The sequence below is a fragment of the Dendrobates tinctorius genome, unplaced genomic scaffold (assembly GCF_039654945.1).
Source record: "Dendrobates tinctorius isolate UK_male_01 unplaced genomic scaffold, ASM3965494v1 ptg000264l, whole genome shotgun sequence".
Lineage (NCBI taxonomy): Eukaryota > Metazoa > Chordata > Amphibia > Anura > Dendrobatidae > Dendrobates > Dendrobates tinctorius.
Window position 1 is genome coordinate 591,777 of NW_027361931.1, and position 144,179 is coordinate 735,955.

The 144,179-nt window shown below is 48.1% G+C and overlaps 2 protein-coding genes across 6 annotated transcripts; one reads left to right on the forward strand and one right to left on the reverse strand.

Moving 5' to 3' along the window:
* Positions 1 to 1,737: 1,737 nt before the first annotated feature.
* On the reverse strand, positions 1,738 to 76,173 carry KLHDC3 (kelch domain containing 3). Of its 2 annotated transcripts, none has more exons than XM_073558976.1 (11): positions 76,039 to 76,173; positions 45,442 to 45,649; positions 45,051 to 45,215; positions 44,866 to 44,981; positions 44,449 to 44,520; positions 43,500 to 43,713; positions 41,054 to 41,140; positions 40,873 to 40,981; positions 2,379 to 2,452; positions 1,982 to 2,060; positions 1,738 to 1,900 (listed from the first exon to the last, which is right to left on the reverse strand). In XM_073558976.1, exons 2-11 carry the CDS (start codon positions 45,593 to 45,595, stop codon positions 1,834 to 1,836), a joined length of 1,137 nt encoding a protein of 378 aa, XP_073415077.1. In that variant the 5' UTR covers positions 45,596 to 45,649; positions 76,039 to 76,173; the 3' UTR covers positions 1,738 to 1,833. The 2 variants fall into 2 exon arrangements, with proteins under 2 accessions (XP_073415077.1, XP_073415078.1); XM_073558977.1 differs by having other exon boundaries at positions 76,044 to 76,154.
* MEA1 (male-enhanced antigen 1) lies at positions 76,157 to 115,858 on the forward strand. Of its 4 annotated transcripts, none has more exons than XM_073558986.1 (4): positions 76,157 to 76,286; positions 94,726 to 94,917; positions 114,653 to 114,743; positions 115,625 to 115,858. In XM_073558986.1, exons 2-4 carry the CDS (start codon positions 94,729 to 94,731, stop codon positions 115,780 to 115,782), a joined length of 438 nt encoding a protein of 145 aa, XP_073415087.1. In that variant the 5' UTR covers positions 76,157 to 76,286; positions 94,726 to 94,728; the 3' UTR covers positions 115,783 to 115,858. The 4 variants fall into 4 exon arrangements, with proteins under 4 accessions (XP_073415087.1, XP_073415088.1, XP_073415084.1 ...); XM_073558987.1 differs by having other exon boundaries at positions 76,174 to 76,251; XM_073558983.1 differs by lacking the exon at positions 76,157 to 76,286 and adding an exon at positions 83,071 to 83,172.
* The last annotated feature ends 28,321 nt before the right edge of the window (positions 115,859 to 144,179 follow it).

Here is a 144,179-nt window from a genome sequence, read left to right on the forward strand (position 1 = left end):
CCTCCTGTATTTTAGTCCAGAGCTGCACTCACTATTCTACTGGTGCAGTCACTGTGTACATACAGTATATTACTGATCCTGAGTTACATCCTGTATTATACCCCAGAGCTGCACTCACTATTCTGCTGGTGCAGTCACTGTGTACATACATTACATTACTGATCTTGAGTTACATCCTGTATTATACTCCAGAGGTGCACTCCCTATTCTGCTGGTACAGTCACTGTGTACATACATTACTGATCCTGAGTTACCTCCTGTATTATACTCCAGAGCTGCACTCACTATTCTGCTGGTGCAGTCACTGTGCACATACATTACATTACTGATCCTGAGTTACATCCTGTATTATACCCCAGAGCTGCACTCACTATTCTGCTGGTGCAGTCACTGTGTACATACATTACATTACTGATCCCGAGTTACATCCTGTATTATACCCCAGAGCTGCACTCACTATTCTGCTGGTGCAGTCACTGTGTACATACATTACATTACTGATCCTGAGTTACATCCTGTATTATACTCCAGAGCTGCACTCACTATTCTGCTGGTGCAGTCACTGTGTACATACATTACATTACTGATCCTGAGTTACCTCCTGTATTATACCCCAGAGCTGCACTCACTATTCTACTGGTGCAGTCACTGTGTGCATACATTACATTACTGATCCTGAGTTACCTCCTGTATTATAGTCCAGAGCTGCACTCACTATTCTGCTGGTGCAGTCACTGTGTACATACATTACTGATCCCGAGTTACCTCCTGTATTATACTCCAGAGCTGCACTCACTATTCTACTGGTGCAGTCACTGTGTACACACATTACATTACTGATCCTGAGTTACCTCCTGTATTATACCCCAGAGCTGCACTCACTATTCTGCTGGTGCAGTCACTGTGTACATACATTACATTACTGATCTTGAGTTACCTCCTGTATTATACCCCAGAGCTGCACTCACTATTCTGCTGGTGCAGTCACTGTGTACATACACTACATTACTGATCCTGAGTTACATCCTGTATTATACTCCAGAGCTGCACTCACTATTCTGCTGGTGCAGTCACTGTGTACATACATAATATTACTGATCCTGAGTTACATCCTGTATTATATCCCAGAGCTGCACTCACTATTCTGCTGGAGCAGTCACTGTATACATACATTACATTACTGATCCTGAGTTACCTCCTGTATTATACCCCAGAGCTGCACTCACTATTCTGCTGGTGCAGTCACTGTGTACATACATTACATTACTGATCCTGAGTTACATCCTGTATTATACCCCAGAGCTGCACTCACTATTCTGCTGGTGCAGTCACTGTGTACACACATTACATTACTGATCCTGAGTTACATCCTGTATTATACTCCAGAGCTGCACTCACTATTCTGCTGGTGCAGTCACTGTGTACATACATAATATTACTGATCCTGAGTTACATCCTGTATTATATCCCCGAGCTGTACTCGCTATTCTGCTGGTGCAGTCACTGTGTACATACATTACTGATCCTGAGTTACATCCTGTATTATCCTCCAGAGCTGCACTCACTATTCTGCTGGTGCAGTCACTGTGTACATACATAATATTACTGATCCTGAGTTACACCCTGTATTATACCCCAGAGCTGCACTCACTATTCTGCTGTATTTGAGTAGCGATTTCCAGTGAGTTCTGAATTGTGGATTGCAGCAACTTTCACAGATGGCAGAATGGCGCGGGGTGTCGATAATTAAATTTTTATTTTTTATGAAATAAGATTCTTGTGCGCCGCAAACACCACAGAGAGGACAGCAGAGCCGCTCCGTGCAGCGCAGTCTTATCCGTGGGAGGAGAGCAGGGGGCGGCTGATGTTGCTGTTTGTGGTCATGGCTGACAGCTCCCACCTGCAAAGCAGAGGATAAAGTGGTTAATAAGTCTGAAGATACGAGGGTGCGCATGTCCCAAGAGCCCCCCAGCTCCGGCACCTGATGTCGTGTGGCAGCCAGGACTGGTCTAGACTGTACTGCAGCACGGCCAGCTTACACAGGGTCTTCAGACTGGGACCTGGAATAGACAGAAGACGTGGGCGGGCGGCCTCCAGAGCGGCAGTGGCACATTCCCAGACCACAAACTCGTCACCTCCCGTTAGGGTTAATAAAAGGGCTGAACCCTCCCCCGATGCCCCGGCGCTACCAACCCTGCCAAAGAACATCGCCCCCCCCCACCAATGCGACCGAGGACAAAGCGGTACCAACAGGAAACGAGGCCCAGTAACATTCCGACAGCAGCCACCTGGTTATCCCAACCCCCCACCTACAATACTACAGCCCCCCACAATACCACCGCCTCCCACCTACAATGCCCCAGACCCCCCCAACTTACTGAAGTCTAGGATGTAGAGGTCGGAGTGATCCATCAGGTAGAACTCGTCATGGAGGTTCTGGTCCTGGGACGGACTGCAGTAGGAATAGAATAGAATGTTCAGTACGTCCCGTCACTCCACAGTTCTCACCACTCATCCTCCTCCCCCAAAGACCCTGGCACAATCGCCTTCTTGTGTAGGAATATTTTTTTAGTTACGAGTTGCAAGGGACCTCCAGGGCCATGGTGTCCAACCCCCTGCTCAATGCAGGAGTCACTAAACCATCACAGACAGAGGTGTGTCCCTGTGCCAACGAGAAGGAGGATGATCCCTCTACACTGTGACGGCCCCTCAGATGTCTGTACAGCGCTATTAAGTCTCTTCTCAGTCTTCTGTTTTGCAGCTAAACATTCCCAGTTTCTGTAACCGTTCCTGGTAGGACATAGTTTGCAGTCCGCTCACCATCCTGGTAGCTCTTCTCTGAACTTGCTCCAGTTTTTCAATGTCTTTTTTAACCCCTTCCCGACATGCGCCGTACTAGTACGGTGCTGCCATTTCCGGTCACCGGGCTGCATCGTGCGGTGATCCGGTCAGGATGGCTGCAGTTCCTGACAGCAAACCATCCTGGCACGTCACCACGGGGGGGGCTCACCAGCCAATCACAGCAATGTTATCAATAAAGCTTTTGAGAATAAGAAAAAAAGCACTTGACAGGCTGTGATCTGTGCTGTGTGACGCAGCACCAATCTCAGCCGGCACAGTGGGTGGGGTGATCGCCACGTCACCTCACCTGATTAACCCCTATGGCGCCAATTGGCTGAACAATAGCTTCTAGCCAATCAGCACCAAAGTGGTTAATCTAAAATCGGGATCACCGCCCTGCGCACCATCCTCACCTCAGACTTGGTGTGCAGAGCGGTTCTCTAGCCCCTCTGTGTACCCGAGTGAAGAATCCATGGGTGGCCATTGTGATCTCCCCGGCCATCTCCTGTGTGACTCCCGCGATCACTGCAGCACCTTCCCCTTTACTTTTTTTGCCCTTTTTTCCTGTGTGCGGCGTCCTGCGCAGAGCATTCGTGCTCCTCCTGTGCCCGCCGTGCTCAGGATCGCTGCTGCTGCTGATCACAGACTGCGCCACGGGACTCTTATTAGCTAGTTAGCGTAGCGGACATCGCAGTCTAAGCGACGTCCGATTTTTTAAGAAAAAAATAATAGCACAGCGTAGTTTTAGACGTAGCAAGGTAGCGTAGCCGGCGTCACCTAGTTAGTGACAGCCGATCTTGTTGTAGAGGAAAGACAATGTGCAGCGTAGTTTCAGTGGTAGTTATAGTACACGTGTGAAAGAAAACCACCTACTGTACACACATCCCCGGGGATTGGAAAAATATGGCCCCTTCATCACCAGAGGAGGCTTCCACCGTCCTGGTGCACGACACGGGGTCAGGCAGTGAGGAAGATCCCACCACATTCCTCCTCCTTACCTAGTGAGGAAGGGCCCCCCAACAAGGCGTCCTAGGACCCAGGCAAATCCTGCAGCAATCAGTCCCACATGGATCGCACCCCTCGAAAATTATCAGCCCGTCATTCCGTCAGCAGCTCAGGAATCCCGTTTGACACCAATGGCCTCACTGAAATGGACGTCTTCAGGGATGAAATAATAGATCTTATGGTTGCCCAGAAAAACCTGTAGGCCCAACAACTGTTCACCCAAAATCCCACGTCCTCATACGCCAGATGGACGCCCATAAATGCAACAGAGAGGATGACATTTTGGGGAATAGTAGGCACGGTACTAATTAAGGAACGTGCCTCGGACTGTGGAGCACATAGGACTAAAGCTAGAAAAATACAGCTCAGTGCCCAATTCCCCCTCTCACCTCTCCCCAGGTGATCCACTAATTGGGATGCCCAGCTGTCCAATGGATTTAAAGGGGAAGAGCCTACAGCCACACCTACAGGGGTTAAATCCAGCCGCCCGGGTCAGTAACGTCCTTCGGCTGACCCCTGGAAGTTTTTGTCTCCTGAGGACCCCCGGAATCCCCCCCTGCATCTAGCCATGTCGGACGCTTTGATTGAGGCCCTGCGGCAGAGAGCAGCACAGGAAGGTGAGCACTGGATTCAAGCCATTATTCGCGGCCTCAGCGCTCAACTCCCTGTGCCCTCTCCTGACCCCCACGCGTGCCTGCGTCCGTGCCTTTGTTGTTGCCTGCCTCCCTCAGGCACCATCAGCTGCCATCCACCCTGCGCTCACCCAAGGCCCAACTATACAGATGTCCGCCCCCTTCGGCTCCTCGCGCCTCCTCCCCCCCGCCGTGACTCCACGTGCTGGCCCACTTGGTTCTTTTCCCGGCATCGGGGTGCCTGGCTCCAAGCACGGGTCACACGCCGCCCCCTCTGTCATCAACCGCGGCTCCAGGTAATAGGCGGTCAGTGCGGTGCGCCCCCACCATCCAGAGCGGCTCCAAGTCGGTGATGTGGCAGCGTTCAGAGATCCAAAACCGTGCGCCCCCCGGCAACAGGCCGGGACACACCGGGCCAGGGTGCCTGCTGTCTCTGCTCGGCGCGTCACGGCCAAGCTCCGCCCACTCCACGTCATTTCCGGTCCCCGCACAGACAATGCAGGGTCAGCCCAGGCCCAGTTTCCATCGTATCTCCTGCAGGTGCAGCCACACTGCCTGCACAGGAGCACTTGGAGATTGTTCTGAGAGCCCTCAACGCAGCTGTAGAGCGCTCCACAGCTGTACAATGAATGCAGTCATAATACTACTGTAATCGCACCAATTACTATTGATACACCCACATCACCCCCTATAACTACCCAAATAGCTAATAATGTATATTAACCCCCGCCCTCTCATATTCCACCAATAATATTGAAAACGGTAACATTACAACACCCCCCGTGCTAAACAGTACAACGTTACCAGTAATGGCCCGTAACCCACCCCTGGCTGCCGATTCAAATGCCCCCAACACACCCCATAGCCACTGCGGACGCAGACATAGATGCCGCAGGTCCTCCCAATCCTCCTCTGACGATTCCCGCCATCATTCCCACTGTCCCTCTAAAAGACGCTCCTCCCTTTACCACGGCAAACACAGCTCACATAGGAGCCGCAACAGATCTCGGTCCTCTGGATGGCATTCCCCATCCACGTCAGAGTGGTCAGACGCATTGCAGAGTCCCGATAGGCAGGCTCGGGCACACGACAGATGCCAGCAGTCACATGCTCCATCAGGGGCCTACAGCCAGGGAGACACATCCACATCTCCCAGGGCCTCCAGCCAAATCAACCACCAGGCCATCGCCCAACACGGCGCCGGGTTCCGCCATCACTTGGTTTCACTCAGGTTCGAGCGCACGACAATTGACTGCAGCCACGCACTCCAACTTTGGCTACCAGCCGGGGAGACGCTTCTCAAGCTCCCTGGGCTTCCGGTCAAGGCAATAACCAGACCATCGCCCTAGCGGGAGTCGGAGTTCCTCCTTTCTTGGCTGTCACTCCTCCTGCGTCACACAGCAGTGAGTGTTCCAAAGCCAATGACGACTCAATGCGCAATGGGGTTAACACAAGGGAGAGTGAGCTAGCCTCAGCGATTAAGGAGCTAATGCAACACTTAAAGCAACCATGCGGTACAGCTGACAACAATACGACACTTCAGTCAGCGAGCTTACACAAAGATGCGTTTATCTGCGGGATCAGCCCGCTAGGTGCACAAAAAGATCAAGAGACTAGACGAAAAATATGGAACAACAATTATGTCGACATAAGGTCGTTATTGTCTGACGCCCAACAGACCGTAGATAAGGAAAGGAGGACAAGTGAACGAGCGCATGATGGAAACAGACCGGGAATAGCACCAACAATGAATAACTGGCTACAGGCGTCTGCAGCTCTGGGCTGTATTATGGGCCAGAAGCATCCGGAACGCTGCTCCGAATTATATATACACCAAGATCTGATATATAATTCGCATAAATCCCATGGCGGTTCCGCCTGGAGACGGTATGAAGAGGAGTTCCGCAGGCGGCTGGCCCTGCAGCCCGATCTAGGGTGGGGGGGTAAAAGCGACAGATGTGTCGTTATGACTGACGCCATCACTGAAGCAGCTACCCCCTTTCATCTGAGACCACTAATTACTCCGTAGCCGCAGGTCAGCACTCAGTGGTCGTACGAAAACCTGGGGTCTGCTGGCTGTTTAATGAGGGAAACTGCCGTCTTCAGGCGTCATGCAGATATAGACACGACTGCTCAGCTTGCGGGGGGGGGCACCCAGCATCAAGGTGTACACATCAGGCAAACAGAGCGCCTACAAGGCAAAACCCCAGTGAGTGTAACCGCGATAGGCCCAAGGCTAGACCTCTACCCCAATAAAGAAGTGGCACGGCAACGACACTCCGGCTTTACAGATGACTTTTTTATCCCCTACAAATTCAGTAAAACACCAACCCTGGCCGATGACCTAAAATCCGCTCGTGAATTCCCCGAAATTTTGAACAAAAAAAAATAAATAAATAAATCGAAAAGGAGGTTGAACTAGGTAGAATGGCGGGCCCTTTCATTTGCTGCCCTTCAAAAATATCAAAATAATCGCAGTTAGCCATTATTCCGAAAAAGGAACCCGGTAAATGTCGTCTTATCCATCTTCTGTCACACCCAAAAGGCGAATTGGTTAACGACGTCGACGCTAGACCCCCGGAGGAAGCATTCGTGACATATGTGTCTTTCGACAAGGCGGTAGCATTAGTCCGTGCAGCCGGGCCTGGTGCCCTGCTAGCTAAATCAGACAGAGTCGGCATTCCGCCTGTCACCCGTGCACCCCGACTGCTTCCACCTCTTAGGATGCAGGGTGAACCAGCACTATTATTTTGATATCTGCCTGACGATGGGATGTTCCATTTAGTGTCACTATTTCGAGCTGTTCAATACTTTCCTGGACTGGGTAGTTCGTTACGAAACATGCAGTAACTCCGATTCATTACCTCAATGATTTTTTGTTCGTCGACCCCGAAAATTCTAAACTTTGCTCTTTCCGTCTCGAAAAATTTAAATCTATATCACGGCATTTCGGTGTACTGCTATCACCAGAACAGTCGGAAAATGTAACGTATTGCCTTTCCTGGGCATCAAAATAGACACCAATTCAATGGTTTTTCGCTTACCCGCTGAAAAAAATGCAGAAAACACTGCAGATGGAATTTTTCTGCAAAGTTTAAAAAGTCACCCTACAACAGTTGCAGGCCCTTATTGGGTCTACTGATGTTTGACAGCTGTATAATGCCGGTCGGCAGAGCTTTCTCTCGACGATTATCGTTGGCAACCAAGGGCACTTCCCAGCCTGGCCAGAGAATTAGGCTTACTTGTTCGTTAAAACAGACTTGTTAGTCTGGAAAAACGTTAGTGCAATCATACAACGGCCATACATGTGTCATGGCAAAAGAAACGTCAAGCAAGGACATAGGGCTAGCAGTAGGGCGGCGTAACAAAGAGGGTTTTGCAGCAATCTAAAAAAAAGCAATGGTGCAAAGGCAGCTGGCCAGAGCTACGTACCGCATCAAGCTGGGGGTGCGATCCAGCCCTGTAGGAAATTTTTGCAATAGTAGCATCAGTAGAGCTATGGGGGACTCAGTTGAGAAACGCAAACATTTCATTTCAAACTAAAAATATGAGAACCACAAAGAGCTTGAACCATATGTCATCTACATCCTTGCCCATACTCGTTCTTTTACGCCAGCTAGCGCTGCTGTTTGAAAAACAGTATCTGGTGTCAAGCCACATTAGTGGCGGAGGAAGACAATCTCATTAACTATTATCTTCTGATTGGCAGGCCTTCAGAATCCAGCGTCCCAATGCGCAACCATCGGGTATTCAGTGTCCGCCATCCCTATGGGGCACAGTGGCCAATCACTGATGCCCTTAGTCCGTGCCTCCGTTACACCGGCTACCTGGGAGGTCTATGGTAAGGCTTGGGAGGAGCGGTGCTCTTTTGCTCTTTTATTCAGAGTAGGCCAGTCGATAAGTGCAACCGAGCAAGAGGCGTAGTAACAACAGAATTTTTGGTTCGGCTCAAGGAAAGAGGGGCGTCGGCGCAATGGAAATGATCGGGAATAGCCTTCTTTCAACTAATGGGGTGGGCTGATGCAACAAAGTTCTTTTTCATCAAACAAGCCATTAAAGGCTGGAAAAAGCTTCAACTGAGTCAGGAATGTCATCGCCCCATTTCATTGAGATTATTGCATGACATTATTTCAATATCCCAATCGGTATGCAAGTCGCAATCCGAGGCAGCCCTCATATCTGCAGCGTTCGCTTTCTTCGGTGGACTGCGCATTAGCGAGTTGTTGCCGCGGTCAAACAATGCATCAGAAGGCGGTTTAATTAACGAGGACATAGTCATATGCAGCAATGCCCTGCGCATTCGAGTGTGAAAATCCAAGTGCGACTCCACCGGTAGGGGCACGTGGGTCCTGGTTAACTCGGCAGAAGGCCCAGTATGCCCACTAAAAATAGTCAAACGATATGCGGTAATACGACACAAAAGCAGATTTTTTTCCTCTCACATACAGACGGGTCCCCCTCTTACCAAGTATAAATTTTAGGCCATTTTCAAGCTATGCTTAGAAAGAAACGACACTAATCCAAAGGAGTACGGGACGCATTCTTTCCAAATCGGGGCAGCGCCCAAGGTAGGTAGGGCAGGAGTTTCAGAGGCCAAAGTGCAGAGATTGGGTCGTTGGAAATCCGCATGCTTCACCAGATATATAACACCTGATTTACGCAAGTAACACATTTTGTCTCTTACACGCGTAGAAGTTTGGATTTTAGGACATTCTTATGTCTACTGGGCGGCACAAGGGGCTGAGCTTCAGCCCAGAGGAAAAAAAAAAAAATCTAGGCTTCCCGGATCTAGAAGTCAACTGGAGAGGTATCAGAGGGCTCCAATGGCAGCAGGTGTTCTAGTTGACATCTCCAGGAGGGCTAAACACCCGGTAATAACAGTGATACACGCTGGTGGCAAATGCAAAATCGCCAAACTTCATACAGTTATGACGACAGTGAACATTTTACCGGTTTATTCACGGATATGATATTGGTGTGGTCAGAGATAATACCACAAGCTGTCTGGCGCAAGAGAAGAAAAAGCCATAGAGCGTGCAAAGAGAAAGTTCAACACATGGATGGCGAAATTCGTGAGGGGTATTGTGGTTCGTCACCACCAGCTGTTAGATGGTAACTTAGAATCATAGAATCGTAGAGTTGGAAGGGACCTCCTGGGCCATCTGGTCCAACCCCCTGCTCAAAACAGGATTCGCTAAATCATCCCAGTCAGATGTCTGTCCAGCCTCTGTTTGAAGACTTCCATTGAAGGAGAACTCACCACTTCTCGTGGCAGCTTGTTACACTATTTTGGCACTATTGAGACCGGACAGAGTTCACCTTATGTACATTGGTCTCGATATATTTTTGTTTGTCTTGCAGGACGGAGTCGAACAGGCCCTAATGTTGATGGGTGTGGGTCGGAGTCCTGTGTATGTCATACACATGATTCTCCATGTCAGAAGGTGTGGAGGAGGGCAAAAGTTCGTAACCGCTCATTGGCCAGCTCGCCTGTCGATCGCAGACAGGACCTCGGCAATGAGCCCGTTATAAAATCTAATTGCCTTTATCTGCTTATGCAATTAATAAACTGTGACTGACCTGTTTCATCCTATCTAGGCATGTGTGTTTCATTATGGGACTGGTGGGAGGGGGAAGGCACTGTTTAAGGCTAGTTTCACACTGGCATTTATTCCATGCAGCGCATGGCGCCACTAAGCCCCGCCCCCTGCCAGCCACATCCGGTCATCGCCTCCTACTATCGCACATGGACGCATGCGATCTGCGCACCCTATCCTTAATCAAGAGAAATACTCATAAACAAACTAAGAGAACATACTCCTGGCATAATATATATCACACCTGGATGTCTCCGTTTGTTAAATAGGACCTAAATACAGATCCATCGCCAAAGCAATATAAGAAGGGGTGGAAAAAACCACTAATGTGCGACTATAGATCCAGTATAAAATGGAATATCTTTATTAAGACAAGTATACAGTACAGGACAAAGACAGTGTGGAATGGTGCATAAAAGACAACCCACGCAGTGTGAACTGCAAAACAGACCCACCTCAGGAACTCATAATATTATGTTCCAAATCAGAACAAATATATGTATAGGAAATACATCTGTAAACGCCTAGATACCTTCATACATCATAAGACTCATAATAAGTTATATCTATCCAAGGTCAAACCAACCTCAACAGCATGTCACAGCATCAGTATGAGCCCATAAATCACTATAACACGAAGGACGCCCCCTGACGAAGGACGAGCATCCGAAACGCGCGTCGGGGCAGACGCACGGATCCCCCAGGACTCTCCCACACACCGGCTTATTTTGGTGAGATTCAAACTGCTATGGTTTTTTGAATGAGCGGGAATTGAGCTAAGTAAGAGTTTGATTGGGACCATGGCCAGAGTTATAATATACTATATATATGTATCTCGGTATGGTGGGATTGTGCAGGAACTTATACCCCATACATACTCAAACCTTCTCTTGTATAGCACTTATTTGGTATTCGTGTTATAGTGATTTATGGGCTCATACTGATGCTGTGACATGCTGTTGAGGTTGGTTTGACCTTGGATAGATATAACTTATTATGAGTCTTATGATGTATGAAGGTATCTAGGCGTTTACAGATGTATTTCCTATACATATATTTGTTCTGATTTGGAAAATAATATTATGAGTTCCTGAGGTGGGTCTGTTTTGCAGTTCACACTGCGTGGGTTGTCTTTTATGCACCATTCCACACTGTCTTTGTCCTGTACTGTATACTTGTCTTAATAAAGATATTCCATTTTATACTGGATCTATAGTCGCACATTAGTGGTTTATGCACCCTATCCTTAGCATAGGGTGCGCAGATCGTGCGCAGGCCGTGCGCTAGTAGGATTTTAGCGTGCGCTGCGCCCGTGTGCGCCGAACGCAGCATGTTGCATTTTGGCGCACTCGGCGCACCTTCAAAAGTGTGCAGCGCACACTAAAATCCTACTAGCGCATGGCCAGCGCACGATCTGCGCACCCTATGCTAAAGATAGGGTGCGCAGAACGCATGCGTCCATGTGCGATAGTAGGCGGCGATGATCGGATGGGGTGGGCAGGGAGCCGGCAGGGGGCGGGGTTTAGCGGCGCCGTGCGCTGCATGGAATAAACGCTAGTGTGAAACTAGCATAAGACACACAGGTCCCCACAGTTTGGTAGGCACGGTACTAATTAAGGAACGTGCCTCTGACTGTGAAGCCCATATGACTAAAGCTAGAAAAATACAGCTCAGTGCCCAATTCCCCCCTCTCACCACTCCCCAGGTGATGCACTAATTGGGGGTACCCAGCTGTCCAATGGGTTTAACCCCTTCACTCCCAAGGGTGGTTTGCACGTTAACTCCCGGGCCAATTTTTACAATTCTGACCACTGTACCTTTATGAGGTAATAACTGGAACGCTTCCATGGATCCCGGTGATTCTGATATTGTTTTCTTGTGACATATTGTACTTCATGTTAGTGGCAAAATTTCATTCATATAACTTGTGATTATTTGTGAAAAAAACAGAAATTTGGCGAAAATTTTGAAAATTTCACAATTTTCCAACTTTGAATTTTTATGCCCTTAAATCACAGAGTTACGGCACACAAAAAACTTGATAAGTAACATTTCCCACATGTTTACTTTACATCAGCACAATTTTGGAACCAAAATTTTTTTTTTGTTAGGAAGTTATAAGGGTTAAAAGTTGACCAGCGATTTCTCATTTATACACCATTTTATTTTTAGGGATCACATCACATTTGAAGCCACTTTGAGGGGTCTATATGATCGAAAATACCCAAAAGTGACACCATTCTAAAAACTGCACCCCTTAAGGTGCTCAAAACCACATTCAAGAAGTTTATTAACCCTTCAGGTGCGTCACAGGAATTGTTTGGAATATTTTTTAAAAAATGAACATTTTAACTTTTCACAAAAAAATTACTTCAGGTTCAATTTTTTTTTTTATTTTACCAAGGGTAACAGGAGAAATTGGACTTCAAAAGTTATTGTACAATTTGTCCTGAGTACGCTGATACCTGATATGTGGGGAGGAACGACTGTTTCGGCACATGGCAGAGCTCAGAAGGGAAGGAGCGCCGTTTGACTTTTTCAATGGAAAATTCGCTGGAATTCAGATCGGACGCCATGTCGAGTTTGGAGAGCCCCTGATGTACCTAAACAGTGGAATTCCCCCCACAAGTGACCCCATTTTGGAAACTAGACCCCCCAAGGAACTTATCTAGATGTGTGGTGAGAACTTTGAACCTCCAAGGGCTTCACAGAAGTTTATAACGTACAGCTGCAGAATTAAAAAAATCATTTTTTTCCACAAAAATGATCTTTTCACCCTGAATTCTTATTTTTCCAAGGGTAACAGGACCCTAAAAGTTATTGTACAATTTGTCCCGAGTGCGCTGATACCCCACATGTGGGGGTAAACCACTATTTGGGCGCATGGCAGAGCTCGGAAGGGAAGCAGCGCCATTTGACGTTTTTGGCTTGAATTGAGATCGGACGCCATGTTACGTTTAGAGAGCCCCTGATGTATCAAAACAGTAGAAACCCCCCACAATGACACCATTTTGGAAACTAGACACCCCAAGGAACTTATCTAGATGTGTGGTGAGCACTTTGAACCCCCTAGTGCTTCATAGAAGCTTATAACAACCGGGTGTGAAAATAAAAAAATCGTATTTTTTCAACAAACATGATCTTTTAGTCCCCATTTTTTTTTTTTTTCCCAAGGGTAACAGGAGAAATTGGACCCCAAAAGTTGTTGTCCAATTTGTCCTGAGTACACTGATACCCCATATGTGGGAGAAAACTACTGTATGGACACACGTCGGGGCTCGGAAGGGAAGTAGTGACGTTGTGGAATGCAGACTTTGATGGATTGGTCTGCGGGTGTCATGTTGCTTTTGGAGAGCCCCTGATGTACCTAAACTATTGAAACTCCTGACAAGTGACCCCATTTTGGAAACTAGACCCCCACGGAACTTATCTAGATGTGTGGTGAGCACTTTGAACCCCCAAGTGCTTCACAGAAGTTTAGACCGCCCGGGTGTGAAAATAAAAAAATCATTTTTTTCCACAAAAATGATATTTTTGCCCCCAATTTTTTATTTTCCTAAGGGTAACAGGAGAAATTGGACCCCAAAAATTGTTTTGCAATTTGACCCGAGTACACTGATACCCCATATGTGGGGGTAAAACACTGTTTGGGCGCATGGCAGAGCTTGGAAGGGAAGGAGCACCATAGGACTTTTTCAACGCAGAATTGGCTGGAATTGAGATCAGATTCCATGTTGCATTTGGAGAGCCCCTGATGTGCCCAAACAGTGGAAACCCCCAATTCTAACTCCAACCCGAACCCCAACACACCCCTAACCCTAACGGGAAAATGGAAATAAATAATTTTTTTTATTTTATTATTTTTCCCTAACTAAGGGGGTGATAACGGGGGGTTTGATTTACTATTTATGGCGGTTTTTATGTTTGGCGGCTGTCACACGCTAAAAGACGCTTTTTATTGTAAAAATAGTTTTTGCATCACCACATATTGAGAGCTATAATTTTTCCGTATTTTGACCCACCGAGTCATGTGAGGTCTTATTTTTTGCGGGACTAGTTGACGTTTTCATTGGTACCATTTTCGGGCATGTGACATTTTTTGATCGCTTTTTATTCCGATTTTTGGGACGCAGAATGAACAAAAACCAGCGTTTCATGAATATCTTTTGGGGGGGGTGCGTTTACACCGTTCCGCGTGCGGTAAAATTGATAAAGCGGTTTTATTCTTCAGGTCAGTACGGTTACAGCGATACCTCATTTAGGTCGTTTTTTTATGTTTTGTCGGTTTTTTGCAATGAAAACTATTTTATATAAAAAATAATTATTTTTGCTTCGCTTTATTCTGCGAGCTATAACTTTTTTATTTTTTCGCTGATGATGCTGTATGGCAGCTCGTTTTTTGCGGGACAAGCTGACGTTTTCAGCGGTACCATGGATATTTCTATGCGTCGTTTTGATTGCGCGTTATTGCACTTTTTGTTCGGTGGTATGATAAAAAACGAAGCAAAAAATGATTTATTTTTATTTTTTAAGGGGTTCGCTAAAGGGGTTAACTAATGGGACAGTTTTATAGGGCGGGTCGTTACGGACGCGGCGATACCAAATATGTGTACTTTTATTGTTTTTTTGTTTTGTTTAATTCCAAAAAATGAATTTATTTGGGAATATTTTTTTTTTTTTACCAATTTATTTAGCGATTTTTTTAAAATTATTTTTACACTTTTTTTTAACTTTATTACATTGTCCCAGTGGGGACATCACTGTCCTGTGACAGATCGCTGATCTGTCACATCACAGATCACTGTGATAGATCAGCGATCTGACACAGGCACTGCTGCAGACTTCCTCATGCCTGCGCTTTGCAGGCACTGAGGAAGCCAGCTCCCTGCAGGCCCCCGTCGCCATCTTGGATCCGGAGGCCTGTAGGGAAAGAGCCCCCCGCAGCAGCGCTGCACATTGCGCTGCCGTGGGGGGCTCAGGGAAGCAGGGAGGGAGCCCCCTCCCTGCCGATGCTTCCCTTTAATCCCCAGTACAGCGCGATCGTGTTTGATCGCGGTGTGCAAGGGGTTAACGTGTCGGGGGCGGTCCGTGACCACCCCTGACACATTGTGCCAGGTGTCAGCTGTGATAATCAGCTGACACCCGGCCGCAATCAGCGGCGCTCACCACGTGGGCGCCGCTGATCGCTGTGACGTACTATCCCGTCCCTGGGAATTAGGTCCATGGTCACATGGACGGAATATTACGTCCATTGCAGGAAAGGGGAAGGGTCCTACAGCCACACCTACAGGGATTAAATCCAGGCGCCTGGGTCAGTAACTTCCTTTTTCCTCCGACTGACCCGTGGAAGCTTTTGTTTCATGCTTCCTCCCTTATAGATGTCAATGGTGGGTAAATTGCCATACTAATTTGCGGATATATGTATGTGTGTATTGTGGTGTAATGACCACTGTGTCCACGAGGGGGCGCTGTGTGGATGTCCCAACAGTGTGAGTGGTTGAAGAGCCATTATGTATCTCAAGGTGGGTGACCTTGAGATAGAGACATATGTATGTTTATGAATGCTATTGTAAAGTATATATGTCTGTGTGAAGGACCTGTGGTGAGGTCATAGTCATGTGACCCGGTGGGCGTGGCTATGGACCATATAATGTGGCCAGGTTAGGTCACATGGAGTGAATGCTGGGACCTGATTGGTCCAGTTTTTGGAAGGTCCCGTGAGGAGAAGGATCTCCTCACTAACAGCAGCCTGTGGAGCGGCTGTGTGTGTAATGGCGGCCAGTATCTGAGAGTCCCTGAGGAGTGAGTGGACTTCTGCGGCCTGGAGAAACAGCCATATGGGAACCCTGACGTGGGGGAGATAACCCTGGGGCTAAATAGCCTGTATAATGGACGCTCTCCTGTAATGCTGTGTATATTGCTGCTGGAGGTTTATGAAGGATGAATAAACCTCATAGACTATGATTTGTTGGAAAATCCTGTGCCGGATGTGTTTTTCGATCGCTGCAAGCGAGAACCCCTTACTTACATGACAGCGCTACCTCACATATGGTGGAGAATGCGGGTAATATAGTAGCCTTGTTGCTGGGGGCAACGGAAAAGGACTGCCAAAAAAAAAAAAAAGAAAAAAAAAAAAAACTTTGTTGCTAAGGGCTGCGGTTCCAACAGCACATGTTGCAGTTCTGGCAACGCTGAGCCAGGAGGGCTGACGGTTGTGGAAGCCGCATACTGACAGCAGCTCAGTGAAAGAGACTGGTGATTGCTAGGGTGCCTCTGCGGATAAGAGGGACCCGAGGACCTGTGTGGCCGACACAGGTAACGACAGGTGTTCGTTGTTGTACTGACCTGGGTCAGTGAGCAAGGTCCTGGAGGGTCAGTGTTGGGAGGTTCTGGGAGAGGAATCAGATCCCTGGAACACGTGATATGACCTTGGACCTGGTGAAGCCGGAGTGTTGGGAGACCCTGGGAGGAGGGTCTGCTCCCTGAATAGCACCCGGTGTGCCCTGTGTGTTGGACGGTCTCAGCCGGAGACGGTACGTCCTGAATAGCGCACAGACAGGATACGTGAGTTTTTTGGAGTTTTTCGTGCATGTGTTTTTTTTTCTTTTTTTTTTCTTTTCCTCTGCAAAACCTGAAGGTGCTTGCTGTGGCTCAGTGGGGTCACGAAGGTCTCGCAGCACAAGGACCTGGTGTTTTCTTTAAGGGATCTGCCCTGGGAGCATTGGTAGCAGACGCTGTCTGTCTACACCATCCTGCTGCAGCTTTATTGCATATGACTAAGGCCTGTTTCACACTTCCGTTTTTTCAAATCCGTCAAAATCCGTTGTTTTCCGTAAAAAAACGGATCCGCCATTTTTTGCAGGATCCGTTTTTTTGTCCCATAGACTTCCATTACGGTTACCGCGGATCCGTCAAAAAAACGGATCCGTTTTTAAAAAAACGGATCCGTTTGCATCAGTTTCCGTCAAAAAAACGGAAACGGATCCGTTTGGCGGACACAAAAACGGAAGTGTGAAACAGGCCTAAGCGGATACAGTAGTTGTGGCTTTACACAACTATTAAGGGTGAGTACCCTGTATTATTGCTGCGTAACCCATTATACCTGCACTGGTAAGGCCCTATGGGCGCACTTTTGTGGTTTCTTTTATCTTTGAGGGTGACAAGCGGCTTCCAGTAACCCGGCGGGGTTACGAAGGTGACAAGCGGCTTCCGGTGGATCGGCGGGTCCACGAAGATGGCGCAGCAGGAGCTGCAGTGACACCAGCCGCTGTGTGTGTGTGTGAACAGCAGCCGGAGGTGCCGGTGATCAGTGACAGCAGGAGCTGTGGTGGTGCCAGCAAAGACTTGTGTGGTATCGTTAAAAGACAAACTGTACTGTGTGAACTGTGGCCTAAGAGGTTCTGCAGGACGGACATGGGGAAATCCCAAAAGGGGGCGGTGACCCAAAAGGGGGCGGTGACCCAAAAGGGGGCGGTGACCCAAATTGGAGTGGTGACCCAAAAGGGGGCGGTGACCCAAAAGGGGGCGGTGACCCAAATTGGAGTGGTGACCCAAAAAGGGGTGGAAACCCAAAAGGGGGCGGTGACCCAAATTGGAGTGGTAACCCAAAAAGGGGTGGAGTCCCAAAAGGGGGCGGTGACCCAAATTGGAGTGGTAACCCAAAAAGGGGTGGAGTTCCAAAAGGGGGCGGTGACCAAAATTGGGGTGGCAACCCAAAGCGGGGTGGTGGTCCAGAAAGGGGCCAAGTGTGAAGAAGTGACAGCACTGGGTGACTCAGTAGGTATGTCTGGAGTACCGCAGTGTATGTGCAGGTCTTTTTCAGAATGTGGAATATCCTTTCCAGGTAGTAATGATGGGCCACAGATGTGTACAGTGATGCTGCACCGGGAAGGAGCCTTTGGTCGGCTGGACTCAGAGTCAGGTGACTCTGACAGGAACGCCTCTCGTTTTCTCTCTGACCGAGAAAAACGTCAGGGTTCACTGTAAACACGGGGTCACGGTGAACTACGCAGTAGACACAGTAGTGTTTGAGGGGACCAAAGGTGGTGAGTGCCAAGGTAGAGGGATACCACGGGACTTAGTCTATGCCTGGGAGAGGGGCCGGGACTTTCTTTTGTTTGATGACATTTGGTCGGATGATGGAGATGCTTCGACTGTGGGGCCAGCTGACACTGAGACAGTGACGGCTCCTGACATGGACAGGTCAGAGGTAGAACTGACCAGAGGAAGAAGTACATCTGCCCAACTGACGGACCTGACGTCTCGTGATAAGACAGATGGTGGGCTGGGAGATGAGACTACTGGACTAGACACATTGGTGCTGGACGGTAACTGGAGGGTTCACTCGACTGGGGTGACTGACCCAGTGGTACCCTTTAACGATATAATTAAAGAGGTAGTGGTGCGACACGTGATGGACAAAAGAGAACAAGATCGTAAGATACAGCTGATAAAGGAGACTGTAACAGAACATGTCGAACGGGAAAGAGTCCTAAGGCAAGCAGCTGAGCACAGAGTGGATGAGCTGGAGAAGGAAGTCTCTGAGCTCAGAGGTCACCTGTCAGCGTGTAAAACCATGAACAAGACCCTGTTGGAAGATATGGAGGTGCTCAGAGAGGCCCAAGAGAAGCATCAACAGGAGTTTCTCAGGAGAGAGGATGAGCGTCGCTACCTGGCAGAGGCGAAAGATAAAGTTCTGCAAGAACTCAGTGGAGTAGTAAAAGGTCTTCTGCAGGAGAAGTGGAGGGGCGAAGACGTACAGCGGCCTTGCCCGACTGATAGCAAGGCAGAACTGCCAAAGCCCATCTTGGAAAAGGGTCCTGAAGACTGTAAATCTCAGGAAGATGGTGAGCCAAGAGCTGCACAAGACAGTCATCCGGTCATGACAGATATCTTGAGGGAAGTGTCCGTGGGGAACCCAGAGCCATCTGTCCAGGATGAGAGCAAGTCCACGACCTTCAAGGTTGTAATTGATGTACCAGAAGACATGCAAGAAGCCTGTGCTGAGGAAGGTGTGCATGAGGCTTTCAAAGAGGCGGTCAAAGCGTGTAAGGTGCACTGGGCACCTGAGACTCGGCAGTTGGTGATAGTATCAGCTAGGGAAAACACATCAAACCGAGTAGCTGTCCTGAAAGAGATGCATTTGCAGTGTCTTCGTGTCAAACAATTGGTTAGGCGGAGTAATATGAAGGCTGCTCGACGCCTAGAGATAGCAAGAGAGGCTATGGATCGGTTGGGTTTGAGGAAAGATGTGGTTCTGGTACCCAAAGCTCTGATTGGGAGAATCATTGGAAGGTCCGGGAAGGTGATGCAGGACCTTGTGAATGTCTCCGGTGTGGTGAGGGTGAGGATCCCTCCTGATGACGAAGACCAGGTGTCTGGTGAAGTGGGAAGGATTCCCATGATGGTGGTTGGCTCCATGGAAAGCCTGAGGAACTTTCAATTGCTCTTGAAGTATAGAGTGGGGTACCTGCAAGAGATTGAACAGTTGAAGCTGGACCGCCAGCGGATTAATAAAGAAGTGCGGAATACCAGGTGGCGGCCGCCTTCATACCAAGATGTAAGGACCCCAGGGGTACCGCCAAGAAGTGACATGGCAGATGGCCGAAGAATGTCAGCGAGTGGCAATTCGACAAACCGTACGAGGTTGAAGGGCTGTAGTTCCTGTGAGACGTTGACTGAGTCAGACTCGTGCCAGACAGCAGGATCGACTAAGACTTATGACCACACCAACCGAGAGAGACGATCAATGAGAGAAAGATCAGGTGACAAGGGGCACTGTAACAGTGTGGTGACTAAACAGTGTCTGATGATGCAGACAGACCGTGACTGGAGGGTCAAAGACAATGACCGGTATTATGACCGCTGGGGGCGGGGGAGGCCTAATGTAGAGATGAGGCCGTATGACAAATGGAGACAGTTCTCTCGACCTGTGGGGCAAGGTGCAATACGTGCCCGGTCTCGAGACCCTGGTGTGATGTTGTGTGTTCAACCCCACAAGTTTGAACATAGGGGGGAGGTATGTGGTGTAATGACCACTGTGTCCACGAGGGGGCGCTGTGTGGATGTCCCAAGAGTGTGAGTGGTTGAAGAGCCATTATGTATCTCAAGGTGGGTGACCTTGAGATAGAGACATATGTATGTTTATGAATGCTATTGTAAAGTATATATGTCTGTGTGAAGGACCTGTGGTGAGGTCATAGTCATGTGACCCGGTGGGCGTGGCTATGGACCATATAATGTGGCCAGGTTAGGTCACATAGAGTGAATGCTGGGACCTGATTGGTCCAGTTTTTGGAAGGTCCCGTGAGGAGAAGGATCTCCTCACTAACAGCAGCCTGTGGAGCGGCTGTGTGTGTAATGGCGGCCAGTATCTGAGAGTCCCTGAGGAGTGAGTGGACTTCTGCGGCCTGGAGAAACAGCCATATGGGAACCCTGACGTGGGTGAGATAACCCTGGGGCTAAATAGCCTGTATAATGGACGCTCTCCTGTAATGCTGTGTATATTGCTGCTGGAGGTTTATGAAGGATGAATAAACCTCATAGACTATGATTTGTTGGAAAATCCTGTGCCGGATGTGTTTTTCGATCGCTGCAAGCGAGAACCCCTTACTTACATGACAGCGCTACCTCACAGTATATTAAAAAAAAAATTATGTATACACTGCTCAAAAAAAATAACGGGAACACTTAAACAGAATATAACTCCAAGTAAAAGAAACTTCTGTGAAATCAAACTGTCCCCTTAGGAATCAACACCGACTGACAATCAGTTTCACATGCTGTTGTGCAAATGGAATAGATAACAGATGGAAATTATTGGCAATTATCAAGACACCCTCAATAAAGGAGTGGTTCTGCAGGTGGGGACCACAGACCACATCTCAGTACCAATGTTTTCTGGCTGATGTTTTGGTCACTTTTGAATGTTGGTTGTGCTTTCACACTTGTGGTAGCATGAGACGGACTCTACAACCCTCTCGAGTGGCTCAGGTAGTGCAGCTCATCCAGGATGGCACATCAATGCGAGCTGTGGTAAGAAGGTTTGCTGTGTCTATCAGCGTAGTGTCCAGAGGCTGGAGGCACTACCAGGAGACAGGCCAGTACACCAGGAGACGTGGAGGGGGCCGTAGGAAGGCAACAACCCAGCAGCAGGACCGCTACCCTAGCCTTTGTGCAAGGAGGAACAGGAACACTGCCAGAGCCCTGTAAAATGACCTCCAGCAGGCCACAAATGTGCATGTGTGTGCACAAACCGTTAGAAACCGACTCCATGAGGATGGTCTGAGTGCCTGATGTCAACAGATGGGGTTGTGCTCACAGCCCAACACCATGCAGGACACTTGGCATTTGCCACAGAACACCAGGATGGGCAAATTCGCCACTGGTGCCCTGTGCTCTTCACAGATGAAAGCAGATTCACACTGAGCACATGTGACAGACGTGACAGTCTGGCGACGCCGTGGAGAGCGATCTGCTGCCTGCAACATCCTTCAGCATGACCGGTTTGGCAGTAGGTCAGTAATGGTGTGAGGTGGCATTTCTTAGGAGGACCCGGTGGGAGGGGGGAAGGCACTGTTTAAGACGCACGGGTCTCCACAGTCTTGTGATGCATATGGGCATAATATAAAACCAGAGCGTTGGCAATACTGGAGTACTGATATTCTCTACAGCATACCAGTATTCCACATGGCCATGAAAAGGACACAATTTGAAGGGATCCAAAAATTTTTGCATTATAGTGCGCATTAGCGCAGTGTCCTTCCCGAGACGATCCAAACTTTGATTGTCTATATAAAATTCGGCCAGTGGTTGAACACTTCAGCAGAAAATTTGCATACACAGCCCAGAGGGACATCACTATTGATGTATCTCTCATCATAAGACGACTGAGGGGCGATCTAACAACCCTGTATAAGTGTATAAGGGGACAATACAAATATCTCTCCGAGGATCTGTTTATACCAAGGAAGGTGACGGCCACAAGGGGGCATCCTCTGCGTCTGGAGGAGAGGTGGTTTCTCCACCAACATAGAAGAGGATTCTTTACTGTTAGGGCAGTGAGAATCTGGAATTCCCTGCCTGAGGAGGTGGTGATGGCGAACTCAGCCGAGGGGATCAGGAGAGGCCTGGATGTCTTCCTGGAGCGTAACAATATTGTATCTTACAGTGATTAGGATCTTTAGAAGGACGTAGATCTGGGGATTTATTCTGACGGAATATAGGCTGAACTGGAGGGACACAGGGCTTTTTTCGGCCTTACTAACTATGTTACTATAAGATGTTACTATGTTACTCATTCACTTCAAAAGGGAGGCTAAAATTCTGACAATACCTGCCCAGTAAGAGGTCCAGGTACGGAATAAAACACTGTACAAACTGCGTGAGAGTACATCAGGGTACACCCACAGATTTAGGGTCTATGAGGGGAAGGACACCCAGATTAACACCCCTGAATGCCCCCGCGTCCTAGGGGTGAGTGGGAAAACTGTGTGGGAATTGCTGCACCCACTGCTGGATAAGGGTTATCACCTCAACATGGACAACTTTTACACCAGCATCCCGCTCTTCAAGGCCCTCTCTGTTAGAGGTACAGTTGCATGTGGCACCGTGCAAAAAAAAAAAAAAAATCAGCGATGCCTCCCTAAGCCGCTAATTGGGCAATCGCCGAGAAAAGGGGAAAGCAGAGCCCAATGCAGCGACAACATGCTGGTGGTCAAGTATAAGGGAAAAAGGGATGTCCTTATCCCGACCACCATACACCGTGACAACAGCACCCTTGTCACTGCCCGTGGGACCACATCACAAGTCCCAAAGCCAGATTGTATCTTGGATTACAATCGGTACATGGGGGGGTGTGGATGTTTCAGATCAGGTCTTCCAATCATACAGTGCCATGCGGAAAGCCAAAGCATGGTACAAAAAATTGGCGGTGCACATTGTACAGTCATGGCCAAAAGTTTTGAGAATGACACAAATATTATATTATCACATGATCTGCTGCCTCTGGTTTTTATGTGTTTGTCAGATGTTTTTATCACATACAGAAATATAATTGCAATCATATTATGAGTAGCAAAAGGTTATATTGACAGAATGAGTTAATGCAGCAAGTCAATATTCGCAGTGTTGACCCTTCTTCTTCAGGACCTCAGCAATTCTCCCTGGCATGCTCTCAATCAACTTCTGGATCAAATCCTGACTGATAGCAGTCCATTCTTGCAAAATCAATGCTTTTATTTTGTCTGAATTTGAAGGTTTTTGTTTGTCCACCCGTCTCTTGATGATTGACCACAAGTTCTCAATGGGATTAAGATCTGGGGTCTTTCCAGGCCATGGTCCCAAAATCTCTATGTTTTGTTCCCTGAGCCATTTAGTTATCACCTTTGCTTTATGGCAAGGTGCTCCATCATGTTGAAAAAGGCATTGTTGATCGCCAAACTGCTCTTGGACGGTTGGGAGAAGTTGCTCTCGGAGGACATTCTGGTACCATTCTGTAGTGAAACCTCCACCAGGGGGAGCTGGTGAGGGAAGAGAGGTTACACACAAAGAGCAGCAACCCTGAGCAACAGCACATGTGCCACAGGTAACGAGAGAGAATAGTCAGACGAACCGAGTCAGAAACTAGCAGGAGCAGACGTACCAGAAGGAGCAGCAATACACGTAGTCAAAATACCAAAGCCGAGAGTCAGGAAACCAGAACATGAGCACGGGGTCCAAAACGTGAGACGAAATACGTGGTCGGGGTCCAAGCCGGGGAGTCAGATGCCAGAGAGGGAACTTAACAGCAGAGACGAATACCAAGAGACGGGGTCAGAGATCAGTCCGGGTCATACACGTGAATATCAGTCAGAGGCAGGAGGATCACCAGGGTACAAGGGTCAGCGGCTCTAAACTGCAAGCTTGAGCTATCACTAACACTGGTCAGCAGGCTGTGAGGGATTGAAATAGCCCAGCAAGCTCCAGAACGAGGCTGAGGAGATTAACCCCCACATGACCAGTCCGGAGTGAAGACAGCAGAAGATAAACTCCGGACTGGACCATGACAGTACCCCCCTCTCAATGGGGGGCCACCGGACCCCCAGGCTTCCCTGGATGACGAGCGTGAAAGGCCCGGACCAACCGATCCGCATGGACCGAACGCGCCGGCACCCATGACCGATCCTCCGGACCGTATCCTTTCCAATGGACCAAGTACTGAAGTGAACGACGGAGCATACGAGAATCCACCACCTGTTCCACCTCGTACTCGGTCTGCCCATCTACCATAACAGGCGGCGGGTGCGAGGGAGACTCGTCAGAGGAAGGCACCGACGGCTTCAGAAGCGCTTTATGGAACACATTAGGAATCCGTAATGACGGAGGCAACCGCAAGCGAAAAACCACAGGATTAATCACCTCTAGGATCTCATACGGACCAATAAACTTGGGACCCAACTTAGCAGAGGGAATTCTCAGCCTTATGTTTTTGGTGGATAACCATACCTTATCCCCCACCTGATAAGTCGGCCCCACCGAGCGTCGTTTATCCGCAAAAAACTTATATTTGCCCTGAGCCTCCCCAATGTTTCTCTGAACCTCCCTCCAAACCTCCTCCAACCGCAAAAAGGCCGAATCAGCCCCTGGACACTCCGAATCTAGTCTGGAGAATTCGCCAAAATGAGGGTGAAACCCATAGTTGCAGAAGAAAGGAGAAGTACCAGTAGACTGATTGACACGATTATTGAAGGCGAATTCCACCATCGGTATCACAGAGCACCAATCATCCTGTCTGGATGTGACAAGACACCGCAGGATCTGTTCTAAAGACTGATTGGTCCTTTCAGTCTGACCATTGGTCTCGGGATGGTAGGCCGATGAAAAGGTCAGACTGATGCCCAGCCTTTTACAAAAAGCTCTCCAGAATTTTGACACGAATTGCACCCCTCTATCAGACACCACACCGACAGGCACACCATGCAACCGAATCACATGCTCAATGAATAGCTTAGATAGAGTCTCAGCATTAGGAAGGCCCGTTAAGGGTACAAAATGTGCTTGTTTACTGAACCTATCCACAACTACCCAGATCACGGTTTTGCCATTAGAGAGTGGGAGATCGGTGATAAAATCCATGGACAGGTGAGTCCACGGTCTATCCGGAATTGGCAGTGGCACCAATTCCCCGGCCGGCCGGTTGTGGGAGGCTTTAGCGCGGGCACAAGTTTCACAGGAGGACACAAAACCAGTGACGTCAGAAGTCAACGAGGGCCACCAGAACAGCCTAGTGATGGCTTTACGAGTGGCCGAGATTCCTGGATGCCCACTCAGAGCTGAGTCGTGGAACTCCCGAAGCACCCTTAACCGATACTGGACAGGCACAAAGAGCTTATTTTCAGGTATGGACGGGGGAGCAAGAGATTGGGCCTCACGAATCTCCTGCTCCAATCTCTGGGACACCAAAGCCACCACCACGCCGCGCTGAAGAATGGAGGAAGGAGGCTCCGGAGGCGATACCGGATCTAGGCTGCGAGACAAGGCATCCGCCTTCACATTCTTGGAACCTGGTCTGAAAGTGATGGAAAACTGAAATCGGGAAAAAAAAAAGTGACCACCTTGCCTGTCTCGGAGTCAGACGCTTGGCGGATTCGATGTAAGACAGATTCTTGTGATCTGTAATGACAGTGATACGATGGACAGCCCCCTCCAAAAAATGCCTCCATTCTTCAAAAGCCAATTTAATGGCCAACAACTCTCGGTTACCCACAACATAATTCTTTTCAGCAGAGGAAAATTTTTTTTTAGAAAAGAAGGCACAGGGTCTTAAGTTTGTTAAGTGGTGGGCTCCTGGGACAACACAGCCCCCACTCCCACCTCAGAGGCATCCACTTCTACGATGAATGGTTTAGACAAGTCAGGTTGCACCAGTACCGGAGCAGTCATGAAACGTTCTTTTAACAAAGAAAACGCCGCCACAGCTGGAGCTGACCAGTTTTTAAGATCCGCTCCCTTTTGGGTGAGATCAGTGAGGGGTTTGACCACTTGAAAGAACCCCTTGATGAATTTTCTGTAATAATTGGCGAAACCCAGAAATCGCTGAAGACCCTTGAGATCTCTGGGTTGCACCCAATCCACAATGGCCTGTACCTTCCTAGGGTCCATACGAAACCCCTCAGCGGACCGGATGACCCCTAGAAAGGACACTTCTTGAGTAAAAAATGAACACTTCTCCAATTTGGCAAAGAGTGAGTTCTCCCTGAGCCTCTGGAGAACCACATGAAGATGACCCATATGACTTTGTCTATCAGAAGAATATATAAGTATATCGTCAAGATAAACAACTACAAAACGTCCAATAAGATCAGAAAAAACATGGTTAATGAAATTCTGGAATACCGCTGGTGCGGTAGTCAAACCGAAGGGCATAACCAAATTTTCAAACAGACCCTCAGAGGTGAGAAACGCTGTTTTCCATTCATCCCCCTCCCGCATACGGATGAGATTGTATGCTCCCCTGAGGTCCAACTTAGAGAACCACCTGGCCCCCGACAATTGATTGTACAAATCAGGTATCAGTGGGAGAGGGTAAGCGTTTCTTATGGTTATTTTATTCAGTTCTCGAAAATCAAGGCATGGGCGTAAACCACCATCCTTTTTTACAAAAAAGAACCCCGCTGCCACGGGAGAGACAGATGGCCGTATATGCCCTTTACGGAGGCTCTCAGAGATATACTCCTTCATAGCAGCCCGCTCAGGGCCGGAGAGATTGTACAGCCGGGCTTTGGGCAATTTGGCACCGGGAACAAGATCCACGGCACAATTGAATGGGCGGTGTAGTGGTAGAACCTCAGCCTCCTTTTCGGAGAACACATCCTTAAAACCCTTTAGGTACTCCGGAATACCCTCCAGGTTGACGGATGACATAGACACAGTAGCAAGACAATTTTCAGAACACCCAGGTCCCCATTTAACAATATCCCGGGACCCCCAGTCAATAACTGGGTTATGCTGTTGCAACCAGGGAAACCCTAACACCAGGTCAGCAGGGAGGTTATCCAAAACAAAGCATGACATGCGCTCCTGGTGTAGGGCCCCCACCCTGAGGGTAAATTCTTTAGAACTGAAATGGAGACCATCCTTAGTGAGAGGTGTAGAATCAATAGCCACAATTTTTAAGGGAGTCCCCAACCTAACTGTCCCTAATCTACAGCGAGCCACCAGCCTAGAGTCAATCAGGTTCAGGGATGACCCACAGTCTACAAGAGCCGAAGTATGGAAAAAGCCGTTCTCAACACCAAGTTCCACCTTTAGCAGTACTCTTGAAAAGGAAGAAAAAGGTACCTGAGAGTCTGGGTGACCTCCACGATTATCACCCAGACTCAGCCGCTTGTTAGTCGGAGGACAGGAGGGGCAGTCTTTTTTCCAATGTCCGGGATCTCCGCAGTAAAAACACAATTTTCCATCACGTCGCCTCTCTTTCTCCTGGGGGTTGATGGCTCCCACCTCCATAGGTTCAGATGGAAGCAAAACATCAGGGTTAGCAGGGAAAAACGGAAACCCTGAGTAACACCTCTTTCCCACAGTCTCCGATCCATACGGATAGCCTGAGTCATAGCCTCCTCCAATGAACTGGGAGGTGGATGGAGAGCCAGAGCGTCCTTCAAGCAATCCGACAGTCCCTTCCTGAACAGACATCTCAGTGCAGAGTCGTCCCAGGACACCTCAGTGGACCATCGACGGAATTCGGAGCTGTACCATTCGGCTGAGTGCTTCCCTTGCCCCAGACCCAAATTAGTGTCCTCTGCCACCCTAACACGGTCCGGTTCGTCATAGATAAGTCCTAGGGCCTCAAAGAACCTATCTACCGACATCCGTTCAGGGGCAGTAGGGGGCAACGAAAAAGCCCAGGATTGGGGACCCTCCCTAAGTAAGGAGATAACAATCCCCACCCGCTGAGTCTCATCCCCAGACGATCGGGGTCTAAGAGAAAACCATAATTTACAACTCTCCTTGAATATATGAAATTTATCTTTTTCGCCAGAAAATGTGTCAGGAAGTTTAACTGAGGGTTCAGGAGAGTGCAAAATAACATCTACAGAGTCACCTGGCGGACAAACAATATGAGAGGTGTTTCCCTGCATGATCTTAATAGTCTCAGTCAGTTCTTTCTGTAAGAGGGTCTGAGACATGACAAGGGACTGATGATTCACAGAAAAGTCCTGTGCCATCTGCGTCAAACTGGACACTTGATCTGCCAAGTTATGCAGCAGATCCATGACCAGAGGAAAAAAAAAAAGCAAAATCCCGTTTAAATGTGAGGTTAGTGATAATGTAGTGAAACCTCCACCAGGGGGAGCTGGTGAGGGAAGAGAGGTTACACACAAAGAGCAGCAACCCTGAGCAACAGCACAGGTGCCACAGGTAACGAGAGAGAATAGTCAGACGAACCGAGTCAGAAACTAGCAGGAGCAGACGTACCAGAAGGAGCAGCAATACACGTAGTCAAAATACCAAAGCCGAGAGTCAGAAAGCCAGAACATGAGCACGGGGTCCAAAACGTGAGACGAAATACGTGGTCGGGGGTCCAAGCCGGGGAGTCAGATGCCAGAGAGGGAACGTAACAGCAGAGACGAATACCAAGAGACGGGGTCAGAAATCAGTCCGGGTCATACACGTGAATATCAGTCAGAGGCAGGAGGATCACCAGGGTACAAGGGTCAGCGGCTCTAAACTGCAAGCTTGAGCTATCACTAACACTGGTCAGCAGGTTGTGAGGGATTGAAATAGCCCAGCTAGCTCCAGAACGAGGCTGAGGAGATTAACCCCCACATGACCAGTCCGGAGTGAAGACAGCAGAAGATAAACTCCGGACTGGACCATGACACATTCTTTATTCATGGCTGTGTTTTTAGGCAAGACTGAGAGAGAGCCCATTCCCTTGGCTGAGAAGCAACCCCACACATGAATGGTTTCAGGATGCTTGCCAGTTGGCATGAGACAAGACTGGTGGTAGCGCTCACCTGGTCTTCTCCGAATAAGCCGTTTTCCAGATGTCCCAAATAATCGAAAAGGGGATTCATCATAGAAAATGACTTTACCCCAGTCCTCAGCAGTCCACTCCCTGTACTTCTTGCAGAATATCAGTCTGTCCATGATGTTTGTTCTGGAGAGAAGTGGCTTCTTTGCTGACCTCCTTGAGACCAGGCCTTGCTCCAAGAGTCTCCGCCACACAGTGCGTGCAGATGCACTCACACCTGCCTGCTGCCATTCCTGAGCAAGCTCTGCACTGCTGGTAGCCCGATCCCGCAGCTGAAACACTTTTAAGAGACGGTCCTGGCGCTTGCTGGTCTTTCTTGGGCGCCCTGGAGCCTTTTTGGCAACAAGGGAACCTCTCTCCTTGAAGTTCTTGATGATGCGATAGATTGTTGACTGAGGTGCAATCTTTCTAGCTGCGATACTCTTCCCTGTTAAGCCATTTTTGTGCAGTGCAATGATGACTGCACATGTTTCTTTAGAGATAACCATGGTTAACAGAAGAGAAACAATGATGCCAAGCACCAGCCTCCTTTTAAAGTGTCCAGTGGTTTTCATTCTTACTTAGTCATGACAGATTGATCTCCAGCCCTGTCCTCATCAACACCCACACCTGTGTTAATGGAGCAATCACTGAAACGATGTTAGCTGGTCTGTTTAAGGCAGGGCTGCACTGATGTTGAAATGTGTTTTGGGGATAAAGTTCATTTTCTAGGCAAATATTGACTTTGCAAGTAAATACTGTTAAGCTGATCACTCTTTATAACATTCTGGAGTCTATGCAAATTGCCATTAGAAAAAATGAAGCAGTAGACTTAATATTTGTGTCATTCTCTAAACTTTTGGCCATGACTGTACAGATGGCGCTGTACAATTTTTTTGTGCTGTTCCGATCTGCAGACAATACGGGGACCTTCCTTCAGTTTCAGGAGGAAGTCATCAAGGCCCTAATGTTTGACACTCAGGGAGGTGAGGGCCCCAGTACTTCTGAATCTGACAGTGTCCGTATTGTCCAGGTCAACATTTCCCAGGACACGTTCCCCAAACAGTGAGGACAGAATAAAAAAAAACAAAAACAAAAACGATGCACAGTATGCTCCAAGAGGGCAATCTGAAAGGACACAACTTACCATTGATAAACCTGCCCTGAGAAACCTGGCCTTTGCATTAAGGATTGTTCCAAAATGTACCACATGTCCACAAAATTACTAAAATTAGTTTATACCCTGTTGACACAACACACTTTTATAATCTGATGTACCCCGCACATCTTACACATAACACCACATTATAAATTCATACACCAGTAAAACCAAAAGCATTATATTACTATAAAACTATGCTTCTAGATAAGTTCCTTCAGGGGTGTAGATTCCAAAATGGGGTCACTTGTGGAGGATTGCCACTCTTTAGGCACATCAGGGCTCTGTAAACGCAACATGACGCCCCCAGACTATTCCATCAAAGTCTGCAATCCAAAACGTCACTCCTTCCCTTCCGAGCCCTGCCGTGCACCCAAACAGTGGTTTTCCCCCACATATGGGGTATCAGCGTACTCAGGAGAAATTATTGGACCATTTTCTCCTTTTACATTTGTGAAAATAAAAAAATCGTTGCTAAAAGATCACTTTTGTGGAAAAAATGTGATTTTTTATTTTCACAACTCTACATTATAAACTTTTGTAAAGCACCTGGGGGTTCAATGTGCTCACCACATAGCTACATTAGTTCCTTAAAGGGTCTAGTTTCCAAAATGGGGTCACTTGTGGGGGGTTTCTAATGTTTAGGCACATCAGGGGTTCTTCAATTGCGACATGGTGCCTGCTCTCGATTCGTCAATTTTGCGTTCAAAAAGTTAAAAGGCGCTCCATCCTTTCCAAGCCCTGCCGTGTGCCCAAACAGTGGTTTTCCCCAACATATTGGGTATCCGTGTACTCAGGAGAAATTGCTCAACAACTTTAGGGAACCATTTTCACCTTTTAACCTTGTGAAAATAAACAAATTGTTGCTGAAAGATCATTTTTGTGACTAAAAAGTTAAATGTTCATTTTTTCCTTCTACGTTGCTTCTGCTCCTGTGAAGCACCTGAAGGGTTAATAAACTTCTTGAATGTGGGTTTAATCACCTTGAGGGGTGCAGTTTTTAGAATGGTGTCACTTTTGGGTATTTTCTGCCATATAGACCCCTCAAACGGACTTCAAATGTGAACTGGTCCCTAAAAAAATGGTTTTGTAAATGTTACTGAAAAAATGAGAAATCGCTGGTCAATTTTTAACCCTTATAACTTCCTCACAAAAATAAAATTTTGGTTCCAAAATTGTGCTGATGTAAAGTAGACGTGTGGGAAAGGTTATTCATCAACTAATTTGTGACATATCGTTTTGATTTAAGCGCATAAAAATTCAAAGTTCAAATATTGCTAAATTTTAAAAATTTTCACCAAATTTCCGTTTTTTTTTTCACAAATAAATGAAAGTCATATCAAAGAAATTTTACCAGTATCATAAAGTACAATATGTCACGAGAAATCAGAATCTCAGAATCACCAGGATCCGTTGAATCGTTCCAGAGTTACAGCCGCAAAGTGACTGTGGTCAGAATTGAAAAAAAAAAAATGGCCTGGTCAGGAAGTTGAAAACAGGCTTCAGGGTGAAGGGGTTAAAATGTGGTGCCCAGAACTGGACAGTATTCCAACTGAGGCCTAACCAAGGTGGAGTAGAGGGGGATAATTACTTCACGTGAGCTAGACTCTATGGTTCTCATAATACATCCTAGAAATATGCCTTTTTTGCTGCTGCATCACACTGTTGACTCCTGTGCAGTCTGTGATCTATTAGTATACCCAAGTCTTTTTCACACGTGCTGTTGCTTAGTTCTATTCCTCCCATTCTACAGATGTAATTTTCATTTTTCTTGCCCAGATGTAGAATCTTGTATTTCTCCCTGTTAAATACCATTCTATTAGTCGCTGCCCATTGTTCAAGCTTATCTAGATCCTTCTGAATCCTGTCTTCTCTAGTGTTAGCTATCCCTCCTAGCTTTGCATCGTCTGCAAATTTAATTAGTTTACCTCCAGTTCACTTATCTAGATCATTAATAAAAATGGTGAACAACACTGGGGCCAGGACAGAGCCTTGTGGCACCCCACTTGAAACACTTTTCCAATTGTATGTGCAGCCATTTATTACCACTCTTTGAGTACGATCACTGAGCCAGTTATGAATCCACCTAACCGTAGTCTTGTCAATCCCATACTTGGTCATTTTTTCAATAAGGATAGTATGAGATGCTACAAACCCATGCTGGCGCTGGTTAATTAATGTATTCTTACCCAACTACATGCTGTTTAATAATTTGTTCAAAGATCATTTCTGGTATAGAAGTAAGGCTCACTGGCCTGTAGTTTCCTGGCTTCATCTTCTTTCCTTTTTTGAAGATAGGGACAATATTTTCCCTTCTCCAATCTTCTGGGTCTTCTCCTGTTTTCAAGAATTTTTCAAATATTCTGGCTGGTGGTTCTGCAATTTTCCCTGCTAACTCTTTCACTATCCTAGGATGCAATTCATCTGAACCTGTAGATGTAAACCCATGTAAATTAGCTCAGTGTTCCCTCACCATCTCTTTTTATGGATAGTGTGGGTGCTTTTAATCCTTCGATGGCCCGGAAAAGATCAGTTGATGTTACATTTGCTTTCTTAGCGAACACAAGCAAAATAGGAATTTAAAAGTTCGACTTCTCGACATCATTTTTGACCACTTCAACCTTTTCATCCTGTAAAAATCCTATAGCATCTTTGGGGATATGTGTTTGGTCTCCCTTGCCAGCCTCACTTCATTACTGGCTTTAGCTCTTGTAACTCTCGCCCTGCATTCCCTGCAGACAGCATTATATTCTTCTTTAGCTATGCCCCCTCTTTCCATTTAGAAGGAAAACGACGGGAGGCATCACTCATGCGCTGCTGAGATCGAATCCTTACATCAATTCGATTATAACAGGACTGGGCACATGTCGTGTCAAAGTTCAAATATGTCACGAGGATGAAGGCAGATGTCGGCCCCGTTACCAATTACAAAGACGAACTGCAAACACATCAGCGTATATTTGACATGTCCTTACAGAGATCAGATGATAAAAAGTACATTAATAAATCAAGAAAAATGGCAATTCATAAAGATAAAAAAAACATTAATACAAGATTCGAACTAATGAATGAAAAATACATTGTACTCACTGACTAGCAGACGACCACGCTGCGTGCCACTGACGGGCGACCACGCTGCGAGCCACTGACGGGCGACCACGCTGCGAGCCACTGACGGGCGACCACCCTACGAGCCACTGACGGGCGAGCACCCTGCGAGCCACTGACGGGCGAGCACCCTGCGAGCCACTGACGGGCGAGCACCCTGCGAGCCACTGACGGGCGAGCACGCTGCGAGCCACTGACGGGCGAGCACGCTGCGAGCCACTCACTAGCAGACGACCATGCTGCGAGCCACTGACGAGCGACCATGCTGCGAGCCACTGACGGGCGACCATGCTGCGAGCCCCTGACTAGCAGATGACCATGCTGCGAGCCACTGACGGGCGACCAAGCTGCATGCCACTGACTAGCAGACGACCATGCTGCGAGCCACTGACTAGCAGACGACCATGCTGCGAGCCACTGACTAGCAGACGACCATGCTGCGTGCCACTGACAATGATCAGTAAATGAACTGTTATGTGGATCCGGTTTAGCAGTTTTAAATAGGTAAAAATGTAATACATTGGAATATGCCAACGAACCTTATTCAATAAAAATAATAGATAATTGTTAGGAGTCTCACAAATTTAACTATCAATCATATATATGCTGGCTGGGAGTATTAAAATAATAAAATAAACTATATATAAAATAGTAATTATTTATAAAAAAGTATAGAAAGTTTACTTAGAAATTCCGGTTGCATGGATATATGAGAAATAGATGGCCGAGGAAGATGCAGGAGGTAAAATCTGAATATTTGCAAACCAGGACCGGTTTATCATTCAGGTCCAGAAAGCTCGGAAGTCAAATATTTATATTTTATGAAAAATTCTGAAAAGATTACTATAAAGTTAATTATACATGTATGGATATATAGGTAGTCCAAAATCCATCCCTGTGGGAAATGCTTTGAACGCGAACTAGTAAGCACGAGCGGAGTGAATGAAGTCTTCAGGTCTGTTAGTGGCTGAAGAGTAAGAAGTGGTCGAGAAACAAGTGAGGACACACGAGACTCCTCAGGAAGAGCAAAGGAAGCCACAGCGATTACTGACGGGGATCGCAGACTGCATGGCCGGCATGTCCGCACACTAAGGAAAGAGACAGCAGAGAGGACTGACCCCACAGAGAAGACACAGCAAGAAAACGCTAGAAGTAGGAAAAAATGCCCGTACAAGTGGAAGAGACAAGTGAGGACACACGAGACTCCTCAGGAAGAGCAAAGGAGGCCACAGCCATTACTGACGGGGATCGCAAACTGCATGGCCGACATGTCCGCATACTAAGGAAAGAGACAGCAGAGAGGACTGACCCCACGGAGAAGACACAGCAAGAAAACGCTAGAAGTAGGAAAACATGCGCGTACTAGTGGTAGAGAGACAAGTGAGGACACACGGGACTCCTCAGGAGGACCAAAGGAGGCCACAGCCATTACTGACGGCGATCGCAGACTGCATGGCCGGCATGTCCGCATACTAAGGAAAGAGACAGCAGAGAGGACTGACCCCACGGAGCAGACACAGCAAGAAAATGCTAGAAGTAGGAAAACATGCCCGTACCAAGAGAAGGGAAGCAAGTCCGACTGAGAATGATACAAAGAAGAATAACATAACACTTTATATGCTCCATTAGCAAATAATCTGAGGAAGTCATCTATAGGAAGGCGTCTGTAATTTCATTTAACCCATTAGGGGCGAGTGGCCAATTTATAGATCCAAAAAATGACGATTCAGCTGTGCGGCGCGATTATGGGTACACGTGGCGCGATTATGGGTACACGTGGCGCGATTATGGGTACGTGCAGGAATCTCTTCTATGGGAAAACTTCTTGGTTCTTTATATTCTTGATTATGGACAAGAGTGCAATGTGGTGAAAGCCCACGTTTGAGGAGTCCCTTCTGGATATTTGAGCGGTGTGAATTTAACCTCTTGTGTAGCGGTTGGGAGGTTCTTCCTACATATAGCTTATGACAAGGACATATGATATCAGAACACTGGATCCACATGTCATGTGACTTAATATAAAAAGTCTCCCCAGACTGTTGATGTAAAAAAATGTGCTAAGCCATCACATATGGCAAAGCAACACAAACTATTTTTAGAGACACTTACACCAAGTAACTGCTGAGTATGGCCCAACGCCACCACATCCTTCTCCAAGTCTGCTGGCTGAGTATGGCCCAACGGCACCACAGCCTTCTCTAATTCTAATGGTCTATTTCTGCCGAGTATGGCCCAACGGCACCACAGCCTTCTCTAATTCTGCCGAGTATGACCCAACGGCACCACGGCCTTCTCTAATTCTGCCGAGTATGGCCCAACGGCACCACAGTCTTCTCTAATTCTGCCGAGTATGGACCAACGGCACCATGGCCTTCTCCAAGTCTGCTGGCTGAATATGGCCCAACGGCACCACAACCTTCTCTAATTCTATTGGTCTAATTCTGCTGAGTATGGCCCAACGGCACCACAGCCTTCTCTAATTCTAATGGCCTAATTCTGCCGAGTATGGCCCAACGGCACCATGGCCTTCTCTAATTCTAATGGCCTAATTCTGCAGAGTATGGTCCAACGGCACCACAGCCTTCTCTAATTCTAATGGCCTAATTCTGCCGAGTATTGCCCAACGGCACCATGGCCTTCTCTAAGTCTGCTGGCTGAATATGGCCCAGCGGCACCACAGCCTTCTCTAATTATAATGGTCTAATTCTGCTGAGTATGGCCCAACGGCACCACAGCCTTCTCTAATTCTGCCGAGTATGGCCCAATGGCACCACGGCCTTGTGTAATTCTGTTGAGTATGGCCCAATGGCACCACGGCCTTCTCTAATTCTGCCGAGTATGGCCCAATGGCACCACAGCCTTCTCTAATTCTGCCGAGTATGGCCCAATGGAACCACGGCCTTCTCTAATTCTGCCGAGTATGGCCCAACGGCACCATGGCCTTCCCTAAATCTGCTGAGTATGGCCCAACGGCACCATGGCCTTCTTCAATTCTCTAGTTCTGCCGAGTATGGCCCAATGGCACCATGGCCTTCTCCAATTCTGCCGAGTATGGCCCAACAGCACCACGGCCTTCTCAAATTCTAATTCTGCTGGCTGAGTATGGCCCAATTGCACCACGGCCTTCTCCCATTCTAATGGTCTAATTCTGCAGAGTATGGACCAACGGCACCACGGCCTTCTTCAATTCTGCCGAGTATGGCCCAACGGCACCTTGGCCTTCTCCAATTCTCTACTTCTGCTGAGTATGGCCCAACGGCACCACGGCCTTCTCCAATTCTACTAGGCACAAGTGCATTCTTCAGTGCACGAGATCTTCTAAAAGTGAGGCAGGGGTCATCAGATCATAACTTGGTCCAAACAGGATGTACCAGTGGTCTTGGATCATTTTATGTATATTTTTATGTTGATTACTAAAAGTGGATATGAAATTAAAATCATGTTTATTATTTTCGGGTGTTTTTTAACAAGCACTCCTGTCTGGTATTCCTGGCACAGTCGTCTAATTAGCTTGTGGGGATATTCTTGTTCAACAAATCTTTTTTTAATTACGGTATATCGGCTTGATATAAGAAATCAGAGTCTAGTGTGCAATTCTTCCTAATCCTTCTGAATTGGTTATAAGGAATATTAGACAGCCATTTGGAATAATGTTCACTCTAAATGGATGGAGTGGTTTGTGTCAACTGTTAAAAAAAAAATGTTTGTGCATATCTGATTGTCCAAAATGAAGATGGGCAGATCCAGGAAATCTATTGATTCTTTTACTTCCAAGGTGGACAATCATTGAGTGGAGTTCATTAAGGAAGAGCTCCAACACGGAGGAGTCCCATGTGTCCTCAATTGTCTCTTGACCACTTCTTACGCTCTATCTTCAGCCACTAACAGACCTGAAGACTTTCATTCACTCTGCTCGTGCTTACTAGGTCGCCTGCATAACATTTCCCACAGGGATGGATTTTGGATTTCTTATATATCCATACACATATAATTAACTTTTTAGTAATCTTTTCAGAATTTTTCATAAAATATAAATAACTATTTGATTTCACATAAATATGAATATAATTTCACCTCAAAACTTATTTATATAATGGAATGAGTGCTAATAGCATGATTAGTGAAAATCAGCCATAAACCAGACCTAGAAGGATCAGTGCCTGATCTTAGTCCAACTCAGAGGAAGAGCATGCCGCCCCCGCGTCAAGTATCCAAGTCAAAGAGCGAATAAAATCCACACAACAAAGGAAGCATATGGCAGATAATTACACAAAAAAACAGAATACTGCTATGAATGAGTCACCGTAGGAGGCAAAAACAGAAATGCTAGCTAAGTCCAGAAAACCAGAGAAGTTGGCAGCTATCGGATTGCAGACCCCTGAACCTATCAACACAACTAGCAGTAGCCGTGGGGGGGGCTCCTACGATGCCCTAGACCCCTCGATCACAGCCGGAGGACTAAATAGCCTAAAGACAGAAAGGGGAAATCTAAACTGCCCCAGAGCAGACCCCAAAGCAATAGGCAGCCCCCAACATATAATGACTGTGAAGCAAGAAGAAAGAACACTAACACAGACAGAAAGCTAGACTGAGCAAAGACGGGGCCCAAGCTAACTAGATAGGAAAGGACAGGAAGGCTGCTGTCTGCAATCCGTGAAAAACCCTATGAAAATAAGAGCCAACAGACTGACAGTAAAAAGGCCCTGAAGACGCTAGGCTTCAAAAAGGCTATGTCAGTAGTCAGGAAATTCTGAAGACAGAGCAACCGGCAAAAGGAAATTCAGCTCACCCCAGCAGGGAATGGCAGAATCCAGAAAAGCAAGGCAAACAAAAACAAAACACACATGCTAACAGGCAAAGCAGAAAACTTAGCTTTAGAGGAGCAGGAATCAGACTGGTCTCCTAGAAGTCCACAGAGAAATCACCCGCAGGGCAGAAGGGCGTCGGCAGCCTTATATCCAGTCTGTGACTCCACTCAGCCAGTCATCATCATTAGGCTCAGGTGCCTGATAATCAGGCTCATTACCTTCCTTTACCAGAATAGGGAGTTCACCAGATCTCAGTGACGAAGGGGAAAATGAACTCACAACATAATACACTTTATTAAATCTCAAAGACAATACATTTAAAAATGGTGGAGATACAAAACAGAAAAGCTGCAAGCACAGGGTATAGCCATACAGCCCAAGATTAGTACAACAGTCAACTCTATGTAGAAATGAACTATAAAAGGAAAAAAAGGGGATAAATCGACACGTGCCTGTGTGAAAATAGTTAAACCCATAGAAAACCCTGAAATAGTCTAAAGCCATCCTGTAAGATTAATAAATATATATATATATATATATATATATATATATTACAGAAATGCTCAATCCAGCTGGTAGATGTAAAGTGCAGACAGACGGATCAACACGAAGAGACAGAATGGGATCCAGCTGATGCAACTTGAATTAAGGTGTCCAAAAGGACTCAACAGCGAAACGCAACCATTTGGCTTCTATTGACTATTTTGCCAATTTATTAATACAATCAGTTCATTCAGTATGACCCTATCCCTAATACCCGATCCCTGAGGAAGGAAACAGACGTTTTCTGAAAAGTGTCGGAAGGTTTATGGTCCTTACTGCACGCCGTAGCTACGACAGCCTGGCGGTGTCACGTGTTGTCTGACGTCACGCAGGTTCTGCACCGGGAGACAGGAGCGTGTGCGTTCATCGGGATGGGCATACCGCGGATCACCTCTTGCGGACAGCCAGAAGGCTTTCTACAGAAGCAGCTGTCACCGGCCGGGACAGCGCTCCTAACCATCGGCCTTGTGTGTGGGACAGGAGTCTCACTGAAGAACACTGTGAACCACAGCAACGCAAGCACTGATCTATTCCACGGAAAGAACTTCTTTCTACATCACCTTGAGAGGTCTTGTTCTCTGGTGAACCATCCTATGTGACTCATTAGTGTTCATACGCTACTGCAATTTGGATGATCGCATATTTAACCCAATCCAGCACTTTAATGAGCAAGAAGTCTCACCAACTATTCAGTCTTTGACTTGGATACTTGACGCGGGGGCTCCATGCTCTTCCGGAGTTGGACTAACATCAGGGCCTGATCCTTCTAGGTCTGGTTTATGGCGGATTCTCACTAATCTTCTATAAATAAGACGTTTAGAGCGAACGTTATATTCAGGTTTATTCGATACTATTTGTGACAGTCGGGTGACTATTGTCTTTTATTCTGCTGCTGATACGCTTAGGCATTGTACTTATTTATTACCATTTGACTTCCGAGCTTTCTGGACCTAAATGATAAACTGGTCCTGGTTTTCATATATTCATATTTTACCTCCCGCATCTTCCTCAGCCATCAATTTCTCATATCCATGCAACCACAATTTCTAAGTCAACTTTCTATACTTTTTCATAATTACTGTTTTATATATCGGTTATTATTTTAATACTCCCAGCCAGCATATATGATTGATAATTGTTAGGAGTCCCAGAAATGTAACTGATTTTTATTGGATAAGGTTCATTAGGACATTCAGTTGTATTCCCGTTCATCTACTGATCATTGTCAGTGGCTTGCAGCATGGTCGCCCGTCGGCGGCACGCTGCATGGTCGCCCGTCGGCGGCACGCTGCATGGTCGCCCGTCGGCGGCTCGCAGCATGGTCGCCCGTCGGCGGCACGCTGCATGGTCGCCAGTCGGCGGCTCGCAGCATGGTTGCCCGTCGGCGGCTTGCAGCATGGCCCCCTGTCAGTGACTACAATGTATTGTTCATTGATTACTTTGAATCTTGTATACGTTCTTTTTTGATCTTTATGAATTGCCATTTTTTTGATTATTAATGTACTTTTTATCATCTAATCTCTGTAAGGACATGTCAAATATACGCCGATGTGTTGTTTGCAATTCGTCTTTGTAATTGGTAACGGGGCCGACATCTGTGCCCAGTTTGGCGGTCTTTTCAAGAAGCACGGTATGAGAGATGGCTATTCCATACAGTCTCCCAGGTTTGTCCTGATGAAGGGGTCCGGCGTGACCTTGAAACGCGTTGACTTGTAAACCTGTTCTAATAAATGATTTTAAGGATTCTATCTCAGCAGCGCATGAGTGATGCCTCCCGTCCTTTTCCTTCTACCTGTGGTCGTCCTCTCGTCCGGTATCTGTGTAACAGCTGTTACATGCCGTCCATGTGTTGCCATTAAGCAAGGTCAGGGTCTCTCCATCATCCCTATTGTCATTGGATAAGACCCTACTGCGCTTTTTTCTTCCCAGTTATACTCCTGTTGTATCCCCTCTTTCCATTTGATATACATTTCTTTTTTCCTTTTAAACAAGTGATAAAGTTCTGGGTTCATCCATCCTGGTCTCTCTCTCGGACTGCAGTAGGAATATAATAAAATGTTCATTACGTCCCCTCGAGTCCCCCTAATTCTCACCACTGATGCCCCCCAAAGCCCCTCTGACAATCCCCTCCTTGTGTACGAATATCTTAGCACCTAAGAGACTCCTCAACTTCAGTCTCCTTTACCTGGTGCCTCCAAACAGCAGAATTTTGTCTCCCACGATGCAGCAGCACTGCCGCCGCCGAGCGCAGGGGCCTTTTCCTTGCACCTCCACACGCTGCCAACGGCCGGCCTCTAAGAAGAGAGAGACCATTACGATGGAGACACAGGATCCCGACAGCAGGACAGTCAGCACTCAGCACCTACCTGGCGTGTACCTCCACAGGTCCTGAAAGTGACGGTTCAGCCGTGCGTTGTAGCCACCAAACACATACAGCTCCCCCCGGTACGTGACTGCAAGATAGCCGCGTTACTGGCTGCAACCACTGATACCCCAGCGACCCCCAGAGCTGCACCTCACCGAGACCTCAGCAACCCACAGAGCTGCGCTCCACTGACTCCCCAGCAACCCCCAGAGTCGCGCTCCACCGAGACCCCAGCAACCCCCAGAGTCACGCTCCACTGACACTCCAGCATCCCACAGAGACACGCTCCACTGACACCCCAGCAACCCCCAGAGACACACTCCAGTGACACCCCAGCAAACCCCAGAGTCGCGCTCCACATGTCCTGCACAGTGCGTTCTTGGCCGATTGTAGCCTATCCACAGCTTACAATCTGCAGCAGTTGCTCAATCAGGAGGTGACGGCAGCTTTAGATGTGACAACAGAATACGGAGGCAGCAATACAGGTTATATGCATGTCAGTTGACCCCAGCAATAAGCGGCCGCCCGTACTCTCACATACCTCCCGCAGTCCACCATATACACTGTGTTCCAAATTATTATGCAAATTGGATTGAAGTGTCATAAAGATGTAATTTTTTGTTTTTCAAATAAGCTCATAGATGGTATTGTGTATCAGGGCTCTTTGGATCACTGAAATCAATCTCAAATTCCTGTGATAATTAGTTTACCAGGTGAGCCCAATTAAAGGAAAACTACTTAAGAATGATGTTCCACATTATTAAGCAGGGCACAGGTTTCAAGGAATTTAGGAAAGAAAAAGGATCTCTCTGCTGCTGAAAAGCATCAAATAGTGCAATGCCTTGGTCAAGAGATGAAAACATTAGATATTTCCCAAAAATTTAAACGTGATCATTGTACTGTTAAGAGATTTGTGGTTGATTCTGAGCACAGGCATGTTTGTGCTGATAAAGGCAGAATGAGGAAGGTTTCTGCCAGGCAAGTTCATCGGATTAAGAGAGCGGCTGCTAAAAAGCCATTACAAACCAGCAAACAGATATTTAAAGCTGCTGGTGCCTCTGGAGTCCCTTGAACCTCAAGGTGTAGGATCCTTCAAAGGCTTGCTGTGGTGCATAAACCTACTATTCGGCCACCCCTAAACAGTGTTCACAAGCAGAAATGGTTGCAGTGGCCCAGACATACATGAAGACTGATTTTCATACAGTCTTGTTTACTGATGAGTGTCGAGCAACCCTGGATGGTCCAGATGGATGGAGTAGTGGATGGTTGGTGGATGGCCACTATGTCCCAACAAGGCTGCGACGTCAGCAAGGAGGTGGAGTCATGTTTTGGGCCGGAATCATGGGGAAACAGCTGGTAGGGCTCTTTAAGGTTCCTGAAGGTGTGAAAATGACCTCTGCAAAGTATATAGAGTTTCTGACTGACAGCTGTCTTCCATGGTATAAAAAGCAGAAACGTGCCTTCAGGAGCAAAATCATCTTCATGCATGACAATGCCCCATCTCATGCTGCAAAGAATACCTCTGATCATTGGCTGCTATGGGCATAAAAGGAGATAAACTCATGGTGTGGCCACCATCTTCCCCTGACCTCAACCCTATAGAGAGCCTTTGGAGTACCATCAAGCAAAAGATCTATGAGGGTGGGAGGCCGGTCACATCAAAACAGCAGCTCTGGGGGCTATTCTGACTTCATGCAAAGAAATCCAAGCAGAAACTCTCCAAAAACTCACAAGTTCAATGGATGCAAGAATTGTGAAGGTGACATCACAGAAGGGTTCCTATGTTACCATGTAACTTGGCCTGTTAGGATGTTTTGGAGTTAAATATCCTTTTTGTTCAGTGAATGTGACCTCCTAATGCTGCAAATTCCACAAATGAACATTTTCAGTTCTTTAAAACAGATCAAATGTTTAGAAATTCTACTGTGCCTAATAATTTGGAACAGTGCAATTTGAGCTTTTATTCATTTTGGAGATTATACTGTTATCATTGGGAGGTTTCTTCAACAAAATTTGATGTATACTCTAACGGGTAATGACTTTTATTAGACTGACTGTCATTTGCACTGACTATTTAGGAAAATCAGAGAAAAATATAATTTGCATAATAATTTGGAACAGTGTACACAGTACCCTCTCATACCTCCCAGCCCATAATATACACCATAGCCCCAGCCCTCCATAGCTTCACAACCCCCACCAAACATTACATGCCTCCCCTCCACTATGCACCGCGCCCTCACATGCCCCCCTCCACTATACACTGCGCCCTCGCTTCCCCCTCCATATACACCGTACCCTCGCGAGCCCCCACTATATACATGTACCCTCTCAACTCCCAGTCCATAAAATACACCGTACACCCAGTCCACCATAATCATAACATACCCCCCAGACCACCATACACCACACCCTCACTGACCCCCCTCCATATACCAAAATCTCACATGCAGAGTGGCTGCGCCTCCCCTCAGGTGGGGGCGAGCATTGTGGGGCATCCAGCCAGGTCTCTGTTAGTAAGTCAAATGCTCGTATTCGGTTACAATAGATTTCATTGTTTGAGTGGTGCTGACCGGACCGATCTGCGCGGCCACCAAACACAAACATTTTACTCCCGATGACTGTGGCGGAGTGGAAATCTCTCCAGCGAGCTGGCACACCCTGCGGGCGAATAAGATGAAGGCATCACTACAGATTTGTACAACAAAAAGCATGAAGGAGCCTTGACAACCAAGCACATCGGACTGTGGTCGGCCTCGTCGCCACATACATAGGCACTAGAAGGGGGCAGTTCTAGTCACACCACCTCCCCCCTCTCTAGGCACCGCTGTCCTAGTGCCACCACCTCCCCCTCCTCCAGGCCCCTCCCATCCTAGTGCCTCCTCCTCCGGGCCCCACCGTCCTAGTGTCGCTGCCACCTCCCCCTACTCCAGGTCCTGCCGTGTTGTGCCACAGCCTCCCCCTCCTCCAGGCACCCCGTCCTAGTGCCACAGCTACCTCCACCGGGCCCTGCCCAGCTTGTGTCACCGCCTCCCCCTCCTCCAAGCCCAAAGGTCCTAGTGACGCCAAAGCCTTTCCTGGGCCCTGCTATCCTATTGACGCCGCCTCCCCCTTCTCCGGGTCCCGCCGTTCTTATGATGCTGCCTTCGCCTTCTCCGGGCCCCGCCATTCATGTGCCACCGCCTCCCCTTCCTCCGGGCCCCATCACTATAGCGCCGCCACCTCCCCGAGGACCTGCCATCCTAGTGCCAACGCCGTCTCTCCCGCCAGCCTTGTGCTGCCGCTTCCTCCCCCTCCTCCAGGCCCAGCCGCCCAAGTCCCTCCTCCCCCTCCACCCTAACGCCTGCTTGGGAACAGTCAACAGTGGCAGGGAGGACACAGGTGTCAGGTTCTCACCTTGGCTCTCACCAGAGACCAGATCATGGATTTGGTGTCCAGTTTGTGAATCTCATCAGAGAAGCAGTCAGCCTGTGAAGAAAATCGGAAGACTTCAGAGATCAGTCCTGACCAACATGTCTTGCGCAGGAGACAAGCGGCGGTCCCTGAGTCTCATGGCTACACCACACTTGCCTCCATTCATGGATGTAAACTTCTAGAATTATAGCTTTCCTGTAATGAGAAGGTGCCTATCACCTGGAGACAGCCCAAAACTGGCTGTGTTATGTCAGTGTAATGCATCATAGGACATGTAATTCTCAGAGCTGCTGCCTGACCACAGTGACAATCAATAATGTGGGCGAGACAAGGGATGGGCAACCCAACGAGTCCGTCTCTAGAAGCTAGAACCCCCTCAATATACAAAAGATGTCTCACCAGCTGCTCAAATCCCCCAAAGATATACATGGTCCTGTCCAGCACACAGGCGGAGTGACCGTCACGGGCCCCGGGGATGTGACCACTCACAGAGGGTGTCGTCCACTGCTCTGAGCCTGTAACAAGACTGAGGGTCAGGAATAGGCAGTGGGGGTCAGGGATGTTCTGGGAGGAGGGTAAGTCACCTGTGTGGAAGGTGTAGAGGACATTACAGGCCCCCTCAGTGTCGTTACGGCCACCCCAGATGTAGATTAGATCATCGACGAGAACAGCCGTGTGTCCATATCTCATGTAAGGAACCTTGGACGGGAAACATCGGGCCAGCGGGAGCTTCCACCAGCGGAGAGACACTGCAAGAAGAGACCAGATGTCTGTCTGTTGCCTCTAGAGCATTGGAAGGCGGACCGCCCCACATGGGGTGCCCCCAGAGGAGCCTCCCCCACCCACTCCCGTCGGGTGCCCCCAGAGGAGCCTCCCTTACCCACTACCGTCGGGTGCCCCCAGAGGAGCCTACTCAATGACACACCCACAGCACCTGTAACCTCCACCTCCCGAGCTGCGTACACCCCCTCTTACCAGCATTGAAGACATGCACATCGATCTGCCGGAGAGTTTCGTAGTCCTCTCCAGAGCAGTAACCACCAAAGGAGAAGATTCGATGTCCCACTGCCACTGCTGCATGATTCACCCGTCGTGGACCCCCCTCTAAGTGCACCGTCCAGTGAGGCATGCCCCCAATGCATGCCGAGGCACAAGGGAGGCAGAGGTGTCACTGCACCAGAGCCTGCAGGGAGAGAAGCACAACGTTACAGGGGCCGGGAGGTGACCAGCTCAGGATCAGACCCAAGATTCAGAAAATCCTGCAGAAGGAACAGAAGAACTAAGGAGGTGGGTTAATATCCAGCAAGACAACACCAGAAATCTTCCAACACCAGGGTCCATCACTGGGAAAGGGGAAACTGTGGGGTCCACAATTCTGGGGAGGAGGAGATACAATCTGTTATTACAGGTGTGAGGACCAACAACCACGAGATCACCACCATGATCGGACAGAAGACCCTCTACAACAGACTCCAGAGAGGGAAGACAGAAAAGACCCCCGCAGCATCAGCCGGGACACCCTCCTCCAACAAACTTCATAGGTATATACAGTATATTAATCTAATCTACTGTGTGTTAACCCTTGGAAACCCTCCATCCCACTCATGTCTGTAAGGCTCTGCTATTCATCTACCATGTTTAATCCTTGATGCGGTAATGTTCAATCGCTGCACACACTTGATAGATGCAGCAATAACACAATTGATGAATAAGGAATTGGTGCAGGGAGAGAAAATGATGAGGCACCAAGAACATAAGGTTTCGACCCTCATAGGGTCTTAGTCATATAGTCGCTGTTGGCAAGGTTCCCTGAACGGTATAAAAGATATTCTGCTTGCAAAGGACACCTGGCTCCAGGGTAGGTACGGCGCACCTGCGCCTTGGATTGTAGGCTGCAATATAGCTATACAATTAAGTCCTCACAAGCATCTGTCAAGAGTGTGCGGTGATTGAACATTACTCTACCACAGGGATTGCCATCCAACTTCACCAGCACGAGTGCTCGCCAACACTACCCGTCTAATTCTCGCTGTTGGAAGGTCACCACTCTAACAAGTCTGTGGTCTCTGTAGTTTGTCTCCTGCTGTCTTGAGTTAGTTGACCAATTGCTAACTAGATACATTTGTGTTAGATCTAAGTACATACTTCCCTATATATTTAGACATAGCCAAGGGGAAGACACTTTGAAAAATATCGCACTTGGGCAAAATCTGCCCAAAGTGCTGGGTAGTTACACCTGGCCGGAGACCAGCAAGACATTCACATAAACTTCCTGCTACGTTATCGGATTTGCAGAGCATTCACCATATGTATTTGTGCCATTTATGTTCTGGCTGCTGCAATCATTCACATCTACCGTCCTTTCACACACTCTACACAATCCATCCGTATCAGCCCTTTCTCCTCTCTTCTCCTATGTACGTCTCTCATGTTCTCGCCACAATGTTAAAACCACTCACTCAGAGCCATCAATGCCCACATAAGACACGCTTTCACAAATTACTCAACCATCTGCTCACTCTCCATTTTCCTTCTCCTAGTCTCAGGACATATCTCGCCTAATCCAGGCCCTTCTTGTAATAAGACTAACTTCTTGCCTGCGACAGTCAGAAACCCTGCTAATCTAATATTCCTTGCATGCCTTCTGCCTCTTTTAGTTGTGCCCTTTGGAACGCACAGTCAGCGTGTAACAAACTCTCCTACATACATTACTTTTTCTTAGAATGTTAAAGTTGCAAGGAACCTCAATGGTCATTGTGTCCAACTCGCTGCTCAATGCAGGTCAGGATTCACCAAACCATCTCAGACAGATGTCTGTCCAACCTCTGTTTCAAGACCTCCATTGAAGGAGAACTCACCACCTCTCGTGGACGCCTGTTCCACTCATTGATCACCGTCAAAAAGATTTTTCTAATATGTAATCTGTATCTTCTCCCTTTCAGTTTCATTCCATTGCTCCTCGAGTTTCCATGTGCAAATGAGAATAATGATGATCCCTCTACACTGTGACAGCCCTTCAGATATTTGTAGACAGCTATTAAGTTTCCTCTCAGTCTTCTCTTTTGCAAGCTAAACATTCCCAAATCCTTTAACCGTTCCTCGTAGGACATACTTTACAGTCCACTCACCATCCTGGTAGCGCTTCTCTGAACTTGCTCCAGTTTTTCAATGTCTTTTTTAAATGTGGTGCCCAGAACTGGACACAGTATTCCAGATGAGGCCTGACCAAGGAGGAGTAGAGGGCAATAATAACTTCACATAATCTAGACTCTATGCTTCTCTTTATACATCCTAGAACCATGTTTGCCTTTTTGTCTGTGATCTATTAGTATACCCAAGTCTTTTTCACACGTGCTGTTGCTTAGTTCTATTCCTCCCTTTCTGTAATTTTCATTTTTCTTGTAGAAGCTTGCATATCTCCCTGTTACATACCATTCTATTAGTCTCTGCCCATTGTTCAAGCTTATCTAGAGCCTTGTGAATCCTCTCTCTGTCTTCTCTAGAGTTAGATATCCCTCCTAGCTGTGAATCATCTGCAAATTTGATTACTTTACCTCCAGTTCCCTTATGCTTCAGATGGCCCTCTTGATCCAATTCATGATGGTACTCTTCGCCACCTTCTTTCCTTTATTTCGACTCAATGGATGAACAAAAATTCTGGTCAACCCTCAATGATTTGGTTTCCTGTAAGTAGTGCAAAATCGTACGTCGAACTTATGGAATTCCTCCTCCCTTGCATTTGTGGATTCTGGTAAAAGGAGGCGAGAATGATGTCTTGTGAACGGAGGAAATCGGACACCACCTTGGGCAGAAAGGATGGATCAAGATGAAGAACTACACAACGATTTTGATTATTAAGTAAGGTTCTCTAAGGCCTCTTTCACACTTCAGTTTTTTGCATCAGTTCAAATCCGCCAAAAAGTCAGACAAGCGGATCCGTTCTCAACTGATGTGAATGGATGCCACAGGATCCGTTTTTAGACGGATCCTGAAAATGTAAAGGAACCTCTGGGGAGAGAGAGAGAGAGAGAGAGAGAGAGAGAGAGAGAGAGAGAGAGAGAGAGAGAGAGAGAGAGAGAGAGAGAGAGAGAGAGAGAGAGAGAGAGAGAGAGAGAGAGAGAGAGAGAGAAAGAGAGAGACTGGAGGATCCGCCATAGAAAAAAACGTTGCAAGCTCCGTTTTCAAATCGGTGAGGATGGTGACGGACAGCAACTTTTGGCGGATCCTCAAAAAGAAAGGATGGCAATCCGTCACAATCCGCCATTAATGGAAGTCAATGGGGAAAAAAAACGGATCCTCAAAAGAAAATTGAGGATCTGTTTTTTTCAAAACCTGGCGGATTGTGACTGATCGTAAAAAACTGAAGTGTGAAAGAGGCCTTATAGACAATGTCTGTAATTTCCCTATTCGTCTTTCCGTAGTTATAGCGACTAGGAAGGCTGCTTTGAACGAAAGAAGGTGAGGGGTACAGGAATATAGAGGTTCAAATGGCGGTTGTGAGGTCTTTGAGGACTAAATTTAGATCCCAGGAGGGGATAACAGTCTGAATCCTGGGACGTTGTGTAAGGGCTGACACCATGAACCTTTTAATCAAACGATGGTTGGCTAAGTCCCGATTGCCCTGAGCTCTGTATTCAGAGACTTGAACCTTCAAGGTACTAGGCTTGAGGCCTAACTCTAACCCTTTCTGTAAGAAGTCCAATATTTGCGAAATGTTAGGGTGGAATGGATCTGGTACGTTAGGAATGCACCAGGATGAAAACTTTTTCCACACTGTTATAAATGGCATTGGCGACTGGTTTCCTGGACTTTCGTAAAGGTGGAAATAAACTTGTCAAAAAGTCCTTGTGCACGCAATACCTGGGCTTCAGAAACCAAGCAGCTAATTTCAGTTTTTGAGGATCCGGATGATGCAGATGTCCCTGTGAGAGGTCGGTTCCCTGTGGTAACTGAACTGGACCATCTACCTGGAGATCAATAAGGTTGATCCAGCTCCTTCATGGCCACACTAGAGCCACTAGGATGGTTGGTACCTGATCTTCTGAAGAGTCCTTGCCAGCATCGGAATCAGAGGAAACGCATAGGCTAACTGGAAGCTCCACTGCTGAGCGAAGGCATCCAATCCCTTGGACTTAACCCTGGGGTTCAGGGAGAAATAGGTTTCGACCTGTGCATTTTGGGCTGAGGCGAATAAGTTGATCTCTAGCAGACCCCATCTTGCTACCCGCATTTGAGTCCCTGGTTCAGGCTCCATTCTCCAGGCTGTATGTGACTTAAGAAATCTGCCTGGAGGTTGGAAGACCCTTTTAAGTGGACTGCCTTCAGGGAGAGATGTTTTTCAGCCCAACAAAATATTCGGCATGATACATTTTTGAAGCTGTTGAACTTCATGCTCCACTTAAGTCTGAGGTGGGCTACGGTGGTGATGTTGTCTGAATATACTCTGACGTGACATCCAGTGACTAGGTTGTCTGCTGCAAGAAGGGCCTTCTCCACTGCCCTCAGCTCTCTGAAGTTGGAGGACCTGCCACTTGTCTCTGGACTCCAGAGTCCCTGGAAAGGAGTATGGGAAACTACAGCACCCCAGCCTCTCTTGCTAGTGTCAGTTGTTACCATGACTAGAGGATTTTGAGACCAGGCTACACCCCTCCATAGATTTTCGGGGCTCAACCACCAAGCCAGGGAAGCCTTTACTCGGCCTGGGGTCTGAACTCTCCTGTTTTGCGAACTGGGATTCCTGTTCCAGCTCCTGAGAATATGAGTCCGTAGGACCCTGGAGTGGGCCCGAGTCCAAGGCACTGACTGAATGCAAGAAGTCATGGAGCCTAGGACAGACATGGCTGCCCGAAGAGTAGGGACCTCTGCTTTCTGATTCCAGAGACCTTGATTGTCACAGTCAGGCAATGATCCTCTGGTAGGAAGGACATCCGTTTTCCCGAATCCAGTAGAACTCCCAGGTACCTTCTTGTTGTGGAGGGTTGGAGTTCTGATATTTTCGGATTTAGGAGCCACCCTAGTGATTGTAAAATGTCTAGAGACCTCGCTACATGACTCCTGAGAGTCTGAGCAGATGGGGCTATGATTAGGAGATGGTCCAGATAAGGAACAATGCAGATACCCTGCCCCCAGATGTAGGTCACTGCCTCTGACATTATCCTGGAGAACACCCTTGGTGCTGAGCAAATGCCAAAGGGGAGCACATTGTATTGATAGTGATTCACCTGTTGGTTTTGTAAGACTGCAAATCTCAGGTACTTTCTGTGGCGAGGAAGGATTGGCACGTGAAAGTAAGCATCCTACAGGTCGATGGTTGCCATAAAGTAATGAGGTCCTATCAGGGGAATTGCCGATACGTGATGTGACTGTTGAGACCTTTCAAATTTATTATGATAAATGCGTCTCCTGAAGGTTTTCTCACTAGAAAGAGGCGGAAGTAGTGACCTCTTCCCCACCCGTCCACTGGTACTGGGAAGATTGCATTAGATTTTAACAGATCCTGAAGACGTGAGAACAGTAGGTCTTGGGCTCCCGGAGATGCTAGGGAGGTGACTCTTTGACCCTGAGGAGGGGAGGATTCGAATTCTATTAGGAGGACCTCTTTGACAACATTGAGGACCCACTGGCAATAGGAAATTACCTGCCATTGATGGAAAAAATTTGAGTGCCTCCCTCCCACAGAGTCAGAGTCACTGCTTGTCTGTTGGTGTTGCTGCTGGGGAACAAGGATGTTTTTGCCCTTCCTCTTAGGTTTGAGGGGTCTGAGGCAGAGGCAAGGAAAAAGTCTTTCTTGGCGGTCTTCTGCTCAAGAAGAGATTTCTTTTTGTTTGTGGTCTTCTCCAGTATATCATCAAGAGTTGGCTCGAAGACATATTCACCTTAAAAAGAGGATGGAGCACAATTTGATCTTGGAACTGACATCTCCACATTTTAAGCCAGAGAGCCCTTCTAGCGAAGTTGGACTGAACCAGGGATGTAGCAGCGATACAGACGGATTCTGCAGAGGCGTCAGCCAGGAACCCGGTCGCTCTTTTGAGCAACGGAAGAGAATCTAACAACTCTCCTATTGAGGTTCCCTGAGAGATGAAATTCTCCGGAAAAGGCATCTGGCAACACAGGTTATTAGCTATATTGGTCTTAAGTGAAGAGGTGGAAGTCTCCCAGGATTTTTTCAGCAGGCTGTAAACCCACCTATCCATTGGATCCTTAAGCTGAGATGAATCCTCAAAAGGGAAGAAGAGTTCTCTTGGCTACTCTTGCCACCTGCACATCCACTTTAGGAATATCCCAACTAACTGATTCACCCTCCAGAGGGAACCTATGTTTAAGCGCCGAGGGGGTGCTCAACCGTTTCTCTGGGGACTCCCACACCTGAGAGATCATATTCAGGATGTTTTCATCGACCGGGAAACCAATCTGTTTTCCTGCTTTAATCCTCCAAACATTTCTTCCCGAATTGTTTGGGGAACATGTTCCTCCTCCAAACCCATAGTGCTACGGACTGCACCAACTAACTCCTCCTCTATATATTCTGCAAAGAAAAGATATTTCTTAGCCTCCGATTTCCAATGAGATGAAGATTCCTCCCATTTTTCTGAAGCAGAGTCATAAGAGCCTTAAAAAATCAGAGTCAGAGTCCTCAATTTGGAACTCTCTCTTCTTAGGGGGAGATGGTCCCGGAGAAGGAGGAGGAGGCGCAAAAGCAGCCAAGGAGGACTTGAACAAGGGTATGCAATTCATCCAGTTGTGAGGGATGCTCAGCCCAGACCACCTTATCCGTACACTCCTGACCTAGCTTCTTCTCCCAAAGAGAGGGAAGCTCCTTATTGTAAATGGCACATATAGGAACCTTTTTAGTAGGGTTTTTGTGGGCAGACTTGTCTCCCTGGAAAAAAAAGGGGAGAAGTATAACTAAAGGAATTCCACTACAGTACTGCACCCAGGACTCTAGGCTAGAACCCACCACTCTCCACAGACTTATTGAGGCAGTGCTGGGCTCTGCAGGTGCAGGGCAGGAAGCAGACACACCATCCATACTGCAGGGACTCACCTTACCTTGGGGGTTTTTTTCCGGCAGGTTTATATAGAAATAAGCCCTACCGTCATGCCCAAAAGATTTTCCCTCCTCCCCCTCCAGGTCCTGAGCAGGCGTTCGGGGGCCAGGAGGCTGCAGAAAGCCGGACCCGGAAGCACATGAGCTCCACTGTGGAAAGCAAACCCTGGAAGTGACTCGCGCATGGTATGATGTCACTTTAGGGTCGCGCTGAATGGCGTGCACAGAGGGAAACGAAGTCGGGGAGCTCAGGGAGGCCTCCGGCTATGGGGATAACTGGCCCGCTTTACCCCCAGCGGGAACGCAGAAGGGCCAGAAGGTCCCAAATCCTCTGCAAAGCAGGGAAACAGGAGCAGCATGGAGGAGAGCAGAGCTCACGACCACCACTGCCCGGCTTCTGCACAAGAGACAGGTATACTGCGGTTCCGGCCACACAGTATATGAGAAAACAAAAGACCTCTCCATGCCTCATGGGGGACAGGCAAGACACTGTCGAGTAGGAGGTGGGAGGGGCTTTTAACCTCTATGTGCTTCCTGTCCCCCAATAGGGCGTGGAGACATCCTCTTATGCTGTCCTGGAAGGTGACTAGAGAAATACACGTGCCATTAACACGCAGAAATGTATGAAGAACTTGCAGTCATCATTGGCCCCAATCTCCTCCCTCTCAAAAACCAAGACCGGGAAGAACCCGACCGCTTTCCCACTTACAGCACTAACATAAGAAGTCAGGAAAACTTTTCAGAGTGACAGAAAAATAAACGCTTCTGAGAAGAAATTTCACTCGAAAATATCGCCCACCTCATTGAGGCCATTTGGATTTATGGTATTCAACCTATAAATCCAGTAGATTTCTCTTCTACACAAAGCCCGGAATCTGTTAGGGGTATTAGAATCATCCCGGTCAATAGGTAGAAATCCCGTCCCTGTGTGATGGCGCAGTGTCTGGACAGGCGATGGCGCAGTGTCTGGACAGGCGATGGCGCAGTGTCTGGACAGGCGATGGCGCAGTGTCTGGACAGGCGATGGCGCAGTGTCTGGACAGGCGATGGCGCAGTGTCTGGACAGGCGATGGCGCAGTGTCTGGACAGGCGATGGCGCAGTGTCTGGACAGGCGATGGCGCAGTGTCTGGACAGGCGATGGCGCAGTGTCTGGACAGGCCGGGCTTCATGAAGCCTTTTTTGACATTGTGGCGATGTGCATTGATTCTCTCTCTTAATGTCTGTGTTGTCCGCCCTATATACTGCTTATTGCAGCTGCACTGTATCACATAAATGACAAAGTCCGACTCGCAGGACAATCGCTCACGTATGGGGAAGGATTCATTGGTGGAGGTGGAGCTGAACGAGGGCATATTATGAGTGATGCCTCTACAACAACGGCATTTCAGTTTCCCACCCCGAATCACTCCAACATTACTAGCTATTCTAATATTCACAGAGGGATTCAGGGTTTTTTCCTTCAGACGACTGGGGGCTAATAGATTTCTGATCGTGGGAGCCCTCCTATAGGTGACCCTGGGGTTCTCAGGCAAGACCTTCCCCAAAACGGGATCACTGCGGAGGATGTGCCAATTCCTCCTTAATAGATTTTTCATTTGTTTGTGGCACTTATTAAATGTAGTTAGAAAACTAACCGAGGAGTCCCATCCTCTCGGCTCTTTCTCTTTGTAAGCAGCGCTTCCTGATCACACTCCGTCTGTACATGTCTGAGGGAATTTTCAATAAGTTTTTTTGGATACTTTTGTGCATAAAACCTTTTTTTTACAAATCGGCCTGCTCCAAATAGTTTTTCTCCTCAGTATAATTCCTCCTAATTCTCTTAAACTGATTTACTGGTATATTGAAAACCCATTTAAAATAATGCCCGCTTTCAAAATGTAAAAAGCTATTAGCGTCCACCTTCTTAAAAAACGTCTTAGTGTGAATACTGCCGGACTCAATAAATTTAAATCCAAAAAAATCAGTGGCGGTATCACCAACATGGGGAGTAAAAGTGAAAACCCCATTTGTTAGAATTAAGACGATCAATAAAAACACCAAGGTTATTGTGCCGGTTATCCCAAATTAAAGTCAGGTCATCAATAAAGCGCTTATAAAAAAACAGAATTCTCTATAAAAATGTTCTCAAAGCGTCCCATAGCGAGATCAGCAGTGGCTGGTGCGGCTTTAGATCCCATAGCCACACCCGGTAATTGGTGATAAAAGGCACCAAGAAGGTAAAGAAGTTATTTTTCATGATTAATGAAATACCCTTATATATAAAAGTTCTTTGGGGGCCGAAAGCCGATCAGCAGATTCCAAATAGTAAACAAGACAGAGCTACACCCTGCCGGCTCTGAGAATAAAGTGCTGTCATATCGAGAGTCACAAACAGATGCGAATCCTTCCACTGTACAGTCTGCAGAAGCTGCATAGAGTCAGCCGAGACCCTAAAAAGCTAGGCAGTGTAAAAACATGGACCTTCATCCCAGAACCTGTGTATTCAGCCAATCCGCTAGAAGGAGAGCCAGTGCTCGATATCTCGGGCCTGCCTGGGGGGTTACTAAGATCTTTATGTATCTTGGGGAGATAAAAAAAAGGAATATTCGGGTTTTTTACCATTAAAAACCTCCCCTCTTTCCCATCAAGGATACCATCTTTCTTGGCATTTTTTATAAATGATAAATACTCCTTTAGAATATTAGTACCAGAAGATTTTACTTTCAAATAAAAATTGGAGTCTGATAACATTCTAAACGCCTCTTGGCAGAAAATATTAAAATCCTGTATGACAATGCCCCCGCCCTTATCCGCTGGGCGTAGAACTATTTCGCGAGTGTTTGCCAGATTTCTCAGTGCCGTTTTCTCTAATCTAGTCAGGTTACCTTTTATATCATTTAAATTTTTCAAGGGTTTAAATTCCTTCAATACCAGATCCCCAAATACATTAATAAAATGCCCCATGTTCTCTGTAGGGAAAAAGTTTGATTTAGGTTTCACATCCACATGTAAATGAGCATCAGAAACCGGGGTCAACGTTTCTTTAGATACTTTCCCATTATCCTTTTTCAGCATTAAAAAATGTCTACGAAGTGTAAGCTTTCTTAAAAAAAAATTGAACATCCATAAATAACTTGAAACCACTAGGGTAGTGGGAGGGGCTAAAAGACCGAACCTTAGATAATACTCTTCAATTGGTTCAAGTTTATATGAAGACAAATTAAAAATATTTGTTCTTTTATCCCTCACCCTGGTATCACCGGTTACTTCCTTTTTAATTTTGTTGCCTTTCTTTCTTCTTCTCCCACCCCCCCCCGGTACCTCTGTAGGGGGACTTTCTTTTTTTTTGTTTTGCTCCAAAAAAATCTTCCAGATTGTTCTTTTACTTTACTTTTATGGGTGTGGCCACTGGTGAAAAAGGAACAATCCCTGCCGAATTGTTATAACTATTATCTGCCATAATAATTTGGTTATTATAAATTTTCTGATCAGTATCTGAAACTTTACAACCAATATTTGAACCAAAATTTATATTACTAACCACATCTTGAGAAGTAACCTGTGATGGGGTATCAACATGTATGGAGAGGTCTCACAGACCCTCCACTTCAACATTCCCAAAGTCTATAAGATCAGAGGGAGTACCCGGTATTTCCTCAGGTATAAACAAAGGAATACTAAAGGATGATGAACTCCTTCTCTTCTCATAAAACTTGGTTTTAAAATCTTCCAGATTTTTTTCCATATTCTGACTAATGGCTTGCTCATTTTTAGGGACACACCCCTTCATGGATTTACTATGTATATCTGGTGTAGGTATAACTGGACATCCCTCAACAGGGGTACTAATATTATTATCAATATTCTCCGTTTAGTTTTAAGACTACAATCCCCCTCATTTTTACTCTTATTACTTAAAACAATATCCACTGGTGTTCTATTAGTAGTAACAAAAGCTCTCTTGGTGTTCATACTATTATGTCCAGCCTCAATTCTGCCCAATTTGCTCTCAAACTTAGAGGTCCAGGTAGCAGGAAAGCCATGATCACATTCCTTTACACTAGATTCCGAGCTACACACCGGTAAAGCTCTATTTCTCTTATTATAAAATTCTCTGTCCCTCATGAGTTTGTTGGTTTTATTCAAGATGGTATCATGCTCTAATTTCAGAATACTGGTTGAAATATTAGAATTGATTTTTTTATACAACGGATGTGATTTAAAAAAACTCAATTTAGCAGAAATATTCTCTACACATTCTGTGGCTCTATCACTCAAAGCCAGTCTCTCATTAAACAACTTAACAAATTGTGCATACTGTCAGAAAGTAGTGAATGCCAGATCATTAGGGAAAGGAGACTCATGGCTAATCCTTAATCGCTTTCGACAAATATTTTCATCCAGGTAGATCCCTAGAAACCTAGCATCAATGCTACTATGCAACTCTTCTCGTATTGATCTATCCAGATCATGAAACAAATTCTTCATCTTAGCGGTCTCTTCAATAGAAAAAACTTGTTCAGTGTCATTAACATTCACAGTAGGTAAAGTGGTAGTATTACCAATCGCCTGTAGGATCAGTCTCTCTGGAGGAAAGTCTGAACTGATCATAGTCCATTTCACCATGGTGTATCTCCAAACACGGAAGCTTGATGGAAGATCGGATGCAGGTGAAGCTCTGCTGGTATGGAGCTTCCTGAGGTAAAACACAGGGGTTCCGTAAGAAATCCCCAGATCCAGTAAAAGATCTCTCCTCAGCGATCTCCTGGATTAACTATAAAGATAAAAGTACTCCCTCTGATCTTATAGACTTTGGGAATGTTGAAGTGGAGGGTCTGTGAGACCTCTCCATACATGTTGATACACCATCACAGGTTACTTCTCAAGATGTGGTTAGTAATATAAATTTTGGTTCAAATATTGGTTGTAAAGTTTCAGTTTCAGATACTGATCAGAAAATTTATAATAACCAAATCATTATGGTAGATAATAGTGGTAAATTCGGCAGGGATTGTTCCTTTTCTACCAGTGGCCACACCCATAAAAGTAAAGAAAAAGAACAATCTGGAAGATTTTTTTGGAGCAAAACCAAAAAAAAGAAAGCCCCCTACAGAGGTACCTGGGGGGAGGGGGAAGAAAGAAAGGCAACAAAAATAAGAAAGAAGTAACCAGCGATACCAGGGTGAGGGATAAAAGTACAAATATTTTAATTTGTATTCATATAAATTTGAACCAATTGAAGAGAAACCACCATGGTTACTTACCGGTAGCCGGTTTTTCCGGAACCCATGACAGCACCACCTGAGAGAAGGATCCGCCCCACCAGGACAGGAACCTACTGAGACATAAGGGGCGGCACCTCTCCCCCGCTTCAGTTGGGTTACAGAGCACTGAGAGGACTTCCCGGTTAGTTACATGTTTAATCCAACACCACAACACTCAAAAAACACCCTACTAATTGTGCACACCCATATGGTGAAAAGGGGGGGATATACGGGTGCTGTCATGGGTTCCGGAAAAACCGGCTACCGGTAAGTAACCATGGTGGTTTTCCCTTCACCCATGACAGCACCACCTGAGAGATTTTTGGAGATTCAAAACACCTTAGGGAGGGACCACCGCTTGCAGCACCCTTCTACCGAAGGTTAAGTCAGCAGAGGAGGATAGATTCAACCTACAGTGCTTAAAGAAGGTTGAAGGTGAGGCCCAGGTAGCGGCCTTACAAATCTGTTCAATCGATACCTCTGCTTTTTCAGCCCAGGAGGTCGCCACGGCTCTGGTGGAATGAGCCTTGATGCCATCAGGAATCAGGATACCACTAGCTGTGTAGGCTACACTAATGGCCTCCCTAATCCATCTAGCAATAGTCCCTTTTGAAACCCCATAGCCTTTCCTGGCACCCTGAAAAACTACGAATAGGGACTGGGACCTCCTCCACTGGCTAGTCATAGATATGTATTCTACGAGAGCTCTCTTAACATCCAGACTATGGAATTTTTCCTCCCCCAGATTTTTTGGGTTCTCGCAGAAAGATGGAAGGACAATTTCCTGGCCCCGATGGAAATCTGATGCTACTTTGATAAGCGGGGTCTGTTCTTAACACTACCCTATCCTGAAAAACTTGCGTATAAGGTGGATTTACTGAGAGAGCCTGTAAATCGCTTATCCTGCGGGCTGACGTGAGGGCCACTAACAGGATCGTTTTTAGGGTCAGAAACTTTAGGGGTAGCTGATGTAATGGCTCATACGGATCTTTTGTAAGGGCTTCTAGCACTAGGTTTAAATCCCAGGGGGCTATCCGGGGTATTGGGATAGGCCTAGCACTATGGCAGGATTTAATAAATCTGGATACCCACCTATTTGATGCCAATTTGCAGTTGTAGAGCGCCCCTAGTGCAGACACCTGAACTTTAAGTGTGTTCACTGCTAACCCCATCTGCAACCCCGATTTTAAGAACTCCAGGATGGCAATAATCGGGGGTTCTCTTCCTAACAGCCTACCTAAGAACTGCAGGAACTTATTCCATGTTCTGCCGTAGATGTTAGTCGTCACTGGTTTCCTACTCTTTAGCAGGGTGGCCACCAACCCGGTGGAGAACCCTCTATCCGTTAAAAGCGACCTTTCAAATTCTACGCCGCCAGATGGAATCCTTTGACCTGAGCGTGGAATATTGGACCTTGAGCTAGTAGGTCCGGGATTTCTGGCAGAACCCATGGATCGGAGAGGGACATCCTTCGTAGCAGAGCAAACCAGGTCCTTTTTGGCCAAAATGGAGCTATTAGAATCACCCTGGCTTGATCGTTTCTGATTTTTCTGACAACTGTTGGGATCAGAGCCACTGGGGGGGAACGCATAAGCCAGCCTGAAGTTCCACTGGATGTGCAACGAGTCCACTGCCCATGGTTTTTCTTTCGGGTTTAGAGAGCAGAACCTTTCTGTTTACCTGTTGTGTTGTTTGTTGGCAAAGAGGTCTATCACCGCTTTTCCCCAAAGCGGAGTTATTTTTGAAAAAAGGACCGGTTTAGCGCCCATTCCCCCTGCTTCAGGGTATTGCGTCTCAGGAAGTCTGACTCTATGTTTTCTGCCCTTTTTATATGTAAGGCTGTCAAGGAGTGTAGGTGTTCCTCTGCTCTGCTCAGAATGTCTCTCGCCGCTTCCATTAAGGAGTGTGATCTTGTCCCTCCTTGGTGGTTGATGTATGCCACCGCTACCTTGTTGTCTGACATGATGCGTACATTTCGACCCTGGAGTAGCGGAATAAAGTGACTTAGGGCCTTGCTCACTGCCCACAGTTCTCTCAGGTTGGAGGATGCTTCCTTTTCTTGACGCGTCCAGGAACCTTGACCTATGATGCCCCTTAGGTGTGCCCCCCACCCCGAGGAGCTTGCATCTATTAAGATTATATCTGATGTCTGTCTGTCCCACGGTATTCCCAAGGTCAGATTTGTCTCGTCCAGCCACCAGTTGAGAGAGTCTCTGGCTTTTAAGGAAAGCTCCAGCTTTCCTTCTAAACGCCCTCTTAGCGATCTTTGTGCTGTATCTCCCACTGGAGTTGCCGGGTGTGAAACTGAGCCCACCTGACCGCCGGAATACAGGATGTTAGGGTACCTAGCAGGGACATTGCTCTTCTTAATGTCATACGTGGTTGGTTTTGGCCCGTCAAGGCCAGATTTTGCACCTTTCCTATTTTGGACTCTGGGAGCAGACACTCTTGCCTTGCTGAGTCTAGTATAAATCCTAGGAAGGTCTGTTTTTTTAGGGGTTGCAATTTTGATTTTTTGAAATTGACTATCCACCCTAATTCCTGCAAGGTGTTGATCACCTGGGTCAATTGCGCTGTACAGTGGTCCTCTGAGCTGCCCACTATGAGAAAATCATCCAGGTATGGTATTATGACCGTGTCGTGAATCCGGAGAAAGGCTGTCACTTCCGCTATGACCTTGGTGAAAACTCTCGGGGCTATAGATATGCCAAACGGAAGAGCCCTGAACTGAAAGTGCCTTAGTGTGCCTTGAATATAAAGTGTTACCCTCAAGTATTTCTGGTAATCTGGGTGGATAGGGATGTGATAATACGCATCCTTTAAATCAGCCATGAAGCAATCTTGTTGTAGCAGCTTCACCGCCGTAGTTACTGATTCAATCTTGAAGGTCGAGTTCCTTATGCATAGATTGAGCCGTTTGAGATTTATGATTGTCCTGAATGTTTGATCGGGTTTTTTTTTTTTTATCAGAAAAAGGGGTGAATAGAACCCCTTTCCTTCCTGTATGCGTGGTACCTCGGAGAGTACCCGCTTGTCTATAAGGCTCAGGATCTCTGTTTCTAAGGCCACCTGCTCTTCGGTCACCTTCCTGATGGGTGTGATGACGACCACCGGTTTTGGCCGATGAATAAAGGGAATTTTCAGGCCTTCTGTTGTTAGGATGGTTAGGATCCAGGCGTTGGAGGAGATCTTCTCCCAAGCTTGGAAAAAGAGTGCCAATCTCCCCCCCCCCCCCCCCACTGGAATACTGGCATCACTGTGGCGACTTCTTTGAGGTGGAGGTGCCTCCACCAAACATAAACCCCGATTCTTTTTTTCTTTTATCCTCCCATCTTCTCCTGTCAGCGGGAGGACGCCCCCTATTGAATCGCCCCCTCCGAAAGGGCTGTCTCCTCTGATCCATAGGGAATCTGGGGAAGCCTTTTTTCTTATCGCCTGCTTTCTCCATTATATCGTCCAAGTTCTTGCCGAACAAGAATCGACCATCGCAGGGGAGAGAGCATAATTTGGCCTTGGACTGAAGGTCACCCGGACAGCCCTTAAGCCATAACGCGCGTCTTGCAGCATTTGATAGTGACGCTGCCCTGGCTGTCATCTGCATAGAGTCCGCCGAGGTATCGGCCAAAAAAGCTGCTGCCCCGTGCAAGAGATACATCTCCGATAAGATTTTCTCTCTTGGGACCCTTGAAGCCAGCTTTTCTTCTAACTGCTGCAGCCAGATCATGAGGGAGCGTGCCGTGCAAGTGCCCGCTATCGCCGGCTTTAGTCCTCCTGCTGTTGCTTCCCATGCGTGCCTCAAATATGAGTCCGCCTTCTTGTCTAGCGGGTCTCTAAGAACCCCTGCGTCTTCCAAGGGCAGGGCCGACCTTTTGGAGGACCTGGACACTGCTGCATCTATTTTGGGGATTTTGTCCCATATCTCCGCATCCTTATGATCAAAGAGATATCGTCTCTTAGAGGTGGATGGAAGGGCCCCCGATTTTTCAGGCTTTTTCCACTCTCTCTCAATAAGTGCCTGGATTTTCTCGTTTACTGGAAAGGTTCGTTTTTTCCTCTCCTGAAGCCCCCCAAACATAACATCCTCTAGGGTTTTAGCCGCCTTTTCTTCCTGTAGGCCCATTGTATTTCTAATGGCCTTTAGGAGGGCGTCTGTGTCTTCTACGGGGAAACATGGTTTACCCCCCATGTCGCTGTCTGAGGAGGAGGATTTTTCCGCCTGAGATGACATTGACGCGGAATCCGAGGGGGAACTAGGGGGATCCTTCCTGTTTTTTTTCCCTTTTTTCAATAGGGACTTAATTGAGCCTTCCATTTCTGACCTTAGGGCAGATATCAGATTGGCTGCGAAACTAGGCGCTTCCTCCGCCATAGTCCGCTGAATGCACGCAGCACAGAGATCTTTTTGCCAATCTCTTGCTAGGGGAGATTTACATATAGCACAATCCCTATTGTTCTTCTTGCTTCCCGCTTTTCTGGGCCTTTCCTACAGGGTGAAGCATACAACAGAAGCCCCTATTAACATAATGCTAACATTCACGAAGATCACTCACCACCTGAAATCAAGGGTACCGGACTCGGAGGCTGCGTCGGGGAACGTGACCTGCGCTCTTTGGATCTTGAGGAGTCCCCCGACCTGCGGCTGGGGCGACTGCTGCTGGAATGGCTTCCATGCTTTCTGCCAGAGGGCTGAGAGGGAGGCAGGGACGCTGAACGTTCCTGCTCTGACTCCATGTTGCACCGCCCGTTTGCTGCCGCCTCCTCTTTTTAAATAACGCGCCTCCGCTCAGGTGAGCGTGTCTCTCCCCTCCCCCCTGCGACCGCCGGCCGACCGCTTCAGAAAGCCGGCCTGCGTCGCACCCGGCGCCATGATACCGTCGCCCTTCTCTGACGTCAGCCGGCGCACCCAGCATGCAACGCACCGGTGACGTCAGCGGCCGGAAGAAGCCTGCGTCTCTCCCCTCCTATGGGGATCGAGATGCTGCGTGCGCAAGGGGAGGGCGGTGCGGTGGGGGCTACCCGCAGACCCCGGGGATCCCACCGACGACCGCACAAACCCGGAACCCCGGGATGGGTCTGGGTTCATCATCTTTTCTTTGCCCATGACAGGTACCGCCGACAGTGGGGTTCCTTCCAGGACAGGAACCCAACTGAAGCGGGGGGAGAGGTGCCGCCCCTTATGTCTCAGTAGGTTCCTGTCCTGGCGGGGCGGATCCCTCTCTCAAGTGGTGCTGTCATGGGTGAAGGGAAAAGTATTATCTAAGGTTCGGTCTTTTAGCCCCTCCCACTACCCTAGTGGTTTCAATTTATTTATGGATGTTCAATTTTTTTTTTTTAAGAAAGCTTACACTTCGTAGACATTTTTTAATGCTGAAAAAGGATAATGGGAAAGTATCTAAAGAAACGTTGACCCCGGTTTCTGATGCTCATTTACATGTGGATGTGAAACCTAAATCAAACTTTTTCCCTACAGAGAACATGGGGCATTTTATTAATGTATTTGGGGATCTGGTATTGAAGGAATTTAAATCCTTGAAAAATTTCAATGATATAAAAGGTAACCTGACTAGATTAGAGAAAACGGCACTGAGAAATCTGGCAAACACTCGCGAAATAGTTCTACGCCCAGCGGATAAGGGCGGGGGCATTGTCATACAGGATTTTAATATTTTCTGCCAAGAGGCGTTTAGAATGTTATCAGACTCCAATTTTTATTTGAAAGTAAAATCTTCTGGTACTAATATTCTAAAGGAGTATTTATCATTTATAAAAAATGCCAAGAAAGATGGTATCCTTGATGGGAAAGAGGGGAGGTTTTTAATGGTAAAAAACCCGAATATTCCTTTTTTTTATCTCCCCAAGATACATAAAGATCTTAGTAACCCCCCAGGCAGGCCCGAGATATCGAGCACTGGCTCTCCTTCTAGCGGATTGGCTGAATACACAGGTTCTGGGATGAAGGTCCATGTTTTTACACTGCCTAGCTTTTTAGGGTCTCGGCTGACTCTATGCAGCTTCTGCAGACTGTACAGTGGAAGGATTCGCATCTGTTTGTGACTCTCGATATGACAGCACTTTATTCTCAGAGCCGGCAGGGTGTAGCTCTGTCTTGTTTACTATTTGGAATCTGCTGATCGGCTTTCGGCCCCCAAAGAACTTTTATATATAAGGGTATTTCATTAATCATGAAAAATAACTTCTTTACCTTCTTGGTGCCTTTTATCACCAATTACCGGGTGTGGCTATGGGATCTAAAGCCGCACCAGCCACTGCTGATCTCGCTATGGGACGCTTTGAGAACATTTTTATAGAGAATTCTGTTTTTTTATAAGCGCTTTATTGATGACCTGACTTTAATTTGGGATAACCGGCACAATAACCTTGGTGTTTTTATTGATCGTCTTAATTCTAACAAATGGGGTTTTCACTTTTACTCCCCATGTTGGTGATACCGCCACTGATTTTTTTGGATTTAAATTTATTGAGTCCGGCAGTATTCACACTAAGACGTTTTTTAAGAAGGTGGACGCTAATAGCTTTTTACATTTTGAAAGCGGGCATTATTTTAAATGGGTTTTCAATATACCAGTAAATCAGTTTAAGAGAATTAGGAGGAATTATACTGAGGAGAAAAACTATTTGGAGCAGGCCGATTTGTAAAAAAAAGGTTTTATGCACAAAAGTATCCAAAAAAACTTATTGAAAATTCCCTCAGACATGTACAGACGGAGTGTGATCAGGAAGCGCTGCTTACAAAGAGAAAGAGCCGAGAGGATGGGACTCCTCGGTTAGTTTTCTAACTACATTTAATAAGTGCCACAAACAAATGAAAAATCTATTAAGGAGGAATTGGCACATCCTCCGCAGTGATCCCGTTTTGGGGAAGGTCTTGCCTGAGAACCCCAGGGTCACCTATAGGAGGGCTCCCACGATCAGAAATCTATTAGCCCCCAGTCGTCTGAAGGAAAAAACCCTGAATCCCTCTGTGAATATTAGAATAGCTAGTAATGTTGGAGTGATTCGGGGTGGGAAACTGAAATGCCGTTGTTGTAGAGGCATCACTCATAATATGCCCTCGTTCAGCTCCACCTCCACCAATGAATCCTTCCCCATACGTGAGCGATTGTCCTGCGAGTCGGACTTTGTCATTTATGTGATACAGTGCAGCTGCAATAAGCAGTATATAGGGCGGACAACACAGACATTAAGAGAGAGAATCAATGCACATCGCCACAATGTCAAAAAAGGCTTCATGAAGCCCGGCCTGTCCAGACACTGCGCCATCGCCTGTCCAGACACTGCGCCATCGCCTGTCCAGACACTGCGCCATCGCCTGTCCAGACACTGCGCCATCGCCTGTCCAGACACTGCGCCATCGCCTGTCCAGACACTGCGCCATCGCCTGTCCAGACACTGCGCCATCGCCTGTCCAGACACTGCGCCATCGCCTGTCCAGACACTGCGCCATCGCCTGTCCAGACACTGCGCCATCGCCTGTCCAGACACTGCGCCATCGCCTGTCCAGACACTGCGCCATCACACAGGGACGGGATTTCTACCTATTGACCGGGATGATTCTAATACCCCGGACAGATTCCGGGCTTTGTGTGGAAGAGAAATCTACTGGATTTATAGGTTGAATACCATAAATCCAAATGGCCTGAATGAGGTGGGCGATATTTTCGAGTGAGATTTCTTCTCAGAAGCGTTTATTTTTCTGTCACTCTGAAACGTTTTCCTGACTTCTTATGTTAGAGCTGTAAGTGGGAAAGCGGTCGGGTTCTTCCCGGTCTGGGTTTTCTGTGTATACAATAGTGCGCCTACAGCGCTACCAGTAAGGGGCTGAGTTTCGATCACATACATACTTTTAGCCCCACAACCTTATAGCTGTGATTCTGGGATGAGAAGTTGGTTTTCTCTTTTTGATCTGGTCCAGTTTGTGATTTATGGGGCGTTCTTGTGTCTTGTAATATCGGCTCGCTCTGTAATGAAGGCTTCTGTATTTGCATTTGGTTGCTCCACCCCACAGCGTCCTCTTTGTGAGCAGCGGGGTAATTAACCCCGATATGATATAAACCGTCAACCTCGGATTTGTCTTCATCCTTGTACATCCGACCTGAGGAAGAAGTCATGGACTGGACCTGGAAACGCGCTGTCTCTGTATGTACCATGAAATAAAGCATTGATATTGGAGCCTACTCCCAGAATCGGCTGGATCGCCTCCATTTCAGGGATGACGTATAGCAGCGCGGGAAGCAGGTGTTTATTTTTTTTCCCCTTTTGGGATCTCCTCTTTGATTGACAGATACAGGAATCGTTTGATTAAGTTAAAGGCTCCATCATTTCTGTCCAGACCTATTTCATCAGTTTTATTTTTTTAATTCTGTGGACGTATGGCTGAAAAGCGATGTCTGACAATCATTTGTTCATTTTCATGGATTTTTTAGTTATTACTTTTGTCAGATTCATGTTATTTCTGTGACCATTGTGGTTTTTTCTGTCATTAAACGAGGGGCACCAACAATTTTCACCGTGTGTATATTGTCTGCATCGTACACACTGGTGGTGACCAGATCATGTAGTGTTATGCGCAGACACAATCTACTATATTATTGTCAGGAAAATATGAATAATTCCTAGAATTCTTTGTACACTTCCAGTGCTCGTGCTGCCCCAACCCCATCGGGTTTTTGCAGTGTATCGCTGAGCTTCTCCCCATGCAGCGACCCTCCCGCTTTCTCCCTGGTGAAATGTCCACTCGCCCCTCACTTCGGGTAGACGAGCTTTGTGTGATGTCAGATCATGGTCTGCCGGGCTCAAGCAGGAAGATTTCCAGGCACAAGTTCCTTTGCTTATTTCAGATCGAATTTAATAACACACAATAAGCCGAGACAGGAAACCTATATTTTCGGGATCGGAATAATTAAAGCTACACGCAGCAGTGTTTCGCAGCTTGTGTGTCCACCAGAAAAAGAGAAAAGGGTTTATGTCTCGCAGTCATACATAGACATATGGTGTTTGGTCTTAAATGAAAGAGAAATTCACAAGCAAACATATGATTCCTCCGTCATCTGTCTGTGGGCCTCCCAGCACCAGATATGGTCCGCAGAGGATTTTTAATAACTTTCTAAAGGGGGCGTATCCAGCCCACCCTGTGAGGTCTGCAAGAAGTGGGGGGAGACCCATGGCTTTGGGCAAAGGTATAAAGCTCAGATGGTCAAACAAAGGGGGGGCATTTGCACAGAGAAGCAGCTAGCAGGAGCCTGCACTTATGTACCATTTTCCCTAGGGAAGATTCTCCACCCCGCATGCACACGTCAACACCAGAGGGAGAGAGAAGACCCCCTGAGCATCAGCCATGCCCCCCTTCTCCAACAATCCCCAGAGAGGGGACAGAGAGAGCGAAGACCCCCGGAGTATCAGCCGTGCCCCCCCCTCCTACAATCCCCAAAGAGAGAGAGAGAGAAGACCCCCGGAGTATCAGCCGTGCCCCCCCCCTCCTACAATCCAGAGAGAGAGAGAGAGAGAGAGAGAGAGAGAGAGAGAGAGAGAGAGAGAGAGAGAGAAGACCCCAGGAGCATCAGCCGTGCCCCCCTTCTCCAACAATCCCCAGAGAGGGGACAAAGAGAGAAGACCCCCGGAGCTTCAGACGTGCCCCCCCCCCTACAATCCCCAGAGAGAAGACCCGCGGAGCATCAGCCGTGCCCCCCTTCTCCAACAATCCCCAGAGAGGGGACAAAGAGAGAAGACCCCCAGAGCTTCAGCCGTGCCCCCCCTCCTACAATCCCCAGAGAGAAGACCCCCGGAGTATCAGCCGTGCCCCCCCCCTCCTACAATCCCCAAAGAGAGAGAGAGAGAAGACCCCCGGAGTATCAGCCGTGCCCCCCCCTACAACAATCCCCAGAGAGAGAGAGAAGACCCCCGGAGTATCAGCCGTGCCCCCCCCTACAACAATCCCCAAAGAGAGAGAGAGAGAAGACCCCCGGAGTATCAGCCGTGCCCCCCCCCCCCTCCTACAATCCCGAGAGAGAGAGAGAGAGAGAGAGAGAGAGAGAGAGAGAGAGAGAGAGAGAGAGAGAGAGAGAGAGAGAGAGAGAGAGAGAGAGAGAGAAGACCCCAGGAGCATCAGCCGTGCCCCCCTTCTCCAACAATCCCAAGAGAGGGGACAAAGAGAGAAGACCCCCGGAGCTTCAGACGTGCCCCCCCCTCCTACAATCCCCAGAGAGAAGACCCGCGGAGCATCAGCCGTGCCCCCCTTCTCCAACAATCCCCAGAGAGGGGACAAAGAGAGAAGACCCCCAGAGCTTCAGCCGTGCCCCCCCTCCTACAATCCCCAGAGAGAAGACCCCCGGAGTATCAGCCGTGCCCCCCCCCTCCTACAATCCCCAAAGAGAGAGAGAGAGAGAAGACCCCCGGAGTATCAGCCGTGCCCCCCCCCTCCTCCAATCCCCAAAGAGAGAGAGAGAGAGAAGACCCCAGGAGCATCAGCCGTGCCCCCCTTCTCCAACAATCCCCAGAGAGGGGACAGAGAGAGCGAAGACCCTCGGAGCATCAGCCGTGCCCCCCCTCCTACAATCCCCAGAGAGAGAGAGAGAGAGAGAGAGAGAGAGAAGACCCCAGGAGCATCAGCCGTGCCCCCCTTCTCCAACAATCCCCAGAGAGGGGACAAAGAGAGAAGACCCCCGGAGCTTCAGACGTGCCCCCCCTCATACAATCCCCAGAGAGAAGACCCCCGGAGTATCAGCCGTGCCCCCCCCTCCTACAATCCCCAAAGAGAGAAGACCCCCGGAGTATCAGCCGTGCCCCCCCCCTCCTACAATCCCCAAAGAGAGAAGACCCCCGGAGTATCAGCCGTGCCCCCCCCTCCTACAATCCCGAGAGAGAGTGAGAGTGAGAAGACCCCAGGAGCATCAGCCGTGCCCCCCTACTCCAACAATCCCCAGGGAGGGGACAGAGAGAGCGAAGACCCTCGGAGCATCAGCCATGCCCCCCCTCCTACAATACCCAGAGAGGGGACAGAGAGAGAGAAGACCCCCGGAGCATCAGCCGTGCCCCCCTTCTCCAACAATCCCCAGAGAGAGGACAAAGAGAGAAGACCCCCGGAGCTTCAGCCGTGCCCCCCCTCCTACAATCCCCAGTGAGAGAGAGAGAAGACCCCCGGAGCATCAGTCGTGCCCCCCCTCCAACAATCCCCAGAGAGAGAGAGAGAAGACCCCCGGAGCATCAGCCGTGCCCCCCCCCTCCAACAATCCCCAGAGAGAGAGAAGACCCCCGGAGCATCAGCCGTGCCCCCCCCCCCCCAACAATCCCCAGAGAGGGGACAGAGAGAGAAGACCCCCGGAGCATCAGCCGTGCCCCCCCCCCTACAATCCCCAGAGAGAGAGAAGACCCCCGGAGCATCTGCCGTGCCCACCCCTCCAACAATCCCCAGAGAGAGAGAGAGAAGACCCCCAGAGCATCAGCCGTGCCCCCCCCAACAATCCCGAGAGAGAGAGAGAAGACCCCCAGAGCATCAGCCGTGCCCCCCCCCAACAATCCCGAGAGAGAGAGAAGAACCCGGAGCATCAGCCGTGCCCCCCCTCCAACGAGAGAGAGAGAGAACGAACCCCCGGAGAATCAGCCGTGCCCCCCCTCCAACAATCCCCAGAGAGGGGACGGAGAGAGAGAAGACCCCCGGAGCATCAGCCGTGCCCCCCTTCTCCAACAATCCCCAGAGAGGGGACAGAGAGAGAGAGAAGACCCCCGGAGCATCAGCCGTGCCCCCCCCCCAACAATCCCCAGAGAGAGAGAAGACCCCCGGAGCATCATCCGTTCCCCCCCCTCCAACAATCCCCAGAGAGAGAGAGAGAAGACCCCCAGAGTGTCAGCAGTGCTCCCCCCTCCAACAATCCCCAGAGAGGGGACAGAGAGAGAGAAGACCCCCGGAGCATCAGCCGTGCCCCCCCCTACAATCCCCAGAGAGAGAGAAGACCCCCGGAGCATCTGCCGTGCCCACCCCTCCAACAATCCCCAGAGAGAGAGAGAGAAGACCCCCAGAGCATCAGCCGTGCCCCCCCCAACAATCCCGAGAGAGAGAGAGAAGACCCCCAGAGCATCAGCCGTGCCCCCCCCCCCCAACAATCCCGAGAGAGAGAGAAGAACCCGGAGCATCAGCCGTGCCCCCCCTCCAACGAGAGAGAGAGAGAACGAACCCCCGGAGAATCAGCCGTGCCCCCCCTCCAACAATCCCCAGAGAGGGGACGGAGAGAGAGAAGACCCCCGGAGCATCAGCCGTGCCCCCCTTCTCCAACAATCCCCAGAGAGGGGACAGAGAGAGAGAGAAGACCCCCGGAGCATCAGCCGTGCCCCCCCCCCCAACAATCCCCAGAGAGAGAGAAGACCCCCGGAGCATCATCCGTTCCCCCCCCTCCAACAATCCCCTGAGAGAGAGAAGACCCCCGGAGCATCATCCGTTCCCCCCCCTCCAACAATCCCCAGAGAGAGAGAGAGAGAAGACCCCCAGAGTGTCAGCAGTGCTCCCCCCTCCAACAATCCCCAGAGAGAGAGAAGACCCCCAGAGTATCAGCAGTGCTCCCCCTCCTACAATCCCGAGAGAGAGAGAGAGAGAGAGAGAAGACCCCCAGAGTATCAGCAGTGCCCCCCCCTCCAACAATCCCCAGAGAGAGAGAGAAGACCCCCAGAGTATCAGCAGTGCCCCCCCCTCCAACAATCCCCAGAGAGAGAGAGAAGACCCCCAGAGTATCAGCAGTGCTCCCCCCTCCAACAATCCCCAGAGAGAGAGAGAGAAGACCCCAGAGTATCAGCAGTGCTCCCCCCCCCCCCCAACAATCCCCAGAGAGAGAGAAGACCCCCGGAGCATCATCCGTTCCCCCCCCTCCAACAATCCCCAGAGAGAGAGAAGACCCCCGGAGCATCATCCGTTCCCCCCCTCCAACAATCCCCAGAGAGAGAGAGAGAAGACCCCCAGAGTGTCAGCAGTGCTCCCCCCTCCAACAATCCCCAGAGAGAGAGAAGACCCCCAGAGTATCAGCAGTGCTCCCCCTCCTACAATCCCCAGAGAGAGAGAGAGAGAGAAGACCCCCAGAGTATCAGCAGTGCCCCCCCTCCAACAATCCCCAGAGAGAGAGAGAAGACCCCCAGAGTATCAGCAGTGTCCCCCCTCCAACAATCCCCAGAGAGAGAAAGAAGACCCCCAGAGTATCAGCAGTGCCCCCCCCTCCAACAATCCCCAGAGAGAGAGAGAGAGAAGACCCCCAGAGTATCAGCAGTGCTCCCCCCTCCAACAATCCCCAGAGAGAGAGAGAAGACCCCCAGAGTATCAGCAGTGCTCCCCCCTCCAACAATCCCCAGAGAGAGAGAGAAGACCCCCAGAGTATCAGCAGTGCTCCCCCCTCCAACAATCCCCAGAGAGAGAGAGAGAAGACCCCCAGAGTATCAGCAGTGCCCCCCCTCCAACAATCCCCAGAGAGAGAGAGAGAGAAGACCCCCAGAGTATCAGCAGTGCTCCCCCCTCCAACAATCCCCAAGAGAGAGAGAGAGAGAAGACCCCCAGAGTATCAGCAGTGCTCCCCCCTCCAACAATCCCCAGAGAGAGAGAGAGAGAAGACCCCCGGAGCATCAGCCGTGCCCCCCCTCCAACAATCCCCAGAGAGAGAGAAGACCCCCGGAGTATCAGCAGTGCCCCCCCTCCAACAATCCCCAGAGAGAGAGAGAGAAGACCCCCAGGGTATCAGCCGTGCCCCCCCTCCAACAATCCCCAGAGAGAGAGAGAGAGAAGACCCCCGGAGCATCAGCCGTGCCCCCCCTCCAACAATCCCCAGAGAGAGAGAGAGAAGACCCCCGGAGCATCAGCCGTGCCCCCCCTCCAACAATCCCCAGAGAGAGAGAGAGAGAGAAGACCCCCGGAGCATCAGCAGTGCCCCCCCTCCAACAATCCCCAGAGAGAGAGAGAAGACCCCCACAATATCAGCAGTGCCCCCCCTCCAACAATCCCCAGAGAGAGAGAGAGAGAAGACCCCCGGAGCATCAGCCGTGCCCCCCCCCTCCAACAATCCCCAGAGAGAGAGAGAGAAGACCCCCAGAGTATCAGCAGTGCCCCCCCTCCAACAATCCCCAGAGAGAGAGAGAGAAGACCCCCGGAGCATCAGCAGTGCCCCCCCTCCAACAATCCCCATAGAGAGAGAGAAGACCCCCGGAGCATCAGCAGTGCCCCCCCTCCAACAATCCCCAGAGAGAGAGAGAGAGAAGACCCCCGGAGCATCAGCCGTGCCCCCCCTCCAACAATCCGCAGAGAGAGAGAGAGAGAAGACCCCCGGAGCATCAGCCGTGCCCCCCCTCCAACAATCTCCAGAGAGGGGACAGAGAGAGAGAGAAGACCCCCGGAGTATCAGCAGTGCCCCCCCCTCCAACAATCCCCAGAGAGAGAGAGAGAAGACCCCCGGAGCATCAGCAGTGCCCCCCCTCCAACAATCCCCAGAGAGAGAGAGAGAGAGAGAGAAGACCCCCGGAGCATCAGCAGTGCCCCCCCTCCAACAATCCCCAGAGAGAGAGAGAAGACCCCCAGAGTATCAGCAGTGCCCCCCCTCCAACAATCCCCAGAGAGAGAGAGAGAGAAGACCCCCAGATTATCAGCCGTGCCCCCCCCCCCCCCAACAATCCCCAGAGAGAGAGAGAGAAGACCCCCGGAGCATCAGCAGTGCCCCCCCCCTCCAACAATCCCCAGAGAGAGAGAGAAGACCCCCAGAGTATCAGCAGTGCCCCCCCTCCAACAATCCCCAGAGAGAGAGAGAGAGAAGACCCCCGGAGTATCAGCAGTGCCCCCCCTCCAACAATCCCCAGAGAGAGAGAGAGAAGACCCCCAGAGTATCAGCCGTGCCCCCCCTCCAAAAATCCCCAGAGAGAGAGAAGACCCCCGGAGCATCAGCAGTGCCCCCCCCCCCCAACAATCCCCAGAGAGAGAGAGAGAAGACTCCCGGAGTATCAGCAGTGCTCCCCCCTCCAACAATCCCCAGAGAGAGAGAGAGAAGACCCCCGGAGCATCAGCCGTGCCCCCCCTCCAACAATCCCCAGAGAGGGGACAGAGAGAGAGAGAAGACCCCCGGAGTATCAGCAGTGCCCCCCCCTCCAACAATCCCCAGAGAGAGAGAGAGAGAAGACCCCCGGAGCATCAGCCGTGCCCCCCCTCCAACAATCCCCAGAGAGAGAGAGAGAGAGAAGACCCACGGAGCATCAGCAGTGCCCCCCCTCCAACAATCCCCAGAGAGAGAGAGAGAGAAGACCCCCACAATATCAGCAGTGCCCCCCCTCCAACAATCCCCAGAGAGAGAGAGAAGACCCCCGGAGCATCAGCCGTGCCCCCCCCTCCAACAATCCCCAGAGAGAGAGAGAGAGAAGACCCCCAGAGTATCAGCAGTGCCCCCCCTCCAACAATCCCCAGAGAGAGAGAGAAGACCCCCGGAGCATCAGCAGTGCCCCCCCTCCAACAATCCCCATAGAGAGAGAGAAGACCCCCGGAGCATCAGCAGTGCCCCCCCTCCAACAATCCCCAGAGAGAGAGAGAGGAGACCCCCGGAGCATCAGCCGTGCCCCCCCTCCAACAATCCGCAGAGAGAGAGAGAGAGAAGACCCCCGGAGCATCAGCCGTGCCCCCCCTCCAACAATCTCCAGAGAGGGGACAGAGAGAGAGAAGACCCCCGGAGTATCAGCAGTGCCCCCCCCTCCAACAATCCCCAGAGAGAGAGATAGAGAAGACCCCCAGAGTATCAGCCGTTCCCCCCCTCCAACAATCCCCAGAGAGAGAGAGAGAGAAGACCCCCGGAGCATCAGCAGTGCCCCCCCTCCAACAATCCCCAGAGAGAGAGAGAGAGAAGACCCCCGGAGCATCAGCAGTGCCCCCCCCCCTCCAACAATCCCCAGAGAGAGAGAGAAGACCCCCAGAGTATCAGCAGTGCCCCCCCTCCAACAATCCCCAGAGAGAGAGAGAAGACCCCCAGATTATCAGCCGTGCCCCCCCCCCAACAATCCCCAGAGAGAGAGAGAGAGAGAAGACCCCCGGAGCATCAGCAGTGCCCCCCCCTCCAACAATCCCCAGAGAGAGAGAGAAGACCCCCAGAGTATCAGCAGTGCCCCCCCTCCAACAATCCCCAGAGAGAGAGAGAGAGAAGACCCCCGGAGTATCAGCAGTGCTCCCCCCTCCAACAATCCCCAGAGAGAGAGAGAGAAGACCCCCGGAGCATCAGCCGTGCCCCCCCTCCAACAATCCCCAGAGAGGGGACAGAGAGAGAGAGAAGACCCCCGGAGTATCAGCAGTGCCCCCCCCCTCCAACAATCCCCAGAGAGAGAGATAGAGAAGACCCCCAGAGTATCAGCCGTGCCCCCCCTCCAACAATCCCCAGAGAGAGAGAGAGAAGACCCCCGGAGCATCAGCAGTGCCCCCCCTCCAACAATCCCCAGAGAGAGAGAGAGAGAGAAGACCCCCGGAGCATCAGCAGTGCCCCCCCCTCCAACAATCCCCAGAGAGAGAGAGAGAGAAGACCCCCGGAGCATCAGCAGTGCCCCCCCTCCAACAATCCCCAGAGAGAGAGAGAAGACCCCCAGAGTATCAGCAGTGCCCCCCCTCCAACAATCCCCAGAGAGAGAGAGAGAGAGAGAAGACCCCCAGATTATCAGCCGTGCCCCCCCCCCCCCAACAATCCCCAGAGAGAGAGAGAAGACCCCCGGAGCATCAGCAGTGCCCCCCCCCCTCCAACAATCCCCAGAGAGAGAGAGAGAAGACCCCCAGAGTATCAGCAGTGCCCCCCCTCCAACAATCCCCAGAGAGAGAGAGAGAGAGAGAAGACCCCCGGAGCATCAGCAGTGCCCCCCCTCCAACAATCCCCAGAGAGAGAGAGAGAGAGAGAAGTCCCCCAGAGTATCAGCAGTGCCCCCCCCCCTCCAACAATCCCGAGAGAGAGAGAAGACCCCCGGAGTATCAGCAGTGCTCCCCCCTTCAACAATCCCCAGAGAGAGAGAAGACCCCCAGAGTATCAGCAGTGCCCCCCCTCCAACAATCCCCAGAGAGAGAGAGAGAGAAGACCCCCAGAGTATCAGCCGTGCCCCCCCTCCAACAATCCCCAGAGAGAGAGAGAGAAGACCCCCGGAGTATCAGCAGTGCCCCCCCTCCAACAATCCCCAGAGAGAGAGAGAGAAGACCCCCGGAGTATCAGCAGTGCCCCCCCTCCAACAATCCCCAGAGAGAGAGAGAGAAGACCCCCAGAGTATCAGCAGTGCCCCCCCTCCAACAATCCCCAGAGAGAGAGAGAGAAGACCCCCGGAGTATCAGCAGTGCCCCCCCACCAACAATCCCCAGAGAGAGAGAGAGAAGACCCCCAGAGTATCAGCCGTGCCCACCCTCCAACAATCCCCAGAGAGAGAGAGAGAAGACCCCCGGAGTATCAGCAGTGCCCCCCCCCCCTCCAACAATCCCCAGAGAGAGAGAGAGAGAGAGAGAAGACCCCCGGAGCATCAGCAGTGCCCCCCCCTCCAACAATCCCCAGAGAGAGAGAGAGAAGACCCCCGGAGCATCAGCCGTGCCCCCCCTCCAACAATCCCCAGAGAGAGAGAAGACCCCCGGAGCATCAGCAGTGCCCCCCCTCCAACAATCCCCAGAGAGAGAGAGAGAAGACCCCCGGAGCATCAGCAGTGCCCCCCCTCCAACAATCCCCAGAGAGAGAGAGAGAGAGAAGACCCCCGGAGCATCAGCAGTGCCCCCCCTCCAACAATCCCCAGAGAGAGAGAGAGAGAAGACGACCCCCGGAGTATCAGCAGTGCCCCCCCTCCAACAATCCCCAGAGAGAGAGAGAGAGAAGACCCCCGGAGCATCAGCAGTGCCCCCCCCTCCAACAATCCCCAGAGAGAGAGAGAAGACCCCCGGAGCATCAGCAGTGCCCCCCCTCCAACAATCCCCAGAGAGAGAGAGAGAGAAGACCCCCGGAGTATCAGCAGTGCCCCCCCTCCAACAATCCCCAGAGAGAGAGAGAGAAGACCCCCGGAGTATCAGCAGTGCCCCCCCCCCCTCCAACAATCCCCAGAGAGAGAGAGAGAGAGAAGACCCCCGGAGCATCAGCAGTGCCCCCCCCCCCTCCAACAATCCCCAGAGAGAGAGAGAGAGAAGACCCCCGGAGTATCAGCAGTGCCCCCCTCCTCCCTATCTCTATAGCTAGAAGGCGTCGTTAGTTGGTTGCTGGACACCGACCGGCCGCACACATCTCCCTCTCACTGACCGGACCGGTCCCTGAACCCACCTGACCTCTCTAGGAGAGCACGAGCCTGTGCACAGAACTGTTTCACCTCCACTTCCGCCACACTCTGCCGGAAGTGACGCTCAGAAAAGCCACACTCTGCCGGAAGTGATCCTACACAAAAGACACACTCTGCCGGAAGTCATCCTATGGAAAAGACACACTCTGCCGGAAGTGACCCTAAACAAAACAGACACTCTGCCGGAAGTGAATGAGGTATCTGTTGTGTCTGGTGCTTTCACACAACTCAGGTAGTCGAGGTTCAGTGTTACTTGTATCTCTGAACTGATCCTCCTGTCTCTGCCCCCTATAGACCTCCCCGTTTGCACTGACCCTCCTGTCTCTGCCCCCTATAGATCTCCCCGTCTCTGCACTGACCCTCCTGTCTCTGCCCCCTATAGATCTCCCCGTCTCTGCACTGACCCTCCTGTCTCTGCCCCCTATAGACCTCGCCGTCTCTGCACTGACCCTCCTGTCTCTGCCCCCTATAGATCTCCCCGTCTCTGCACTGACCCTCCTGTCTCTGCCCCCTATAGACCTCGCCGTCTCTGCACTGACCCTCCTGTCTCTGCCCCCTATAGACCTCCCCGTCTCTGCACTGACCCTCCCGTCTGCCCCCTATAGACCTCCCCGTCTCTGCACTGACCCTCCTGTCTGCCCCTATAGACCTCCCCGTCTCTGCACTGACCCTCCTGTCTCTGCCCCCTATAGACCTCCCCGTCTCTGCACTGACCCTCCTGTCTCTGCCCCCTATAGACCTCGCCGTCTCTGCACTGACCCTCCTGTCTGCCCCTATAGACCTCCCCGTCTCTGCACTGACCCTCCTGTCTCTGCCCCCTATAGACCTCGCCGTCTCTGCACTGACCCTCCTGTCTCTGCCCCCTATAGACCTCCCCGTCTCTGCACTGACCCTCCTGTCTGCCCCTATAGACCTCCCCGTCTCTGCACTGACCCTCCTGTCTCTGCCCCCTATAGACCTCGCCGTCTCTGCACTGACCCTCCTGTCTCTGCCCCCTATAGACCTCCCCGTCTCTGCACTGACCCTCCCGTCTGCCCCCTATAGAACTCCCCGTCTCTGCACTGACCCTCCCGTCTGCCCCTATAGACCTCCCCGTCTCTGCACTGACCCTCCTGTCTCTGCCCCCTATAGACCTCCCCGTCTCTGCACTGACCCTCCTGTCTCTGCCCCCTATAGACCTCGCCGTCTCTGCACTGACCCTCCTGTCTCTGCCCCCTATAGACCTCCCCGTCTCTGCACTGACCCTCCCGTCTGCCCCCTATAGACCTCCCCGTCTCTGCACTGACCCTCCTGTCTCTGCCCCCTATAGACCTCGCCGTCTCTGCACTGACCCTCCTGTCTCTGCCCCCTATAGACCTCCCCGTCTCTGCACTGACCTTCCTGTCTCTGCCCCCTATAGACCTCCCCGTCTCTGCACTGACCCTCCTGTCTCTGCCCCCTATAGACCTCCCCGTCTCTGCACTGACCCTCCTGTCTCTGCCCCCTATAGACCTCCCCGTCTCTGCACTGACCCTCCCGTCTGCCCCCTATAGACCTCCCCGTCTCTGCACTGACCCTCCTGTCTCTGCCCCCTATAGACCTCGCCGTCTCTGCACTGACCCTCCTGTCTCTGCCCCCTATAGACCTCCCCGTCTCTGCACTGACCTTCCTGTCTCTGCCCCCTATAGACCTCCCCATCTCTGCACTGACCCTCCTGTCTCTGCCCCCTATAGACCTCCCCGTCTCTGCACTGACCCTCCTGTCTCTGCCCCCTATAGACCTCCCTGTCTCTGCACTGACCTTCCTGTCTCTGCCCCCTATAGACCTCCCCGTCTCTGCACTGACCCTCCTGTCTCTGCCCCCTATAGACCTCGCCGTCTCTGCACTGACCTTCCTGTCTCTGCCCCCTATAGACCTCCCCGTCTCTGCACTGACCTTCCTGTCTCTGCCCCCTATAGACCTTCCCGTCTCTGCCCTGACCCTTCTCTCTGCCCCTATAGACCTCCCCATCTCTGCACTGACCCTCCTGTCTCTGCCCCCTATAGACCTCCCCGTCTCTGCACTGACCCTCCTGTCTCTGCCCCCTATAGACCTCCCCGTCTCTGCACTGACCCTCCTGTCTCTGCCCCCTATAGACCTCGCCGTCTCTGCACTGACCTTCCTGTCTCTGCCCCCTATAGACCTCCCCGTCTCTGCACTGACCTTCCTGTCTCTGCCCCCTATAGACCTCCCCGTCTCTGCACTGACCCTCCTGTCTCTGCCCCCTATAGACCTCCCCGTCTCTGCACTGACCCTCCTGCATATGCCCCCTATAGACCTCCCCGTCTCTGCACAGACCCTCCCGTCTCTGCCCCCTATAGACCTCCCCGTCTCTGGACTGACCCTCCCGTCTCTGCCCCCTATAGACCTCCCCGTCTCTGGACTGACCCTCCCGTCTCTGCCCCCTATAGACCTCCCCGTCTCTGCACTGACCCTCCTGTCTCTGCCCCCTATAGACCTCCCCGTCTCTGCACTGACCCTCCCGTCTGCCCCCTATAGACCTCCCCGTCTCTGCACTGACCCTCCTTTCTCTGCCCCCTATAGACCTTCCCGTCTCTGCACTGACCCTCCCGTCTCTGCCCCTATAGAACTCCCCGTCTCTGCACTGACCCTCCCGTCTCTGCCCCCTATAGACCTCCCCATCTCTGCACTGACCCTCATGTATCTGTCCCCTATAGAACTCCCCATCTCTACACTGACCCTCCTGTCGTGCCCCCTATAGAACTCCCCGTCTCTGCACTGACCCTCCTGTCGTGCCCCCTATAGAACTCCCCATCTCTGCACTGACCCTCCTGTCGTGCTCCCTTTAGAACTCCCCGTCTCTGCACTGACCCTCCTGTCTCTGCCCCTATAGAACTCCCCGTCTCTGCACTGACCCTCCAGTCTCTTCCCCCTATAGACCTCCCCGTCTCTGCACTGACCCTCCAGTCTCTGCCCCCTATAGACCTCCCCGTCTCTGCACTGACCCTCCAGTCTCTGCCCCCTATAGACCTCCCCGTCTCTGCACTGACCCTCCAGTCTCTGCCCCCTATAGACCTCCCCGTCTCTGCACTGACCCTCCTGTCTTTGCCCCCATAGAAATCCCCGTCTCTGCACTGACCCTCCCGTCTCTGCCCCCTATAGACCTCCCTGTCTGTGCCCTGACCCTTCTTTCTCTGCCCCTATAGACCTCCCCGTCTCTGCCCTGCCCTTTCTGTCTCTGCCTCCTATAGAACTCCCCGTCTCTGCCCCTATAGAACTGTCTCTGACCTGACCCTCCTGTCTGCCCCCTATAGAACTCCCCGTCTCTTCCCTGACCCTCCTGTCTCTACCCCCTATAGAACTCCCCGTCTCTGCCCTAACCCTCCTGTCTCTGCCCCCTATAGAACTCCCCGTCTGTGCCCTGACCCTCCTGTCTCTGCCCCCTATAGGCCTCCCCGTGTCTGCACTGACCCTCCTGTCTCTGCCCCCTATAGAACTCCCTGTCTCTGCATTGACCCTCCTGTCTCTGCTCGGTTACTGCGTTACTGATTTATGCACTGACCCTTCTGTCTCTGCTCGGTTTATATGCTGCTGATTTCTGCACTGACCCTCCTGTCTCTGCTCGGTTTATATGCTGCTGATTTCTGCACTGACCCTCCTGTCTCTGCTCGGTTATTGTGCTGCTGATTTCTGCACTGACCCTTCTGTCTCTGCTCAGTTACTGTGCTGCTGATTTCTGCACTGACCCTCCTGTCTCTGCTCGGTTTATATGCTGCTGATTTCTGCACTGACCCTCCTGTCTCTGCTCGGTTACTGTGCTGCTGATTTCTCCACTGACCCTCCTGTCTCTGCTCGGTTATTGTGCTGCTGATTTCTGCACTGACCCTCCTGTCTCTGCTCGGTTACTGCGTTGCTGATTTATGCACTGACCCTCCTGTCTCTGCTCGGTTATTGTGCTGCTGATTTCTGCACTGACCCTTCTGTCTCTACTCTGTTGCTGTGTTGCTGATTTCTGCACTGACCCTCCTGTCTCTGCTCGGTTACTGTGCTGCTGATTTATGCACTGACCCTCCTGTATCTGCTCGGTTACTGTGCTGCTGATTTCTGCACTGACCCTCCTGTCTCTGCTCGGTTACTGTGCTGCTGATTTCTACACTGACCCTTCTGTCTCTGCTCTGTTACTGTGTTGCTGATTTCTGTAATTTCTGCACTGACCCTCCTGTCTCTGCTCAGTTACTGCGTTGCTGATTTCTGCACTGACCCTCCTGTCTCTGCTCGGTTACTGTGCTGCTGATTTCTGCACTGACCCTCCTGTCTCTGCTCGGTTACTGTGCTGCTGATTTCTGTAATTTCTGCACTGACCCGCCTGTCTCTGCTCGGTTACTGTACTGCTGATTTCTGCACTGACCCTCCTGTCTCTGCTCGGTTACTGTGCTGCTGATTTCTGTAATTTCTGCACTGACCCTCCTGTCTCTGCTCGGTTACTGTGCTGCTGATTTCTGCACTGACCCTCCTGTCTCTGCTCGGTTACTGCGTTGCTGATTTCTGCACTGACCCTTCTATCTCTGCTCGTTTAATGCGTTGCTGATTTCTGCACTGACCCTCCTGTCTCTGCTCGGTTACTGTGCTGCTGATTTCTGTACTGACCCTCCTGTCTCTGCTCGGTTACTGTGCTGCTGATTTCTGTACTGACCCTCCTGTCTCTGCTCGGTTACTGTGTTGCTGATTTCTGCACTGACCCTCCTGTCTCTGCTCGGTTACTGTGCTGCTGATTTCTGTAATTTCTGCACTGACCCGCCTGTCTCTGCTCGGTTACTGTGCTGCTGATTTCTGCACTGACCCTCCTGTCTCTGCTCGGTTACTGTGCTGCTGATTTCTGCACTGACCCTCCTGTCTCTGCTCGGTTACTGTGTTGCTGATTTCTGCACTGACCCTCCTGTCTCTGCTCGGTTACTGTGCTGCTGATTTCTGCACTGACCCTCCTGTCTCTGCTTGGTTACTGTGTTGCTGATTTCTGCACTGACCCTCCTGTCTCTGCTCGGTTACTGCGTTGCTGATTTCTGCACTGACCCTTCTGTCTCTGCTCGGTTACTGCGTTGCTGATTTCTGCACTGACCCTTCTGTCTCTGCTCGGTTACTGCGTTGCTGATTTCTGCACTGACCGTCCTGTCTCTGCTCGGTTACTGTGCTGCTGATTTCTGCACTGACCCTCCTGTCTCTGCTCGGTTGCTGTGCTGCTGATTTCTGTACTGACCCTCCTGTCTCTGCTCGGTTACTGCGTTGCTGATTTCTGCACTGACCCTTCTGTCTCTGCTCGTTTACTGCGTTGCTGATTTCTGCACTGACCCTCCTGTCTCTGGTCGGTTATTGTGCTGCTGATTTCTGTAATTTCTGCACTGACCCGCCTGTCTCTGCTCGGTTACTGTGTTGCTGATTTCTGCACTGACCCTCCTGTCTCTGCTCGGTTACTGCGTTGCTGATTTCTGCACTGACCCTCCTGTCTCTGCTCGGTTATTGTGCTGCTGATTTCTGTAATTTCTGCACTGACCCGCCTGTCTCTGTTCGGTTTCTGTGCTGCTGATTTCTGCACTGACCCTCCTGTCTCTGCTCGTTTAATGCGTTGCTGATTTCTGCACTGACCCTCCTGTCTCTGCTCGGTTACTGTGCTGCTGATTTCTGTAATTTCTGCACTGACCCTCCTGTCTCTGGTCGGTTACTGCGTTGCTGATTTCTGCACTGACCCTTCTGTCTCTGCTCGGTTACTGTGCTGCTGATTTCTGCACTGACCCTCCTGTCTCTACTCGGTTACTGTGCTGCTGATTTCTGTACTGACCCTCCTGTCTCTGCTCGGTTAGTGCGTTGCTGATTTCTGCACTGACCCTTCTGTCTCTGCTAGTTTACTGCGTTGCTGATTTCTGCACTGACCCTCCTGTCTCTGCTCGGTTACTGTGTTGCTGATTTCTGCACTGACCCTCCTGTCTCTGCTCGTTTACTGCTTTGCTGATTTCTGCTCTGACCCTCCTGTCTCTGCTCGGTTACTGTGCTGCTGATTTCTGTACTGACCCTCCTGTCTCTGCTCGGTTACTGTGCTGCTGATTTCTGTAATTTCTGTACTGACCCTCCTGTCTCTGCTTGGTTACTGTGTTGCTGATTTCTGTACTGACCCTCCTGTCTCTGCTCGGTTATTGTGCTGCTGATTTCTGCACTGACCCTCCTGTCTCTGCTCGGTTACTGTGCTGCTGATTTCTGTAATTTCTGCACTGACCCTCCTGTCTCTGCTCGGTTACTGTGTTGCTGATTTCTGCACTGACCCTCCTGTCTCTGCTCGGTTACTGTGTTGCTGATTTCTGTACTGACCCTCCTGTCTCTGCTCGGTTAGTGCGTTGGTGATTTCTGCACTGACCCTTCTGTCTCTGCTAGTTTACTGCGTTGCTGATTTCTGCACTGACCCTCCTGTCTCTGCTTGGTTACTGTGTTGCTGATTTCTGCACTGACCCTCCTGTCTCTGCTCGGTTACTGCGTTGCTGATTTCTGCACTGACCCTTCTGTCTCTGCTCGGTTACTGCGTTGCTGATTTCTGCACTGACCCTTCTGTCTCTGCTCGGTTACTGCGTTGCTGATTTCTGCACTGACCGTCCTGTCTCTGCTCGGTTACTGTGCTGCTGATTTCTGCACTGACCCTCCTGTCTCTGCTCGGTTGCTGTGCTGCTGATTTCTGTACTGACCCTCCTGTCTCTGCTCGGTTACTGCGTTGCTGATTTCTGCACTGACCCTTCTGTCTCTGCTCGTTTACTGCGTTGCTGATTTCTGCACTGACCCTCCTGTCTCTGGTCGGTTATTGTGCTGCTGATTTCTGTAATTTCTGCACTGACCCGCTGTCATGTCGGACGCTGTTCACACCACAGCATCCGGCAGGCAGAGGTAGTTCCACCTCCAGCCACTATAGCCTCAGTGGCGCCGGCCTGATCTTCAGGCTCTCGGGGGTTAATCCTGCTGGAGACCAGGTTGGATGGTTAGTCACGCCCACGGTCTTTAAATAGTCATGCTGGCCTATGGGCGTCGCCGATTATAGCTTGTGTTTCATACCAAGTGGTTCCGGTCTGGAGTGGAGGTGTTCAAGAGAGAGAGATTCATATCTGGTGTCGTATGATCCGTCGTTATCCTTTCTCCTTCCCATATTTGTGTTTAGTTGTGCCCTGTTCACATTACTGTATATTCCTCTGTGTGTGCGGCGCAGTGCAGTTTAAGTTCTCCCTGTCTGTCATTATTTGTGTTGGAGCTTTGGTGGTGACTTCTCACTGGGTGGAGGGTGGAGGGTTAAGTGCAGGGCTGAGCAGGAGATAAGGAAAGGTCGGAGGCTCAGGCATTTGCACCTTCAGCAAAAACCCTGAGTTGAGGGTCAGACAGGGTTTCCCCTAGTAAAGGGACACCACAGGGGCCCCGGGTATTTCAGCCTTAGTTGAACTAAGCCCCCGTGACATTATAATCGGCCTACATTTTTTCAGGAGTCCATGGATCCATTAGATTCCATAACCCGCCAGTTGGCGGCGCTGTCCATACAGGTCTCCGAGTTGAAAGGGGCAGTTCAGCAGCAGGGCCTGGTAGTAGCAAAGGTGCAAACGGCATCTGCAGGTATCGGTGCAGAGCCGAAGTTTCCGCTGCCAGAACGATTTTCAGGCGATCGCAGCAAATTTGTCGTATTTCGGGAGGCCTGCAAATTATACTTCCGCATGCGGCCAATATCCTCAGGTAATGAGGCCCAGCGAGTAGGGCTGGTGTTGTCATTACTGAGTGGTGACCCCCAAGCATGGGCATTTTCCTTACCACCTGACTCTGCTACATTTCATTCGGTCGATAATGTTTTTTCTGCCCTCGAGCTCATTTACGATGACCCTGACCGACTGGCTCTAGCGGAATCTAAAATCCGCGCCCTCCGCCAGGGGGAGCGCTTGGCAGAAGACTATTGTTCGGAATTTCGCCGCTGGGCTGTAGACACACAGTGGAATGACCCAGCGCTGCGGAGCCAGTTTATTCATGGGGTATCAGGGAGGGTGAAACAAGCCCTCCTGATGTATGAGACTCCGGCATCATTGGAGTCTGCCATGAGTTTGGTGATACGTATTGATCGCCGTTTTCGTCAGGGGGCACAGGAGACGCTACCTCTGGGAGAAAGCAGAGGTGCAGGTGTGGTTGAAGTAGATGAGTCCCCTGAACCTATGCAGATTGCTGGCGTGGCACAGGTTCAGCCTCGCGCTCCGGGAGTCCGGAAGTCCGGAGCATGTTTCTACTGTGGTAAAGGTGGTCATTATGTTAACGTTTGCCCGGTACTACCTAAGAGGGTCACACCGGCGGAAAACTGTTAAGCTCAGAGGGTATGGAGGAGACCCAACTGAGCGTATGCATATCCTCCATGATGGTATCTCAATGTATGCTCCCTGCCAAGGTTATTGTCGCCGGCAGAGAGCTACCTATATCAGTGTTTGTGGATAGCGGTTCCGCCACCAATCTCATAGATGAGGAGTTTGCACACACCGCCGGGTTTAAGATTGAAAAACTTCCTCACCCCATACAGGTGGTGACCATTAATGCTGTTCCCCTCCCTCAAGGGGAGATTACTGAGTTTGTGGCAGAGGTGAAACTCCACATTGGGGTCCTACATTCTGAGTCGGTTACATGTAGGGTCCTCCGTAATCTCCCAGCTCAAATGGTCCTGGGTTTTCCATGGCTGTCCAGGCACAACCCGGTAATTGATTGGAAAACTCAGGACATAGTACAATGGAGTGGTTTCTGCCAAGACAATTGCTTGGCCACATGTGTGTCCGCCGTGACGCCCAGCCTGCCGGAGGCTTTGCAGGATTTCGCGGATGTTTTCTCTGAGAAGGGTTGCTCAGAACTGCCTCCACATAGAGCCTATGACTGTGCTATTAGGTTAAAACCCGGGGCCAAATTACCTAAGGCCAGGATGTTTAATATTTCTGGTCCTGAGAGACAAGCTCTGAAAGACTACATCGCGGAGAGTCTGAGCAAAGGTCACATCCGGCCTTCGTCCTCGCCTGTAGCCGCGGGGTTTTTCTTCATTAAGAAGAAAGATGGGGGGTTACGCCCGTGTCTGGATTTCAGAGAGTTAAACCAGATTACTATCCGTGATCCCTACCCAATGCCGTTGATCCCGGATTTGTTCAACCAGGTAGCGGGGGCAAAATGGTTTTCCAAGCTGGACCTCAGGGGGGCGTATAACCTCATAAGGGTCCGTCAGGGGGATGAGTGGAAGACGGCGTTTAACACTCCTGAGGGTCATTTTGAGAGTCTGGTTATGCCGTTTGGGTTGACCACCGCGCCTGCCGTTTTCCAACATTTTATTAATGATGTCTTTGCTCATGTCCTGGGGAGATTTGTGATTGTATACCTGGATGATATCCTCATTTATTCTAGCGATCGGGACACTCATTTGCAGCATGTTAGGCAGGTGTTACAGTTGCTCCGGGAGAACCAGCTCTATGCTAAGCTGGAAAAATGTTTATTTTTTGTCCAGGAGTTGCCCTTTTTGGGATATATTGTGTCCGCAGCTGGTTTTAAAATGGACACCGCTAAGGTGCAAGCGGTGTTGCAATGGGAGAGGCCGGAGAGTCTGAAAGCACTCCAGCGGTTCCTTGGGTTTGCGAATTATTATAGGAAATTTATAAAACACTTTTCGACTGTCGCCAAACCGCTCACGGACATGACAAAAAAGGGTGCCGATCTGGCGAACTGGCCTGAGGTGGCTATACGTGCATTTGAGCGTCTGAAGAATAGTTTTGCTTCAGCCCCCATTCTGGTGCAACCAGACGTGTCTAAACCTTTTGTGGTAGAGGTTGATGCGTCGGAGGTGGGAGTGGGGGCAGTACTGTCTCAAGGCTCGTCCTTGAGCGAGATGCATCCATGCGCCTACTTCTCCAAGAAGTTGTCGCCAGCCGAACGGAATTATGATATCGGCAACAGGGAGTTGTTGGCCATCAAACTGGCTTTTGAGGAATGGCGACACTTCTTGGAGGGGGCGGCTCACCAGGTCACAGTTATCACCGACCATAAGAATCTGCTCTACCTGGAGTCGGCCAAGCGTCTGTCTCCTAGGCAGGCTCGCTGGGCATTGTTTTTTACTCGTTTCAATTTTCTTGTGACGTACCGTCCCGGGGCTAAAAACACCAAGGCGGATGCTTTGTCTAGGTGTTTTCCGGGGGGAGAACCTCGGGAAGAGCCGGTACCCATCCTCCAGAAAGGGGTAGTGGTCTCGGCTCTCACGACTGAGGTGGAGGCGGAGATTGCCGAGGCCTAAGAGGAGGTACCACCAGGACTTCCCGCCAACAAATCATTTGTACCCCTGCATCTTCGGCCTAAGGTGTTGAAGGAACACCACGATTCGGTACTGGCTGGTCACCCAGGGGTGAAGGGCACCTTAGAGCTGGTATCGCGTCGTTTCTGGTGGCCCAAAATCCGGCAGGACGTTTTCTCGTACGTGGCAGCTTGCATCACGTGCGCTAGGGCTAAGTCACCCCGAACCCGTCCTGCTGGCACGCTACAGCCTCTGGGGGTACCCAATAGGCCATGGACAGAAATCTCCATGGATTTCATCACTGACTTGCCAGCCTCGGCGGGGAACACGGTCATCCTGGTGGTGGTTGACCGTTTTTCAAAGATGGCGCATTTTGTGGCGTTGTCCTCTTTGCCCAATGCTAAGACGTTGGCTCAGGTATTTGTGAAGGAGGTGGTCAGACTCCACGGAGTACCGTCTGACATAGTATCTGATAGGGGTACGCAATTTGTGGCGAGGTTTTGGAAAGCTTTTTGCTCAAGGTTGGGGATCAAGTTGTCACATTCATCGGCGTTTCATCCACAGTCTAATGGACAAACTGAGCGCATGAACCAAAATCTAGAACAGTATTTACGATGCTTTGTGTCCGACAACCAGGAGGAGTGGTCTACTTTCCTTCCTCTGGCCGAATTCGCATTAAATAATCACCGCCAAGAGTCATCAGGAGAGTCTCCATTCTTTTGTGTGTACGGTCAACATCCTCAGTTTTGTACCTTACGTCAGGGTGACTCCGGGGGTGTCCCGGAGGAGGATCAGCTAGGAGCCCAATTGTCATCAGTCTGGAGGCGGGTGAAACAGCGTTTGTTGAGCATGAGTGCCAGGTACAAACGGGTGGCTGACAGTAGACGCGTGCCAGGTCCGGACCTGTGTGTGGGTGAATGGGTGTGGTTAGCTACGAAGAACATAAAACTCAAAATCCCTTCTTTAAAACTGGGTCCAAGGTTTATTGGGCCTTTTAGGATTTCGGCCATCATTAACCCAGTAGCTTATCGGTTGGAACTTCCCGCGGTGTACAAGATACACAACGTGTTTCACAGGGCTTTATTGAAAAAGGTGGTAGGCTTGGTGGACACGACGCCGATGCCACCTCCAGTCATGGTGGATGGCGAGTTAGAGTTCGAGGTCGCCAAGGTAGTGGACTCTCGAGTAGTACGCCGTACTCTTCAGTATTTGGTGCACTGGCGGGGGTATGGTCCAGAGGAGAGGTCTTGGGTTCCAGCCTCAGACATACATGCGGATCGGCTGGTCAGTTCTTTTCACCGTCGTCATCCGGACAAGCCGGGTCCTATGAGTCTTGAGGGCCCTGGGGTCCCTCGTAGAAGACGGGGTACTGTCATGTCGGACGCTGTTCACACCACAGCATCCGGCAGGCAGAGGTAGTTCCACCTCCAGCCACTATAGCCTCAGTGGCGCTGGCCTGATCTTCAGGCTCTCGGGGGTTAATCCTGCTGGAGACCAGGTTGGATGGTTAGTCACGCCCACGGTCTTTAAATAGTCATACTGGCATATGGGCGTCGCCGATTATAGCTTGTGTTTCATACCAAGTGGTTCCGGTCTGGAGTGGAGGTGTTCAAGAGAGAGAGATTCTTATCTGGTGTCGTATGATCCGTCGTTATCCTTTCTCCTTCCCATATTTGTGTTTAGTTGTGCCCTGTTCACATTACTGTATATTCCTCTGTGTGTGCGGCGCAGTGCAGTTTAAGTTCTCCCTGTCTGTCATTATTTGTGTGGGAGCTTTGGTGGTGTGACTTCTCACTGGGTGGAGGGTGGAGGGTTAAGTGCAGGGCTGAGCAGGAGATAAGGAAAGGTCGGAGGCTCAGGCATTTGCACCTTCAGCAAAAACCCTGGGTTGAGGGTCAGACAGGGTTTCCCCTAGTAAAGGGACACCACAGGGGCCCCGGGTATTTCAGCCTTAGTTGAACTAAGCCCCCGTGACACCCGCCTGTCTCTGCTCGGTTACTGTGTTGCTGATTTCTGCACTGACCCTCCTGTCTCTGCTCGGTTACTGCGTTGCTGATTTCTGCACTGACCCTCCTGTCTCTGCTCGGTTATTGTGCTGCTGATTTCTGTAATTTCTGCACTGACCCGCCTGTCTCTGTTCGGTTTCTGTGCTGCTGATTTCTGCACTGACCCTCCTGTCTCTGCTCGTTTAATGCGTTGCTGATTTCTGCACTGACCCTCCTGTCTCTGCTCGGTTACTGTGCTGCTGATTTCTGTAATTTCTGCACTGACCCTCCTGTCTCTGGTCGGTTACTGCGTTGCTGATTTCTGCACTGACCCTTCTGTCTCTGCTCGGTTACTGTGCTGCTGATTTCTGCACTGACCCTCCTGTCTCTACTCGGTTACTGTGCTGCTGATTTCTGTACTGACCCTCCTGTCTCTGCTCGGTTAGAGCGTTGCTGATTTCTGCACTGACCCTTCTGTCTCTGCTAGTTTACTGCGTTGCTGATTTCTGCACTGACCCTCCTGTCTCTGCTCGGTTACTGTGTTGCTGATTTCTGCACTGACCCTCCTGTCTCTGCTCGTTTACTGCTTTGCTGATTTCTGCTCTGACCCTCCTGTCTCTGCTCGGTTACTGTGCTGCTGATTTCTGTACTGACCCTCCTGTCTCTGCTCGGTTACTGTGCTGCTGATTTCTGTAATTTCTGTACTGACCCTCCTGTCTCTGCTTGGTTACTGTGTTGCTGATTTCTGTACTGACCCTCCTGTCTCTGCTCGGTTATTGTGCTGCTGATTTCTGCACTGACCCTCCTGTCTCTGCTCGGTTACTGTGCTGCTGATTTCTGTAATTTCTGCACTGACCCTCCTGTCTCTGCTCGGTTACTGTGTTGCTGATTTCTGCACTGACCCTCCTGTCTCTGCTCGGTTATTGTGCTGCTGATTTCTGCACTGACGCTCCTGTCTCTGCTCAGTTATTGTGCTGCTGATTTCTGCACTGACCCTCCTGTCTCTGCTCGGTTACTGTGCTGCTGATTTCTGCACTGACCCTCCTGTCTCTGTTCGGTTTCTGTGCTGCTGATTTCTGCACTGACCCTCCTGTCTCTGCTCGTTTAATGCGTTGCTGATTTCTGCACTGACCCTCCTGTCTCTGCTCGGTTACTGTGCTGCTGATTTCTGTAATTTCTGCACTGACCCTCCTGTCTCTGGTCGGTTACTGCGTTGCTGATTTCTGCACTGACCCTTCTGTCTCTGCTCGGTTACTGTGCTGCTGATTTCTGCACTGACCCTCCTGTCTCTGCTCGGTTACTGTGCTGCTGATTTCTGTACTGACCCTCCTGTCTCTGCTCGGTTAGTGCGTTGCTGATTTCTGCACTGACCCTTCTGTCTCTGCTAGTTTACTGCGTTGCTGATTTCTGCACTGACCCTCCTGTCTCTGCTCGGTTACTGTGTTGCTGATTTCTGCACTGACCCTCCTGTCTCTGCTCGTTTACTGCGTTGCTGATTTCTGCTCTGACCCTCCTGTCTCTGCTCGGTTACTGTGCTGCTGATTTCTGTAATTTCTGCACTGACCCTCCTGTCTCTGCTCGGTTATTGTGCTGCTGATTTCTGCACTGACGCTCCTGTCTCTGCTCAGTTATTGTGCTGCTGATTTCTGCACTGACCCTCCTGTCTCTGCTCGGTTACTGTGCTGCTGATTTCTGCACTGACCCTCCTGTCTCTGCTCGGTTACTGTGCTGCTGATTTCTGCACTGACCCTCCTGTCTCTGCTCAGTTATTGTGCTGCTGATTTCTGCACTGACCCTCCTGTCTCTGCTCGGTTATTGTGCTGCTGATTTCTGTACTGACCCTCCTGTCTCTGCTCGGTTATTGTGCTGCTGATTTCTGTAATTTCTGCACTGACCCTCCTGTCTCTGTTCGGTTTCTGTGCTGCTGATTTCTGCACTGACCCTCCTGTCTCTGCTCGGTTATTGTGCTGCTGATTTCTGCACTGACCCTCCTGTCTCTGCTCGGTTACTGTGTTGCTGATTTCTTCACTGACCCTCCTGTCTCTGCTCGGTTATTGTGCTGCTGATTTCTGCACTGACCCTCCTGTCTCTGCTCGGTTACTGTGCTGCTGATTTCTGTAATTTCTGCACTGATCCTCCTGTCTCTGTTCGGTTTCTGTGTTGCTGATTTCTGCACTGACCCTCCTGTCTCTGCTCGGTTAGTGTGTTGCTGATTTCTGCACTGACCCTCCTGTCTCTGCTCGGTTACTGTGCTGCTGATTTCTGTACTGACCCTCCTGTCTCTGCTCGTTTACTGCGTTGCTGATTTCTGCACTGACCCTCCTGTCTCTGCTCGGTTACTGCTTTGCTGATTTCTTTACTGACCCTCCTGTCTCTGCTCGTTTACTGCGTTGCTGATTTCTGCACTGACCCTCCTGTCTCTGCTCGGTTACTGCGTTGCTGATTTCTGCACTGACCCTCCTGTCTCTGCTCGGTTACTGCGTTGCTGATTTCTGTACTGACCCTCCTGTCTCTGCTCGGTTACTGTGCTGCTGATTTCTGTAATTTCTGCACTGACCCTCCTGTCTCTGCTTGGTTACTGTGTTGCTGATTTCTGCACTGACCCTTCTATCTCTGCTCGTTTAATGCGTTGCTGATTTCTGTACTGACCCTCCTGTCTCTGCTCGGTTACTGTGCTGCTGATTTCTGTAATTTCTGCACTGACCCTCCTGTCTCTGCTCGGTTATTGTGCTGCTGATTTCTGTAATTTCTGCACTGATCCTCCTGTCTCTGTTCGGTTTCTGTGTTGCTGATTTCTGCACTGACCCTCCTGTCTCTGCTCGGTTAGTGCGTTGCTGATTTCTGCACTGACCCTCCTGTCTCTGCTCGGTTACTGTGCTGCTGATTTCTGTACTGACCCTCCTGTCTCTGCTCGTTTACTGCGTTGCTGATTTCTGCACTGACCCTCCTGTCTCTGCTCGGTTACTGCTTTGCTGATTTCTTTACTGACCCTCCTGTCTCTGCTCGTTTACTGCGTTGCTGATTTCTGCACTGACCCTCCTGTCTCTGCTCGGTTACTGCGTTGCTGATTTCTGCACTGACCCTCCTGTCTCTGCTCGGTTACTGCGTTGCTGATTTCTGTACTGACCCTCCTGTCTCTGCTCGGTTACTGTGCTGCTGATTTCTGTAATTTCTGCACTGACCCTCCTGTCTCTGCTCGGTTACTGCGTTGCTGATTTCTGCACTGACCCTTCTATCTCTGCTCGTTTAATGCGTTGCTGATTTCTGTACTGACCCTCCTGTCTCTGCTCGGTTACTGTGCTGCTGATTTCTGTAATTTCTGCACTGACCCTCCTGTCTCTGCTCGGTTATTGTGCTGCTGATTTCTGTAATTTCTGCACTGACCCTCCTGTCTCTGCTCGGTTATTGTGCTGCTGATTTCTGCACTGACGCTCCTGTCTCTGCTCAGTTATTGTGCTGCTGATTTCTGCACTGACCCTCCTGTCTCTGCTCGGTTACTGTGCTGCTGATTTCTGCACTGACCCTCCTGTCTCTGTTCGGTTTCTGTGCTGCTGATTTCTGCACTGACCCTCCTGTCTCTGCTCGGTTATTGTGCTGCTGATTTCTGCACTGACCCTCCTGTCTCTGCTCGGTTACTGTGCTGCTGATTTCTGTAATTTCTGCACTGACCCTCCTGTCTCTGTTCGTTTTCTGTGTTGCTGATTTCTGCACTGACCCTCCTGTCTCTGCTCGGTTAGTGCGTTGCTGATTTCTGCACTGACCCTCCTGTCTCTGCTCGGTTACTGTGCTGCTGATTTCTGTACTGACCCTCCTGTCTCTGCTCGGTTACTGCATTGCTGATTTCTTTACTGACCCTCCTGTCTCTGCTCGTTTACTGCCTTGCTGATTTCTGCACTGACCCTCCTGTCTCTGCTCGGTTACTGCGTTGCTGATTTCTGCACTGACCCTCCTGTCTCTGCTCGGTTACTGCGTTGCTGATTTCTGTACTGACCCTCCTGTCTCTGCTCGGTTATTGTGCTGCTGATTTCTGTAATTTCTGCACTGACCCTCCTGTCTCTGCTTGGTTACTGTGCTGCTGATTTCTGCACTGACCCTCCTGTCTCTGCTCGGTTATTGTGCTGCTGATTTCTGCACTGACCCTCCTGTCTCTGCTCAGTTATTGTGCTGCTGATTTCTGTAATTTCTGCACTGACCCTCCTGTCTCTGCTCGGTTACTGTGCTGCTGATTTCTGTACTGACCCTCCTGTCTCTGCTCGGTTACTGTGCTGCTAATTTCTGTAATTTCTGCACTGACCCTCCTGTCTCTGCTCGGTTACTGCGTTGCTGATTTCTGTACTGACCCTCCTGTCTCTGCTCGGTTATTGTGCTGCTGATTTCTGTAATTTCTGCACTGACCCTCCTATCTCTGCTCGGTTACTGTGCTGCTGATTTCTGCACTGACCCTCCTGTCTCTGCTCGGTTATTGTGCTGCTGATTTCTGCACTGACCCTCCTGTCTCTGCTCAGTTATTGTGCTGCTGATTTCTGTAATTTCTGCACTGACCCTCCTGTCTCTGCTCGGTTACTGTGCTGCTGATTTCTGTATTTTCTGCACTGACCCTCCTGTCTCTGCTCAGTTACTGCGTTGCTGATTTCTGCACTGACCCTCCTGTCTCTGCTCGGTTACTGTGCTGCTGATTTCTGTACTGACCCTCCTGTCTCTGCTCGGTTATTGTGCTGCTGATATCTGTAATTTCTGCACTGACTCTCCTGTCTCTGCTCGGTTACTGCGTTGCTGATTTCTGTACTGATCCTCCTGTCTCTGCTCGGTTACTGTGCTGCTGATTTCTGTAATTTCTGCACTGACCCTCCTGTCTCTGCTCGGTTACTGCGTTGCTGATTTCTGCACTGACCCTCCTGTCTCTGCTCGGTTACTGCGTTGCTGATTTCTGCACTGACCCTCCTGTCTCTGCTCGGTTATTGTGCTGCTGATTTCTGTAATTTCTGCACTGACTCTCCTGTCCCTGCTCGGTTATTGTGCTGTTGATTTCTGCACTGACCCTCCTGTCTCTGCTCGGTTACTGCGTTGCTGATTTCTGCACTGACCCTCCTGTCTCTGCTCGGTTATTGTGCTGCTGATTTCTGTAATTTCTGCACTGACCCTCCTGTCCCTGCTCGGTTATTGTGCTGCTGATTTCTGCACTGACCCTTCTGTCTCTGCTCGGTTATTGTGCTGCTGATTTCTGCACTGACCCTCCTGTCTCTGCTCGGTTTCTGCGTTGCTGATTTCTGCACTGACCCTTCTGTCTCTGCTCGGTTATTGTGCTGCTGATTTCTGCACTGACCCGCCTGTCTCTGCTCGGTTTCTGCGTTGCTGATTTCTGCACTGTCCCTTCTGTTGCTGCTTGGTTTCTGCTTTGCTGATTTCTGCACTGACCCTCCTGCCTCTGCTCAGTTACTGTGCTGCTGATTTCTGCACTGACCCTCCTGTCTCTGCTCGGTTACTGTGTTGCTGATTTCTGTACGGACCCTCCTGTCTCTGCTCGGTTATTGTGCTGCTGATTTCTGTAATTTCTGCATTGACCCTCCTGTCTCTGCTTGGTTACTGTGCTGCTGATTTCTTCACTGACCCTCCTGTCTCTGCTCGGTTTCTGTGTTGCTGATTTCTGCACTGACCCTCCTGTCTCTGATCGGTTTCTGCGTTGCTGATTTCTGCACTGTCCCTTCTGTTGGTGCTCGGTTTCTGCTTTGCTGATTTCTGCACTGACCCTCCTGTCCCTGCTCGGTTATTGTGCTGCTGATTTCTGCACTGACCCTCCTGTCTCTGCTCGGTTATTGTGCTGCTGATTTCTTCACTGACCCTCCTGTCTCTGCTCGGTTATTGTGCTGCTGATTTCTTCACTGACCCTCCTGTCTCTGCTCGGTTTCTGTGTTGCTGATTTCTGCACTGACCCTCCTGTCTCGGGTTTCTGCGTTGCTGATTTCTGCACTGACCCTCCTGTCTCTGCTCGGTTATCGTGCTGCTGATTTCTGCACTGACCCTCCTGTCTCTGCTCGGTTTCTGCGTTGCTGATTTCTTCACTGACCCTCCTGTCTCTGCTCGGTTATCGTGCTGCTGATTTCTGCACTGACCCTCCTGTCTCTGCTCGGTTTCTGCGTTGCTGATTTCTGCACTGACCCTCCTGTCTCTGCTCGGTTATCGTGCTGCTGATTTCTGCACTGACCCTCCTGTCTCTGCTCGGTTTCTGCGTTGCTGATTTCTGCACTGACCCTCCTGTCTCTGCTCAGTTACTATGCTGCTATGCTATGCTTTGCTTTTCCCAGCTCCCGTTCTTTGGCTTTTCTTTCTCTTCTCGCTCTCCTGGGGTTTTGTTACTTATGTGTTTTCCTTATTCTCTTACATGACTTGTATTTTTGCAGAGAATGGGTCCAGAGAGAATCTTGCCAAACCAGAGTGAGGATCTCGGGGAACCACAGGAACCCCCAATAGAGTGGAGTGGTGGGGAGGAAGAGGAAGATGAAGAACTACAAAGTGGATACCAGTATCTACCACTGAACCAAGATCCAGAAGATGGAGCGCAGTCTGAAACTGACCTGCAGGAGAGGTTGCAGGTAGGAATGAGCGAGCATGCTGGGCCGTCACTCAGGTGTCGGGGAGCTCGGCCGTCACTTGAGTGTTGCTGTGCTTTGTTACTTGGTGATTAATGGGCGGTGCTCTATGTAAAACTTGATTCCACACCCCAAATCTTTGGCGCATGTTACGCATCCAATAAGAATGCATGAATTGCCTGCGCATCACTGTAATGCCGTAGCCATCTTGGCTGTGGCAGTACTGTGACTGGCTGGCTATGTGACATCGTCAGGGGTTATAAAAGGACTGGCATCGCCAGCTCTGCACACTGACGCCAGTGCACAGTTCTCTGACAGTCCATATTGAAGTGAGAGAGTACTTTTCCTGGTCTGTGTGTGCACAGTGTAAGGAATCACAGGCCTGTAGTGACGATACTGGAGCTGAAGGTGAGCCATCATACTAAGAGCCCCTAAGGGCTAATCATCTGTATCACGTACAATCTGCATGTAGCTGAGGGAAGGAGAAAGTCGCAGGAGCTAGGAGAGTGGCTAAATACACTTTGTAAACAGGTATTAGCCCTGTGCAGTCCGTTGGCAAATATATAGCTGCATTTTCCAGGACGTCGCTCCTGATAGCACCATGGTGGTTGTGCTTCTTATCCTTATAGGGACAGGAAACACAAAAAATTGAATATATTTTGATCCTTCGCGTATTATGGGCTTTGAAGTCTTTTTTTGTGTTCTATAACACACCCAAAAATCGTTGAAACATTTTCCTGCACTTTATTTCTCAGCCGTAAACTATTCCGTAGTGTGTAGTATATTTCTCTGATCTCCAAAAACTTCGAAAAAGCTTTTAAAAATATTGTAGGCCTCCATTTCTTAGACATACAGTGTTACGTGGGCTGTGAACCTTTCTGTGATCTGTAAAACTGACAAAAAACATTGCAACAATTTTCTGGAATGAATTTGATTGTCATCCATACACTTCTGCGATGTTACATTACCGTGGAGTAAACTCACGCAATCCTCGGTGATTGCTGCGAGTGATCAGTTTATTTCCTTGGTTTCAAGAGACCTAGCAATTACAAAATGCCTAAGGCGTTGTCGCAGTTCCACCCCTCAGGGTGTCTGGGATGTAGTTATTGACAGCTATGTCATCCAATCCGGTACAGGGGCGTGCTGAAGCTGTCAGTACTGTGATTGACAGCATGGTCATCCAGTCTGAATCAGGTGCGTGCTGAGCTGTCGTTGTGTTTGACAGCTCGACTAGCCAATCTATGACTGCGGGACGTCAGCTGTCTCATGTGTTTATTATTGCCATGCTTCTTAAAGGGAATCTGTCACCCCTTTTTTCGAATATGAGCTGCCGGCACCGACATCAGGGGCTTATCTCCAGCATTCTGTAATGCTGTAGATAAGCCCCCGATGTAACCGATAAGAAAAAAGAGTTAGATTATACTCACCCCGGCGTCCGGTCCGATGGGTGTCGCCGTCACGTCCGGCGCCTCCCATCTTCATACGATGCCGTCCTCTTCTTTGCTTCCTGTCGTGGCTCCTGCTAGGGCTCCTGTTGAGGGCAGAGCAGGGTCCTGCAGGGCACAAGCACTGGGAGAGGTCCGGCGCCTGCACACTGCAGTATTCTTCTCTGCCCTCAACAGGGCAGAGCAATGCGCCGGAGCCACAACAGGAAGGAAAGAAGAGGACGGCATCGTATGAAGATGGGAGGTTCCGGAATGCAACACCCATTGGACCAAGACCGGACCGCCCCCCGGTGAGTATAATGTAACGTGTTTTTCTTATCTTTCAGGTTACATCGGGGGCTTATCTACAGCATTACAGAATGCATTACCGAATGCTGGAGATAAGCCCCTGATGTCGGTGCCAGCAGCTCATATTCGAAAAAAGGGGTGACAGATTCCCTTTAGCTGAGCTGCGTTTCCCAGACCACTGCCAGACGTACATTCATCTTGTGAGCTTTGTGCACAGTGCTCTCCTGTGCCTTGTGTTCTGTTTGCTTGATCTGTTGCCTGACTTTGGACTTCATTCTGACCATCCACCTGTTTAACCCCTTCAGTTCTGATCCGTTAACTTCAACTTCCCGGTACTCTGACCTCGGAATGTTACCTGACTACGCTTTTGACTCTTCCTTCTGTTTGAGGTTCCCTCCTGACTTCTGACCTTGGACTCCCTGATCACTCTGCACGGCTTGGCCATGAGAAGCATCAAATTACGTCTGGCCGCTACGCTTTTCTTTTTCACCAGTATGGATCCTGTTCACACGCTTTGTGACCAGGTGGCGAATTTGATGCAGATGACTCAGGATCTGGCGAATGATTTCCAGAGTTTGGAGTCATCGCAATATCAGTTGTAGGGCCAGATAAATAACTTGATGAAGACCTCCCATAGCCCTCCACTGCCGGCAGTGGCTGTGGCGTCAGTACCCTCTGATGTACATTTGGACTCTCCTGAACCTGTCATATCTCTCCCTGATAAGTTTTCGGGAGAGAAAGACCAGTTTAGGGTTTTCAGAGAGAGCTGTAAGTTATTTTTCACCCTGTGCCCCTGGTCGTCAGGGGAGGAGTTCCAGCTGGTGGGAATAATCATGTCCCTACTGCGAGGGGGTCCTCAGACCTGGGCATTTCTTTGTCCCCACAAGCCACAGGATAGTTTTCCGTTGATGTTTTTTTTGACAGGTTAGGTCTGATATATATGAATCAAGGTTGTGGAGGCTAAGATCATGAACCTGGCACAGGGGGGTGGCACAGCTGAGGACTACTGTACTGAGTTCCGACAGTGGTCCGCCTAAGTTCTATGGAACAATGCTGCTCTCAGGTGCCAGTTCCAAAGAGGCCTTTCCGAGACACTCAAGGATGCTCTGGTCCTCCATGATGCCCCTTGTTCTCCAATAGAAGCCATGACTCAGGGCATCCGAATGGACCGCAGAATCCGTGAGAGACGCTGAACAGCAGGCCACATGTTATACTTCCCAGGAGCAGGTCCGTTTACCTGAGGTTAGAGTTGCCAGTCTTCGTGTTGTGGAGAGAAGACGGAGACAAGATCTTGGATTCTGTCTATACTGTGGTCTCTCTGGACAATTTTTTAAGAATTGCCCAACTCGTCCTCAAGCCACCAAACCACCGGGAGAACGTGAGTCTGGGTGACGACCAAGGAGGTCACCCAGACTATCAGGTACCTTTTTCTTCCTCTGAAAAAAGTTCTGGTAAATATGATGATTTCCTTTGAGAATCAGGTGTTATCAACATTGTCGTTCATTGACTGTGGGTCTGCTGCTAACTTTATTGATTCAGGACTGGTTCTGAAGTTATGCTTAGGGACAGTTAGTTTAGAAAGATCCATTCAAATCATCGCCCTTGACAAGACACCGTTGGCTCACAATTTGGTCACGAGCGCAACAGTAAATTTCACTCTCCAAGTGGGAGTTCTCCACTTTGGATCCATCTCCTGTTTTGTGTTGGATAATTTACCTGCTGGATTGGTACTGGGGCGTCCATGGCTGCAGATTCACAATCCAGTTATTGATTGGTGTCTGAAGGAGATTGTGAAATGGGGCCCCAACTGTTCTGAGAAATGTCTAAAAAAAAATTTACAAATATGCTCCACTAGTCTGGAGGGTCTTCCGGGGTACCTGAAGGACTTTGGAGATGTGTTCTCGGAAAAAGAGGCGGAGATACTACCTCATCGGCCCTATGATTGTGCTATTGATCTTATTCCTAGCGCTAAATTGCCTAAAGTGTACTGAAGGGTCATATCTGTCCTTCCTCCTCCCCTGTAGCTGCTGGATTTTTCTTTGTTAAAAAGAAATATGGGGGTCTCCGTCCTTGCCTTGATTTCCGAGAACTAAACTAGATCACAGTTAAAATATATTATTATATTATTAAGTATTCTTATTTCTATAGCGCCGACATATTCCGCAGCACTTTACATTTCAGAGGGGATTTGTACAGACAATAGACATTACAGCATAACAATAATCACATAGATCATAAAAGATACCAAGAGGAAGGAGGGCCCTGCTCGCAAGCTTACAGTCTATGAGGGAAAAGGGGGAGACACGAAAGGTGGGTGGTAACAGTTGCCCTGATTGTATGGACCAGCCATAATGTTAAGTGTGTAACAGTACAGACACAGAGGGCTAATGGATGCATAAAGCATGTGGGAACATGATGCGGGGAACCTGGTTATGGTAAAACTTTTGGCTGTGCCACACAGGGATAGATTAGGTTAATGTGTTGAGGCGGTAGGCCAGTCTGAATAAATGCGTTTTCAGGGCATGCTTAAAATTGTGGGGAGTGGGAATTGGGGACTAATCGTATTGACCTGGGAAGTGCATTCCAAAGAATTGGCGCAGCACGTGTAAAGTCTTGGAGACGGGAGTGGGAAGTTCTGACTATTGAGGATGCTAACCTCAGGTCATCTGCAGAACGGAGGGCGCGGGTAGGGTGGTATACTGAAACAAGGGAGGAGATGTAGGGTGGTGCTGAGCCATGGAGAGCTTTGTGGGTGAGGGTAATAAATTTATACTGAATTCTGGAGTGGATGGGTAGCCAGTGTAATGACTGGCACAAGGTAGAGGCATCGGTGTAACGATTGGTGAGGAATATGATCCTGCCTGCAGCATTCAAGACGGATTGGAGAGGGGAGAGTTTGGTAAGAGGGAGACCGATTAGAAGAGAGTTACAATAGTCCAGACGAGAATGAATAAGAGTTTTTGCGGAGTCAAAAGTAAGAAAAGGTCGAATTCTAGAAATGTTTTTGAGGTGCAGATGACAAGAGCGAGCCAGTGATCGAATGTGGGGGGGCGAAGGAAAGCTCGGAGTCAAGTATGACCCCAAGACAGCGGGCATGTTGCTGGGGAGTAAAAGTGGAACCACAAACAGAAATACTTACCCACTTCCACTCATCCCTGACCTGTATAATCGGCTTCTGGGTGCCAGGGTGTTCTCTAAACTTGATCTTAGAGGGGCTTACAATTTGATACGCATTCGGAAGGGTGATGAGTGGAAAACAGCGTTTTTAACGTCTGAGGGTCTGTTTGAAAACCTTGTCATGCCTTTTGGATTATCTAAGATAAGATAAGATAATCCTTTAATCATCCCACCATGGGGAAATTCAGAGCATTACAGCAGCAAGGCAGGAACAAGTACAGATACAGATGCATAAAGGCATTACATTGACAGTAGGTAGGTACATATACGAAAAAAAAAAAAAAAAGGAACCTGCTGTGTTTCAAAATTTCATGAATGATATTTTCTCTGCATTGGAAGATTTGTTGTAATATACCTCGATGACATTCTAATTTTCTCGCCATACTTGGACAATCACCAGAAACATGTCTGTGTGGTGTTACAGAGACTGAGGGAGAACTCTGTTTGTTAGAGAAGTGTTTTTTTTTTTTTTTTTGTTTTTTTTTTCCGTCAGCAGAATGGTTTAAGATGGACCCTGGAAAGGTGCAGGCTAGTGATCGGCGAGCACTAAAATGCTTGGGTGCTCTTTGTTCGGGTCGAGCGAATTGGAATACTCGGGTACTCGGACAGAACAACGAGCCCAATGTAAGTCCATGGGAGACCCGAGCATTTTTACCGCGACCCCCCCCCCCCCCCCGGGGGTCATTGTAGGCTTTAAAAACGTCTGAAAATGATGGAAACACTGCTCAAATGACAAGAGGACATCATGGGGATCGCCCCTGGAAGCATTCCTGTCTCTTAGTTCATAGCTTTAAACAATTTTTTCAGAGTTTCATGCCATTTTTACCAACAAACATACCAAAACGAAACCAAAACAGATTTTCTTGGGAAATGTGTTAAGGAACATCCTTTCCAGGTTAATGACTTGTATATAAGGCAAAATAATTAACCCCAGACCAAAATGTTCCTCCCCCACTTGGGCTATGTTCAGACGCAGCGTTTTTGGAGCGTTTTTCAACTTTAACATTACTTTCCAACCAATACTAATGCATTCACTGTGAAATGTCATTGTAACCTTTAACAACCCTACCTGGCCATGTGGTGTGTTGACACATAAGGAGACACATCTTGTTTCATTTCTGAAGGCGGGACTCTTAAAGTCACAGAGCCTATTTTTAGAGGGGCATCGGGCAGCATTAATCTGCTTAAAGGGACATTGTTAAACAGTGGGGCTCCTAACCTGTTATAGCCTATGCAGTGAGTGGATGGGCTGTCAAGAATTACGATGCACCCCAATACCCCTTTCACGAGATGTCAAGGAGGGCTTCCCTAAAAAATGTTGCATTTACTGCAAGGCCTGCCCTGCTACCAAGTCATATTCACCCCAATAACCCCAATCCCCCCCCCTTGGAAGAAACATGGAGGAGGGCCTCTTAACAAAAACTGTCCCATTAAAAAGGAGCGGGTCTCCTAGACTTGGAATACCCATACAATAAATGTGTTGGCTGGCAGACATGTTGCCTTGTGGGGTACACCTCAACCTTTTCCATAACACGTATTTTAAGTCCAGCAAAACCACCCACCTTTTGCTCGTGTGACGACTCCTGGAGTGTACCCTCTGGACCGTGATACCAATCCACCCTGAGTGAGCTCACCTAGTGAGGACCACCCCCTATACAGGGAGCGTCAGGGGCAGGCCAAGGGGAATGAAGTACCGCGACTGCTGGAACCAGGTGGCACCTCGAAGGAGGCACGAGAGACCATGTTAAGCAGGGTGAAGACGGGGGCACGCTGGGTACGAAAATGCGTAGAGCGTGTACACGGGGGCACGCAGGGTACAGGATGGTGCAGGACGCGTACTGGGAAGCACACCTCGGTACAGGATGGTACAGGACATGTAATGTGAAGCACGCCAGGGTACAAAGCAGAGCGCGTGCTGGGATGCACGGCTGAGTACAAGACAGAGCAGAGCGCGTGCTGGGAAGCAGGGCTGAGTACAGGGCAGAGCGCGTGCTGGGATGCACGGCTGAGTACAGGACAGAGCAGAGCGCGTGCTGGGATGCACGGCTGAGTACAGGACAGAGCAGAGCGCGTGCTGGGATGCACGGCTGAGTACAGGACAGAGCAGAGCGCGTGCTGGGATGCACGGCTGAGTACAGGACAGAGCAGAGCGCGTGCTGGGATGCACGGCTGAGTACAAGACAGAGCAGAGCGCGTGCTGGGAAGCAGGGCTGAGTACAGGACAGAGCAGAGCACGTGCTGGGATGCACAGCTGAGTACAAGACAGAGCAGAGCGCGTGCTGGGATGCACGGCTGAGTACAAGACAGAGCAGAGCGCGTGCTGGGAAGCAGGGCTGAGTACAGGGCAGAGCGCGTGCTGGGATGCACAGCTGAGTACAAGACAGAGCAGAGCGCGTGCTGGGATGCACAGCTGAGTACAAGACAGAGCAGAGCGCGTGCTGGGATGCACAGCTGAGTACAAGACAGAGCAGAGCGCGTGCTGGGAAGCAGGGCTGAGTACAAGACAGAGCAGAGCGTGTGCTGGGAAGCAGGGCTGAGTACAAGACAGAGCAGAGCGCGTGCTGGGATGCACGGCTGAGTACAAGACAGAGCAGAGCGCGTGCTGGGAAGCAGGGCTGAGTACAGGGCAGAGCGCGTGCTGGGATGCACGGCTGAGTACAGGACAGAGCAGAGCGCGTGCTGGGATGCACGGCTGAGTACAGGACAGAGCAGAGCGCGTGCTGGGATGCACGGCTGAGTACAGGACAGAGCAGAGCGCGTGCTGGGATGCACGGCTGAGTACAGGACAGAGCAGAGCGCGTGCTGGGATGCACGGCTGAGTACAAGACAGAGCAGAGCGCGTGCTGGGAAGCACTGCTGAGTACAAGACAGAGCAGAGCGCGTGCTGGGAAGCACTGCTGAGTACAAGACAGAGCAGAGCGCGTGCTGGGATGCACAGCTGAGTACAAGACAGAGCAGAGTGCGTGCTGGGAAGCAGGGCTGAGTACAGGACAGAGCAGAGCACGTGCTGGGATGCACAGCTGAGTACAAGACAGAGCAGAGCGCGTGCTGGGATGCACGGCTGAGTACAAGACAGAGCAGAGCGCGTGCTGGGAAGCAGGGCTGAGTACAGGGCAGAGCGCGTGCTGGGATGCACAGCTGAGTACAAGACAGAGCAGAGCGCGTGCTGGGATGCACAGCTGAGTACAAGACAGAGCAGAGCGCGTGCTGGGATGCACAGCTGAGTACAAGACAGAGCAGAGCGCGTGCTGGGATGCACAGCTGAGTACAAGACAGAGCAGAGCGCGTGCTGGGAAGCAGGGCTGAGTACAAGACAGAGCAGAGCGTGTGCTGGGAAGCAGGGCTGAGTACAAGACAGAGCAGAGCGCGTGCTGGGATGCACGGCTGAGTACAAGACAGAGCAGAGCGCGTGCTGGGAAGCAGGGCTGAGTACAGGGCAGAGCGCGTGCTGGGATGCACAGCTGAGTACAAGACAGAGCAGAGCGCGTGCTGGGATGCACAGCTGAGTACAAGACAGAGCAGAGCGCGTGCTGGGATGCACAGCTGAGTACAAGACAGAGCAGAGCGCGTGCTGGGAAGCAGGGCTGAGTACAGGGCAGAGCGCGTGCTGGGATGCACAGCTGAGTACAAGACAGAGCAGAGCGCGTGCTGGGAAGCAGGGCTGAGTACAAGACAGAGCAGAACGCGTGCTGGGAAGCAGGGCTGAGTACAAGACAGAGCAGAACGCGTGCTGGGAAGCAGGGCTGAGTACAAGACAGAGCAGAACGCGTGCTGGGAAGCAGGGCTGAGTACAAGACAGAGCAGAACGCGTGCTGGGAAGCAGGGCTGAGTACAAGACAGAGCAGAACGCGTGCTGGGAAGCAGGGCTGAGTACAAGACAGAGCAGAACGCGTGCTGGGAAGCAGGGCTGAGTACAAGACAGAGCAGAACGCGTGCTGGGAAGCAGGGCTGAGTACAAGACAGAGCAGAACGCGTGCTGGGAAGCAGGGCTGAGTACAAGACAGAGCAGAACGCGTGCTGGGAAGCAGGGCTGAGTACAAGACAGAGCAGAACGCGTGCTGGGAAGCAGGGCTGAGTACAAGACAGAGCAGAACGCGTGCTGGGAAGCAGGGCTGAGTACAAGACCGAGCAGAGCGCCTGCTGGGATGCACGGCTGAGTACAAGACCGAGCAGAGCGCCTGCTGGGATGCACGGCTGAGTACAAGACCGAGCAGAGCGCCTGCTGGGATGCACGGCTGAGTACAAGACCGAGCAGAGCGCCTGCTGGGATGCACGGCTGAGTACAAGACCGAGCAGAGCGCGTGCTGGGATGCACGGCTGAGTACAAGACCGAGCAGAGCGCGTGCTGGGATGCACGGCTGAGTACAAGACCGAGCAGAGCGCGTGCTGGGATGCACGGCTGAGTACAAGACCGAGCAGAGCGCGTGCTGGGATGCACGGCTGAGTACAAGACCGAGCAGAGCGCGTGCTGGGATGCACGGCTGAGTACAAGACCGAGCAGAGCGCGTGCTGGGATGCACGGCTGAGTACAAGACCGAGCAGAGCGCGTGCTGGGATGCACGGCTGAGTACAAGACCGAGCAGAGCGCGTGCTGGGAAGCACGGCTGAGTACAAGGTACTGGACCTGAGTACAGCGAGCCACCATGTAGGCACCAAGAAGGCCTATCAAGGAAGCAAAAGCAATAATCAGGCGCCGCCTACAGGATGATTAGGCGGGAAAAGGTGTGATTTTGGTCAGTAGGAGGTGATGTCAGGTACAGATGGGTAGATGAGCGTGTCATCAGCGTAGTGATGAGATTACAAACCATGCCATTACATCAGCTGTCCCAGGCTGAAGGTGTAGATGGAGAAGAATAGGGGTCCTAGAACTGAGCCTTGGGGAACACTGAAAAACAGGTGTCGAGGTGAGGAGGTGGTGTGGGAGAGGGAGACAGACTGTCCCCCTAACAGTCTTGTTGTTTTTTAAAGACTCTGCCGATGACCCCAAAAAGGCCATTTGCACCACCGGCCATGCCCTCATCAGCAGGGTAAAAACACTATGATGTCCTAGAAATGGTACAATTGGCACTTCAACCACAACAACATACACTTGTGGGCAAAAAGATGTAACTAATTTACCCAAAATGAAGCGAACCAAAATATCTATGTAATAAAATCACACAATTTTATTGGGTACAAAAGAATAAATATACAAGGCTACATGTCCATATTATCATAACATACCCCAAGGGGGCAAATGCATAGACCAAGGAAAAAGATGGGAAACAATAATGACAATATTCCTATTGGAGTACACCACTTAATCATCCACATAGTACACATAAGGTAATACAATATATTCTGGTATACACATTACTGATATATTCCCCCACACCACCGCTGGAAATCTCCTACATCACTGTCCCTTAAAGGCAATCCTACCATGGGTTGCCAGATCAAAAGTTATATGTAAAGTGCCAGTGCCTAGAAAGGGTCTATTTAAAAAATACCCATAGAAACAGTTACTTCCAAAAATAAAGAAACCCATAATAGCGGTATATCTTATAAATAACTTAGCCAAACTGCCGTGGTGATCCTGGTCCAGTGCACAAACCCCCGCACCCCGATGCGCGTTTCACCCTCTTGCTTCTTCCGCAGTCTGGTGGACATGTCCTCTGTATATAACCCTCAGAAGTACACATCCCCTTATCAGTATTTATTGCTCCCGCTTAGACTATTCCGGGATCTGGAGGACATTTCCTCTATATATAACCCTCAGAAGGTCACACCCCCTTATCAGTATTTATTGATCCCGCATAGGCTACTCCAGGGTCTGAAGGACATTTCCTCGGTATATAACCCTCAGAAGGTCACATCCCCTTATCAGTATTTATTGCTCCCGCATAGACTATTCCGGGGTCTGGAGGACATTTCCTCGGTATATAACCCTCAGAAGGTCACACCCCCTTATCAGTATTTATTGCTCCCGCATAGACTATTCCGTGGTCTGGAGGACATTTCCTCGGTATATAACCCTCAGAAGTGCACACCCCCTTATTCAGTATTTATTGCTCCCGCATAGACTATTCCGTGGTCTGGAGGACATTTCCTCGGTATATAACCCTCAGAAGTGCACATCCCCTTATCAGTATTTATTGCTCCCGCTTACACTATTCCGGGGTCTGGAGGACATTTCCTCAGTATATAACCCTCAGAAGGTCACATCCCCTTATCAGTATTTATTGCTCCCGCATAGACTATTCCGTGGTCTGGAGGACATTTCCTCTGTATATAACCCTCAGAAGGTCACATCCCCTTATCAGTATTTATTGCTCCCGCATAGACTATTCCGTGGTCTGGAGGACATTTCCTCGGTATATAACCCTCAGAAGGTCACACCCCCTTATCAGTATTTATTGCTCCCGCATAGACTATTCCGTGGTCTGGAGGACATTTCCTCGGTATATAACCCTCAGAAGTGCACACCCCCTTATTCAGTATTTATTGCTCCCGCATAGACTATTCCGTGGTCTGGAGGACATTTCCTCGGTATATAACCCTCAGAAGTGCACATCCCCTTATCAGTATTTATTGCTCCCGCTTACACTATTCCGGGGTCTGGAGGACATTTCCTCAGTATATAACCCTCAGAAGGTCACATCCCCTTATCAGTATTTATTGCTCCTGCTTTCACTATTCCGTGGTCTGGAGGACATTTCCTCTGTATATAACCCTCAGAAGGTCACATCCCCTTATCAGTATTTATTGCTCCCGCATAGACTATTCCGTGGTCTGGAGGACATTTCCTCGGTATATAACCCTCAGAAGTGCACACCCCCTTATCAGTATTTATTGCTCCCGCATAGACTATTCCGGGGTCTGGAGGACATTTCCTCGGTATATAACCCTCAGAAGGTCACACCCCCTTATCAGTATTTATTGCTCCCGCATAAACTATTCCGGGGTCTGGAGGACATTTCCTCGGTATATAACCCTCAGAAGTGCACACCCCCTTATTCAGTATTTATTGCTCCCGCATAGACTATTCCGTGGTCTGGAGGACATTTCCTCGGTATATAACCCTCAGAAGTGCACACCCCCTTATTCAGTATTTATTGCTCCCGCATAGACTATTCCGTGGTCTGGAGGACATTTCCTCAGTATATAACCCTCAGAAGGTCACATCCCCTTATCAGTATTTATTGCTCCCGCATAGACTATTCCGTGGTCTGGAGGACATTTCCTCTGTATATAACCCTCAGAAGGTCACATCCCCTTATTCAGTATTTATTGCTCCCGCATAGACTATTCCGGGGTCTGGAGGACATTTCCTCAGTATATAACCCTCAGAAGGTCACACCCCCTTATCAGTATTTATTGCTCCCGCATAGACTATTCCGGGGTCTGGAGGACATTTCCTCGGTATATAACCCTCAGAAGTGCACACCCCCTTATTCAGTATTTATTGCTCCCGCATAGACTATTCCGTGGTCTGGAGGACATTTCCTCGGTATATAACCCTCAGAAGGTCACACCCCCTTATCAGTGTTTATTGCTCCCGCATAGACTATTCCGAGGTCTGGAGGACAGTTCCTCTGTATATAACCCTCAGAAGTACACATCCCCTTATCAGTATTTATTGCTCCCGCTTAGACTATTCCTGGGTCTGGAGGACATTTCCTCGGTATATAACCCTCAGAAGGTCACACCCCCTTATCAGTGTTTATTGCTCCCGCATAGACTATTCCGGGGTCTGGAGGACATTTCCTCAGTATATAACCCTCAGAAGGTCACACCCCCTTATCAGTATTTATTGCTCCCGCATAGACTATTCCGGGGTCTGGAGGACATTTCCTCAGTATATAACCCTCAGAAGGTCACACCCCCTTATCAGTATTTATTGCTCCCGCATAGACTATTCCGGGGTCTGGAGGACATTTCCTCAGTATATAACCCTCAGAAGGTCACATCCCCTTATCAGTATTTATTGCTCCCGCTTAGACTATTCCTGGGTCTGGAGGACATTTCCTCGGTATATAACCCTCAGAAGGTCACACCCCCTTATCAGTATTTATTGCTCCCGCATAGACTATTCCGGGGTCTGGAGGACATTTCCTCGGTATATAACCCTCAGAAGGTCACATCCCCTTATCAGTATTTATTGCTCCTGCTTTCACTATTCCGGGGTCTGGAGGACATTTCCTCTGTATATAACCCTCAGAAGTGCACATCCCATTATCAGTATTTATTGCTCCCGCTGTCGGGGGAGCTATTTAGGGAGGGCTAAATTAACCCTTCACGGTTGAGCCAGTGATGTCCAAATTATTGTACAGAGTGTTGCTAGCAACTGAAATGACCATACAGAGACTGGGGTCTCTGTAAGGGAGGATCGAGACAGATCACTAAGTCCCTTTATTTTAGTCACTTCTTTTATAATATTTCGCTTAATTATGCAAAGTTCTTAACTACCAATAACATCATTTCACTTTATAAGCCAATAATATTGCAAGAAAACCGGAAACTACATATATGTCCGTCATAGAAAGTAGTACAGTGGCATATTCTTCAGAATAGTACACCCCCGGTTCCCTTGTCTTGCACCTGATGGGAACAGTCTGGTTTCATGACAGCCCATCCCAATTACAAAAATTTATCTTACAGCTACGAAAATGGAGAAACGAAACCTTCAGAGAATGGATAAAACGAAACTTCAGCTTTGATTTTAGTATTAACCCTTCACACCGCATAGACTATTCCGTGATCTGGAGGACATTTCCTCGGTATATAACCCTCAGAAGTGCACACCCCCTTATCAGTATTTATTGCTCCCGCTTAGACTATTCCGGGGTCTGGAGGACATTTCCTCGGTATATAACTCTCAGAAGGTCACATCCCCTTATCAGTATTTATTGATCCTGCTTAGACTATTCCGGGGTCTGGAGGACATTTCCTCAGTATATAACCCTCAGAAGGTCACACCCCCTTATCAGTATTTATTGCTCCCGCATAGACTATTCCGGGGTCTGGAGGACATTTCCTCTGTATATAACCCTCAGAAGGTCACATCCCCTTATCAGTATTTATTGCTCCCGCTTAGACTATTCCGGGGTCTGGAGGACATTTCCTCTGTATATAACCCTCAGAAGGTCACATCCCCTTATCAGTATTTATTGCTCCCGCTTAGACTATTCCGTGGTCTGGAGGACATTTCCTCTGTATATAACCCTCAGAAGGTCACATCCCCTTATCAGTATTTATTGCTCCCGCTTAGACTATTCCGTGATCTGGAGGACATTTCCTCGGTATATAACCCTCATAAGTGCACACCCCCTTATCAGTATTTATTGCTCCCGCATAGACTATTCCGGGGTCTGGAGGACATTTCCTCGGTATATAACCCTCAGAAGGTCACATCCCCTTATCAGTATTTATTGCTCCCGCATAGACTATTCCAGGGTCTGGAGGACATTTCCTCGGTATATAACCCTCAGAAGGTCACACCCCCTTATCAGTATTTATTGCTCCCGCATAGACTATTCCGTGGTCTGGAGGACATTTCCTCGGTATATAACCCTCAGAAGTGCACACCCCCTTATCAGTATTTCTTGCTCCCTCATAGACTATTCCGGGGTCTGGAGGACATTTCCTCGGTATATAACCCTCAGAAGGTCACATCCCCTTATCAGTATTTATTGCTCCCGCATAGACTATTCCGTGGTCTGGAGGACATTTCCTCGGTATATAACCCTCATAAGTGCACACCCCCTTATCAGTATTTCTTGCTCCCTCATAGACTATTCCGGGGTCTGGAGGACATTTCCTCGGTATATAACCCTCAGAAGGTCACATCCCCTTATCAGTATTTATTGCTCCCGCATAGACTATTCCAGGGTCTGGAGGACATTTCCTCGGTATATAACCCTCAGAAGGTCACACCCCCTTATCAGTATTTATTGCTCCCGCATAGACTATTCCGTGGTCTGGAGGACATTTCCTCGGTATATAACCCTCAGAAGTGCACACCCCCTTATCAGTATTTGTTGCTCCCGCTTAGACTATTCCGTGATCTGGAGGACATTTCCTCGGTATATAACCCTCAGAAGTGCACACCCCCTTATCAGTATTTGTTGCTCCCGCTTAGACTATTCCGTGATCTGGAGGACATTTCCTCGGTATATAACCCTCAGAAGGTCACATCCCCTTATCAGTATTTATTGCTCCCGCTTAGACTATTCCGTGATCTGGAGGACATTTCCTCAGTATATAACCCTCAGAAGGTCACATCCCCTTATCAATATTTATTGCTCCCGCTTAGACTATTCCGTGATCTGGAGGACATTTCCTCGGTATATAACCCTCAGAAGGTCACATCCCCTTATCAGTATTTATTGCTCCCGCATAGACTATTCCGGGGTCTGGAGGACATTTCCTCGGTATATAACCCTCAGAAGGTCACACCCCCTTATCAGTATTTATTGCTCCCTCATAGACTATTCCGGGGTCTGGAGGACATTTCCTCGGTATATAACCCTCAGAAGGTCACATCCCCTTATCAGTATTTATTGCTCCCGCTTAGACTATTCCGGGGTCTGGAGGACATTTCCTCAGTATATAACCCTCAGAAGGTCACATCCCCTTATCAGTATTTATTGCTCCCGCTTAGACTATTCCGGGGTCTGGAGGACATTTCCTCGGTATATAACCCTCAGAAGGTCACATCCCCTTATCAGTATTTATTGCTCCGCATAAACTATTCCGGGGTCTGGAGGACATTTCCTCTGTATATAACCCTCAGAAGGTCACACCCCCTTATCAGTATTTATTGATCCCGCATAGACTATTCCAGGGTCTGGAGGACATTTCCTCTGTATATAACCCTCAGAAGGTCACATCCCCTTATCAGTATTTATTGCTCCCGCTTAGACTATTCCGTGATCTGGAGGACATTTCCTCGGTACATAACCCTCAGAAGTGCACATCCCATTATCAGTATTTATTGCTCCCGCTGTCGGGGGAGCTATTTAGGGAGGGCTAAATTAACCCTTCACGGTTGAGCCAGTGATGTCCAAATTATTGTACAGAGTGTTGCTAGCAACTGAAATGACCATACAGAGACTGGGGTCTCTGTAAGGGAGGATCGAGACAGATCACTAAGTCCCCTTTATTTTAGTCACTTCTTGTATAATATTTCGCTTAATTATGCAAAGTTCTTAACTACCAATAACATCATTTCACTTTATAAGCCAATAATATTGCAAGAAAACCGGAAACTACATATATGTCCGTCATAGAAAGTAGTATAGTGGCATATTCTTCAGAGTTCTACACCCCCGGTTCCCTTATCTTGCACCTGATGGGAACAGTCTGGTTTCATGACAGCCCATCCCAATTACAAAAATTTATCTTACAGCCACGAAAATGGAGAAATGAAACCTTCAGAGAATGGATAAAACGAAACTTCAGCTTTGATTTTAGTATTAACCCTTCACACCGCATAGACTATTCCGGGATCTGGAGGACATTTCCTCTGTATATAACCCTCTGAAGTGTATGCATAGCCTTTATGTCTAGGAGACCGATGCATGACCATAACTAAAAATGTGTACGCGGCCTCCTCTGTCTTCAATGGAGGGTGTATCTGACGCCCTCATTTTTGGCAGTTCTTGCTTCCTTCATAAATTACACTGAAGTTTCTTATTTTTTAATTAAAAAATAAAATCAATTTTGGTTACCTAAATAATTTTTTAAAAAAATCCTTTTTGCCGTGTGTACAAGTCATTATATAGGAAAAAATGTGTAAACATTTTTTTTACCTGTAAAATGTAATTTCTCATTGGTTTGCAATGTTTTATTGTCACTGAGAGTGGAGAAAAAGTGTGACCTCATTGTTCTCAGCAGCGATCTGGGAGTCTGAGATGCTTCCAAGGGTCTTCCTCATGCTGTTCTTCCATTTAGCACTTTTCCCATACATTTGAACCCCTTTGTAGGGTCTGCAAGGAAAAAGCTCATCTTTCCCATTGAGTTCCATTATACACCTTACTCAAAACAAGCTCTTTAGTACTCGCCCATCCCTAATTGCAGGTAATGCTGAGCACTTCTACATCCTACCGGGCAGCTGACCCAGCCCCTAGACTCCTCCCACCAGATGGCGTCACAGCCACTAGACTCCTCCCACCGGGTGGCGTCACATCCACTAGACTCCGCTCATAAGGCTGGTAGAACCCCGTGGCCTCCTAGGCTCCTCTGGTCACTGTACTGCTAGTCATCAGTTGTTCCTCCTGTTACTTTGGACATGCAGCCTAGAAGATACTATTAAAATTTAACTTTTACTTGTGACATAACTAAAAAATTCTGCAGAGCAGCAAAACATTCTAAATGGAAAACGTTCCATCTACTGTCAGGACATTCGAAGTCCCAGAGACACTTTTCCATCCTGTTGTACAGATGCTACCTGCACTAGTATCCGACTAGTGATGTTAGGACTAAATAAGTCAATAATGTGAATGGAAATGAAAGAAAGATCGTGGATCTCGCCCAATTCATATGCCGGCTGTCGTCCACGTCACGTCCATACGGGTAGAAGCGTCCCTCGCTCTGCCCTGTCGTGCCCTAACAAGGGCAGTGCCCAAGCTAATATCCCAGGAAGGTTACCTCCCGACGCATTTATTTCTCCTTTAGGAAGCGTCATCAGAAGGGTACTTGTGGTTGAGAGACTTCAGCTTGGAGACACAGAAGTTGAAGAATAAAGTGCCTTGGTGCCTAAAAAATGTCTTTGCTTGACAGTATCTTAGGGCTTCCACAGTGGTGGGTATTCCCTCAGGGTACAGAGTGCTGTCACCTTGATAACAAAGAGATGGGGGACGACCGGCACGTCCCTTTCTTGGTTTAAATATACGGACTTTCCATCTTCTAAGAGGGCGTCCTACGTCTAGCTTTCCCTCTTCTCGGAGGGTGTCCTACCTCACTTCTGGGGAGGTGGGGGCAGAGTTTCTTTGCTCCTCCTTAAGGTATTCAGTTTCTCATCTCAGTGGATTCCATATTTTTTATTAGCTTTTCCCCAAGTTATCCCTTTCTCTGTTGGAGTCATATACATGGGCAAGTTTTGATTCTTACCCTTAGCTCAGAGACGTCATGTCTTGGTCACGTGTGACTCCATAGTGCTTTCAGTGAGTTCCTGTTACCCGTGGTCATGTGATCGCCACCTTCCGTCATTGTCAGGACACCCTGTACACTTTGTGTGCACGCCTCCCTTGTAGTAGCATCCCGGCTGATCATAGCAACCACCTCTCTATGTAAACCTCTCTTGGGAGATGACGCCTCTCAGTTGTGCTCAGTGATCCTCTCTCCAGCACGTCAACACCATTATTATTGGCACACTGAGCAGCAGATTACAGGGGGAGGAGAAAGGGAAATACAGCACTACCTGTGACTCTCGAGGGAGGGGAGATGGCACCTTGGCTATGTTCAGTGACTCCTCTCTCGTGCGTGATCCACAATAGTATCAGCTTATTGAGCTGCAGAGTACAGGCGGAGGAGAAAGGGGAATACAGCACTACCTGTGACTCTCGAGGGAGGGGAGATGGCACCTTGGCTATGCTCAGTGATCCTCTCTCCATCTCGTTATCACCATTAATATTAGCACACTGAGCAGTAGATTACAGGCGGAGGAGAAAGGGGAATATAGCCCTACCTGTGACTCTCGAGGAAGGGGAGATGGCACCTTGGCTATGCTCAGTGATCCTCTCTCCATCTCGTCATCACCATTAATATTGGCACACTGAGCAGCAGATTACAGGGGGAGCAAAAAAGGGGAATACAGCACTACCTGTGACTCTCGAGGAAGGGGAGATGGCACCTTGGCTATGCTCAGTGATCCTCTCTCCATCTCGTCATCACCATTAATATCGGCACACTGAGCAGCAGATTACAGGCGGAGGAGAAAGGGGAATATAGCACTACCTGTGACTCTCGAGGAAGGGGAGATGGCACCTTGGCTATACTCAGTGATCCTCTCTCCATCTCGTCATCACCATTAATATTGGCACACTGAGCAGCAGATTACAGGCGGAGGAGAAAGGGGAATATAGCACTACCTGTGACTCTCGAGGAAGGGGAGATGGCACCTTGGCTATACTCAGTGATCCTCTCTCCATCTCGTCATCACCATTAATATTGGCACACTGAGCAGCAGATTACAGGCGGAGGAGAAAGGGGAATATAGCACTACCTGTGACTCTCGAGGAAGGGGAGATGGCACCTTGGCTATGCTCAGTGATCCTCTCTCCAGCGCGTCATCACCATTAATATCGGCACACTGAGCAGCAGATTACAGGCGGAGGAGAAAGGGGAATACAGCACTACCTGTGACTCTCGAGGGAGGGGTGGTGAAATTCATATAATGAGTCATCAGAGAGAAGAATTTTAAATGCTCATCATTTACCCATAAAGGCATCATAGATCCCCAGATAGATCTCCCATTTGGATCATTGCTGCTCTGAAGCAATTTATGTATCTGATATGGGACCCCATGTAGACCAAGGGTCCTGATACTGTCAGTATGAAAAAAAAAAAGGTAATCATGCCAGATTTATAGGTGCGTGTCCATAAACCAGAAATGTTTCTCATGACTGTTGATGCTAGTCACTCCTGTGACCTTGTATCTCACTCTAGAATGGGAAGGTGCTGCTGGTTTGTGGTGCACAGCTAGCACAATATGGCTGCTGGCCCATTGTTGTCTGTGTGCACTATTACGAGCAGGAGTGGTTTTTGCGGAACGACAGTGTGTAAGTCTGGGTCCCCAAATGCTGAATGCTACATTGCTCCAGTGAAAGTGATGTGCTGTCTTTTAGGCCATGCGTCTGCACCTTCCGGACCCACCTGTGGACAGTGATGATGAGGACGATGGCCCAGCTGCACAGAACTCTATTCCCATGGACGCAGGTATTTATCAGCATAGTGCTAGGTGACTGCCACGTGAGTGATACTGTGAAGGTGCATACGCCTCGTTCTCAGGCTGTATAGTGGAGAGACTGTAGCCTGGACAGACATTGGCTCTAAAATGAGAGTAGAAAGATGAGGACAGGCTGTGGACCCCATTACACTGGATTCACTCATGGGTCATGCAGGAGGGCTGTCATCCATCTGTTCATAGATTGGAAGCATGGCTATTGTCAGCTATCTGGCCACTGTAGATTTTGGGCTGATTGGCAGGTCTCACAGTTAGGGGAAGAATATGCATATCAGTCCTGAAGTTGAAAATTGATATCTCCTCAATATTGGATCTATACAAACCCCAATATTTCATAACCGGTGCCCAAGTGTATGAAGCAGTCTTTTGAACCGATCAAGCTGGTTCTTGTGGAGGATATTTGTCCACCTTTTAATACACAGATCCCAGACTTCATGTCTATTCCCAGCAAATATACCAGTTTTAATTACCTGTCCACACCAGGGGGTCCTGGCTTCACTGAATGTTTTAATGAGTTTTTCTCACTTCCAAGCTACACATAATTTCCTCTCTTCCCAAATGTCCAATGAGGTCTATCTCAGAGTTTTAAGTGTAAGCTCTTGTCCTACTACCAAAAGCAGTTTGGATTGTCAGCTCCTTCTCCTGCTGAAGTTATCTGATGGTTTTTATTTTGTTTCTCTGGCAGTCACTATTAGGATGTTATAGCTGTAAGGTTCCTGAGGGTCAGGGCTGTACAATAATTGCTCAGATATGGTTTTCACCCTCACCCTTTAGTGGTTTATAAGATGTTCAGATGTTGGGGGGTGTTTTTGATCTCCTGCTCTCCATTAATTGTCACTGTTACCGTTTGCAGATCACGTGGAGCTGGTGAAGAGGACGATGGCCGCGGTGAAGCTTCCATCTCTTTCAGTACCTGTTTGGGCTCAGCAGCTTTCAGATGCAGACTGGGAGCATCTTGTCCACCAGACCATCCAGTCTCGCTCTACGCTGTCTCCACCCAGCAAGAAATGAGTCGTTACTTAAAGCATTTGTGTTTATATCTGTCTGTAATCCTTCCATGTAAATACATTTTGACACTGCATTAAGACCCATGGGCTCCGCATTATCCCCTTCCACTGCAGGCCTGATTATTGGTTAAGTATAATGTTGATATTATTATTATTATTATTATTATTATTCATTTATATAGCGCCATTTATTCCATGGCGCTTTACATGTGAAAAGGGGAGATATAGACAAGTACAATAAACGTGCAAGGCAAGGGACACACAAGTACAGAAGGAGAGAGGACCCTGCCCGCGAGGGCTCACAGTCTACAGTGATGGGTGAGGATACACTAGGAGAGGGTATAGCTGGTCGTGCGGTGGTTCAGTAGACTGCGGGTCATTGCAGGCTGTAGGCTTGTCGCTTGAAGGTTTCCGTTGTTGGTGAGAGTCTGATATGTTGTGGCAGAGAGTTCCAGAGTATGGGGGAAGCACGGGAGAAGTCTTGTATGCGGTTGTGGGAAGAAGAGATGAGGGGGGTGTAGAGAAGGAGATCTTGAGAGGATCAAAGGTTGCGTGCAGGTAGGTACCAGGAGACCATGTCACAGATGTATGGAGGAGACAGGTTGTGGATGGCTTTGTATGTCATGGTTAGGGTTTTGAACTGGAGCCTCTGGCTCAGCAAAAGGCCTGGCATATGGGGGAGGCTGGGGAATAGCGGGGAGACAGGTGGATTAGTCGGGCAGCAGAGTGTAGGATGGACTGGAGTGGAGCCAGAGTGCTGGAGGGGAGGCCAGAGAGTAGGAGGTTGCAGTAGTCAAGGCAGGAGATAAGAGCATGCACTACTGTTTTTGTGGTTGAGGAATGCGCGGATCCGGGTAATATTTTTGAGTCTGAGGCGACAGGAGGAGGCGAGGGCTTGGATATGTGGTTTGAAAGAGGGCGCAGAGTCGAGGATCACCCCAAGGCACCGAGCGTGCGGGACTGGGGAAGGAGAGCAGCCACTGACATTGATATAATAAAAAATGTCATTGCAAGAAATCAGATGCCGCAGATTCATCTACCAATGACGGCTCTGCACCCGAAATCTGGACGTGGCAGGGATCTGATCCTAATAAGTGAAGATTATATATCAACCTATGATGGCTCAATTCCCGAAATCTGGGCGTGGCAGGGATCTGATCCTAATAAGTGAAGATTATGTATCGACCAATGATGGCTCAGCTCCTGAAATCTGGGCGCGACAGGGATCTGATCCTAATAAGTGAAGATTATATATCGACCAATGATGGCTCAACTCCTGAAATCTGGGCGTGGTAGGGATCTTATCCTAAAAAGTGAAGATTATGTATCGACCAATGATTGCTCAGCTCCTGAAATCTGGGCGTGGCAGGGATCTGATCCCAATAAGTGAAGATTATATATCGACCAATGATGGCTCAGCTCCTGAAATCTGGGCGTGGCAGGGATCTGATCCCAATAAGTGAAGATTATATATCGACCAATGATGGCTCAGCTCCTGAAATCTGGGTGTGGCAGGGATCTGATCCTAATAAGTGAGGATTATATATCGACCAATGATGGCTCAACTCCTGAAATCTGGGCATGGCAGGGATCTGATCCTAATAATCTTCATTTATGTATTGACCAATGATGACAACTTCTGCAGTCTGTGTGGTAGGGATCTGATCCTAGTGAGTGAAGATTATATATATATATCTCAAATGCTTTGTAAAAATCAATATCTACCACGTCCAATGACTCACCTTGGTCCAGTCTATAGCTTACCTCTTCATAAAAACTGATTAGATTGGTGTGACAGGAGCGATTCCTCATAAACCCATGCTGATACGGAGTTACGCAGTTATTCTCAGTGAGATAATCCAGAATAACATCCCTCAGAAACCCTTCACATATTTCACCAACAATAGAGGTTACACTTACTGGCCTATAATTTCCAGGTCACTTTTAGAGCCTTTTTGAATATTGGTACCACATTTGCTATCCGCCAGTCCTGTCGAACAGACCCCGTCACTATAGAGTCCCTAAATATAAGAATTAATGGCTTGTCTATTCCATTCCTTAGTTCTCTGAGTACTCGTGGGTGTATGCCATCCGGACCCGGAGATGTATCTATTTTACTCTTATTTAGCTGGAAGTTAGCAACTTTTGTAGCCCATACACCGTGATGAATGGAGGCCTTTGTGCTTTATCTAACGAGGTTTCCACCCAATCCATCTTTAGCAAGTGAGATTTTTCTAGAAAACACTTCAAGGGAGGGTTGGATCACGCCATGTGTGTAAAATTGCTTTCACTCCCGCTGCTACTATGACATGCAGCAGTTTTCTCGCCCCTGGTATACATGCATTTTTCTAGGTGAAAATAATCAAAATGACCCACGAAGGCTCCTGCAGCATGAAATGTGTTGTCCTTAAAGTTTGGATTCTTTTGTCACTTCCACAGACAATGGCGTAAATTTGCTTTGAGAGCTTAACAAAGCAAATGGCCGTTTTGTAAAACCCCATGTTGTGTCCCTTCAAGAGTCAAATAAGGTGTGGGGCCCACATGAGTCTCCGTTCTAAGCGCTGTGGTGGTGGGAGATATTTCTGAGCTTGGAATAACAAATTTAAAATGTTTGTGAACTTTGTAAATTAAGTTTGTGTGAGTGCAGAACCAGAAACATGGAGAAAGGTGGAATTTACTGATTTGTCTTTTTGTTACAAAATTAGATGGGGATTCCAATCCCACGCCGATGATTGCTGGAAATAGTCGTGATCCAGCGTTTCACCTGTCCTTAGTAGAAGCTGATAGTAATATTCAGGTATTTGCAGGCAGCTCGCTTAGTCTCTTGTTACAGTTGTGCGAAGTGTTTGCCCCCTTCCTGATTTCCTATTCTTTTTCATGTTTGTCACACTTAAATGTTTCAGATCACCAAATAAATGTAAATATTAGTCAAAGATAACACAAGTAATCAAAAAATGTAGTTTATTAATTGAGATCTTTATTAAAGGAAAAAGAAATCCAGACCTACAGGGCCCTGTGTGAAAAAGTAATTGCCCACTAAAACAAATTAACCGTGGCCTATCACATCTTTGGGACTCTGAGTTCACATTCCCTAGCCACTCAGGTCTGATTACTGCCACACCTGTTTTCAATCAAGAATTCACTTAAATAGGAACTGCCTGACAAAGTGAAGTAGATCAAAAAAATCCTCAAAAGCTAAACATCATGCCATGATCCAAAGAAATTCTGAAACATGAGAAAATAAGTACCGTATATACTTGTGTATAAGCCGAGATTTTCATTTTTTGGGCTGAAAGTTCCCTTCTCAGCTTATACACGAGTCATATACCTGGGAGGGTGGGGGTGTCAGAGATCATACTGATGCGTCTCTGCAGCCCCCCCCCCCCCCCATTTCTCCCACAGTCTCCCTTCAGTGGTTACGTGGTACTGCTCATTAAACATGAATATGTGCATATTCATGAGTTTAATGAGCAGTACCATGTGACCGCTGGAGGAAGGAAGGGAGAACGTGGGAGAAGCAGGGGGGAAACTGCAGAGAGACCGCGCCCGGAGGGGGTAAGTGTATCCAATATTCACCTGTCTCCGGTCCATCACTGCTTGCTGCTGTCTTCTGCGTCCTGTGTCAGTGACGTTTAGGCAGCAGGGGGCATGGTGACGTGGTTAGTGTGCACCGCGTCCTCTGCTGCCTAAACAGTCACTAACAGAGGACGCTGCAGACAGCAGCGATGGACCAGGGACAGGTGAATATCTCAGGTGCTGGTTCCTGTGCGAGTGGCGACACCGGCATCTGGTGTTCCCCACATTCTCAGGACCCGACACCTGGCCCCCAGGGAAGAGAGGTGAGTATGTCATTTTTTTGGCAGCAGCGGCAGCATATGGGGGCATATTCTATGGGGCAGCATATGGGGGCATAGTCTATGGAGCATCTTATGGGAGCATAATGTATGGAACATTTTATGGAGCATCTTATGGGGCCATAACCTTTATGGAGCAGCAGATGGGGCATATTATTCTATGGAGTATCTTATAAGACCATTATTAACCTTTGTGCTGCATTATATGGGGTGTATTTTATATGGAGCATCTTATGGGGCCATCATAAACTGTATATGGGGCTCCTGATTCAATATGGATATTCAAAAAACATTAAACCTACTGATGTCTCAATTAATTTTGCTTTTATTGGTATCTATTTTTATTTTTGAAATTTACCAGTAGCTGCTGCATTTTCCACCCTAGGCTTAAATGCGAGTCAATACATTTTCCCAGTTTTTTTGTGGCAAAATTAGGGGGGTCAGCTTATACTCGGGTCGGCTTATACATGAGTATATACGGTAATTGAAATCTGTCGGTCTGGAAAATGATATAAAGCCATTTCTAAAGCTTTTAGACTCCAGCAAACTACAATGAGAGCCATTATCCACAAATGACGAAATCATAGAATAATGGTGAATTTTCCCAGGAATGGCTGACTGTCCAAAATTACCCAAAGAGCGCACTGACTACACATCCAAGAGGTCACAAATCACCTCACAACAACATTCAAAGAACTGCAGGCCTCACTTGCCTTTGTTAAGGTCAGTGTTCATGACTCCACCATAAGAAAGACTGGGAAAACATGGCCTGCCTGGCAGAATTACAAGACAAAAACCACCGTTGAGTAATAACAACATAAAGGCTCGTCTCAGTTTTGTCAGAAAATATCTTGATGATCCACAAGATTTTTGGGAGAATACTCTGTTGACTAATGAGACAAAAGTTTAACTTTTTGGAAGGTGTATGTCCCATTACATCTGGTGTAGAAGTAACACAGCATTTCAGAAAAATAACATCATAGCAACAGTAAAAAATGTTAGTGGAAGTGTGATGGTCTGGGGCTGTTTTGCTGCTCCAGGCCCTGGAAGACTTGCCTAAGTAAATGAAACCATGAATTCGGCTGTCTACCAAAAAATCCTGAAGCAGAATATCAGGCCATCTGTTCGTGACCTCAAGCTGAAGCGCACTTGGGTTATGCAGCAGGACAATGAACCAAAACACACCAGCAAGTGCACCTCTGAATGGCTTAAGAAAAGCAAAACTTTGGAGCAGCCTAGTCAAAATCCTGACCTTAATCCGATTGAGATACTGTGGCATGACCTTAAAAAGGCGGTTCATGCTCAGAAACCTCCAATGTGGCTGAATTACAACAATTCTTTCTGCAAAGACGAGAGGCCAAAATTCATCCAGAGCGTCGTAAAAGAATCATTGCCAGTTATTGGAAACGCTTGGTTGCAGTTGATGCTGCTAAGGGCAGCTCAACCAGTTGTTAGGTTTAGGGGGCAAACTTTTTTACACAGGGCCCTGTAGCTTGGGACTTCTTTTCCCTTTAATAATAAAGACCTTCATTTATAAATTGCATTTTGCTATTACTTGTGTTATGTGTCTTTTACATTTGTTTGGTGATAAGAAACATTTAAAGGGAACCTGTCACCTGTTTTGGCTGCTATAAGATGCGGCTGCTGCCTTTCATGGCTTATCTACAGCATTCTATAATGCTGTAGATAAGCCCCTGGTCCGACCTGAAAGATAAGAAAAATACGTTTTATTATACTCACCCGGGGGGGGGGGGTTGGAGGTGGTCTGGTCTGATGGGTGTCGCAGGTCCGGGTCCAGTGCCTCCCATCTTCTTGCGCCGCCACCGTCCTGCTTGCTTCCTCACTCCCGGCATCGTACTTCTGCGCAGGTGTACTTCTCTACCTTGTTGAGGAAAGAGCAAAGTACTGCAGTGCGCAGGTGCCGGGAAAGGTCAGAGAGGCCCTGCTTCATGATCACCATGTGTGTCCCCATCGCCCTTAGCAATCATGCTCACTCCTTGTAGGGGATCCTCAGCAACATCACCCCGCAATGTAACATGGCCAAGTTCGCCCTCATTTTCATTATACACTTCTCAAAAAAATAAAGGGAACACAACAGAATATAACTTCAAGTAAATCAAACTTCTGTGAAATCAAACTGCCCACTTAGGAAGCAACACTGACTAATAATCAATTTCACATGCTGTTGTGCAAATGGAATAGACAGCAGATGGAAATTATTGGAAATTATCAAGACACCCTCAATAAAGGAATGGTTCTGCAGGTGGGGACCACAGACCACATCTCAGTACCAATGCTTTCTGGCTGATGTTTTGGTCACTTTTGAATGTTGGTTGTGTTTTCACACTTGTGGTAGCATGAGGCGGACTCTACAACCCACACAAGTGGCTCAGGTAGTGCAGCTCATCCAGGATGGTAAGAAGGTTTGCTGTGTCTGTCAGCGTAGTGTCCAGAGGCTAGAGGAGCTACCAGGACACAAGCCAGTACACCAGGAGACGTGGAGGGGGCCGTAGGAGGGCAACAAACCAGCAGCAGGACCGCTGCCTCCGCCTTTGTGCAAGGAGGAACAAGAGGAGCACTGCCAGAGCCCTGCAAAATGACCTCCAGCAGGCCACAAATGTGCATGTGTGCACAAACGATTAGAAACCGACTCTCTGAGGATGGTCTGAGTGCCCGACGTCCACAGATGGGGGTTGTGCTCACAGCCCAACACCATGCAGGACCCTTGGCATTTGCCACAGAACACCAGGATTGGCATATTCGCCACTGGTGCCCTGTGCTCTTCACAGATGACAGCAGGTTCACACTGAGCACATGTGACAGAGTCTGGAGACGCCATGGAGAGCAATCTGCTGCCTGCAACATGCTTCAGCATGACCGGTTTGGCAGTAGGTCAGTAATGGTGTGGGGTGGCATTTCTTTGGAGGGCCACACAGCCCTCCATATGCTTACCAGAGGTAGCCTGACTGTGATTAGGTACCGAGATGAGATCCTCAGACCCCTTGTGAGATCATATGCTGGTGCGGTTGGCCCTGGGTTCCTCCTAATGCAGGACAATGCCAGACCTCATGTGGCTGGGGTGTGTCAGCAGTTCCTGCAAGATGAAGGCATTGACTCTATGGACTGGCCCGCCCGTTCCCCAGACCTGATGCCGATTGAGCACATCTGGGACATCATGTCTCGCTCCATCCACCAACATCACATTGCACCACAGACTGTCCAGGAGTTGGCGGATGCTTTAGTCGATGCCTTGGAAGAGATCCCTCAGGAGACCATCCGCTGCCTCATCAGGAGCATGCTCAGGTGTCGTAGGGAGGTCATACAGGCACGTGGAGGCCACACACACTATTGAGCATCTTTTCCTTGTCATGAGGCATTTCCACTGAAGTTTGATCAATCTGTAATTTGATTTTCCACTTTGATTTTCAGTATCATTCCAAATCCAGACCTTCATGGGATATTAATTTGGATTTATATTGACCATTTTTATGATTTATTGTTCTCAACGCATTCCACTATGTAATGAATAAAGATTTGCAACTGGAATATTTCATTCAGTGATATCTAGGATTTGGTATTTTAGTGTCCCCTTTATTTTTTTGAGCATTGAACATCACATTGACATTCATAGTATCAACCTTTGAAATGAATGACTTTCTGGCCTTTGGGAATGTTGTCAGGACTATATTGGGAAAACAACCATCCCAGATCAGTTCCCAGTAACACATTTGTGGGGAGATTCTCCAACACCCCCACTTCCTTTAACCCTCTCCTCACACCCAAATCCACAACAACCCGGGCCAGCGGTAAGGGATGGAGAGCACCTCCAAACCCAGTGACAAGGTCTTCCCGGGGAGGAGTTCTTCAGGTAACACAAACTTAAGGCAGATGAGGGTTCGTTCTTCATCGGTGTCCTTGAACCCAAGAGTAACAATGTTGCTCACAGCAGTAACTAGTTGCAAATTTTCACGGACTCATCCACCTACCAAAAAATGGCTGCAGTAGGCCCCTGGGCTTCAGGTACAGGGTTCATCTTCTGCCTCTCCTTGCAGACTAGGCTGATATGACCGGTTCAGTCGCAGGTATAGCACTGGCAGGAGTCAGATGCTGGCCAAGTGCTAGAAAATGAGGTAGGAACTTCTAAAGATTTGCTGGACAGGGTATTGGTGGTGGTTGTTGGCTTACCCCCTTTCTAGCTGGTGACAGCTAACTTCTGCACCTCGGGGGTACAGTGCGCCTCAGAGGTTCTGTAATCTGTGCGGCTTTAGAGGCCTTCTTTGGCTTCCAGTCCAGCACGAACTGTTGCACCTCCACAGGGCAAAGAAGGAGAAACTGGTCTTTCACCATTAGGTCCTTCAGTTCCTCGAAAGTGGTGACTGACAGTTTTTGGACCCACTGCTTAAAGTTGTGTTCTGAGCTCGTCCAGCGCATCGCTATAGCGGTCATGGTCCACGCTGGAGTACTCAGAACTTTTTCCATAACACCTCTGGAGTCAGCTGGCACTTTCTTATCAGGGCTTGTTTGATGACCTCGTAGTCTCCACCTTGATCTCGAGGGAGAGAAGCAAACACTTTAAGGGTCTTATTTCACAGGCCCTGGAGTTAAATATCAGGTCCACTTGTCATCAGGCAGATGGTACTGCCTGCCAGACAATTCAAACTGCCACAGAAATATGTCCAAGTCCCCATCCTTGTCCAAGAGAATGGTTAGGGTTTAAAGCTGTTGGCATAATTGGACTAACAGCTCAGTTGGGTGGATGTCTCCTTCTGGATTCGAGCCAACTCTAGCTGGTACTGATGCTTGGCTTGGGCCTGTTACTTGACTCACTCAGCCTCTCGATACTGCTGAATCAGGTTCAGGCTTCCCTCATGGTCGTCTGCATCGAATTGCTGCAAGGCCATCTGCAGGGGGGGGTCCACGCTACCCTGGTTGCAGATGTGGCTGACAATCACAGGTGGGACCTCTGCAGCATCATGACCTATACCTTGGCTGGCCTCCCTTTCATCAGGGCTCAGGTGACGGACTTGACCTGCATCTCGCCGCAACAGTTTAGCAATTATTTGGTGTCTGGTTTTGCTTGTGGAGTCAATCTGTCTCATTGCACAGAGAGCAATAAGAACCTCCATGGTCTGCTGGTTCTACCAGGGCTCTCCAACCGTAGCCAACATTACCAAACAAAAGATAGGACAGAAAAACAAGAATAGAGGGACCGGGTGAGGGAGGATGGGAGGGAGTTGTAACTGCTACACGTACATTATTGTCCCAGACAAAAAATAAATACCAAAAACACAGTCTGATTCCTCAAAACTTTGCACAGAATTTTCAAGAGCCATGCAAGTTTTCAGTGACAGGGATGATTGCTGAAACCAACCACTGATGCTCTGTAATATCCCACCGCTGCCACCAATTGTCAAAGATCACCGCCTGGGAGGACGCACAGATCCGCTACGTTGTAATCTTTTTGTCATGATCAGCCCTCTGCTGTCACCTATCGTCCAGACAATTACGCGATTAAGAAAGCAGACCACAGGCCGTTTCCACTAATAGCCAGCTTATTGGGAAACTAACTGATCCTTTAGTATATATTCCAACACATGGAATATTTAATATACTGTATATATTCAGCTCTGGCAAAAATGAAGAGATTTTTCTCTGTATATTTTTGAGTAAAATGTAAATTGCTCTTTTATTCTATAAACTACTGACAACATGTCTCCGAATTTCCAAGCAATAAATTTTGTATTTATTTTCAGAAAATGAGAAATGGTCAAAATAAGAAAAAAACAGTGCTTGTAGACCTCAAATAATGCTAAGAAAACAAGTTCATAATCATTTAGAAACAACAATACTAATGTTTTACCTCAAAAAGAGTTAAGAGATCAGTATTTTGTGGAATCACCATGATTGTTAATCCCAGCTTTCCTGCGTCTTGGCTGCTTTCCTCCAGTCTGTCACACTGCTTTTGGGCGACCTTATGCCGCTCCTGGTGCAAAAATTTAAGCAGTTCATTGATGGGTTGTGACTATCCATCTTCCTCCTGATTACATTCCAGAGGTTCTCAGTGGGGTTCAGGTCTGGAGATTGGGTGGCCATGACAGGGCTGTGATGTGGTGGTCCTTCATCACACATTGACCTAGCTGTGTGGCATGGCGCATAGTCCTCAGAGCTGGGGAACATTGCCTGAGCAGAAGAATCAACTATTTTTCCAGGATAACCTTGTATGCGGCTTGATTTATACGTCCTTCACAAAGATTAACCTGCCCAATTCCAGCCTTGCTGAAGCATCCCCAGATCATCACCGATCCTCCACCAAATTTCACAGTGGGTGCAAGACACTGCGGCTTGTACGCCTCTCCAGGTCTCCGTCTAACCATTAGACGACCAGGTGTTGGGCAAAGCTGAAAATTAGACTCATCAGAGAAGATTACCTTACTCCAGTCCTCTATGGTCAAATCCTTATGGTCTTTGGCAAATTTCAGCCTGGTTCTCTTTTGCTTCTCATTGATGAAAGGCTTTTTTTCTACCTTTACATGACTTGAGCCCTGCCTGTTACAAACTGTTCTTGCTGTGCACTTCACCCCTGCTGCCATTTGCCATTCCTTTTGTAGGTCACTTGATGTCATCCTGCGGTTGCTGAGTGACAATCAAATAAAATGATGGTCATCCCGGTCAGTGGAGAGTCGTTTTCGCCCTCTGCCAGTCTGTAGCTTTGTTGCCCCAATGTCTGCTGCTTGACCTCGTATTGGACTGCCGTCTTTGAAATTTTAAGGATGGAGGCAACTGTATCCCTCTGCTAGTAAAGCCAGAATTGAGCCCTTCTTTTCCTCACTCAAGACTTTTTTTTTTCAACTCCTTTGCCATGCTATTTTAGAATTTTGGATAACTAGAGGCGGAAGACCTGTGAAGACTCAGACGTCAAGGTTAGATTTCAGAAAGGCAGATTTTAAGGGATTCAGAAAGAGAATTGGAGGGATCCAATGGCTGGATATCCTTAAAGACAAAAATGTCCAGGAAGGATGGGAAATCTTGAAAAATGAAATTCTCAAAGCACAGTTGTTAACAATTCCGAAAAGAGGGAAGAATAGGAAGCAGTTAAGGAAACCAGGATGGATGAACACAGAACTTAAGCACATGCTAAAAAGGAAGAAAAAAATGTTTATAAAATGGAAAGAGGGAGGCATATCTAAAGAAGAATATAATGCTGTCTGCAGAACCTGCAGGGCACAAATCAGATTAGCTAAAGCTGAAAATGAATTGAGGCTTGCAAGAGATGTCAAAAGCAATAATAAAGGATTTTGGGGATATGTCAAAAGTAAAAGAAAAGTCAAAGATGCTATAGGATTTTTACAGGATGAAAATGATGAAATGGTAAGACAGGATGTTGAGAAGGCTGAACTTTTAAATTCCTATTTTGCATCTGTTTTCTCTCAGAAAGGAAATGTAACATCAACTGTTATTCACTGTCCTATTAAGGGAATAGAAGAATCCAGGATATCTATAAACAGAAAGATAGTGAGGAAACACTTAGCTAGCCTAAATGAATTCAAGTCTCCAGGTCCAGATGAATTACACCCCAGAGTACTGAAGGAGATAGCAGAAGAAATTTTTGAACCCCTCTCTATAATCTTTGAAAATTCTTGGAGAACAGGAGAAGTGCCAGAAGACTGGAGAAGAGCAAATGTTGTTCCTATCTTCAAAAAGGGGAAGAAGGTGGACCCAGGTAACTATAGGCCGGTGAGTCTGACTTCTATACCAGGAAAGATCTTTGAACAAATTATTAAACAACATGTATGTCAATACCTGGATAAGAATGAAGTGATTAAACAGAGTCAGCATGGGTTTGTAACTAATAAGTCATGTCAGACTAACTTAATTTCCTTCTATGACGGTATCACTGATTGGGTGGATCAAGGAAATGCTGTAGATATAGTATATCTTGACTTCAGCAAAGCATTTGACAAAGTCTCTCATACAATCCTTATTGAAAAAATGATTAAGTATGGAATGGACAAGGCAACTGTTAGGTGGATTCATAACTGGCTTAGAGATCGGACCCAAAGAGTGGTCGTAAATGGCTGCACATCCAGTTGGAAGAATGTCTCAAGTGGGGTACCACAGGGCTCTGTCCTGGGCCCTGTATTGTTCAACATCTTTATCACTGATTTAGATGAAGGCATTGAGGGTAAACTGATTAAATTTGCTGATGACACAAAGCTAGGAGGGATAGCTAATACTAGAGAAGAGAGAGAGAGGATTCAAAAAGATTTAAATAAACTGGAGAAGTGGGCAGCAACAAACAGAATGGTTTTTAACAGGGAGAAATGCAAAGTACTACATCTGGGCAATAAAAATGGAAAAAGCATATATAGAATGGGAGGAATAGGGCTAAGTGACAGCACATGTGAAAAAGACTTGGGTATACTAATAGATCACAGACTGAATATGAGTCAACAGTGTGATGCAGCAGCAAAAAAGGCAAATGCAATTCTAGGATGTATTAACAGAAGCATACAGTCTAGATCACGTGAAGTCATTATTTCCCTCTACTCCTCTTTGGTCAGACCTCATCTGGAATATTGTGTCCAGTTTTGGGCACCACATTTTAAAAAAGACATCAACAAACTGGAGCAAGTTCAGAAAAGAGCGACCAGAATGGTGACCGGTCTGCAAACCCTGTCTTATGAGGAAAGGTTGCAGGATTTGGGAATGTTTAGTTTGCAAAAGAGAAGACTGAGAGGAGACTTAATAGCTGTCTACAAATATCTAAAGGGCTGTCACATTGCAGAAGGATCAACTTTATTCTCATTTGCACAAGGAAAGACTAGAAGCAATGGGATGAAACTGAATGGGAGGAGACACAGATTAGATATTAGAAAAAACTTTTTGACAGTTAGAGTGATCAATGAGTGGAACAGGCTGCCACGAGAAGTGGTGAGTTCTCCTCCAATGGAAGTCTTCAAACAGAGGCTGGACAGACATCTGACTGGGATGATTTAGCGAATCCTGCTTTGAGCAGGGGGTTGGACCAGATGGCCCAGGAGGTCCCTTCCAACTCTACGATTCTATGATTCTATGATTAAAAGTTATTTTTTCATTCCTATTACTTTTGGGATATCAGCACTAATTTTGCCATCCAGCTTGTCCTATTGCAAGAGGATTGTAAACACCACAGCAGGGTTTTTTTTAATACTTTCCCTCATAAATAAGATTTGGTTCAGATGATCACCTAATCAGAAGCACATTAAGTAGAATGAGGTGTACTCTGGTTGGAATTCAACTGACCCTGGAATGGAATGGCTGTCAGACATGGAGAGAAGCTGATTTTTATAAAACGGTGCAGTGGTCTCTTATACACACACCAACTCCAAGATAAACCCAAGAACTACTTGCTGCCACCACCAGTTTTTTTTATACTGGCTGGACACCTGATTTTTGGTAGTGTATGACATCGGGGTGCGGTTTACAGAACAAAAAGAACAGAAATATTAAATTATATATTTAATCCTGAACAAAAGGCAGTGTTTATAAAAAATATACAAAAGATTTTACAAAGGGGACAAAAACAATACAACATATACAATGACAAAATAAAGAGGATAAACAGAAGAAACTTACTAAATCTGTCTTCACAGCAAGGGCTTCAGATTTATGGAGAGAGGCACTTCAGGAAAACTGACAGCATCCACAGTGAACTGTGACTCCAAGTACTGAGGCCCAAAAGTTGGCATTTGCCTTTAATTAGCTCCTAGGTTATATCTACACACTTCCCGTTGATGACTCCTTAAAGGGTTGGACATAGGATGTGGCTTCAAATATATAAAGAAAAAATTCCTGGGTCACCCCTTATCTAAACATTTTGTAGAATGCCATGGAGGATACATAAGCCATTTGATTTTTGCAGGAGTTGAACATGTTAAGCCACAAATGCGCAAGCGCAATCATATAAAACGAATGTCGCATGCTGAAAGTCGGTGGATATTCACATTGGACACGTTAATACCAAAAGGGTTAAATAGTGAAACTGAATTGTTTGGTTTTTATTAAGTGAGTGAGGTTGAAACGAACGATAACGGCAGGGACTGTATAAATAAACCTCATGGTGAGGGGGGCCATCCCTGAGGAAGAAGACAGTCTGTCTTTGAAACGCGTTGGATTTTTTGGTCCCTGCCGCAACCACTAGCTAGTGAAGCCGGTCGGGTCACGTGCTGACTCGCGTCACTTAGGTCCTGGACGCCTGAAGCTGCTTACAGACGCCGGGAGCACAAGAGGCCGCTCACGGCCGCTTCACAGCTGGAGGTTTATTGATAAGAGGTTGCCTCTGAAACTAGTTTACACCTGTCTACACCTTTTTCCACACGCTGAAACTGAAAGCGGTACTTCACCCTCACCCTATAGGAAGGAGGACTACTTGTCGCATTATTTCTTCCGGTACCATTCTTTTAATTATTGAGCTTACCATTGCTGTTATTCTAGTGAACCGTTCACATGCGGCAGCGCACAGCGACTCCTCTTTTTTACTGAAAGCGGCTATTGGAAGAAGGATTGTTCACCGCCTCGTCGGTAGAGGGCTTTTCGTTCTATATTTTGAACCTACATTCATGCTGCTTTGGCTACGGATGACTATTGGTCAGGGTATTAGAACTAGCGTTCTCTTACTGTGTTCAGCTATATGGTAATTTGCGCTTACGATATTTGTAATTTTACTTTTTATATACCGGATTATCTGGTTATCTCGTGACTTTTAGGAGCAACATAAGATCATTGGAACACTTTCTTTTCCTCCCTTATGAGTACTCCATGCGCACACTTTTATTGTTGAGGATGTGGCTTCAGTTTCAGAAAATCTTGACCTTCCCTACATTGACTACATCTTTTCTCCTGAAAATCGCAGGTGCTCGATAGAGATGTAATATGTGAAGATAGAATCAGGATGATGAATGTGACAGGTGTAGCCAGATTCCTTTCAATTGAATAAGGGACTGATACTCAGCAAATTGAAACCATGCTTTTCATTCACCACTTCATCACATTTCCGAAAATAGGAAAAACATATCTATTGGATCAACATAGTTCATGCAAGCCTCCTTTCTTATTTTCTAGTAAGCAAAGAGATCCAAGGTCTTTACATTTTTAAAAGTCTTATGTCTGTCCTAAAGGTGCTCCACATTCCTGAAGCAGGGCTTGACATCTGTTAGGTAACCAAGGAAACTCCTAATGGTTAATTCCAAAGGCGGGGGATCAGCCAATCAGAGTGCAAGCTCTAACATCTCTATAAGCATTTTATTTTTTTCTATGAAAGTGGTGTATTTACCACAGTAACTGGGAGTTCCCCAATAATTGTCAATTCACAATTAACCCCTTCATGACGCAGCCTATTTTGACCTTAATGACCTGGCTATTTTTTGCAATTCTGACCAGTGTCCCTTTATGAGGTAATAACTCAGGAACGCTTCAACGTATCCTAGCGATTCTGAGACTGTTTTTTCATGACATAGTGGGCTTCACGTTAGTGGTAAATCTAGGTCGATAATTTTTGCATTTATTTGTGAAAAAAACGAAAATTTTGAAAATTTCGCAATTTTCAAATTTTTAATTTTTATTCTGTTAAACCAGAGAGTTATGTGACATAAAATAGTTAATAAATAACATTTCCCACATGTCTACTTTACATCAGCACAATTTTGGAAACTTTTTTTTGTTAGGAAGTTATAAGGGTTAAAAGTTGACCAGCGATTTCTCATTTTTACAACAAAATTTACAAAAAACATTTTTTTTAGGGACCACCTCACATTTGAAGTCACTTTGAGCGGTCTATATGGCAGAAAATACCCAAAAGTGACACCATACTAAAAACTGCACCCCTCAAGCTGATCAAAACTACATTCAAGAAGATTATTAACCCTTCAGGTGTTTCACAGGAACTAAAGCAACGTGGAAAGAAAAAATGGACATTTTAATTTTTCCAACAAATTTTCTTTTAGCATCAATTTTTTCATTTTCACATGGGCTACAGGATAAAATGGATCCTAAATTTTGTTGGGAAATTTCTCCTGAGTACACCGATACCTCATATGTGGTCATAAACCACTGTTTGGGCACACGGCAGGACCCGGAAGGGAAGGAGCGCCATTTGACTTTTTGAATGGAAAATATGCTGGAATATTTAGCGGTTGCCATGTCACGTTTGGAGAGCCACTGTGCGCCTAAACATTGGAGCTCCCCCGCAAGTGACCCCATTTTGGAAATTAGACCCTCCAAGGAACTTATCTACATGCATAGTGAGCACTTTGAACCCCCAGGTGCTTCACAAATTGATCCGTAAAAAAAAAAAAGTACTTTTTTTCACAAATTTTATTTAGCCTCAGTTTTTTCTTTTTCACATGGGCAATGGGATAAAATGGATCCAAAAATTTGTGGGCAATTTCTCCTGAGTACACCGATACCTCATATGTGGTCATAAACCACTGTTTGTGCGCACGGCAGGGCCCGGAAGGGAAGGAGCGCCATTTGACTTTTTGATTGGAAAATTAGCTCCAATCGTTAGCGGACTCCATGTCGCGTTTGGAGAGCCCCTGTGTGCCTAAACATTGGAGCTTCCCCACAAATGACACCATTTTGGAAACTAGACCCCCAAAGGAACTTATCTAGATGTGTGGTGAGCACTTTGAACCCCCAAGTGCTTCCAGAAATTTATAACACAGCAGTGAAAATAAAAAATCATTTTGTTTTGCCCAAAAAATGATTTTTAGCCTACTATTTTTTATTTTCACAAGGGTAACAGGATAAATTTGGATGCCAAAAGTTGTTGTCCAGTTTGTCCTGAGTACGCTGATACCCCATATGTGGGGGGACCACTGTTTGGGCACACGTTGGGGCTCGGAAGGGGAGCAGTGACGTTTTGAAATGCCGACTTGATGGAATGGTCTGCGGGTGTCATGTTACGTTTGCAGAGCCCCTGACGTACCTAAACAGTGGAAACACCCCACAAGTGACCCCATTTTGGAAACTAGACCACCCAAGGAACTAATCTAGATGTGTGGTGAGCACTTTGAACCCCCAAGTGCTTCACAGAAGTTTATAAAGCAGAGCCGTGAAAATAAAAAATAAAATTTTTCCTCAAAAATTGATATTTAGCACCAAATTTTTTATTTTCCCAAGGGTAACAGGATAAATTTGGACCCCCAAATTTGTTGTGCAATTTTTCCTGAATACACTGATACCCCATATGTGGGGGTAAACCACTGTTTGGGCACACATCGGGGCTTGAATTGGAGGGAGCACTGTTTTTTGAATGCAAAATTGGCTGGAATAAATGGTGGCGCCATGTCGCATTTGGAGACCCCGTGATGTGCCTAAACAGTGGAAACCCCTCAATTCTATCTCCAACCCTAACCTCAACACACCCCTAACCCTAATCCCAACCCTAATCATAACCCTAACCACAACCCTAACCTCAACACACCCCTAACCCTAATCCCAACCATAACCCTAACCACACCCCTAACCCCAACTCACCCCTAACCCTAATCCCAACTCTAACCCTAACCACAAGCCTAACCGTAATCCCAACCCACCCCTAACCCTAATTTCAACCCTAACCGTAATTCCAACCCTAATCCTAATTCTAAGCCTAACCCTATTTCTAACCCTAATTCCAACCCTAACCCTAGCCCTAACCCTAATTGAAAAATAAAAATATTTTCTTTATTTTATTATATGTCCCTACCTATGGGGGTGATAAGGGGGGGCGGTGATTTACTTTTTTTTTATTTTGATCACTGCGAAAGTGATTAAAATAAATGAATCTGCAGGTCGCACATTCCCGGCGGGTGCTCTGCGCATGCGCCCGCCATTTTCCAAGATGGCGGCTCCCATCATCCAGGACGTCGGCAAACTGGGACGGCCAGAAGGACTTTGGAACCACCGTGCAGGGTGAAAGGGGGTGATCGGAGGGCGGGGGACCGGAGGGAAGGCAGGGGAGCAGATTTTGACAGCGGCTGCCGATCAGCGCCGTCAGATGGTGGCGGCGGCCGATCGGCGCTCTCAGTCAGTTGGGGGGGTCAGTTCAGTGTCTCCAGCCATGCCCGATGCTATTTCAGCATCGGCCATAGCTGGATTTGTAATATTTCATCAAATTTTATTGAAATATTACAATCGCTCTGATTGGCAGTTTCACTTTTAACAGCCAATCAGAGCGATTGTAGGCACGTGGGGGCTAAGCCACGCCCCCTGTGGTTAACTATAAGGTGTCCTCTGTGTGCGGGTCAGGTGACCCTTCAGTGACCCCGGTCACCTGACCCGCAGGGGGGTCGTTTTGGCACGACTTTTCATGACGCCTACGTGGCGTCAAAGGTCGTGAGGGGGTTAACCGACGATTGGAGGCAGCAGAGTACTGTTCGTTGACAACTTGGTGGCAGCGGTGGGATCTTGCGTGACCTTCCCCTCCCACTGGCTGTGTATATTTCACACTATTCACATCATTGCAATGATCAGAAAATTCTTTAATATAACAAATCTCTTAAAATTTGTCATTGTGGAATTTGGCGTTTAGTTCCAGGATCCAGCAACAGCAGCTTTTTCCTTTAGTCCCCATCTTTGATAGTCTTATTAACCCTTTCTATGGCAAATCAATGCAAATGCCTTTAATGCAATTATGTTTTTCCACAAAATGTTTAACTGCTCCTGATTGTGTTTTATCTAAAGTGTTTTCAATATTTCCAGTCTTAGAATTATCTACAGGAGGAGACCAGAAACTGCTCCAACAAGTACAATTCTTGCCAACCTTGAAAGGTCTGTGCCTGTTTCTCCCCGTGGCTGACCCGGGGTGTCAGGGCTCCCTTCTCGTCTGTGGGAATTTACTGCATGCTTTAGTTTTATGTTTCAGCAACATCAGTGCTCGTTGGGTTACATGCACACAGTGTGAAATGCCCATGTGCCATCAAGACCGTTTTGTCGGATAAAACAGACCCGTAGTTTCATGAAATGCGTTATTCCCTCATGTTAAAATCATGGATCTAAGATTGAGATCTGATAGACTCCAGTCATGTCTTACTCCTATCCTACTTTGAGGACATTATCAATGGGTCTGTGTGCTATCTTAGAGGAAAAATTGTCAAGCAGACTGTCATGAACTGGGCTGTTATATCCCACTGTCCAGTTCCGGTTTGGAACGTGCAGCTCTCCGGCGCCCCCCTTACCCTCAGGTCAGTCAGGGGACTACACCTAGGATAAGTAGTCGCCATATGGGCCGCCTTGCTGTGTACTGGCTATTGGGCACGCTGCAGTGATGGCGGTATAACTATTACCAGTCAAGAAATACCCTTATAAAACTCTGTCCGTCACTGCCAGTGTCCCCCCAAAAGCCCAGAACATTTCGCTACCACCAGCTCCTATTATAATATTATGAATAATATCGGGTAAGGAGCCAACCCAATCAGTAGTGTTGACTTCGTTCTGAGGACGTGGCAATAAGTTATTAGAGCAAGGAAAACCAAACTAGTTAATACACTGCTCAAAAAAATAAAGGGAACACTCAAGTAACACATCCTAGATCGGAATGAATGAAATATTCTCATTGAATACTTTGTTCTGTACAAAGTTGAATGAGCAGAAAACAAAATCACACAAAAATAATCAATGGAAAACAAATTTATTGACCAATAGAGGCCTGGATTTGTAGTCACTCACAAAACTAAAGTGGAATGTAATGTCCTTAAAACAAGTCAAAATGAGGCTCAGTAGTGTGTGTGACCTCCACGTGCCTGTATGACCTCCCTATGGCTGTATGACCTCCCTACACTGCTTGGGCATGCTCCTGATGAGGTGGCAGATGGTCTCCTGAGGGATCTCCTCCCAGACCTGGACTAAAGCATTCGCTCCTGGACAGTCTGTGGTGCAACGTGACGTTGGTTAATGGAGCGAGACATGATGTACTCAATGGGATTCAGGTCTGGGGAACGGGCGGGCCAGTCATAGAATCGTAGAGTTGGAAGGGACCTCCTGGACCATCTGGTCCAACCCCCTGCTCAAAGCAGGATTCGCTAAATCATCCCAGTCAGATGTCTGTCCAGCCTCTGTTTGAAGACTTCCATTGAAGGAGAACTCACCACTTCTCGTGGCAGCTTGTTCCACTCATTGATCACTCTAACTGTCAAAACGTTTTTTCTAATATCTAATCTGTGTCTCCTCCCATTCAGTTTCATCCCATTGCTTCTAGTATTTCCTTGTGCAAATGAGAATAAAGTTGATCCTTCTACAATGTGACAGCCCTTTAGACATTTGTAGACAGCTATTAAGTCTCCTCTCAGTCTTCTCTTTTGCAAACTAAACATTCCCAAATCCTGCAACCTTTCCTCATAAGACATGGTTTGCAGACCGGTCACCATTTTGGTCGCTCTTTTCTGAACTTGCTCCAGTTTGTTGATGTCTTTTTTAAAATGTGGTGCCCAAAACTGGACACAATATTCCAGATGAGGTCTGACCAAAGAGGAGTAGAGGGAAATAATGACTTCACGTGATCTAGACTGTATGCTTCTGATAATACATCCTAGAATTGCATTTGCCTTTTTTGCTGCTGCATCACACTGTTGACTCATATTCAGTCTGTGATCTATTAGTATACCCAAGTCTTTTTCACATGTGCTGTCACTTAGCCCTATTCCTCCCATTCTATATACACTTTTTTCATTTTTATTGCCCAGATGTAGTACTTTGCATTTTTCCCTGTTAAAAACCATTCTGTTAGTTGCTGCCCACTGCTCCAGTTTATTTATATCTTTTTGAATCCTCTCTCTCTCTTCTCTAGTATTAGCTATCCCTCCTAGCTTTGTGTCATCAGCAAATTCAATCAGTTTACCCCTCAATTCCTTCATCTAAATCGTTGATAAAGATGTTGAACAATACAGGGCCCAGGACAGAGCCCTGTGATACCCCACTTGAGACATTCTTCCAACTGGATGTGCAGCCATTTACAACCACTCTTTGGGTCCGATCACTAAGCCAGTTATGAATCCACCTAACAGTTGCCTTGTCCATTCCATACTTAGTCATTTTTTCAATAAGGATTGTATGAGATACTTTGTCAAATGCTTTGCTGAAGTCAAGATATACTATATCTACAGCATTTCCTTGATCCACCCAATCAGTGATTCCGTCATAGAAGGAAATTAAGTTAGTCTGACATGACTTATTAGTTACAAACCCATGCTGACTCTGTTTAATCACTTCATTCTTATCCAGGTACTGACATACATGTTGTTTAATAATTTGTTCAAAGATCTTTCCTGGTATAGAAGTCAGACTCACCGGCCTATAGTTACCTGGGTCCACCTTCTTCCCCTTTTTGAAGATAGGAACAACATATGCTCTTCTCCAGTCTTCTGGGACTTCTCCTGTTCTCCAAGAATTTTCAAAGATTATGGAGAGGGGTTCAAAAATTTCTTCTGCTATCTCCTTCAGTACTCTGGGGTGTAATTCATCTGGACCTGGAGACTTGAATTCATTTAGGTTAGCTAAGTGTTTCCTCACTATCTTTCTGTTCATAGATATCCTGGATTCTTCTATTCCCTTAATAGGACAGTGAAGAAGAGTTGATGTTACATTTCCTTTCTGAGAGAAAGCAGATGCGAAATAGGAATTTAAAAGTTCGGCCTTCTCAACATCCTGTCTTACCATTTCATCATTTTCATCCTGTAAAAATCCTATAGCATCTTTGACTTTTCTTTTACTTTTGACATATCCCCAAAATCCTTTATTATTGCTTTTGACATCTCTTGCAAGCCTCAATTCATTGTCAGCTTTAGTAATCTAATTTGTGCCCTGCAGGTTCTGCAGACAGCATTATATTCTTCTTTAGATATGCCTCCCTCTTTCCATTTTATAAACATTTTTTTCTTCCTTTTTAGCATGTGCTTAAGTTCTGTGTTCATCCATCCTGGCTTCCTTAAATGCTTCCTATTCTTTCCTCTTTTTGGAATTGTTAACAATTGTGCTTTTGAGAATTTCATTTTTCAAGATTTCCCATCCTTCCTGGACATTTTTGTCTTTAAGGATATCCAGCCATTGGATCCCTCCAATTCTCTTTCTGAATCCCTTAATATCTGCCTTTCTGAAATCTAACCTTGACGTCTGAGTCTTCACAGGTCTTCCTCCTCTAGTTATCCAAAATTATAAAATAGCATGGTCGCTACCTCCTAGGGTCCCAGCCACTTTTACCTCCTCAACCATTTCCTCCCTGTTTGAGGATTAGATCCAAGGTAGCAGTTCCCCTTCTTTTCTCCCCTACCTTTGGGAAGATAAAGTTGTCAGCAAGAGAGGATAAGAATTTCCTTGACCTGTTAGTTTTGCCTGAGAGAGAATCCCAACAAATGTCTGGATAGTTGAAATCTCCCATGACAACTATGTCATATTTTTTGGAGAACTTGGCCATTTGATGCATAAAGAGTTCATCCATATCTTCAGCTTGCACAGGCGGCCTGTAGTAAATGCCTACAATGGTGTCCTTTCCATTGTTCTGTCCTTGTTTTGTTACCCAGTTTCCACAGAACTCCCAGTCTCTGAAGCTTGGATCTCTGTGCAGATATACGCGTTTCTAACATGCAATGCGACACCTCCTCGTTTATCAAGTCTGTTTCTTGCAAATAAGTTGTATCCTTCTAGTCTTGTATTCCAATCATGTGTATTGTCCCACCAAGTCTCAGTGATTCCAATGACATCATATTTCTTTTCCTGTGTTAGTAGTTCCAATTCTCCTTGTTTGTTGCCCATGCTTTGTGCATTAGTATAGAAACATTTTAGTTTGTGATTGGTTTCTCTTTCTCCAATATTTTTATTAATTAGATTCTTTTGTCTTTGTTCTTCCTTTCCACTTCTAATAGCAGAGTTCTCAATAGCATTTGTCAGGTGTATGGCTTTTTCTGGTCTTTTGCTTCCCTTCCCATGTTGTTCTAGTTTAAAGCTCTCCTTACAAGTGTAGCAAGGCGACTTCCAAATACATGTTTTCCTGTCTTCGTAAGGTGCACCCCATCTCTAGCAAGTAGTCCATCGTATAAGTAATTCACTCAGTGATCCATAAATCCAAATCGTCCATAGCTTCAATGCTTCCATAGCTTCGTCCAAGTCCATAGCTTCAATGCCTTCATCTTGCAGGAACTGCTGACACACTCCAGCCACATGAGGTCTGGCATTGTCCTGCATTAGGGGGAACCCAGGGCCAACCGCACCAGCATATGGCCTCACAAGGGGTCTGAGGATCTCATCTTGGTACCTAATGGCAGTCAGGCTACATCTGGTGAGCACATGGAGGGCTGTGAGGCCCTCCAAAGAAATGCCACCCCACACCATTACTGACCCACTGCCAAACCAGTCATGCTGATGGATGTTGCTGGCAGCAGATCGCTCTCCACGGCGTCTCCAGACTCTGTCTCGTCTGTCACATGTGCTCAGTGTGAACTTGCTTTCATCTGTGAAGAGCACAGGGCACCAGTGGCGAATTTGCCAATCCTGGGGTTCTGTGGCAAACGCCAAGAGTCCTGCACGGTCTTGGGCTGTGAGCACAACCCCCATCTGTGGACGTCAGGCACTCAGACCATCCTTATGGAGTCAGTTTCTAACCGCTTGTGCAGACACATGCACATTTGTGGCCTGCTGGAGGTCATTTCGAAGGGTTCTGGCAGTGCTCCTCCTGTTCCTCCTTGCATAATGGTGGAGTCAGCGGGCCTGCAGCTGGGTTGTTGCCCTCCTACGGACCCCTCCACATCTGGTGTACTGGTCTGTCTCCTAGTAGCACCTCCAGCCTCTGGACACTACGCTGACAAACACAGCAAACCTTCTTGCCACAGCTCGCATTGATGTGCCATCCTGGATGAGCTGCACTACATGAGCCACTTGTGTGGATTGTAGAGTCCGTCTCATGCCACCACGAGTGTGAAAGCACAACCAACATTCAAAAGTGACCAAAACAGCCTGAAAGCATTGGTACTGAGATGTGGTCTGTGGTCCCCATTTGCAGAATAATAATAATAAATTTTATTTCTATAGCGCCGACATATTCCGCAGCACTTTACATTTCAGAGGGGACTTGTACAGACGATAGACATTACAGCACAACAATAATCACATAGATCATAACAGATATCAAGAGGAATGAGGGCCCTGCTCGCAAGCTTACAATCTATGAGGAAAGAGGGAGACACGAAAGGTGGGTGGTAACAGTTGCCCTGATTGTATGTGTGATGTACAATGTCTGTGAGGTATGGGGTTTTGTCTACAAAATATGATGTTTTCTGTTGTAACTTTCCAGAAAAATCCAGCCCTCTATGCCAATGCAGGCTGTCAGCTCATGCAGCACCTTCCCCCCTCCTCTTTTCGCCCATGGCTCACTCACACACTGACCAGTGCCCCCCTGCCTGGGCTAGCTCTGAAACCTTAAACCAACTTCCTCTCGAAGAGCAGGGGGAAGGGATCCCTTTGTTCGGAAAAACACAGGCTGTATGCCGGTATATGGGAAGCATAAAAGTCATATTACGAAAACCATACCCAGTAGAGATATGAAAATCATATTTTTGTAACCTGAGCGGTCCCAGCTTCGATACCGTGTCTCTTTCGAAGTTCCACCCTGCCCAGAACATGAGATATGATTTGCGCCCAAATGGACGGTCATATCGCATAGATGTTTGATGTTTTCTTGATGGGCTCATTACGCTGGGAAACATGATACCACTGATGAGTCCATACCAGCTTCTCCCATAAAGTTATAGCTAATCTAAGTTTTGTAGCCAAAACATAACTTGGATAAGAGAGGTGGGATCAACCCAGAATGCACCTCTCCGTGATGTCACATAGGAAAGTCTATAAGGCATTTCCTGGGCAAACCAGGTCAGAACAGCTGCAGAGTCCGTGCTGACAAGAACTCCAGATGAATGGAGACGTGTGGCTCCTCCCCCCTTAAAGCCGCATGGTCTGCCTAAGGAACAATATGGAACTGTGAGTGTAATCTCTTTGTTTTCTCCACTTTTATTTTATACCTGTACTGTACATATTTTATGTCTCAATTTTATAGCAACTTTTATCTGTAATCACTGTCCTCTTTCGGAAAATAAATGAAATTATTTAGATCTGTCTCCATGCTCTAAGAATCGAACTATACGCCTTTGATAGATAATCGCTACTAATTCAAGGGGTTTGCCACGGACCCTCTTAATTTAACACTGTGAATTAAGTAACCGTGACTGGTGGCAGCGCGTTGTGTACGGCTATTACGGCTTGCTGGCAGTCTAGAAGGGTCTTATATTGCTGAGTAAGGGGCTTCAGCCACAGCATTGATAATTCCCTTACTGCAGAAGCCTAATTGCCGGTTCACAACAGGCAGCCCGTCCGGCGACTAATTATCCTAGGTGCAGTTCCCTGACTGACCTGAGGGTAAGGGGGGCGCCGGAGAGCTGCGAGTTCCAAAGTGGAACTGAGAAAGTGGGATATACATAAATCCCCACAGTACTTGGAAGATTGATAGCAGTGGTGGGGCATCCAAATTAAACTCCCCCTGCGGCAAATTGTAGAGCGAGATTAGCTTGCTGGATATTTTTGTCACATGGTGCCAGTGGTGGGATAACTAAGATAAGCCCCACTGCGCCTGTGATAGCCGTGTGCCGGCATTGTGTCACGTCCCTCCGTCCGCTGATACACCGGTGTCAGTGGTGGGATCGTGACATAGTGGTGACACAGGGTCCGCTGTCCGTCGAGTTTTGGTGGCAGCGGGACTCCCGTTAGTCGTCGCCCGTAAGTGGACGAACGGCCGTGGGCTGTTCGTCACAGTATGGACCAGCCATAATGTTATGTGTGTAACAGTACGGACACAGAGGGCTAATGGATGCATAAAGCATGTGGGAACATGATACAGGGAACCTGGTTATGGTAAAACTTTTGACTGTGCCACACAGGGATAGTTAGGTTAATGTGTTGAGGCGGTAGGCCAGTCTGAATAAATGAGTTTTCAGGGCACGCTTAAAATTGTAGGGATTGGGGACTACTCGTATTGACCTGGGAAATGCATTCCAAAGAATTGGCGCAGCACGTGTATAGTCTTGGAGACGGGAGTGGGAGGTTCTGATTATTGAGGATGCTAACCTCAGGTCATCAGCAGAACGGAGGGCACGGGTAGGATGGTAGACTGAAACAAGGGAGGAGATGTAGGGTGGTGCTGAGCCATGGAGTGCTTTGTGGGTGAGTGTGTCTTGATAATTGCCAATTAAATTCCATCTGTTGTCTATTCCATTTGCACAACAGCATGTGAAATTGATTGTCAGTCAGTGTTGCTTCCTAAGTGGACAGTTTCACAGTCAATTTCACAGAAGTTTGATTTACTTGGAGTTATATTCTGTTGTTTAAGTGTTCCCTTTATTTTTTTGAGCAGTGTGTTATAGCTTTTACTCCAAAAAGAAATAGGCAGTGTCTACAAAAATATAAAAAGGTATTACAATTGAGACAATCTACATTATGTACAAGCAATTACAAAATAGATGTATTGAAGATGAGCTTAAATGTTTCAGTTACTGGTACGCCATGTTTATCAACGATTTAGATGAAGGAATTGAGGGTAAACTGATTAAATTTGCTGATGACACAAAGCTAGGAGGGATAGCTAATACTAGAGAGGAGAGAGAGATGATTCAAAAAGATTTAAATAAACTGGAGAAGTGGGCAGCAACTAACAGAATGGTTTTTAACAGGGAGAAATGCAAAGTACTACATCTGGGCAATAAAAATGAAAAAAGCATATATAGAATGGGAGGAATAGGGCTAAGTGACAGCACATGTGAAAAAGACTTGGGTATACTAATAGATCACAGACTGAATATGAGTCAACAGTGTGATGCAGCAGCAAAAAAGGCAAATGCAATTCTAGGATGTATTAACAGAAGCATACAGTCTAGATCACGTGAAGTCATTATTTCCCTCTACTCCTCTTTGGTCAGACCTCATCTGGAATATTGTGTCCAGTTTTGGGCACCACATTTTAAAAAAGACATCAACAAACTGGAGCAAGTTCAGAAAAGAGCGACCAGAATGGTGACCGGTCTGCAAACCCTGTCTTATGAGGAAAGGTTGCAGGATTTGGGAATGTTTAGTTTGCAAAAGAGAAGACTGAGAGGAGACTTAATAGCTGTCTACAAATATCTAAAGGGCTGTCACATTGTAGAAGGATCAACTTTATTCTCATTTGCACAAGGAAAGACTAGAAGCAATGGGATGAAACTGAATGGGAAGAGACACAGATTAGATATTAGAAAAAACTTTTTGACAGTTAGAGTGATCAATGAGTGGAACAGGCTGCCACGAGAAGTGGCGAGTTCTCCTTCAATGGAAGTCTTCAAACAGAGGCTGGACAGACATCTGACTGGGATGATTTAGCGAATCCTGCTTTGAGCAGGGGGTTGGACCAGATGGCCCAGGAGGTCCCTTCCAACTCTACGATTCTATGATTCTATGATTCTATGTGGAGATGGTTGGTGGGGGAGGGGAACCATCTCAATTCATCAGGTCAAAATGCACAGCCTCTCATAGTTGGATTCCCGGGCAAAAGACACCCTCCTAATTGCGCTTCATAATCTTATACCTTCTGTTCATGACTTCACTGAGTGGGTGGAGCTATGGAATGTACTCCCCTTGTCCAGAAGTTACCAAAACCTTATTAATTTCATATGTCTGGCTGGAAACCTCATAGAGCGACAGCGGGACTATCATTACTCTTGTTCTGGAATTAGTTTTCTATTAAGTCTAAATGTGAAATGGCTGTATGACCCGGTTAAGTAGAAATCCATTTCTCGGATTCTGCAGGTGCTGGAGCTTAGAAATATCACTGGCTGATAGTTCTGCTGATGTAGATGCCAGAAATGTAAGTTTTTCACCTATATCAATAATTGGTGCCATTATAGTTGATTGTAGTGAAATATGTATGTATGTATATATATATATATATATATATATATATATGTGACGAGCAGTAAATAACAATATCTGTCTTAGACTGCATCTCTCAAAAAGTTCCCTACATCTGTTATCCTGGGAAAAGCAGTCTCCTGTCTCCAGTTTTTCCATGGGCCTTGCTGAGAACACACCTTCTGACTCTTTTGAAGAGAGATGCCAATTGCAGCCTGACACTATCTATGAGAAAGATCACAAATACTGTTCAGAGGAAAATAATGTATTCATGGGTAAATAGCCATGATCCAATCACAAACCAAGAATTAGAATATTAACATGAGAGGCTGGTCTAGAAATCTGATCTCCAGAGTAAATCTATAAATTAGGCCTCTACACATAGAAAGCTGTTCACATTGAGGGGCAGCCAAGCTGATGTGTTTCATTTTATAATTCTCCCTCCCTCAGGGACAGAAGACCAGAATGGAAAGTTTGATATTTCTGTAAGTTTTCTCCTTTTATTTTATAACTGTTTTTGCATATTTGTATGTCACTTTTTATTTCCATATTTTTATATCCTTTTATTGTAAGCACTGTTACTTTTCTATTAAAGCTTAAAACTTTTTAATAA

What these genes read in the sequence shown, in the direction of transcription:
- KLHDC3 (XM_073558976.1), bottom strand. Translation starts at nt 45,595, where the DNA reads ATGCCTCACTGGACGGTGCACTTAGAGGGGGGTCCACGACGGGTGAAT. An exon ending in TTGGGGGATTTGAGCAGCTG is followed by an intron (nt 44,521 to 44,865) that starts GTGAGACATCTT and finishes TTTTCTTCACAG; the next exon opens with GCTGACTGCTTCTCTGATGA. An exon ending in CCTCTACATCCTAGACTTCA is followed by an intron (nt 2,061 to 2,378) that starts GTAAGTTGGGGG and finishes TGTCTATTCCAG; the next exon opens with GTCCCAGTCTGAAGACCCTG.
- MEA1 (XM_073558983.1), top strand. Translation starts at nt 83,086, where the DNA reads ATGGGCGTCGCCGATTATAGCTTGTGTTTCATACCAAGTGGTTCCGGT. An exon ending in GAGAGAGAGATTCATATCTG is followed by an intron (nt 83,173 to 94,725) that starts GTGTCGTATGAT and finishes GTATTTTTGCAG; the next exon opens with AGAATGGGTCCAGAGAGAAT. An exon ending in ACCTGCAGGAGAGGTTGCAG is followed by an intron (nt 94,918 to 114,652) that starts GTAGGAATGAGC and finishes GCTGTCTTTTAG; the next exon opens with GCCATGCGTCTGCACCTTCC.